The sequence below is a fragment of the Gnatocerus cornutus genome, unplaced genomic scaffold, assembly GCF_029298725.1.
Source record: "Gnatocerus cornutus isolate USDA-ARS CGAHR unplaced genomic scaffold, icGnaCorn1.1 ctg00000023.1, whole genome shotgun sequence".
NCBI classification, from domain to species: domain Eukaryota; kingdom Metazoa; phylum Arthropoda; class Insecta; order Coleoptera; family Tenebrionidae; genus Gnatocerus; species Gnatocerus cornutus.
Genome location: NW_028275375.1, coordinates 4,265,266 through 4,390,375, shown reverse-complemented (window position 1 = coordinate 4,390,375; position 125,110 = coordinate 4,265,266). Strand labels below are relative to the sequence as shown.

At 33.9% G+C, this 125,110-nt stretch overlaps 15 protein-coding genes and 1 long non-coding RNA gene across 18 annotated transcripts; 8 read left to right on the top strand and 8 right to left on the bottom strand.

Moving 5' to 3' along the window:
- Window positions 1–3,831: 3,831 nt before the first annotated feature.
- On the bottom strand, window positions 3,832–12,467 carry LOC148166478 (uncharacterized). The gene is made up of 5 exons (XM_088048719.1): window positions 12,079–12,467; window positions 8,737–8,875; window positions 8,471–8,682; window positions 8,054–8,187; window positions 3,832–4,514 (listed from the first exon to the last, which is right to left on the bottom strand). The coding sequence occupies exons 1-5, from the start codon at window positions 12,149–12,151 to the stop codon at window positions 4,185–4,187; spliced, it is 888 nt and encodes a 295-aa protein (XP_087904845.1). The 5' UTR covers window positions 12,152–12,467; the 3' UTR covers window positions 3,832–4,184.
- A 9,563-nt stretch (window positions 12,468–22,030) lies between these two features.
- On the top strand, window positions 22,031–23,616 carry LOC148166477 (supervillin-like). Of its 2 annotated transcripts, none has more exons than XM_088048717.1 (3): window positions 22,031–23,076; window positions 23,121–23,362; window positions 23,408–23,616. In XM_088048717.1, exons 1-3 carry the CDS (start codon window positions 22,215–22,217, stop codon window positions 23,444–23,446), a joined length of 1,143 nt encoding a protein of 380 aa, XP_087904843.1. In that variant the 5' UTR covers window positions 22,031–22,214; the 3' UTR covers window positions 23,447–23,616. The 2 variants fall into 2 exon arrangements, with proteins under 2 accessions (XP_087904843.1, XP_087904842.1); XM_088048716.1 differs by having other exon boundaries at window positions 22,032–23,076; window positions 23,425–23,616.
- A 2,969-nt stretch (window positions 23,617–26,585) lies between these two features.
- On the bottom strand, window positions 26,586–28,452 carry LOC148166476 (N(4)-(Beta-N-acetylglucosaminyl)-L-asparaginase-like). The gene is made up of 5 exons (XM_088048718.1): window positions 28,239–28,452; window positions 27,678–27,787; window positions 27,233–27,615; window positions 26,884–27,182; window positions 26,586–26,838 (listed from the first exon to the last, which is right to left on the bottom strand). The coding sequence occupies exons 2-5, from the start codon at window positions 27,781–27,783 to the stop codon at window positions 26,610–26,612; spliced, it is 1,017 nt and encodes a 338-aa protein (XP_087904844.1). The 5' UTR covers window positions 27,784–27,787; window positions 28,239–28,452; the 3' UTR covers window positions 26,586–26,609.
- LOC148166475 (uncharacterized) lies at window positions 27,951–28,699 on the top strand. Its single transcript, XR_015771007.1, has 2 exons — window positions 27,951–28,144; window positions 28,224–28,699. It is a non-coding gene; the product is annotated as an uncharacterized LOC148166475 (long non-coding RNA).
- A 1,445-nt stretch (window positions 28,700–30,144) lies between these two features.
- Window positions 30,145–31,145, top strand: LOC148166474 (triosephosphate isomerase-like). Its single transcript, XM_088049131.1, has 2 exons — window positions 30,145–30,772; window positions 30,821–31,145. Exons 1-2 carry the CDS (start codon window positions 30,306–30,308, stop codon window positions 31,095–31,097), a joined length of 744 nt encoding a protein of 247 aa, XP_087905257.1. The 5' UTR covers window positions 30,145–30,305; the 3' UTR covers window positions 31,098–31,145.
- LOC148166473 (barrier-to-autointegration factor-like) lies at window positions 31,142–31,719 on the bottom strand. The gene is made up of 2 exons (XM_088049132.1): window positions 31,489–31,719; window positions 31,142–31,447 (listed from the first exon to the last, which is right to left on the bottom strand). Exons 1-2 carry the CDS (start codon window positions 31,612–31,614, stop codon window positions 31,301–31,303), a joined length of 273 nt encoding a protein of 90 aa, XP_087905258.1. The 5' UTR covers window positions 31,615–31,719; the 3' UTR covers window positions 31,142–31,300.
- A 164-nt stretch (window positions 31,720–31,883) lies between these two features.
- On the top strand, window positions 31,884–34,837 carry LOC148166472 (uncharacterized). The gene is made up of 2 exons (XM_088048496.1): window positions 31,884–32,127; window positions 32,176–34,837. Exons 1-2 carry the CDS (start codon window positions 31,993–31,995, stop codon window positions 33,682–33,684), a joined length of 1,644 nt encoding a protein of 547 aa, XP_087904622.1. The 5' UTR covers window positions 31,884–31,992; the 3' UTR covers window positions 33,685–34,837.
- Window positions 34,838–34,849: 12 nt separating this feature from the next.
- LOC148166471 (ADP-ribosylation factor-like protein 1) lies at window positions 34,850–35,944 on the bottom strand. Its single transcript, XM_088048497.1, has 4 exons — window positions 35,756–35,944; window positions 35,478–35,694; window positions 35,320–35,431; window positions 34,850–35,274 (listed from the first exon to the last, which is right to left on the bottom strand). Exons 1-4 carry the CDS (start codon window positions 35,757–35,759, stop codon window positions 35,065–35,067), a joined length of 543 nt encoding a protein of 180 aa, XP_087904623.1. The 5' UTR covers window positions 35,760–35,944; the 3' UTR covers window positions 34,850–35,064.
- Window positions 35,945–36,400: 456 nt separating this feature from the next.
- Window positions 36,401–44,146, top strand: LOC148166470 (ankyrin repeat and BTB/POZ domain-containing protein 2-like). Its single transcript, XM_088048495.1, is given in 10 exon segments — window positions 36,401–36,618; window positions 36,666–36,816; window positions 40,227–40,602; window positions 40,648–40,836; window positions 40,883–41,109; window positions 41,157–41,561; window positions 41,608–42,424; window positions 42,473–43,249; window positions 43,297–43,617; window positions 43,620–44,146. Coding segments are annotated over 10 exon segments (3,723 nt in total). The 5' UTR covers window positions 36,401–36,596; the 3' UTR covers window positions 44,058–44,146.
- Window positions 44,147–44,169: 23 nt separating this feature from the next.
- LOC148166469 (uncharacterized) lies at window positions 44,170–44,798 on the bottom strand. Its single transcript, XM_088048498.1, has 2 exons — window positions 44,453–44,798; window positions 44,170–44,405 (listed from the first exon to the last, which is right to left on the bottom strand). The coding sequence occupies exons 1-2, from the start codon at window positions 44,678–44,680 to the stop codon at window positions 44,232–44,234; spliced, it is 402 nt and encodes a 133-aa protein (XP_087904624.1). The 5' UTR covers window positions 44,681–44,798; the 3' UTR covers window positions 44,170–44,231.
- Window positions 44,799–45,074: 276 nt separating this feature from the next.
- On the bottom strand, window positions 45,075–45,578 carry LOC148166468 (venom serine protease inhibitor-like). The gene is made up of 3 exons (XM_088048531.1): window positions 45,524–45,578; window positions 45,289–45,477; window positions 45,075–45,244 (listed from the first exon to the last, which is right to left on the bottom strand). Exons 1-3 carry the CDS (start codon window positions 45,576–45,578, stop codon window positions 45,075–45,077), a joined length of 414 nt encoding a protein of 137 aa, XP_087904657.1.
- On the bottom strand, window positions 45,388–60,504 carry LOC148166467 (synaptotagmin-12-like). 2 transcript variants are annotated; one of them, XM_088049112.1, is made up of 9 exons: window positions 60,152–60,504; window positions 59,203–59,388; window positions 55,442–55,671; window positions 55,100–55,387; window positions 49,388–49,730; window positions 49,208–49,339; window positions 49,039–49,158; window positions 45,524–46,376; window positions 45,388–45,477 (listed from the first exon to the last, which is right to left on the bottom strand). In XM_088049112.1, the coding sequence occupies exons 2-8, from the start codon at window positions 59,386–59,388 to the stop codon at window positions 46,200–46,202; spliced, it is 1,476 nt and encodes a 491-aa protein (XP_087905238.1). In that variant the 5' UTR covers window positions 60,152–60,504; the 3' UTR covers window positions 45,388–45,477; window positions 45,524–46,199. The 2 variants fall into 2 exon arrangements, with proteins under 2 accessions (XP_087905238.1, XP_087905237.1); XM_088049111.1 differs by having other exon boundaries at window positions 55,100–55,390; window positions 60,152–60,502.
- An 8,472-nt stretch (window positions 60,505–68,976) lies between these two features.
- LOC148166466 (uncharacterized) lies at window positions 68,977–71,042 on the top strand. Its single transcript, XM_088048899.1, has 2 exons — window positions 68,977–69,132; window positions 69,183–71,042. Exons 1-2 carry the CDS (start codon window positions 69,006–69,008, stop codon window positions 70,994–70,996), a joined length of 1,941 nt encoding a protein of 646 aa, XP_087905025.1. The 5' UTR covers window positions 68,977–69,005; the 3' UTR covers window positions 70,997–71,042.
- Window positions 71,043–73,930: 2,888 nt separating this feature from the next.
- Window positions 73,931–75,267, top strand: LOC148166465 (protein THEM6-like). Its single transcript, XM_088048975.1, has 3 exons — window positions 73,931–74,510; window positions 74,560–74,774; window positions 74,918–75,267. Exons 1-3 carry the CDS (start codon window positions 74,327–74,329, stop codon window positions 75,164–75,166), a joined length of 648 nt encoding a protein of 215 aa, XP_087905101.1. The 5' UTR covers window positions 73,931–74,326; the 3' UTR covers window positions 75,167–75,267.
- A 2,168-nt stretch (window positions 75,268–77,435) lies between these two features.
- LOC148166464 (tetratricopeptide repeat protein 5-like) lies at window positions 77,436–81,732 on the top strand. The gene is made up of 8 exons (XM_088048929.1): window positions 77,436–77,611; window positions 77,704–78,054; window positions 78,100–78,342; window positions 78,388–78,441; window positions 78,490–78,675; window positions 78,834–79,012; window positions 79,063–79,207; window positions 81,367–81,732. Exons 1-8 carry the CDS (start codon window positions 77,555–77,557, stop codon window positions 81,484–81,486), a joined length of 1,335 nt encoding a protein of 444 aa, XP_087905055.1. The 5' UTR covers window positions 77,436–77,554; the 3' UTR covers window positions 81,487–81,732.
- Window positions 81,542–108,872, bottom strand: LOC148166463 (torso-like protein). Its single transcript, XM_088048930.1, has 3 exons — window positions 108,674–108,872; window positions 89,246–89,902; window positions 81,542–82,207 (listed from the first exon to the last, which is right to left on the bottom strand). The coding sequence occupies exons 2-3, from the start codon at window positions 89,882–89,884 to the stop codon at window positions 81,812–81,814; spliced, it is 1,035 nt and encodes a 344-aa protein (XP_087905056.1). The 5' UTR covers window positions 89,885–89,902; window positions 108,674–108,872; the 3' UTR covers window positions 81,542–81,811.
- Between the last annotated feature and the right edge of the window lie 16,238 nt (window positions 108,873–125,110).

Here is a 125,110-nt window from a genome sequence, read left to right as displayed (position 1 = left end):
TTGCAACTCAAAATGTTGTCAATATCCGAAACTTTGATCGCTTATAACTCAGTCATCTGTCCACCGATCTTAACGACTCTTACCTTTTTGGATTCTACGTGAAATTCTGCGTAAAATGAGCTCCAATACTTTAAGATTGCTTCATAAATAAGCGAGATATCGACCGAATCTGAATTCGAGGCTAAAAGACAGCTAACTTCTAAACTGCAAAAATGCAAATTTTGAACTCAAACTATCAAAGACTGATTTCTAAGCTAGTAAATCGCGAGAAAAACGATTTCGAAACGGATTTTTTTATATTCGCCATAATTCCAGAGATATTGGGCAAAATCGTTTTCAAACCTCCAAAATTTTGGCCCTCTGGCGACAACCCGAAATTTGAAACGCCTCTAATTCAGTTATTTGTTGACGGACGAGAAAAACGATGGTAGCTTTAGATTCAGCGCGAAATTCTGCGTAAAATGAGCCCATATAGCTTAAACTTTCCTGCCAAATAACCGAGATATCGACTGAAATAGATTTTTAGAGGGTGTTTTTAGGGTCATTTTCAAGACGCTGTTTTAGGGCAAAAACTGCTGTTAGTATTATTGAATTTTATATAGGTCGATAAAGGAACTCGAAATCTATAAACTGATCAAATCTCAGACCGATCGGGCAAATAGTTTACGAGGGGCGATTACAAAACAAAAAAATTGAAAAATTTTCATCGATTGGGTCGCAAAATTTTTTTGCTCAAAAAGTCGAATTTTTGACTTTTGACGGTTGATTCTAAAGTAAAATGAGCTGAGAAAAACGATGGTGAAAACCGTTGGTGAAAATCTTTCGTAGTTTTGGAGATACTGAACTTTAAAAATTTTGAAACCTAAAATTCAATATCCGAAATTTTGATCGCCCATAACTCAGTTAATTGTAGACCGATCGTAATGAGTTTTACCTTTTTGGATTCTACGTGAAATTCTGCGTAAAATGAGCACCAATACTCTAAAATTGCCGCATAAATAAGTGAGTTTTCGACCGTGTCTGAATTAGAGACCTAAAATCAGCTAACTTCTATACTAAAAAATAAAATTTTGAATTCAAACCATCGAAGATCGATTTCTAAGCTAAAAAATTGCGAGAGAAACGATTTCGAAAAGGGTTTTTTTATATTCGCCATAATTCCAGAGATATTGGGCAAACTCGTTTTCGAACCTCTAAAATTTTGGCCCTCTGGCGACAACCCGAAATTTCAAACGGCTTGAATTTAGTTACTTGTAGACGGAGGAGAAAAATGATGGTAGTTTTAGATTCAGCGCGAAATTCTGCGTAAAATGAGCCCACATAGTTTAAATTTCCTTGACAAATAACCGAGATATCGACCGAAATAGATTTCCAGAGGGTGGATTTAGGGTCATTTTCAAGACGCTGTTTCGAGGCGAAAACTGCGTTAAGTACTACTGAATTATATATCGATCGAAAGAGGGGCTCAAAATCTATAAACTGGCCCAATCTCAGATCAATCGGACAAGTAGTTTACGAGGGGCGATCAAAAAACAAAAAATTGAAATTTTTTTAACGATTGAGTCGCAAAAATTTTTTGGCTAAAAAATTTACCATCGAATTTTTGACTTTTGACGGCGGATTCTAAAGTAAAATGACCCGAGAAAAACGATGGTAAAACCCGTTTCTTAAAATCTTTCGTAGTTTCGGAGATATTGAGCTCTGAAAATTTTGCAACTCAAAATTCAATATCCGAAACTTTGATCGCTTATAACTCAGTTATTTGTAGACCGATCTAAATGAGTTTTACCTTTTTGGATTCTACGTGAAATTCTGCGTAAAATGAGCACCAATACTTTAAAATTGCCGCATAAATAAGTGAGTTTTCGACCGTGTCTGAATTAGAGACCTAAAATCAGCTAACTTCTATACTAAAAAATAAAATTTTGAATTCAAACCATCGAAGATCGATTTCTAAGCTAAAAAATCGCGAGAAAAACAATTTCGAAAAGGGTTTTTTTTATATTCGCCATAATTCCAGAGATATTGAGCAAAATCGTTTTCGAACCTCCAAAATTTTGACCCTCTGGCGACAACCCGAAATTTCAAACGCCTCTAATTCAGTTATTTGTTGACGGACGAGAAAAACAATGGTAGCTTTAGATTCAGCGCACAATTCTGCGTAAAATGAGCCCATGTAGCTTAAACTTTCCTGCCAAATAACCGAGATATCGACCGAAATAAATTTTTAGAGGGTGTTTTTAGGGTCATTTTCAAAACGCTGTTTTGGGGCAAAAACTGCAGTTAGTATTATTGAATTTTATATAGGTCGCTAAAGGAACTCGAAATCCATAAACTGATCAAATCTCAGATCGATCGGGCAAGTAGTTTACGAGGGGCGATTAAAAAACAAAAAAAAATTAAAAATTTTCATCGATTGGGTCGCAAAATTTTTTTGCCCAAAAAATCGAATTTTTGACTTTTGACGGCGGATTCTAAAGTAAAATGAGCCGAGAAAAACGATGGTGAAAACCGTTGCTGAAAATCTTTTATAGTTTTGGAGATATTGAAGTTTAAAAATTTTGAAACCTAAAATTCAATATCCGAAATTTTGATCGCCCATAATTTAGTTAATTGTAGGCCGATCGTAATGAGTTTTACCTTTCTGGATTCTACGTGAAATTCTGCGTAAAATGAGCACCAATACTTTAATATTGCCGCATAAACAAGTGAGTTATCGACCGTGTCTGAATTAGAGACCTAAAATCAGCTAACTTCTATACTAAAAAATAAAATTTCGAATTCAAACCATCGAAGACCAAATTCTAAGCTAAAAAATCGCGAAAAAAACGATTTCGAAAAGGGTTTTTTTATATTCGCCTTAATTCTGGAGATATATAATTCGAGAAAAATCATTTTCGAACCTCCAAAATTTTGGCCCTCTCAATAAAATTTTGAATTCAAACCATCGAAGATCGATTTCTAAGCTAAAAAATCGCGAGAAAAACGATTTCGAAAAACGTTTTTTTATATTCGCCATAATTCCAGAGATATTGAGCAAAATCGTTTTCGAACCTCCAAAATTTTGACCCTCTGGCGACAACCCGAAATTTCAAACGCCTCTAATTCAGTTATTTTTTGACGGACAAAAAAAACGATGGTAGTTTTAGATTCAGCGCAAAATTCTGCGTAAAATGAGCCCATATAGCCTAAACTTTCCTCCAAATAACCGAGATATCGACCGAAATAAATTTTTAGTGGGTGTTTTTAGGGTCATTTTCAAGACTGTTTGGGGGCAAAAACTGCGGTTAGTATTATTGAATTATATATAGGTCGAAAAAGGAACTCGAGATCTATAAGCTGACCAAATCTCAGATTGATCGGGCAAGTAGTTTACGTGGGGCGATTAAAAAACAAAAAAAATGAAAATTTTTCATTGGGTCGAAAAATTTTTTTGCCCAAAAAATCGACTATCGAATTTTTGACTTTTGACGGCGGATTCTAAAGTAAAATGAGCCGAGAAAAACGATGGTGAAAACCGTTGCTCAAAATCTTTCATAGTTTTGGAGATATTGAACTTTAAAAATTTTGCAACCCAAAATTCAATATCCGAAATTTTGATCGCCCATAATTCAGTTATTTGTAGACCGATCGTAACGAATGTTGCATTTTTTAATTCTACGTGAAATTCTGCGTAAAATGAGCACTAATACTTTAACATTGCTTTACAAATAACTGAGATGTCGACTGAATTAGATTTACAAACCTGTACTAACCAAATTTCTTCATTGTTGAGTTTGCCCATATAAGTAAACAAGATTTTTGATTTTTTCTTGCAATTACCATTCGAAATCCAACCAGAAAACTTTTATTGAGTCTTAGAATTAGGTACATTTCAGGAACGTATAGAAAAAATACATTAAACGTGTGGAGTAGCATTCGACCAACATTTTACACAATAAAACGTGCTCTATTTATTTAAATTTCGCGGTTTTCATGAATGATTAGCTTTCCCTGGCCACTCATCCATGAAAACGTGAGGGCCGCCACTCACCTTCCGGTGAGAGAAAATTCAAACACTCTGTATATAAGTCACCGCAACGTGAGTGGCGGACCTAAATAACATAATTCTATTTTTGGTGTAGTAAGTAGTACGATATTTGATACTTGATAATTCGATTTTAGTACAATTGATATCAATAAAGTCACTTGGGCACTTTTTCGCACCACCGCACCGCACAAACAAGCGTCAAAATCCAAAAAACTTCCGACTTTACAGATTTCGAAGACGAATTGAACCAATGAAGCTTCTCATTGTTGATAACTTGGACCTCCTGCGTTCTCATGGGAATGTTGTAGGTTGTTTCTTGGGGTAAGAGGGGAATTCCCGGCAGGGAGGACACGCACCGGAGTTCTATACTGTTCCCACGGGAGTACTTCCGTTCGGCTAGAAAGCGTAAAACGAGGGACCGGGAAGCGAGGCCCAAATTGTCGGGTTCGGAACTCATCATGTCGCCGATGATGCGGGAAGGGACCTGGAAGAAAATTTGTTTATGTTTTAAGATTTTTGTGGGCTGTTTGTTATTATTTCAATTAGAGTTTGACGGGGAAATATGAAGACGCGACGAGGGTGGAACGCGATAAATAAAATTTCCAATATAAGTGGGGCGGGATACAAAGGATGGATGGTGAAATGGGTCTTTGCACAATATTTTAAATTGACAGCGGTTATAAATTTCGAGCGGATCTCCTTGCCAATTTAAATAATGAAAGTTCGAAAAAATCTGTTGCAATCATTGACAGGGGTAATCGGGGGAAATTTCGCTGAAACAGGGACGGTTTAACGCCCGATGTGGCCCCTCAAAAAATATTTTTTCTACTTTTCAAAAAATTTTGTAGTCCAATAAATTTAATAATAAAAAATTTCCAAATCTGTCCCAAAAATTTAGTAATTTTTTTTATATCCAATAGGCAAGACTGAGGTAACAATCTCGACAAATTTCAAGGTCATCGTTCAATAAAGAAGCAATTTAGAAACGTTTTTTAGAAATTAAAAAAAAACTTCTTTAAAAAATAATTTTTTTAAAAATCTCTCTCGGTTTAGGTTAGTTTTTAAATCAGTTTTGTTTACTCAAAAATATGGTTAATTTGGAATATACATTAACTAAAGACAAGTTAATAATTTGCAACAATTTCAAGGCCATAGTTCAATTGGTAACCGATTGAGGAGGCTTTTTAAAAAGCGATCAATGAAGGCTTAATTAAAGAATCCACATTTTTTTTACTGCAAATTATAAAATTTCTAAAGTCGGTCACGCTTTCTCAAAAATTTTGAAATTTGAATGAGATGAAAAACAAGGTCAAGGTAATAATCTCCACAAATTTCAAGGTCATAGTTCAGTTAATAACAGATTAAGGAACGACTGTATAAAATTAAAAAAAAATTGCTGCACTTTATAAAATTTCTAAAATTAGTCTCGTTTTTTCAAAAATTTTAAAATTAAGAAGACATAAATAACAAGGTCTAGGAAACAATTTCTATAAATTTCAAGGTCATACTCCAATTATTAACCGATTGAGAAACGCCTTTTTAAACTTACAAAAATTTTTCTAACTGCAACTTATAAAATTTCTAAAATCAGTCTCGTATTTTTAAAAATTTTGAAATTTGAAAGGCATGAAAAGCAAGATCAAGGAAATAATCTCCATTAATTTCAATGTTATAGTCTTCTTAATAACCGATTGAGGAACGTCGTTATATTAAAATTTCAAAATTTTTCTTACCGAAAATTATAAAAATTTTAAAATTAGTCTCGTTTTTCGAAAAAAATTGAAGTTTGGGAGGCATAAATAGCAAGGTCAAGGTAATAGCCTCCATAAATTTAGCCTCCATAAATTTCAAGGTCATACTCTAATTATTAACTGATCGAGACACGTCTTTTTAAAATTAAAAAAAAATTCCCAACTGCAACTTATAAAATTTCTAAAATCAGTCTCGTTTGTTTAAAAATTTTGAAATTTGAAAGGCATGAAAAGCAAGATCAAGGAAATAATCTCCATAAATTTCAATGTTATAGTCCTATTAATAACCGATTGAGGAACGTCATTTTATTAAAATTTCAAAATTTTTCTTACTCCAATTAATTTTTTTTAAATCAGTTTTGTTTACTCAAAAATATGGTTAATTTGGAATATACATTAACTAAAGACAAATCAATAATTTGCAACAATTTCAAGGCCATAGTTCAATTGGTAACCGATTGAGGAAGCTTTTTAAAAAGCGATCAATGAACTTAATTAAAGAATCCACATTTTTCTTACTGCAAATTAGAAAATTTTTAAAATTAGTCACGTTATTTGAAAAAACTTGGAGTTTGGGAGACATAAATAGCAAGGTCAAGGTAATAGCCTCCATAAATTTCAAAGTCATACTCCAATTATTAACCGATTGAGAAACGTCTTTTTAAAATTTCAAAATTTTTTCTAACTGCAACTTATAAAATTTCTAAAATCAGTCTCGTATTTTTAAAAATTTTGAAATTTGAAAGGCATGAAAAGCAAGATCAAGGAAATAATCTCCATTAATTTCAATGTTTTAGTCTTCTTAATAACCGATTGAGGAACGTCGTTATATTAAAATTTCAAAATTTTTCTTACTGAAAATTATAAAAATTTTAAAATTAGTATCGTTTTTCCAAAAAAATTGAAGTTTGGGAGACATAAATAGCAAGGTCAAGGTAATAGCCTCCATAAATTTCAAGATCATACTCCAATTATTATTAAAAATTTCAAAATTTTTTCTAACTGCAATTTATAAAATTTTTAAATTAAGTCTCGTTTTTCCAAAAATTTTGATATTTGGGAGATACAAAAAGCAAAGTTACGGTAATCATCTTCACAAACTTCAAGGTCATAGTTCTCTTAATAACCGATCAAGCAACGTCGTTTTATTAAATTTTCATAATTTATTTACTGAAAACTATAACATTTCTAAAATCTGTCACGTTTTTTGAAATTTTTTTCAAATTTCGGAGACAAATAACAAGGTTAAGGTAATAATCTCCATAAATTTCAAGATCATACTCCAATTACTAATCGATTGAGAAACGTCTTTTTAAAATTTCAATTTTTTTTCACTGTAACTCATAAAAATTTACAAATCAGTCTTGTTTTTCCAAAAATTTTGAAATTTTATAAACATAAAAAGCAATATCCAGGACATAATATCCATAAATTTTAATTTCATAGTCACATTATAACCAATTGAGGAACGTCGTTTTATTAAAATTTTAAAATTTTTCTTACTGGAAATTATAAAATTTCTAAAATCAGTATTGTATTTTCAAAAATTTTGAAATTTGGGAGACATAAGTAGCAAGGTGAAAGTAATAGGCTCCATAAATTTCAAGGTTATACTTCAATTGTTAACCGATTGAAAAACGTCTATTTAAAATATCAAAAAATTTTCTTACTGCAACTTCTGAAATTTCTGAAATGATTCTCGTTTTTTCAAAAAAATTGAAAATTGGGTTACATAAATTACAAGGTCAAGCTAATAGTCTCCATAAATTTCAACGTCATACTCCAATTATTAACCGATGAGAAACTTCTTTTTAAAACTTCAAAATTTTTCTTAATGGTCATTATAAAATTTCTAAAATCAGTCTCGTTTTCTCAAAAATGTTGAAATTTGGAAGACATAAAAAGCAAGGTCAAGGTAAGAACCTTTATAAAGTTCAATGTCATAGTCCAATTAATAACTGATTTACGAAGGTCTTTTTAAAATTCCAAAATTTTTCTTACTGCAAATTATTTTTTTTAAAATCAGACTTGGTTTTTTAAAGATTTTGAAATTTGGGAGAATTGAAAGACTTTTTTCTTATTATCTAATGTTTTTTAATTTCTGTCAATAAAAAAAAATTCAAGGCCCAGGGCGCCCCACGTAAAATCCGCCTCCCTGTAAAACTCTGCATCGATTTAGAATAAATTCCATCTTCGAGCGCGGTACTAATAACCGACCTCCTCCACCCGATAATAAAATTTCCAGTAAAATCAAAGTTTCGCGTTCAGTCACCTCAATTCCATTGATGTACCACGAGAGTATCGGCGTGGGGTCAGCCGGATCCGAAACGCATTTGGCTTCTATAGTATCACCCTCCATATAAGACGTTGTTAAGCTCTCAATCCTGGGATTTCCTCGTGGCAGAGCTATAAAAGAGAAATCGGAAACTGTAACTACATCGACAAAACTAGAAATGCAATCACTGTGGTAATATAATTCCAAGATCCTCTAGCCCGGGCGATTTAAAACTCCCCATTCTCCCTTATCTGGACAGAGTTCGTAGCCCGCAAGAGATATTGTTGGATTTGAAAAGCTTAGCGGAATTTTATTGCGGACTTCGATAGGTGAAAAACTTCCCATCACGTTTTTAATATCGCCCAGTGCGGCCAAGTAGACTTAATTAAAATCGATTGTAGTCAAAAAACTAACCAGCGACTGTGATATTGTGGGTCTCCGCAGCCAAACGAAACGCCGGAGCTTCGCTGGAAATCTCACATCGGTAAGCGCCTCCACTGTGATCCCTCGTTAATTCATTCAAGCGAACTCTGCAGTACACAAGACTGCAGTTGATGCTGCTGAACACCAAGTGCACTCCGGGCACTGGAAACGACATGATATGGGGCTGGCGGCCAGGCATGTACCTAAAAAGCCCATCAACTTCCTTTAATCCCTTTAATATTATTATTAGTCCGTACCGGAAAAACTCCTGGTCGTCTTTGTACCATTTCACGGCGTACAACTCCTCATCGCCCATGTCGAAGTTGCAGTCCAAGTCCATTTCTTCCCGGAAATCTGCCACGAGCGGTGCGGTCATATGGGTGAGGCGAAGACCGTCTGGAATTAACACGAATTTAAGGGTGAAGTCAGTTAAATAAGTCAGGACCTCAAATTCGCAAACTGGCGCAGTCGTACGGATCTTGTGGTTCGTAATACAAAATCGATCAAACGAAAGAATCAACGTGATAATTGGATCTTTAGACAGGCATAAATGGATTAGCGCGGCAAAGAAAGAGCCGGACAAAATTTCTTTGGAACACAGCGCGAAAACCCGGAAAGAGATAATTCGTTCAGTTTTGGATTCAATATCCGCAACTTTGATCGCTTCTAACTTAGTTGTTTGTCGAGCTACGTTAAAAGTGTGTGTGGTTTTGGATTCCGCGTGAAATTCTGGACAAAATGGGTCCAAATAGTTTAAGACTGCTACGTCAATAAGCGAGATATCCACCGAATCCGAATTAGAGACTTAAAGGGCAGCCAACTTCTAATAGTTTTAAAAAATGAAAATTTTGATATCAAACTGTCCAAGACCATTTTCTAAATAAAAAAGTCGCGAGAAAAACGCTTTCAAAAGTAGTTTCTTTAAATTTGTCTTAATTTCGGAGGCCCTCTGGCGACAACCCGAGTTTTCAAACGCTTTTAACTCTGTTATTTTTTGACTAACGAGAAAGACAAGTGGTTTTGAATTTAGCGCAAAATTCTGCGTAAAATGAGCCCAAACAGTCCACTTTTTTTTAACAAATAACCCAGATATCGACAGAATTAGATTTTCAAAGGGTGTTTTTAGGATCATTTTTAAGAAGCTGTTTCGGGGCGTTTAGTTTTATTGAAATGTACATCGATCAAAAGAGCAGCTCGAGATCTATCAACTGGCCAAATCTCAGATGGATCGGACAAGTAGTTTACTAGGAGCGATAAAAAAACGAAAAATTGAAAATTTTTTATCGATTTAGTCGCAAAATTTTTTTGGCCAAAAAATTTACCATCGAATTTTCGACTTTTGAGGGCGGATTCTAAAGTAAAATAACCCGAGAAAAACGATGGTGAAACCCGTTTCTCAAAATCTTTCGTAGTTTCGGAGATATTGAGCTTTGAATATTTTTGCAACTCAAAATTCAATATCCGAACTTTGATCGCTCATAACTCAGTTATTTGTAGACCGATCTTAATGAGTTTTACTTTTTTGAATTACACGTGAAATTCTGCGTAAAATGAGCACCAATACTTCAATATTGCCGCATAAATAAGTGACTTTTCGACCGTGTCTGAATTAGAGACCCAAAATCAGCTAACTTCTATACTAAAAAATAAAATTTCGAATTCGAATCATCAAATATCGATTTCTAAGCTAAAAAATCGCGAGAAAAACGATTTCGAAAAGGGTTTTTTTATATTCGCTTTAAATCTGGAGATATCGAGAAAAATCGTTTTCGAACCTCCAAAATTTTGGCCCTCTGGCGACAACCCGAAATTTCGATCGGCTCGAATTTAGTTATTTGTAGACGGAGGAAAAAAATAATGACAGTTTTGGATTCAGCGCGAAATTCTGCGTAAAATGAGCCCACATAGCTTAAATTTCCTTGCCAAATAACTGAGATATCGACCGAAATAGATTTTCAGAGGGTGGTTTTAGGGTCATTTTCAAGACGCTGGTTCGAGGCGAAAATTGCGCTTAGTACCATTGAATTATATATCGATCGAAAGAGGAGCTCAATATCTATAAACTGGCCAAATCTCAGATTGATGGGGCAAGTAGTTTACGAGGGGCGATCAAAAAACGAAAAATTCAAAATTTTTCATCGATTGAGTCCAAAATTTTTTTGGCCAAAAAATTTACCATCGAATTTTCGACTTTTGAGGGCGGATTCTAAAGTAAAATAACCCGAGAAAAACGATGGTGAAACCCGTTTCTCAAAATCTTTCGTAGTTTCGGAGATATTGAGCTTTGAATATTTTTGCAACTCAAAATTCAATATCCGAACTTTGATCGCTCATAACTCAGTTATTTGTAGACCGATCTTAATGAGTTTTACTTTTTTGAATTACACGTGAAATTCTGCGTAAAATGAGCACCAATACTTCAATATTGCCGCATAAATAAGTGACTTTTCGACCGTGTCTGAATTAGAGACCCAAAATCAGCTAACTTCTATACTAAAAAATAAAATTTCGAATTCGAATCATCAAATATCGATTTCTAAGCTAAAAAATCGCGAGAAAAACGATTTCGAAAAGGGTTTTTTTATATTCGCTTTAAATCTGGAGATATCGAGAAAAATCGTTTTCGAACCTCCAAAATTTGGACAACCTCTGGCGACAACCCAAAATTTCGAACGGCTCGAATTTAGTTATTTGTAGACGGAGGAAACAAATGATGACACTTTTGGATTTAGCGCGAAATTCTGCGTAAAATGAGCCCACATAGCTTAAATTTCCTTGCCAAATAACCAAGATATCGACCGAAATAGATTTTCAGAGGGTGGTTTTAGGGTCATTTTCAAGACGCTGGTTCGAGGCGAAAATTGCGCTTAGTACCATTGAATTATATATCGATCGAAAGAGGAGCTCAATATCTATAAACTGGCCAAATCTCAGATTGATGGGGCAAGTAGTTTACGAGGGGCGATCAAAAAACGAAAAATTCAAAATTTTTCATCGATTGAGTCGCAAAATTTTTTTGGACAAAATATTGACCATCGAATTTTCGACTTTTGACGGCGGATTCTAAAATAAAATGACCTGAGAAAAACGATGGTGAAAACCGTTTCTTAAATTCTTTCGTAGTTTTTGAGATATTGAGCATTGCAAATTTTTCAACTCAAAATTCAATATTCGAAACTTTGATCGCTCATAACTCCGTTATTTGTGGACCGATCTTAACGGGTCTTACCTTTTTGGATTCTGCGCGAAATTCTGCGTAAAATGAGTGCTAAGTCACCAAAATAATCTAAGAAAAATCCAAAGAGAAGTACAATCGATGTCAGAAAAATTCAAACAGAACCAAAAGTAAAATAAATTTAGAGAACCCAAAAAGAAAGCACCGTTTTCTCAAGCACCCGGGCCTCGAACCCCCGTAATTCGCGTCTTGTAGAAAAATCGAAGAAAAGGGTTTAGAAAATCCTCTAAATTTTTGTCTGCAGAGATCCAATTTAGATGTGTTGTACAAAGTTAAACAGACCGGATTCTAGCCCGATCTCCTTTAACTGATAATGTAAAATTTATGATCTGTAAAAAGGGCCCTAAGAAACTTAAGTACTCACCGACGTTGACGAGCAGCATCATTAGAAAACATGAAACAAAGCTCACAGAACGAGCATAAGTAAGAGCCAACATTGTCTCACACTCATTAGACCAAAGTTCGTGTTTCTTCCGGTTCTCTTATACTTTCAGTGTTTTATTCAGTTTTCTAACGACTCGAGGGACCTCCACCACACGCCACACGTCTTAAAAAATTCAATGTAATTCACTTTAGCACGTTTTTTATTAAAAAGTTGCCCCAATATTGTGTGTTTTAATACCAACTGAATTTTATTTTAGTCAAAATCAGTCGATGCGTTCGATGCGTTTCGAACTCTTCAGGGCGCGAAAAGGTGGGCGTGTCTCTTGGCTCTTGCTCGCCGATGCCATCCGCAAGAATTGCGAGTCGCGACTGAACCAAAAGCGGGTTTATTGTGCCTCCACCAGGTTTTAGCGCACGCCCTTTGTGCACGACTTCAACCCCAAATAATCAACTCAAGAGTTATGATGTATGTAAACTACACACATCGCTGGTCCGATGCGGGGCGGTAATGACTTAATGGGACAGTTTAAAAAAATCGATTTTTTTTTCTCATGCATTCTTGAACAGTTTGGAGAATAAAACTTGCGTTTCTGTCGCAACTACAATATTTACAGTGGAATTATCTTCGTTCAACTTGCATATTCACGTAGACACTTTAAACAAGGGAACATTTTCTTTCGTATCGCGTTACCATCTTTGTACACTTGCAACACGTCACAAACAAATTAGGGAATTATTTCGAAAAGCTCCGGCAGTCTGGGATGGGAGATAAAAATAATGAACTTTTTAAAAGACCCGGAGCGGTGTTTATACAGTGTGTTCTACTTAGGAGAAAAATATGAGATTTACCAGAGTTGCTCTTTTTACATTCTCTAGATCTTGTAAAATTTTTTCTAATTTTTCTATAATTGGATTTATTTTTCAAATTGCGATTAAATTTTAATAAAAATAAGGGTAGTTTTGGATTCAGCGCTAAAATTTTGCAACTCAAAATTCAATATCCGAAACTTTGATCAGTTAATTAAATGGACCAATCTTAAAAACTCTCACTTTTTTGGATTCTACGTGAAATTCTACGTAAAATGAGCACCAATACTTTAAGATTGCTTCATGAATAAGCGAGACATTGAGAGAATTTGATTTGGAGATTAAAAGGCAGTTAACTACTACAATAAAAAAATGAAAATTTTGAATTCAAATGATCTAAGATCGATTTCTTAGGTAAAAAGGGCGAGAAAAACTATTCCGAAAAGAGTTGTTTGATAGTTGTCATAATTGTTTTCGAACCTCCTAAATTTTGGCTCTCTGGCGACAACTCAAAATTTCAACCGCTTCTAACTGAGTTATTTGTTCACGTACAAGAAAAATAAGTATATTTTTGGATTCAGCGCAAAATTCTGCGTTAAATGAGCCCACATAACTCAAATTTCCTTAAGAGATAAACGAGCTATCGACCGAATTACATTTTCAGTCGCTGTTTTGGGGCGAAAATTGCATTTAATATTATTGAATTATATATTGATCGAAAGAGAAGCTCGAGGTCTATCAATTGGCCAAATCTTAGATCTATCGGGCAAATAGTTTACAAAGGGCGATCAAAAAACGAAAAATTTAAAAATTTTTATCGGTTGAGTGCAAATTTTTTTGCCCAAAAAATTTTCTATCGAATTTTCGACTTTTGAGGGCGCATTCTAAAGTAAAATAAGCCGAGAAAAACGATGGCAAAAAGCGTCTCTCAACATCTTTCATAGCTTTGAAAATTTTCCAACTCAAAATTCAATATTTGAAAGTTTGATCGCTTATAACTCAGCTATTTGTGGGCTGATCTCAACGAATGTTACGTTTTTAAAATCCGAGTGAAATTCTGCGTAAAATGAGCACCAATATGTTAAGATTGCTGTATCAATAAGCGAGATAGCGATCGAGTCTGAATTTAAGACTGAAAGGCAGCTAACTTCTACATTGAAAAAATGAAAATTTTCAATTCAAAGTATTTAAAATCGATTTTTAAGGTAAAAAATTTCGAGAAATACGATTTTGAAAAAGGATTTTTTTATATTCGCCTTAATTCCGCCTTAATTAATTTCGAACCTCCAAAACTTTGGCCCTCTGGCGACAACCCAGAAATCCAAACAGCTCTAATTTAGTTATTTGCTCACGAACGAGAAAAATGATGGTACTTTCAGATTCAGGGCGAAATTCTGCGTAAAATCAGTCCATATAGCTCAAATTTCCTTTTCAAATAACCGATATATCGCCCGAAATAGATTTTCAGAGGGTGTTTTTAAGGTCATTTTCAAGGCGCTGTTTCGAAGCGAAAACTGCGTTTAGTATTATTGAATTATATATGGATCGAAAGAAGAGCTCGAGATCTATAAACTGACCAAATCTCAGATCGATCGGTCAAGTAGTTTACGAGGTGCGATCAAAAAACGAAAAATTGAAAATTTTTTTTTGATTGAGTCGCAAAATTTTTTTGCCAAAAAAATCGACTATGGAATTTTCGACTTTTGGCGGCGGATTCTAAAGTAAAATGACCCGAGAAAAATGATGGTGAAAACCGTTTCTTAAAATCTTTCGTAGTTTCGGAGATATTGAGCTTTAAAAATTTTCTAACTCAAAATTCAATATCCGAAAGTTTGATCGCTCATAACTCCGTTATTTGTAAACCGATCTTAACGAGTCTTACCTTTTTGAATTCTACGTGAAATTCTGCGTAAAATGAGCACCAATACTTTAATATTGCCGCAGAAATAAGTGAGTTAACGATCGTGTCTGGATTAGAGACCTAAAAGCAGCTAACTCCCATACTGAAAAAAATAAAATTCTGAATTCGACGAACTATCGAAGATCGATCTCTAAGCTAAAAAATGTCAAGAAAAACAATTTCGAAAATGATTTTTTCATATTTGCTTTAATTCCGGAAAAATCTAGAAAAATCTAGAAAAATCGTTTTCTTACCTCCAAAATTTTGGCCCCCTGGCGACAATCCAGAATTCCAAACGGCTCTATTTAAGTTATTTGTTTACGGACGAGAAAAATGATGGTAGTTTTGGATTCAGCGCGAAATTCTGCCTAAAGTGAGCCCATATAGCTTATATTTTCTTGCCAAATAACCGAGATATCGACCGAAATAGATTTTCAGAGGGTGTTTTAGGGTCATTTTCAAGGCGCTGTTTCGAAGCGAAAACTGCGTTTAGTATTATTGAATTATATATGGATCGAAAGAGCAGCTCGAGATCTATCAACTGGCCAAATCTCAGATCGATAAGGCAAGCAGTTTACGAAGGGCGATCAAAAAACCAAAATTTTAAAAATTTTCATCGATTGAATCGCAAAATTTTTTTGCCCAAAAAATCAACCATCGAATTTTCGACTTTTGACGGCGGATTCTAAAGTAAAATGACCCGAGAAAAATGATGGTGAAAACCGTTTCTCGAAATCTTTCGTAGTTTCTGAGATATTGAGCTTTGAAAATTTTGCAACTCAAAATTCAATATCCGAAACTTTGATCGCTCATAACTCAGTTATTTGTAAACCGATCTTAACGAGTCTTACCTTTTTGAATTCTACGTGAAATTCTGCGTAAAATGAGCACCAATACTTTAATATTGCCGCAGACATAAGTGAGTTATCGATCGTGTCTGGATTAGAAACCTAAAAGCAGCTAACTTCTATACTGAAAAAAAAAATTCGAATTCGAACTATCGAAGATCGGTTTCTAAGCTAAAAAATCTCGAGAAAAACGATTTCGAAAAGGATTTTTTCATATTTGCTTTAATTCCGGAGAAATTGAGAAAAATCGTTTTCGAACCTCCAAAATTTTGGCCCTGTGGCGACAACCCAAAATTCCAAACGCATGTAACTCATGTTATTTTTTGACTGACAAGAAAAACAATAGTGGTTTTGGATTTAGCGCGAAATTCTGCGTAAAATTAGCCCATATAGCTCAAATTTCCTCAATAATTACCCGAGAGATCGACCGAATCAGATTTTCAGAGGGTGTTTTTAGGGTCATTTTCAAGAAGCTGTTTCTGGGCGTTTAGTACCATTGAATTATATATCGATCGAAAGAGCAGCTTGAGATCTATCAACTGGCCAAATCTCAGATCGATAGGGCAAGCAGTTTACGAGGGGCAATCAATAAACGAAAAATAAAAAAAATTTCATCGATTGAGGGGCAAAATTTTTTTACCTAAAAATTCGACCATCGAATTTTCGACTTTTGAGGGCGAATTCTAGAGTAAAATAACCCGCCAAAACCGATGGTAAGAACCGTTTTCTAAAAGCTTTTGTAGTTTCGGAGATATTGAGCTTTGAAAATTTTCTATCTCGAAATTCAATATCCGAAACTTTGATTGCTCATAACTCTGTTATTTGTGGACCGATTTGAACTGTTACCTCTTTGAATTCCTCGTGAAATTCTGCGTAAAACGAGCGCCAATACTTTAAGATTGCAATTCTTTTTAGACCCCTTTGACAAATTTTCTGAAAATCTCTTTAGAGTATTTGGACTTCTTAAGATTCTCCTTAAAATCTCCAAGTTCTCGTTAGATTTTCTTAAGATTCCCGCAGCGACTTCGCCCCTTGTATACCAATAAACCACTGGTCCTCATGCATGTTTAAGTGGTAACCGGCGTATTTGGAAACAAAGGGAAACAATCGGAAGGCAAACCCTGATTGCGATTTCCTTCCGACATTAGCGTAGTAATTTTCCCCCTGAACCGCCCCCTTTGTGATTTAATGGTCACGTGTTTTTGCTTCCATGCAAGCGGTAAATATGGTGGCTAATAACTCTATCCGTTGCAAGACAAATGCACAATAGCGTCACGTTATCTAAACGAGGGAGGAATATTAGTCATGCGAGATTATTTGCTTCTAGGTCCAGGTTGGGCGATTATCACCCTTGAAAATTTCCTCCATAAACAGGGGGGCCTGCTGTTTCTTCTCCAGGTCTCTGACTAGAGGGTGAAGGTAAATTACTCTGGTCGATGTTCAATTTCCAACCCTCACCCTCTGGGTTTTGGTCATTTTCCGTTGCGGGTGCGATATGAATCATTCGATTGATTTATTATTGGTTATTTTCACGTCAGGTGCTAGAATATGAGCACGAAGTGGAGAGTTTCACACGGTAATAGCAATAGCAGTCGTGTTAATCAAAGAATTCGAGGCTAAACGTGCGGAAGGCTCCTCTGGGAATTAGCCAACGATGAAGAGATAAAACGCCGGCAATTTCCAGACGTAAATACGCGATAATATAATTACTGGGAGGCACTCCGGATATTATTTGTTTTATTCAGTTTCAGCCTCATCCAAAGTACCCGTTCTGTGATGATACGTGGATGAAAGCGCATAAATCAAGCTGCACAGTTCCGTCTTTATTAGCTTTCCCGAGCGAAATATCCATTAAACAATTAGGGGAAATGCGTCATTGTGTTGGAACTACGGACGATGAATTTATCCACGGTATTACATGGTGTTTGATGAAAACTGACAGTTTCTTAGAAATAAACAGACTAATGAAAACATGACGTTTAAACTCGGATACAACGGGAGAATAACTCAAACAGCAGAGAGCACGAAAGCTCCGGAAGGATAATTGACGCAGATTCGGTTGTTCTTCCAAAGTTCTTCCTTTTAGTTCTGATTCTTCGTTCGTTTTCACATTTACAGAGGCGGAACTTCTCAGATTCTCTCTGATTCGTCTGTAGAATCTTTCTTCTAACTTTTTCAGCTTATTTTGATTTTCAATATTTGATGAAGGCGCAAAAAATTGCTCAATATCTGTAATAGATTTCTAGATATTTACCTTTAATAATAAGAAAAATATAACTTTGATCGCCCATAACTCAGTTTTTTATTGTCGGATCTGAATTTCATTCCGAGATTTGGAATGTGCGCAAAATTTTGCGTTCAATAATGTGTAATAAAGTTTACTCAAAAATTAAGCGAGATATTGATATCAGAAGTTTTAGTTTTAGTCATGAATTTTCGCGAAAAACTGCAACTTTTGACTTTTGGAAAATCTAAGAACTATTTTTTATGTAAAACATGGCGAGAAAAACGATGCCGCAAACGGTTTCCAAATATTTCTATTAGTTTTCGAGATATTGAGCACGGAATGTTTCGAACCTTCAAAAATTTGGCCCTCTGGCGTAAACCCAAAATTTCAAACGGCCATAACTCAGTTATTTATTGACGAAAATGATAAATTCTCATGTTTTTGAACTCAGCGTAAAATTCTGCGTAAAATGAGACCCAAATTTGTTGAGTTTGCGTAATAAATAAACGAGGCATTGGCCAACAACTGTTTTGAAAGCATCATTTTAGGGTGATTTTCAATCAATGTTTCCAAAATGAAAACGACGTTTAATAGCATTGAATAATATATCGGTCGAAAGAGGAGTTCAAAATCTATTTACTGGCCAAATTTGAGAGCTATCGGACAAATCGTTTACGAGTTATGGCCAAAAATAAAAAAAATTAAAAATTTTCATCGTTTGAGTCGGAATTTTTTTTTCGCGAAAAATCGACTATCGAATTTGGGCTTTTGAGAACATTTTCGAACGTAAAATGAGCCGAGAAAAAGAATGGCGCAAACCGCATCTCAATATCTCAAATAATTTCCGAAATATTTAACTTTAAAAATTACGAAAAATGAAAAAAATTGAAAATCAACTTTCCGAAACTTTGATCGGCCATAACTCAGTTATCATCTGTTGTCGGATCTGAATTTAAATTTCAGATTTGGAATCTGCGTAAAATTCTGCGTACACTAATGTATAATAACTTAAGTTTACTCTAAAAAATAAGCGAGATATCGATATCAGAAGTTTGGCCATAGTTTTAGTCATGAATTTTTGCGAAAATTTGCAAATTTCGATTGTAGAAAAATCAAAGAACTATTTCTTATGTAAAAAATCACGAGAAAAACGATGGCGCAAACCGCATCTCAATATCTGAAATAGTTTCTGAGATATCGCGCACGAATTGTTTTGAACCTTGGAAAATTTGGCCCTCTGGCGTAAACCTAAAATTTCAAACGGCCATAACTCGGTTATTTATTGAAAAAAATTCAAAAATTATCATGTTTTTGAATTCAGCGTAAAATTCTGCGTAAAATGAGACCTAAATTTGTTGAGTTTGCGTAATAAATAAACGAGGTATTGGCCAAAAACTGTTTTGAAAACGTCATTTTAGGATGATTTTCAATCAATGTTTCCAAAATGAAAACGACGTTAAATAACTTTGAATTATACATCAGTCGAAAGAGGAGCTCGAAATCTATCTACTGACCAAATTTAGGATCGATCGGACAAATAGTTTACAAGCTATGGTCAAAAATAAAAAAAATGAAAAATTTTCATCGTTTGAGTCGTAATTTTTTTTCGCGAAAAATCGACTATCGAATTTTAGGCTTTTGAGAACATTTTCTAACGTAAAATGAGTCGAGAAAAAGAATGGCGCAAACCGCATCTCAATATCTCAAATAATTTCCGAAATATTTAACTTTAAAAATTACGAAAAATGAAAAAAATTGAAAATCAACTTTCCGAAACTTTGATCGGCCATAACTCAGTTATCTGTTGTCGGATCTGAATTTAAATTTCAGATTTGGAATCTGCGTAAAATTCTGCGTACACTAATGTATAATAACTTAAGTTTACTCTAAAAAATAAGCGAGATATCGATATCAGAATTTTGTCCATAGTTTTAGTCATGAATTTTTGCGAAAATTTGCAATTTTCGACTGTAGAAAAATCAAAGAACTATTTCTTATGTAAAAAATCACGAAAAAAACGATGGCGCAAACCGCATCTCAATATCTGAAATAGTTTCCGAGATATCGCGCACGAATTGTTTTGAACCTTGGAAAATTTGGCCCTCTGGCGTAAACCCAAAATTTCAAACGGCCATAACTCGGTTATTTGTTGAAAAAAATTAAAAAATTATCATGTTTTTGAATTCAGCGTAAAATTCTGCGTAAAATGAGACCTAAATTTGTTGAGTTTGCTTAATTAATAAACGAGGTATTGGCCAAAAACTGTTTTGAAAACTTCATTTTAGGGTGATTTTCAATCAATGTTTCCAAAATGAAAACGACGTTTAATAGCATTGAATTATATATCGGTCAAAAGAGGAGCTCAAAATCTATTTACTGGCCAAATTAGAGAGCTATCGGACAAATCGCTTACGAGTTATTGCCAAAAATAAAAAAAATGAAAAATTTTCATCATTTGAGTCGGAATTTTTTTTCGCGAAAAATCGACTATCGAATTTTGGGCTTTTGAGAACATTTTCTAACGTAAAATGAGTCGAGAAAAAGAATGGCGCAAACCGCATCTCAATATCTCAAATAATTTCCGAAATATTTAACTTTAAAAATTACGAAAAATGAAAAAAATTGAAAATCAACTTTCCGAAACTTTGATCGGCCATAACTCAGTTATCTGTTGTCGGATCTGAATTTAAATCTCAGATTTGAAATCTGCGTAAAATTCTGCGTACACTAATGTATAATAACTTAAGTTTACTCTAAAAAATAAGCGAGATATCGATATCAGAAGTTTGGCCATAGTTTTAGTCATGAATTTTTGCGAAAATTTGCAAATTTCGACTGTAGAAAAATCAAAGAACTATTTCATTTCTTATGTAAAAAATCACGAAAAAAACGATGGCGCAAACCGCATCTCAATATCTGAAATAGTTTCTGAGATATCGCGCACGAATTGTTTTGAACCTTGGAAAATTTGGCCCTCTTGCGTAAACCTAAAATTTCAAACGGCCATAACTCGGTTATTTATTGAAAAAAATTCAAAAATTATCATGTTTTTAAATTCATCGTAAAATTCTGCGTAAAATGAGACCTAAATTTGTTGAGTTTGCTTAATTAATAAACGAGGTATTGGCCAAAAACTGTTTTGAAAACTTCATTTTAGGGTGATTTTCAATCAATGTTTTCAAAATGAAAACGACGTTTAATAGCATTGAATTACACATCAGTCGAAAGAGGAGCTCGAAATCTATCTACTGGCCAAATTTGAGATCGATCGGACAAATAGTTTACAAGCTATGGCCAAAAATAAAAAAAATGAAAAATTTTCATCGTTTGAGTCGGAATTTTTTTTCGCGAAAAATCGACTATCGAATTTTGGGCTTTTGAGAACTTTTTCTAACGTAAAATGAGCCGAGAAAAACAATGGCGCAAACCGCATCTCAATATCTCTAATAGTTTTCGAGATATTTAACTTAAAAAATTACGAAAAATTAGGAAAAAATTAAAATCAACTATCCGAAATTTTGACCGGCCATAACTCAGTTATTTGTTGTCGGCTCTGAATTTAAATTCCAGATTTGGAATCTGTGGAAAATTCTGCGTACACTGATGTATAATAACTCAAATTTACTCAAAAAATAAGGTAGAAATCGATATCAGAAGTTTGGCATAATTTTAGTCATGAATTTTCGCGAAAAATTGCAACTGCCGACTTTTGAAAAATTTAAAAACTATTTCTTATGTAAAAATTTTCAAGAAAAATTATGGCGCAAACCGCAGCTTAATATCTTTAATAGTTTCCGAGATATTTAGCTTTAAAATTTAACTATCCGAAATTTTGACCGGCCATAAGCGAAATATCGACCGCAGAAGTTTTACATAGTTTAAGTCATAAAATTCGAACGCATTTATTTCAATTTTAATTACAGTTTTGTGAAATTGAGGATCGAAAAAAAAATTCAATAAAATTTTTAATCTAAGGATTGTGAACGTTTGTCGTCTTCTTGCCCGCAAACTGTCAAATCCCCCAAACATTCACTTTTCACACCTAAAAACTGCCACGCTGGCGTAAGTTACGACACGAATTTTCCCCCGAGCCGACTGCGAATGCCAATTTAATTCATCGTGATCGGATTGACCCCGAAAGGTCGTGCCCAACAATACACGCGTCTACACTTGATGCCCACATCTCTATTGATAAAATCCAATAACCCATTCGACCAGAATTTTACCTTGAAACTCGTCCGCGGCGTAGACGTAGTAGTGGGATTTTATCACCGTCGTAATCAGTAAAGAATCATGTAGTAACTCCGCTCCGTTGTTACAACACAATCGAAAAAATGTCAGAATACGACGTTACTAAACTGTTAAACCCCTCGGAAACCACCCCCGACTTAATCATCGACGGGGTGCATTACGGTCGCGGTGAATTCTATTGCGATGAGAAGACGTCACTCAAACACACCACTCTTGAGGTGAAATGTTGGCGGATTGTTCGAGATAAGTTGGAGCCGGTGGAAAAGAAGAAAAATGAGTTTTACAGTGAGCACACCTACATCGTGCTGTGGAGATCCAAAACCGACAGCGGAGAAAACGAAGTTTATTTCCACTGGAAAGGCGAAGATGCTCCCAAAGGACACTCGCCGCTTCCGGACTCCATCATCGGCAATCCTCCGGTGGAGAGAATCGTCCAGTGGGCCGAACCTCCGGCGTTTTTGCGTCTGTTCTCCGGAAGCTTCGTTGTCCACCGCGGAGGGGTGAGCACCCCGCGACTCTACCTCCTGCGAGGAGAAGTGGACTCCGAGGCACATCTCTTCGAAGTTGATTTGAAGAAGCACAGCCTCCGGAGCAGAACCGCGTTCATTTTACACTTCGAGAAGAGTGTTGTTTGGTACGGAAAGCAAGCCAGCGCGCGCTGCAAGAGTTTGGCTCGACAAACAGCTGAGAGGATCTTCGGAGGCGATGTTAGCGAAGAACAAGAAGGGGGCGAAACCAGTGCGTTCCTGGACACTCTCAAAGGGGGTCTCGACGACTATCTCCGCCACTTAGAATCAAAAGTGATCGACTACACCCCCAGACTTTTTTATTTTACGAAAATCACCGGATCGTTTCTTGTGGTGGAAGTCGAAAGCAGCCATAAGAGCGAGTTTTTGACGCCGTTTCCGGTCCTCCAGTCGCATTTATACACCGCGGAGCAACCAGGTGAGTTCCCTGAAACAATTCCTGTTAATTCCACGCTCTTCCAGCAATATTCCTCCTGGATGACAACGACGAGATTTGGATTTGGTACGGCTGGAATCGCGACGAAGACGCGGATTTTAAAAGCGACTCGTTTACTGTTGCCATAAACTACGCTAAGCGCAAAAGCAAAAGTATTCAGAGATTAGTGAAAATTCACAAAGTGATTGCCGGTTTCGAACCTTTGAATTTCACGAATTTGTTTCCGGTTTGGAGGAAACGGGAAGACATCGCGCAACTTCAAAAAGAGGTTGGTTCTTAAAATTTCGATAATTCTTGGGGAATTTGCTATCAGAGGCTGTCTTGTTTCAGGATGGTGTGCTGCCGGCAATAAATCCTTTGGCGGAAATTATTTCAGAGGATGGTCAATCTTGATTTGAAACTTTTATTTATTTTTTATTTAATTTGATAATTTTGGAACTGTAATAGCGGGGGAATTTTTGAGACTCGCTTAGTTACTTTGTGTGATTGTCTATAATATAGTTATAGAGAAAAAAATATCAATTTGAAGATTTTTTTGAAGCGAACAAAAAATTTCCAAAATTGAGTTCGTCTAGTTTCGACACTAAAACTTCTAACTTTAGTAGTTTTAAGGCTAAAACAATGAAATTTGGAGGGGAAGTTGCCTCTCTCATGCTACTTAACTGTGCCAAGTAACAAAATTAGCCAATAAGACAGATTTTAGAAATTTTCATATTTAAAGCAAAACGAAAATTTTGTGTTTGAAATAAAAATGTGTAACTCGGACAGTTTTAATGCAAAAACAATGAAATTTAAGGAAAATATTACTACAGGTAATTAATATGGCTAAATGCAGAATTATAGAGCCAAAAAGACAGATTTTGGATTTTTTTTTATTTAGAGCGGACCGAAAAATTTCTGTTTTGAACTAACATGTGTAACTCGACCAGTTTTAACGCAATAGCAATGAAATTTACGGGAGATATTTTCTCTGGCATGCCAATTAACTGTCTGAAGTTTCAAAATTATAGAGCCAAAAACACGGATTTTAGAAATTTTTATATTTAGAGGGAACTAAAAAAAATTTTGTTGTCTATTAAAACTTGTAACTCGGGCAGTTTCAATGGAAAACTAATGAAACTTAAGGGAGATATTACCTCTGGCATGCCAATTAAGTGTACTAAAGTACAGAATTACAGAGTGAAAAAGACAGATTTTGGAAATTTTTATATTCGGAGCCGACCAAAAAATTATCCGTTTTGAATTAACACGTGTAACTTGGACAATTTTTATGCAAAAACAATGAAATTTAAGGGAGATGTTACCTTTGACATACCAATTAACTGTAGTAAAATTCAGAATTATAGAGCCAAAAAGACAGATTTTGGTTTTTTTTTTTATTTAGAGCGGATCGAAAAATTTGTGTTTTGAACTAACACGTGTAACTCGACCAGTTTTAACGCAATAGCAATGAAATTTAAGAGAGATATTTTCTCTGGCATGCCAATTAACTGTCTGAAGTTTCAAAATTATACAGCCAAAAACGCGGATTTTGGAAATTTTTATATTTAAAGGGAACTAAAAAAAATTTTGTTGTCTATTAAAACTTGTAACTCGGGCAGTTTCAATGGAAAACTAATAAAATTTAAGTGAGATATTACCTCTGGCATGCCAATTAAGTGTACTAAAGTGCAGAATTACAGAGTGAAAAAGACAGATTTTGGAAATTTTTATATTCGGAGCCGACCAAAAAATTATCCGTTTTGAATTAACACGTGTAACTTGGACAATTTTTATGCAAAAACAATGAAATTTAAGGGAGATGTTACCTTTGACATACCAATTAACTGTAGTAAAATTCAGAATTATAGAGCCAAAAAGACAGATTTTGGTTTTTTTTTTTATTTAGAGCGGATCGAAAAATTTGTGTTTTGAACTAACACGTGTAACTCGACCAGTTTTAACGCAATAGCAATGAAATTTAAGGTAAATATTTTCTTTGCCATGCCAATTAACTGTCTGAAGTTTTAAAATTATAGAGCCAAAAACACGGATTTTGGAAATTTTTATATTTAAAGGGAACTAAAAAAAATTTTGTTGTCTATTAAAACTTGTAACTCGGGCAGTTTCAATGGAAAACTAATAAAATTTAAGTGAGATATTACCTCTGGCATGCCAATTAAGTGTACTAAAGTGCAGAATTACAGAGTGAAAAAGACAGATTTTGGAAATTTTTATATTCGGAGCCGACCAAAAAATTATCCGTTTTGAATTAACACGTGTAACTTGGACAATTTTTATGCAAAAACAATGAAATTTAAGAGAGATGTTACCTTTGACATACCAATTAACTGTAGTAAAGTGCAGAATTATAGAGCCGAAAAGAGAGGCTTTAATTTTTTTTTTTATTTTGAGCATACCAAAAAATGATGTGTTTTTTAACTAACACGTGTAACTCGGACAGTTTCAATGAAAAAACAATGAAATTTAAGGAAGATATTACTTCTGGCATGCCAGTTAACTGTACTAAAGTGCAGAATTATAGAGCCAAAAAGATAGATTTTGGTTTTTTTTTAATCAGAGTGAACCGAAAAATTTTGTGTTTTGAACTAACACGTGTAACTCGGACAGTTTTAACGCAACAACAATGAAATTTAAGAGAGGTATTATCTCTGACATGCCAATTAACTGTCTAAAGTTTCAAAAGTATAATTCCAAAGAGACAGATTTTGGAAATTTTTATATTTAGAGCAAACCCAAAAATGTTATTTTAACGCAATAACAACGAAATTCACAGGAAATATTACATTTGACATCATGAAATTGAAAAGTTGTAGAACCAAAAAGACAGATTTTGAAAATTTTTATGTTTAGAGCGAACCAAAAATTTTTGTATTGAGAATTAATAAGTGCAACGCAAATACAATAAAATTTAAGGGAGATATTACTTCTGGCATGCCAATTAATTGTTACAAAGTGCAGAATTGTAGATCCAAAAAAGCAGGTTTTGGAATTTTTTTGATTAGAGCGAACGAAAAATTTTGTGTGTTTGAAATTATTACATATAACTCAGGCAGTTTTAACGCAAAAACAATGAAATTTGAGGAAGATATTACCTTTGGCATGCCAATTAACTGTACTAACGTGCCAAATTATAAAGCCAAAACGACTTTTGGAAATTTTTGTATGTATAAATTAATACGTGTAACTCTGGCAATTTTGACACAATAACAATAAAATTTACAGGAAATATTACCTCTGGCATGCCAATTAACAATGTTTAATTGCAAAGTTCTAGAGCCAAAATGACAGATTTAGGAAATTTTTATATTTGGAGCGTACCGAAAAAATTTGTGATTTGTTCTAAAACGTGTAACCCAGGCAGTTTTATTGCAAAAACAATGAAATTTGAAGGAGATATTACCTCTGGCATGCCAATTAACTGTGTAAAATTGCAATATTATAGAGCCAAAAAGACAGATTTTGGAATTTTCCAAATAAAGGACCGAAAATGGAATCAATTTACTTATGTTTATTTACAAAGTACAGTTAACACTCTTCACCACCACACCCCCCAACTCTTCGCTCGCCACGCAAAACGGAAACGCCTCCATCCCATTGCACGCAGCCCCAAACTCGCCCTTATTCGTGCTAACCAGCACAGCCCCAAAGAAGTTGGGAAATTTCCGCGCAATTCTTTGAATTGCGGTCTTGGCAGCTTTCGTTGGCGACGCCCCGTTCCTCAACTCCTCCACAGCTAGAAAACTACCCAAAAAATAAACCAATTTTTGAAAATAAAAAAGGTTGTACCTAGGGAGAAACCTCATCATAATATCGCCGTCTCCGGTGGCGACAGCAGCGCCAAACTCATTGTCTGCATAAGCTCCGGCACCCGGAATTGGGGAATCCCCGACTCTCCCCGGAATTTTATGATTCGCTCCGTTTGTTGAAGTTCCAGCTGCGACGTTCCCTGAGGCGTCGATGGAGATAATTCCAATGGTATCGTGGTTGGTGGAGGTGAAAAACTGCCACTCTTTACCAGTGACGTCGTTGGAGAGGTCGGTGGAACTGTAAGGGCCGCAGGACTTCGAAGGGTCCGGCTGGACGTTCTAGACCAACAGTTAGAAAAAACACGATTCTAAACCAACTCCTTACGTACTTGCCAGAAGTTCGGTTGGCAGTTATTCGCCCTCCAATTCCTCCACAAGTTCGTTGAAAAGTTCGTCGCCAATGACTCTTCTTTGAATTTGAAATTCTTCGCAAACTCCGTTGCTAAATCCCCGACGAGGAACGAATGTTTGGTGAAATCTAAGACGTGTCTGGCTACTTGAAGAGCGCTTTTGATTTTTCGCAGTGCCCCAACAGCCCCCATGTTCATTGTTGCTCCGTCGAAAATCATTGCGTCTAGAGTAGTCTCGCCATTTTCGTCCGGACTTCCCCCGAAACCCACACTGTGGTCACACTGGGAGTCTTCGCAAACTGTACCAGCGATGGTCACCGCGTCCAGGGCGCTTAGGGGAGTTTGTTCCATGATCGACCACACTAGGAGTAAAAGTAACAGGTAACAGGGCTGCCAACATTTTTTTAAATTGCGAGCCGCTCACCTCTTTCCGTCGCTTCTTTGAAATGCCACGTGTTCATGACTATTGGAATAGACGCTCGGGTGTTATAAAGAGAAATGAAGAAAACCAGAATCCTTAATGGGGCCATTTTTCTGGAAATAAACAGGAAATGCCTTTATATTTTCCAAGGTAATCAGCGATGAATTGTTGGTTGCCTAACTTCCCCAAACATAAGTGGTGTGGAATTTGAAAATTTGTATTAAATCAAAATAAAACGTTTTTTTGGACCTTTTTCTAAAGTTTGGGGCCTCGAAAATCGCAAGTATAAACAAACACCACTAAAATTAAACAGAAAATGCCTTTAAATTTTCCAAGGTCATCATCGAATGAATTGTTAGTTGCCTAACTTCCCCAACACAAGTGGCGTGGAATTTGAAAGTTTGTATTAAATCATAATAAAACGTTCCTTTGGACCTTTTTCTAGAACTGTGGGCCCTCGAAAATCGCAAGTATAAACACCGTTGAAATTTGCGAATTTCACTCATTTACACACGAGTTACAACACGATAAACATTTCTCATTTTTTAGGTTAGAATCACCCACCTGGTGGAATGTGGAACACTGCAGCGCACGATGCCCCAGGAAAACAACACAGATAACTACTACACGCTTTTAAATTGCGAACAAACTGCTTCTCACGAAGAACTAAAACAAAGTTATCAAGACCTGATAAGGAAATATCATCCTGATAAATGTGATGGTTCTTCTGAGATATTTCTTAATATAGATAAAGCCTGGAAAACTTTACGAGATGAGAATTCTAGACATGAGTACGATTTGTTTTTACAAAGACAATCGTATGCTGATAATGTGATGATCTATTTAAAGTTGAAAAAGAATGAGTTGGTATTTGGCGATGGAGATGTAGCCACATTCAGTTGCAGGTGTGGAAGTCATTTCACTATTCAAAAGGACGAGGTTGGGGAAGAGGATTATCTTGTGGAATGCGATGAATGTTCAAACTGTGTCCTTATAACGTAATTAAAGTTGTACTTTTAGTAGTAGTTTCGCTCTCTTTGCGGTAAAAAGAAAAGTGCCCTTGGTTCGATACGCATGGTTGCATTACATCCATTGCGTTTCAAAAAGAAATGAACCGCTTAAACGAAGCATAATAGACCATAAAACGTTCCTGGAGTAACTGTCTAAGAAAAAGACCCCGATAGAATTTTCAAATATAGAACCAAAAATTCAGATTTTGAAAATTTTCATATTCGAAGCGAACCGAAAATTTTGTGTGTTTTGAACTAATAGCAATGAAATTTAAAGAAGATATTACCCCTAGCATGCCAATTAACTGTACCAAAGTGCAGAATTATTGAGTCAAAAAAACAGATTTTAGAAATTTTTATGTTTCGAACGAACCAAAAAAAATTGTGTTTTAAACTAACACGTGTAACTCAGTTAATTTTAATGCAAAAACAATGAACTTTAAATGTTCAAACTGCGTCTTTGTATCGTAATTAAAGTTGTACTTTTAGTAGTAGTTTCCCTCTCCTTGCGGTAAAAAGCAGAGGGCCCTTGGTTCGATACGCATGGTTGCATTACATCCATTGCGTTTCAAATAGAAATGAACCGCTCAAACAAAGAATAATAGACCATACAAGACAGTCCCTGATAGAGTAATCTAATATAGAAACAAAAATTCAGATTTTGAAAATTTTCATATTTGAAGCGAACCGAAAATTTTGTGTTTTGAACCAAAACGTGCAACTCGGACAGTTTTAATGCAATAGCAATGAAATTTGAAGAAGGTATTACCTCTGGCATGTCAATTAACTGTACTTGAGTGCAGAATTATTGAACCAAAAAAACAGATTTTGGAAATTTTTATGTTTAGAGCGAACCAAAAAAAATTGTGTTGTAAACTAACACTTGTAACTCGACCAATTTTCATGCAAAAACAATGAAATTTCAAATTGTGTGTCCTTATATCATAATGAAAGTTGTACTTTTAGTAGTAGTTTCCCTCTCCTTGCGGTAAAAAGCAAAGTGCCCTTGGTTCCATACGCATGGTTCCATTACATCCATTGCGTTTCAAAAAGAAATGATACGCTCAAACGAAGTATAATAGACCATAAAACGTTCCTGAAGTAACTGTCTAAGAAAAAGACAGTCCCTGATAAAGTAATCTTGTAAAAATAGCTCACTTTTGTTAGTCCGTTTGCCTGGAAGAATAAAACAGTTTTTCCAGGAGTAAATAAATAAGACAGTCCCTGGAGAAGAGTTGGCTGTTATCAGTTTGTATTTCGATAAAATAATGCTGTCATGGCCTCAAGTCACAAAATTCACCACTCATTTCGTTAGGTAAGTGAAGTTGTATCAATAATAAAACCAATGAGGCTATTTATAGACATGTTTGACCCCTAAATATCCCACCTAAATAAGTCAAAAGCCTTATCAACAAAAATCTCGAAATTCCGTTTTCAAAAACCGCGAGATGCGTGAAAACGTCTACGCACCCAAAGGTGTGGCTTGTTGACCTTTGCCAGTCCGAAGGACAATATTATCAAAAGTCCTCCGATCAAAGTAACCTGTGATTTCTCACCTCACTGTTATTTATAGCCCCCTTGGTCTTACTCTTCCAGACAGTACAAGTTCACCGGCTGCAAAATGTCACGCAAATTCGTTGTTGGTGGTAACTGGAAGATGAACGGCGACAAGAAGCAAATCGGCGAGATTGTCAACTTTCTGAAGACAGGCCCCTTAAATCCAGACACTGAAGTCGTTGTTGGCGTCCCAGCGTTGTACCTCGAGCATGTGAGATCGAGTTTACCACCGGCGATTGGGGTTGCTGCTCAGAACTGTTATAAAGTAGCCAAAGGAGCTTTCACGGGGGAGATTTCTCCGGCGATGATCAAAGATATTGGGGTGAATTGGGTGATTTTGGGGCACTCTGAACGCAGGCAGATCTTCGGGGAAAGCGATGAGTTGGTGGCGGAAAAGGTGGCGCATGCTTTGGAGGCTGGATTGAGGGTCATTGCGTGTGTTGGGGAGACGTTGCAAGAACGCGAAGCTGGGAAAACCGAGGAGGTTGTCTTTAGACAGACTCAAGCAATTGCGAATAAAATCCAGGACTGGTAAGGAAGACACAGAAGGTAAAATCAAATTTTATCACGAAATTGTAGGTCAAATGTTGTTATTGCTTATGAGCCTGTTTGGGCTATTGGAACTGGGAAAACTGCAACCCCCCAGCAGGCTCAAGACGTCCACAAAGCTTTGAGGAAGTGGTTCAATGACAAGATTGGTAAAGTTGTTGCTTCAATGATTCGCATACAGTATGGGGGCTCTGTGACCGCCGCTAATTGTAAAGAACTAGCAGGGCAACCTGATATCGACGGATTTTTAGTCGGGGGGGCTTCTTTGAAACCCGAATTTGTAAATATCGTCAACGCCAAGCAATAAATCAACTCAGTGTATAGATCAATGTTCTAGAATAAAGACTGAAGTAATGTTAGACTTTATTAAAAATATGGTTCTTCATGTATCAAATGAAGCTGCCTTTAAACTAACTTCATTAATAAATTAGAATCTATTATAAATCATAACCAAGTCTTAATCCCTATACAAAATAAAAAAGTATTTCCATCTTTGATCCCACCGTATCTTTACAAGAACTCTTCACACCAGTCATTTAAACATTGCCAGCAATCTGAAGACTGTTTCGCGTTGGCCTGGCAGGTATCCTTCATCCACTCCTGAAACAATTCTTGATTCTTCTTCAACACCAAGAACTGACCAAGTACGACGTACGCCTACAAAAAATTAAATAAAAGTTTACGCAATATAACACAACCTTGTCGAATCCAGCGGCGGCAAGACGACGCCCCAGAACTTCGCCCACGCCGGCTAAATCCGTCACTGGTTTTTCGCCCATGGGCTCGGCGACAAAATTGCGATGCTTTTGCGAAGTACTCGACATTTTCACTTCGCTTTTTGCAATAACAAAGACGAATCAAACGGAATGAACCAAGCGTTTAAAATCTCATATGACAAGAATGACAGGTGACAGTTGGAGAAACGAAATGTCCCTAGAAAAATCAATGAGACAACACAATTGTAGGTTCATAAATTCAAAATTGGGGTAGAAACAGTGGATAATAACAAAAGTTTCGTTCTCCTGGGCCCCAATTTGACAAAAAGAGTCGTTTTGTATTTTAATTTCCTTCAAAAGTTTCGACGCTTGTGCTGCCATCTACGCGGTTGACAACCCAGTTACATTTGTTGTTATTTTGACAGACCTGTCGCATCTTATTGTTTATAAATAAAACCACCCGCGTTTTCTTCATGACTATAAACAATGAACAGCGTCTTTCAAATAACTGATTGTTGTCGCATTTGTTTGCGTGTGGAAAGTGCTTTAACCCCCATAACCTCTCTAGACAGTGATAATATAAAATTATGTGATAAACTCCTAGCCTGCGTCTCCGACATCGTAAGTTGCACCAAAACCTCAATTTCCCCTCATTTCGTACTTTTCCAGGCATGGATAAAAGACGGCTACTCGCACTTGCTCTGTTCGAGCTGCACGGAAAAACTCCGAATCTCCTACGATTTCCGCTTGATGTGTATAAACTCCGAGAGCACCTCGCAGCAGTACTTCACCCAAGAAAAAGTCACGTCGTACACGAATCTCGATGAGTACCAGTTGGCGAACGCGATCCACATCGTCGATAACCCCCAGAAGGAGAACACGAATAACCACAACACTGAATACCTCCAGTTTAAGCAGTTCCTCGATGAAAACCCCCTCGCCAAGTCGACGAGACAGGTGGAGAACTCCCCGAGCGCGAGTCCTGACTCAGTGGCCACCACCGGTTTCGCCAAATACGAGAAAAACGCGAAGAAGTTGGTCGTACCGACGAGATCGGTGAAAACGCAGACTCAGCCTCTTCCTCAGTACCCCACGTTGACTCCAGCAGCGGCTCGGTTGGAGGCCCAACAGAGCAAAACGACGATAATCGTCGAGGATCCGTACAAATGGTCGTGCGAGCTCTGTGGGAAAAAGTACGCGAAGAACGCGAATTTGAAGATCCACATGAGGACGCACACGGGGGAGAAGCCCTTTGAGTGCAAATATTGCGAGAAGAAGTTCCACCACTCGTCGCATCTGCGGGAGCACATTCGGCGGCACACCGGGGAAAAACCCTTTCAGTGTAAAGTCTGCGAGAAGCGGTTTACCATCACGGCGGAGCTGACGGTGCACATGAGGATACACACGGGGGAGAAGCCCTACGCGTGTAATTGCTGCGAGAAGCGCTACATCAAAGCGAGTGATCTTCAGGTTCATATGAGGTCGCACACCGGCGAAAAACCGTTCGCTTGCAACTTCTGCGAGAAGAAATTCACCTCTGGGTACATCCTCAACTCCCATTTGAAGACGCACACGGGGGACAGGCCCTGGCAGTGCACAGTCTGCGGGAAAACCTTCACGCAGTCGTCGCACCTAACAGTCCACATGAAGAAGCACACCGGCGAGAAATTCAGTTGCAAAATCTGCCCCCAGGAATTCACCCATTCATCCCAACTTACGGTCCACATGAGGCAGCACACGGGGCGCCAACCGTACAAATGCATGATTTGTGATAAAATCTGCAACTACGCGTCGGAGCTCCAATCGCACATGATGAAGCACACGGGGGAGAAGTTCACCTGCATCACCTGCGATAAGAAATTCACCACAGCGGCGTATCTGCAGGAGCACACGAGGACCCACACGGGGGAGAACCTCTTCGGGTGCGCGGTGTGTGACCGCACCTTCACTAGAGCGAACTATTTAGACAAACATCTGAGGACCCACACGGGCGAAAAACCCTTCACCTGCGAATTGTGCGGGAAGAAGTTCACGCAGAGTAGTAGCTTGAATGTGCATTTTAGGAAGCACACGGGGGAGAAGCCCTACACCTGCAGTATTTGTAATCGGAGTTTCGCGACGTCGTCGTATCTGTCGGTGCATTTGAGGAAGCATAAAAAGTATGTGAACAACGTGTAGGTGTGGGGCGAATTTCATACGTGGAAAAAATCGTGTGCGCAATCTGAGTGAGTTACTATAGCGTGTTCATCGAGACGAGTCGGCACGACAAAACGTTGAGCCGCTTGGAAGCATCCAATAGGAATTCAACAAAATTTAGAAGCATTCAATAGCAACGCACAAAAATTTTGAAGCCTCCAATCGGAATGCCGCAAAATGTGGAAGTATCCAATAACAACGCAGCAAAGTCTACACGCATCCAATCGGAATTCAACAAAATCTAAAAGCATTCAATAGCAATTCCACTAATTTTGGATGCATCCAATATCAATGCGGCAAAGTCTAAAAGCATCCAATAAAATTTGAGGAAAATGTGGAAATATCCAATTAGAATTCCGAATGATGACAATTCTGGAAGCATCCAATAGCAACGCAGAAAAATTTGGAAGCGTCCAATCGGAATGCGGAAGAAATGTGGAAGTGTCCAATAACAACGCAGCAAAGTCCAGAAGCATCCAATCGGAATTCAACAAAATCTAAAAGCATTCAATAGCAATCCATCAAAATCTGGATGTATCCAACGTCAATGCGGCAAAGTCTGAAAGCATCCAATAAAAATTGAGGAAAATGTGGAAATATCCAATAGAATGCAGAATGTCAAATCTGGAAGCAACCAATAGCAACGCAGAAAAATTTGGAAGCGTCCAATCGGAATGCGGAAAAAATGTGGAAGTGTCCAATAACAACGCAGCAAAGTCCAGAAGCATCCAATCGGAATTCAACAAAATCTAGAAGCATTCAATAGCAATCCATCAAAATCTGGATGTATCCAATTTCAATGCGGCAAAGTCTGAAAGCATCCAAGAAAAATTGAGGAAAATGCGGAAATATCCAATTAGAATGCAGAATGATGACAAATCTGAAAGCATCCAATAGCAACGCAGAAAAATTTGGAAGCGTCCAATCGGAATGCGGAAAAATGTGGAAGTGTCCAATAACAACGCAGCAAAGTCCAGAAGCGTCCAATAGGAATGCAGCAAAGCCAGGAGTGGGCGTGTTCATTGTTTAGACCCGCTGACTCGTCTCGATGAACATACTATAGCCACCTGTGTAAATAGCTCTTAATTTATGATATTTTTATATTTTGCCAGTGAATAAACTGAATCGTCAGGACAATGAACGAGTATTTGGTATGAATGATATCCACATTTATTTAAGTCTATAATACAAAACATGGTATGAAATCTTAAATAGATTGCAGATAGTATGTTTCATGAATATTTGGAATGAATCAAACGACATAAGCCATAAATAAGACAGAATCTCCAACTCAGCTAAATGAATAATTTTCAAAACGTATCAATTTTTATAAGACTAGAAACAGTTTGTGACGTGTTACTGTTATTTCTTGTTTTTTAAAGCATTAGCGAGCCATTCCATCGCCATGTCCAAACCCTCACCTTTTGTAGCCGATGTTTTAAATATTTGAAAAGTTCTATTTTTTAACGCCTCCAGTCCAAGAGCTTGGTGGACTTCTTTTAAAGACATGCAGCCAGGGATGTCCTGTTTGTTTGCCAACACTACAAGAATAGCATCCCCCAGTTCTTCCTCCTAGAAAAAAACGTGAGGGGGTTGTAGTGACGTGACAAATCTCACCCTAAGCATGTGAAAAAGCTCGTCTTTCGAAATTCCCATTCGTTCTTTATCTGCTGAATCGACAACATAAATAATTGCATCTGTATTGCTGTAGTAACACCTCCAGTAGGGTCTGAAACAGAATTTGAACCTTCTGGGAGGGGAAATTGTAGGGTTACCTTATACTCGTCTGCCCCCCCAAATCCCACACTTGGAAATTAAGATTTTTATACTGCACTTGTTCAACGTTGAATCCAATTGTTGGAATCGTAGTAACGACTTCCCCTACTTGTAATCTATACAGTATTGTGGTTTTACCGGCCCCATCGAGTCCCAAAATCAAAATCCGCATCTCTCGGGCCCCCAAAAGGCTCTTAAAGTAACTGAAGAGAACACCTAAAATTGTTTGGTTAACCTACAAATTCTTCCGGGGGCTGTATTTCCGGTAATTCCTCACCCATTGCGTTTGAACTAAACTTAACACACAAGCAATTGATTTGATGCAATTGTAACTATTTCATTTTAGAAATTATTTCGAACTAAAAACGTAAAGCCTTTAATTTTCACGGACCTGACGTGTCGTAAACATAAACTGCCAAACTGTCAAACGTCACTTGGTTACAGGAATCTGTAATTGTTTCGACGAACGTAAAAAACAGAGGAATGCGAAGAGTAAAAACTGGTGATAATAAAAAAGTTACGCTGAGTAATGCTTATCGTGATTGGTGGATCCTGGACCTGACTTGTGGTGATGAGTTTTTTTTTTGAATTTTGGCGGTAATTTCGAATTTGATCGAAATTTTTTTGTGCGCATATTTTATTAAGAGCCCCGGGGTTGTAATAACAGTAAATAAAAAAAAAAGAAATTGTTTAATACAACTGATTGAAAAGGGGGGATATTTGGGTTTTGGGGAGTTCGGGAAATCGCCGGATTTTCCTCCGCTTGAATTTTCATTTTAAGGAGCGCTGAAATCTACCTAAAATTTGAATTTGTCGATTTGCCTGAATCTCCTCACGTTCCCATTGTTGAAAACCAGTTCTTGCGACCATAGGCGCACAATAAATTCCGACCGAAGAAGAGGTCGTCTGGCCTAAGAATCAACTTTTCGTCCGTTTCTTTGGGCCATCCCAATCGCGGCGCTGCTGGTCAAGGTAATGTTTACAACTGCGATCAGTCACAAGTGTTAAGTCCATGCATTTACCTGAAGACCCTTCAATATTGAATGGAAAATCGTCGTTTGTTGCGAAATGAGCGTCTTCTGAGCTAAAGAAGAAAATCCGTGCAAAGTTCATCCGAAATGGAATGCGATGGAGCAACAGGTGAGCCGATGCTGGAGGGAATTAACGAGTTTATTGGTATGTCGTAGAGAGCCAGAAGGGGCCCGCTGGATGGGAACTGGCGCCCTTAAATGACCCTCCGGAGCAGGCCTGGACGGGGGTGGACCATCTCTCGGGGCCCCTCAGCCCTCTCTGCATCACGGATGCCAACCACGAAATCCTCAGGCCGAAGCCCAGACGGTACGTGGACACTTTTTGCGCGCCCAAATTCTCACTTACTTTATTTATTATTATATTGAACTACAAGGCGGACGTCATCCGAACTACCAATACTAATTTCAATTAACTTAATTAATCAATTAATTAATTAACAGTGTTGTCACATTGGAAACACAAGGAAAATAAATAACCCAAAGTTGCCATCGCCACTCTAATAAAACGCGTAATTTCAGTTTTCGGAAGGAGCACTGTCAATTTTTTCATTTGTTTTATCAACGTCATGATTAAGCCTACTCTGTGATAAATATTATGCCTACTTTGTTCATTTCGAAAACCAGATTCACACAACTGAATTTTTGGTTTCGGTTATTTTTGCTCGTTGTTGTAAAAAAAAACACGCACGTCTATTTGTCACGTTCGCTAGAGTTGCTATCGTCACTTGAACACAAGAAATTTCAGTTTTCGGAAGGAGGCACTGTCAATTTTTTCATTTGTTTTATCAATGTCATTATTCCCTACCGGGATAAATATTAGGCCTACTTTGTTCATCTTCAAAACCAGATTCACACAATTAGGCTTTTGACTGCGGTTATTTTTGCTCGTCACTGTAAAAAAATCGCGTGTCTCCTTGTCACGTAATTTCAGTTTCTAGAAGGAAGCACTGTCATTTTTTTCATTTGTTTTATCAACATCATGATTAAGCCTACTGTGGTAAATATTATGCCTACTTTCTTCATTTTGAAAACAACTATGTTTTTGATTTCGGTTATTTTTGCTCCTTACTGTAAAAAAATCGTGCGTCTTCTTGTTAAGTTCACTTTTTTCATGCTAATCGCCAGTTTAGTACACGTAATTTCAGTTTTCGGAAGAAAGCACTGTCAATTTGTTCATTTGTTTTGTCAGCGTCATGATTTAGCCTACTGTGATAAATATTATGCCTACTTTGTTTATTTTGAAAACGAAATTCACACAACTAAGTTTTTGATTTTGGTTATTTTTGCTCGTCTGCGTAATTTCTGTTTTCAAAAGAAAGTGCTGTCAATTTTGATTTGTTTTTCAAACGTCCCTGTTGCCTACCGTGACAAATATTATGCCTGCTTTGATCGTCTTGGAAACCAGATTCACACAACTAAGTTTTTTATTTCAGTTATTTTTGCTCGTCATTGTAAAAATCGTGCGTCTTGTCACGTAATCCCAGTTTTCGGAAGGAAGCACTGTCAATTTTTTCATTTGTTTTATCAACGTCACTGTTGCCTACCGTGATAAATATTATGTCTCTTTGATCGTCTTGGAAACCAGATTCACACAACTAAGTTTTTGATTTTGGTTATTTTTGCTCGTTACTGTAAAAAAAAGCGTGTCTTTGTAATTTCAATTTTCGGAAGGAAGCGCTGTCAATTTTTTCATTTGTTTTTTCAACGTCGCTGTTGCCTACTTTGTTCTTGAAAACCAGATTCACCCAACTAAATTTTCAATTTCAGTTATTTTGCTCGTCACTGTAAAAAAAATCGTGCATCTCTGTTATTTTAGTTTTCGGAAGGAACTGCTGTCAATTTTTTCATTTGTTTTATCAGAGTGACTGTTGCCTACCGTGTTAAATATTACGCCAACTTTGTTCATCTTGAAAACCAGATTTACACAACTCAGCTTTTGACTGCGGTTATTTTTGCTCGTCACTGTAAAAAAAACCCGCGCATTTCGGTTATTTCAGTTTTCGGAAGGAAGCGCTGTCAATTTTTTCATTTGTTTTTTCAATGTCGTTGTTGCCTACCGTGATAAATATTATGCCTACTTATCACAGAACAAAGTTTTTGATTTCAGTTATTTTAGGTCGTCATTGTAAAAAACGAGTAAGGATAATATTTATAAACGTAGGCAACATGAGGATAAAACAAATGAATAAATTGACAGTGCTTCTTTCTGGAAACTGAAATTACATGACAAGGAGACGCACTATTTTTTACAGTGACGAGCAAAAATAACCGAAATCAAAAGCTTACTCGTGTGAATCTGGTTTTCAAAATGGTCAAAGTCGGCATATTATTCATCACAGTAGGCTTAATCATGACGTTGATAAAACAAATGAAAAATCGTGCGTCTCCGTAATTTCAGTTTCCAGAAAGAAGCACTGTCAATTTATTCATTTGTTTTATCGTCATGTTGCCTACCTTTATAAATATTATGCCTACTTAAAAACCATATTTACACAACTAAATTTTTGATTTATTTTCGGTCGTCACTGTAAATAAAAATCGCGCGTCTCCTCGTCACGTTCACTTTCTTCATGCTAATCACTGGAGAGTCTTTCTCCGCGCGCATTCACACAATTAATTGAATAAATTCAGGTAATCATTGTTCAAATGAAATGTGAGAATACAAAATTGCAGACTTTTGTCGTAGAAAGTAGAACTAGTTAGTTTCGTTCAGGAAAGTATGGGAAGATTATTTATCTCGGAACATTCCAAGGTTGTGTTTACGCATGCCACTATTGTTCTTGTTTTTTCAATTGGTTTCAGTGATTTACTGCAATGATAACCGGAAAAAAAAATAAACAGCTAAATTGGCATAGATGATTACTTAATCATGAGAAATTCGACTCATTTCTCATTATTCGGTCCATTTGCTACAGAAAAAAATCTTTAGGGCAATTTTACGGGCCCCCCAATTGACTTCTAGGGCAAATTTAATACGAGTCCTTCTAGAACACTCCAGCTTCGTCCAATTCACACTTTTTTTCGCTAATTACGCGTCCCCTTTAATGAGAAGTGAAATTAATGAAAAACTATCGCTCGAGATTAAAGAAAAAACAATAGTCCTCTGGGAAGTGGCTCAGCCTCTTCATTTCGCTCCTTCGCGCTCTTCAGTCGGCTCATCACCTCCGAGGCCTCACCTCTAAAAATGGCTTGTGATGAATTCTGCCAGTGCTTACTGTGCCTCGAACTAAAAGGCTGCGAAACCCGGCTAAAACCCACCGCGACGCAAAACTTCATTTTGTCCAAACCCGAAAATGAGTGCCGCGAACCGAAAAAGTACACTTTTTTCGGGATGGAATCGGACTGGTTCAACAACAACGAAGGTGAAGAAGAAAAGTGCGCGGAGAAAAAACACAAATCGGTGATTTACGTCAACGATGATAAATTAGATAGAGTCGAGGATAATCCGCGGATAACAATAAAAGAACAGATCGACGAGTACATGAGTCTTGATTCTATAGAAAACAGCCATGTGATTAGTGTTGTTTTTAAAAATACGTTTTCTTTGGCGAGTCAGATAATTGAGGATGTTCGGACGTGCAACGAATACTATTCAGACAGTTCAGACGATTTTCCGCTGGGGATGGAAGCCGATATGTTGAAATGTTACTTAGAACAGAGGAGGTAAAGTGGAGATTCGCGGGTTTCAGGTAGTAACGACCTTTTCTTCCGTTTCAGATTGTCGAAGAGCGAACATTCGTACCACGACTCCAACAAAGAGTTCCCGAGGGTTAACACCCCAGCGAAGTTGAGCCAACACGACGAAGGAATGGTCTCGCCTAAGCGCAAAGTGGAGCACTTCCAACACTTGTACATCGCTAATAACGTGAAAACTGCGACTTTCAACGAACAGACGGAGAAAATTAACAATAAGAATTTGAACAACTGTCAGGAGTACAAGAATAACTGTTCGCACTCCACCAATATGGTGCCGGAAAGGGACACCGAGCCGAACAAAACCGCGCCAGCGAACACCGCCCTAAAATTGTCTCCTCAAGGGAGTTCGATTTCCAGACAACACCACCACGTTACAATCCAAGAACTGCGCGCACAGGTAGATGGTACTATTCGTATTCTCTTCTTAAGGTGTTGATTTCAGCAACAGAGAACCCACTGCAACAGTTCCTCCGACGAAAATCGCTCTTCCGGTCATGCGAGTATGTCCGACAATGGTCACAGTTCTCCTCGAGGAACTGATCGTTTAACAGCTGGTGTCATGCAGAAGATGCCGAAAAACCGCGCGTCCACACAGCATAATCGCTCGCGGCACAGAGCCACCCCTGCCCGGGTTAGTTCTTCCGCTAAATTTCATTTCTCTGTTAACTAAAGTGTAGTTGCATGTACCATGGACCGGAAGCGGAGGCCTCGAAGACATCAAACTCGCGCTTCAGCAACTAACAATGCGCTCGCACACATCCTCCAGTACTTACTCTAGTATTAGCGCCGGTTCCGAGAGCTCGGAGCCTGCAGTCAGGCGACTAATGCGACATTCTTCGCTTGAGACCATCAATACTAACATTACCAGCGCCGATGAGTTTGTATGGGTCGATTCGCATAATCGGTACGACTCCTGATGACCAAACCTTCACTCTAATTGAGTTCTTTTAGTCTCGTGGAGTTGCAACACCTTCCTTGGACGAACCATTGTATCTTGCGGGTGTTGCAAACCGGTCGCTTCCGCGACCACGTCTCCAGAGTCAGTGTTGAGACGATCCCGCGCCTGTCTTATTTACTCCAGAGGGCGCTTGTTAGAATAGGGCGAGAGATTCAGAGATTGTCTTCAACACTGGGAATCTGCACGAAGCACGACATTACTGTCTCTTTCCGGATAGTTCTGTGCCCCCCTCTGGCGGACTCCTGCATCAAAGCGTCTCTTCGCGCGGCGGCGATGCTGGCGATGTCAGGGGACTGCGCCCTCAAACAGAGCAAATCCTTAAGAGCGGGGTTACAGTTTCACATCGGCCGCTTCCATCGATGGATGACGGACATCAAACTCGCGAGATTCGTGCACGAGTAAGTTTCGCCCCCTTAAAATATCCACTGATTGTCCCCCCCACAGGTACGCGGCGGTTTTTCTCTGCGCCGGCGTGGAGAACCTCCTCGAAGAGATTCTTCTGCAATGCTTGCCCAGTGATAGCGAAGTTACTCTCACCGCGACTCTGCTGGAGCATGCGATAGCCAACAACGGGGATCTCTGGGGGTTGTTGCAACCCTACGCCCATTTGAACGCCGGTAGGATAGCCTCCGGGGCCCTCGCTTTGCCGAGATGGGCGTCTATTTCCAGCGTCGGGAGCCCCGCGTCGCCTGAACCATCCCTGATGACCACCTGCGTGGGGTCGTTGAAGGAACTCCAGGAGCTCATCAGTCGGATGCAACCCCGTGTGCCATTATGTCCGAAAGCCATAAGAACGCTCTTCTACTTCATGCGGTGTTCTCAACTCGAGCACGTGGAGCAAGGCGCGAGCGCCGTCCAAGAACTCTGCTATGAAAGAGCGTATGTTGTCCTTCCGCCACTTGTGGAGTGGTTGAGGGTGGCCACCGCACACAGCGAGCACCGATTCTCCCCTCTTATCGACAAAGATGATGTTATGCAAGCCGCGCGTCTTCTCCTGCCGGGGGTGGACTGTCCGGTGCGCAACCTCGGAGAAGAAATGTTGAGAATCCGGAAGAACACCGGGAACGAGGAAGACCACATCGAAGCCTCCAGACAGATCCAAGTGGAACTCGCATTCCGGTTGTTGTTAACTGGACGCCCGGAGCTCATCCAACACGCCGTTTCTTTGCTGCCGGTGTCAACAAGGTTGGACACGCTGAATCTTCAGGGACACACGGCTCTCATGCTGGCGGCCATCCACGACGACGACATCGCTCTAACAGTGGGTGCTCAACCCCCAACAACTCCACAATAACACCTTAATTTTCAGGCTCTTCTGGACAGCGGAGCCTCCGTCGACGTGGAAACCCCAATTTCCAGCACCAACTTCTCTGCAGTGAACGGAGAGTCGCAGCACTGGACCGCTCTAACTTACGCGGCGGCGAAGGGCCATGTTCGATGTGCTCGGATCTTGTTGGAACGTGGGGCGAACGTCGAAGGGGGCGCTCGATTAAGCGAAGACAAGTGCACCCTCACCCCTCTGCAGGTCGCTTGTGGAAACGGCAACTCCGAAGTCGTCTCCCTCTTGTTAGCCCACGGCGCTCATCCCTTCTTCTCAACTCAAATGAAGGACTCCCTCTGCTACTCCGCCTCGGCTCAAAGAGGGTGTTACAGCGCAATCTCAGTGGCGGCGGCGCACGGACAAAGAGCCATCCTCCAGAAGCTCCTAGCCCAGCCTTTGATTCCCGTCAATAAAGAGGTGTTATCTTTGGAAGAGATCCTCGCTGAAGGCGCCGCTCCTAATTGTTCATCCTCCTCCAACACCACCCCTCACTTCACGAAGTCCCAGGTGAAGTGTCTGCAAGAGGCGATGTACCACAGCGCGGAGAACAACCACCTGGACATCACCGTCGAAATCCGAACTCTTGGAGTTCCGTGGACTCTCCACTGCTGGATGCACTCCCTCGGCGCCGCGCACGAAGCGCGTTTGGATTGTGTCATCGACCAACTCCTCCAAGACTTCCTCCAGGTGTGTCCGGATGACTACAGCTCGCAGTTCGTCCAAGAGTGTTTGCCGCTGCTCTTCAATATCTTTAGATACAGCAAAGTAAGATCAACTTTCCTAAGAATTGGTGTTAGTGTCTTTAATTGCAGAAGGAGGGAACAACTCTGTTGTTGGCCGACATCTTCTCCACGTGCTTCGGGTGGGAGCCCATCAAACCCATTAAAAACTGCGTGCTTTCAGCGACTTCCGGTTCCAGAATCGATCCGAAATATGTCAACAATCCGGAATTAAGCGACGTGACTTTCAGAGTCGAAGGCCGCTTGTTCTACGCCCATAAAATCGTCCTGGTGACCGCAAGTTCAAGACTGAGATCCATGTTAAGTTCAAAGTTGTGCGAAGGGGGGCTGCCGACGGTACAAATCAACGATATTAGATACGATATTTTCCAAGTACGTCTCTATCATCGAAATTTAGTACTCGTCTCTTATGCGAGTTTTTACAGATTGTGATGCAGTTCCTGTACCAAGGGGGCTGCCAGGCGTTGGAACCCGCCCAAGACGACATCCTGGAGCTCATGGCGGCTGCCAACTTCTTCCAGTTGGATGGCCTCTTAAGATACTGTGAGAGTCGTTGTGCTGCAATGTTGGCATTAGATAACGTTGTCTCAATGTACATCCATGCGAAAGTTTACAATGCAGTGCAGCTCCTCGAGTACTGCCAAGGGTTTCTTCTGCAGAACATGGTGGCGCTGTTGACGTACGACGATTCTGTTAAAAGACTTCTTTTCGCGAAGAAGTTGCCCAACCATGACGTTCTCGCAGGACTGTTAAACACGCTACAAAACAGAATTAAAGCGAGGAAGACGCAGAGTACTTTCAAAGCTCAAAACTTACAAACTGTAAATAAATAATTGTTATTGTTCTAATTAAGGATTATTTATATATTTATTAGTGTTGCCTTATTGTTATTTTAACTTGAAGCAATAAAACTTGTACGGACCGTGCGGGTTTGATTACACAAAAAACTGAGCGAACGTTTTATTAAAAAAAGAATAAATAAGTAAAATTAAGCATCAGTCTCAAAACTACGGCGCATTTTCCTTCCCACGCTTAGCCGGAGTCTCGATCCCAAACGGGCTGTACATCTTCGTGGGGGTCCTGCCTAAAACCTGCTTAGAAAAAGTGTGCGGAGTGGCGCAATTCGGGGTCATGGGGCCCTCTTCCAATATCTGTCTACGTCTGGTCGATCCACGAAACTTCTACAACTCGCACTTACAAACAAATTCCTTTAAAACCAACAAATTACCTGAGTTATCGTCCCGATGGTCGTGCGCACACTGTTGAAAGTCTTCGAAAGCCGCTCTGCCCCATTCCGCAGCGCTTTACGCGTGTTATCATTGAGAGATAACACTGATAAGACACTGCGATCTGCGGGTTTGGTGTCACTTTCGTCGAAATTGTTCTGGAGGCGCCGCCGACAGGTGTGGGAGGTTTGAGGGGGGCGGTTTGAGCGTAATAACTCGTTGGGGGCCATTCTTACCGGTTATTACAGAAGAAAACGATTTTCAGAACTGGAATTGCCGTTAGATTTGAACGTTTGTTTGAAAAGTGACGTTTGGCGAGGCGCAGGGGTGCCAACCACAAACGAAAGTTACTAGATTTTTTTAACAAAAAATCGGTTTTAAAAGGTTTAAAATTACAGTGCGTCCTTATTATAACCAATTGGTTGAAATAAAACCTTCACCGATCATTACAAAGTTGGAATTAACCAATTTCTTTTTATTGTAAAGGAAGTGGCTAAAACTCCGCGCACGGTAACTAACACGTGACAACATGGATACCGGCACCTTACAATCAAAAAAAATGCTTTATTTGGAATAATAACGAGTACTTAGGAGCGAAATTGATATATTATAGTTTAAGATCGTTTACAGAACACATCTTGACACGCACAGCTCGAAAATCTCATCAAAAATGTACCCTTCTTTGCAGTAGCACCCAGGGCTACAGGTTTTTTCGCACTCAGGGTTTGGATTTTGACAAGTTGGGGGACAGGGGGACCCACATTTATTATAAATTTGATAGGGTTTACAATACGCTAAAAAAAGTGAAGAAAATTCCGAATAACTATCAACTATATACCTTGGCAAGACGATACAGGAACGCATGCACTGTCGGCGTAGGTAGCTTTCTTAAACCCTTCGTTACATAGACACCCTTCGTTACAAACAATAAATTCACAGTGTCTTTCGTACGGGATGCCACAAGAAGGGGTGCACGGATCTAGACAATCAGTGTAGGTTTCGTTGTCGCTGCAGGTAACATTTTGGCCTAAAATTCGCTGTGTTAAAAAGAAGGAAGAAATGAAGGTACTCACCTGTGGTAAAGGCGTTGAGAAGGACCAGAAAAAGGGCAAAAGGGAACGCGAGCATAATTTGGTTTTTCTTTGAGTGTCCGCGATTGACGTGTGTTCTTATCAGGTGTGTAATAATAGGTAGGGCAAGGATCATTTTGATTTGGTGATTTGGTGAGATTAAACATAACTTGAAGATGATATATTTTATTAGGATACAACAAAACAATCAATGGGTTACAAATGTCACGAGAGATGATGGATGTGCCCGAAGTATCACAGCTTAAAGCCAAAATACCAATCTAAAAGACTACACTAAAACCCAACCAAAGAATCGTTTATTGTCACAACAGGTTTAAGATTCAACTGCGTAATTTTTTTGTGTTTTTTGTTAATTTTTTCAAGTCACTACATTCAACATATAAATAGAATTTAAATAGATAAATATCAACTGTTTTATTTTCAAACCAGCAAAAAGGCTATTTATCACATTTATGGAAGTAAACACTTGAGAGTGTGTATTTACCATGCAAAGGTATTCTTTGTGATGAGAATACCGTCACAGAATTCGGAAATAGTTGAAATAACATAGTACAGAGCCAATCAAAAAAACTCCGGTTCCAGCCTCTTTTTTTGACTGGCTTGTTGCAACAATTACTGAAGAAGTACAACAAACAATTGGGCGCATTTTTTTTTTGGTTTATTTTCGAAGAGTGTGCCACATGGCGACGGGTTTTCTTAGGGCAGTTAACATTTGGTTCCAATGATTCAAGGATCTACCGGTTGCTTGGGCCCCCACTATCACATGACCGATTGCGAAGGCTTTTGTTGACGGATTAGGCGGAGCCTCTGCCACGGTCAGGCGCAACTGGATTGTCTAGAAAAGAAGTTTATTCGTCTTAAACGAAACATTTAATGACTGAAATTTAAAACTGAATGCGTGTTCGTTTCAGATGAAAAAAATTAGATTTGAAATTTAGAGGAATTGTTACTCTTGACCTCATTTTCATCATATCAAGGTACATAATTATAAAATAAAATAAAAAACTAGTTTTGAGAATTTTTATTCAGGCAGGATTGAAAAATTTTGAATTTTTATTCTAAAGCCTGCTATTTTCACAATTTTAATTCTATGGATATGAAATTTTGAGAGGTTGTTACGCACGGCCTAGTTTTCAACTGTGCCAAATTATTTAATAATAGGACAAAAAAGACAAGTTTTGGAATTTTTTATTTTTAAGAGTTTGCAAAAATTTTCAAAATTTTGATTCCGAGGCCCGTCATTTTTGTAATTTTAGAGTCATAAACACGAAATTTGGAGAGATTGCTATTGTTGACTTGATTTTCAATTGTGCCAAAAGACAAACTTGTAGACAACGGAAGACAAGTTTTGAAATTTTTATTATTGGCATGATGCAAAAATTAAAAAAAAAATTATTCTAATGTCTGTCATTTTCGTAATTTTAATTCCACAGATATGAGATTTCAAGAAGTTGTTACTTTCGACTTATTTTTCAATTGTGCCAAACTAGAAAATCGTAGAACAAAGAAGACAAGTTTTGGAAATTTTTATATTTGGGACGATGCAAAAAGTTTGAAAATTTTAGTCTGTTATTTTCGTAATTTTAATTCTATAGGCACGAAATTTTAAGAGATTGTTAGTCATGACTTATTCTACTACTCTGCCAAATTACAAAATAATAAAACAAAAACGACAAATTTTGTAAATTTTTATTCTTGAGAGAATGCAAAAATTTGTAAAATTTTGATTCTGAGAGCTGTCAATCTCGTAATTTTACAGCTACAGATATGAAATTTGGTGAGATTGCTATTTTTGACTTGTTTTCTAACTGTGTTAAAATACTAAATAAAAGAACAAAAAAGACAAATTTTGGAAATTTTTGTTCTTGAGAGTTAGCAAAAGTTTTCAAAATTTTGATTCTGAGAAATGTCGTTTTCGTAATTTTATAGCTACAGGCATGAAATTTGCTGAGATTACTATTTATGACCTTATTTTTAAATGTGCCAAAAGGCAGACTTGTAGACAACGTACGATATGTTTTAGAAATATTTATATTTGGAACGACAAAATTTTTTTGAAAATTTTAATTGTAAGGCCTGTCAATTTTGTAATTTTAATTTTATAGATATTTTAAGATAATTTTACGAGGTAGTTACTCACAACTTATTTTTTAACTGTGCCAAAGTACAAAATCATAGAACAAAAGTTTTGGAAATTTTTATTCTACGGTCTGTCATTTCCGTAATTTTAAAGCCATAATCACCAAATCTGGTGAGATTGCTCTTCTTAACCTATTTTTTAAGTGTGCGAAAAGACAAACTTGTAGACAACGGAAGACAAGTTTTGGAAATTTTTATTATTGGCATGATGCAAAAATTAAAAAAAAATTATTCTAATGTCTGTCATTTTCGTAATTTTAATTCCACAGATATAAGATTTCAAGAAGTTGTTATTTTCGACTTATTTTTCAATTATGCCAAAGTGCAAAATCGTAGAACAAAGAAGACAAGTTTTGGAAATTTTTATATTTGGGACGATGCAAAAAGTTTGAAAATTTTAGTCTGTTATTTCTGTAGGCACAAAATTTTAAGAGATTGTTAGTAATGACTTATTTTACTACTGTGCCAAATTACAAAATAATAAAATAAAAACGACAAATTTTGGAAATTTTTATTCTTGAGAGAATGCAAAAATTTGTAAAATTTTGATTCTGAGAGCTGTCAAACTCGTAATTTTACAGCTACAGATATGAAATTTGGTGAGATTGCTATTTTTGCCTTGTTTTCTAACTGTGCTAAAATACTAAATAAAAGAACAAAAAAGACCAATTTTGGAAATTTTTGTTCTTGAGAGTTAGCAAAAATTTGTAAAATTTTGATTCTACGGTCTGTCATTTCTGTAATTTTAAAGCCATAATCACCAAATCTGGTGAGATTGCTCTTCTTAACCTATTTTTTAAATGTACGAAAAGACAAACTTGTGGACAACGGAAGACAAGTTTTGGGAATTTTTATTATTGGCATGATGCAAAAATTAAAAAAAAAATTATTCTAATGTCTGTCATTTTCGTAATTTTAATTCCACAGATATAAGATTTCAAGAAGTTGTTATTTTCGACTTATTTTTCAATTGTGCCAAAGTACAAAATCGTAGAACAAAGAAGACAAGTTTTGGAAATTTTTCTTTTTGGAAATATGCAAAAATTTTCAAAATTTTGATTCAGAGGCCGGTCATTTTTGTAATTTTAAAGAAATAGTTTGCTGTTTTTAATGCAAGATAAATCTAAATCACTGCCGAGGGATGAAGCAGCGAAATGAGGACTCTTAAAAAAAATTACGGCCGGTCCTGCTGGCCACCCTCCTCTTGATGACCGAATAATTTTCGCCCGAAAATCCCGCAAACATCATCGCCTATATAGAACGCCAAATAATTGCCATGAAGAGGCAATTACACGCGTTTTGATTAAAAATCAATACCACCAACATCAAATAAAAGCGACATGAATAGAAATCATTACCGATAAAGTGTGAGCAGGTACACTAAACATCATTGACTCGTTAAAAATGGGGCTCCTCTCCGCTTTCTTCGTGGAAGTCTTCTTCTTATTAATCTTCTTGCTCTGCTGCATCAAGTAAACCTAAAACCAAACCGTCAATCCCCGCTCAATTCCCCCATTTCCCCCTGACTTTGACAAAAGAATCCGCCGGCTCGTCGTTCTGAAACTTTAAATTTCTCGCTTTTACCACGACGACGGTGAGTCTCTCAGCAGTTGGTAAGTAGCTGAGCGAAAACATCACTTCGCCGAACTCGGTCCCCTTCTGTAATGAATCGAATTAGGGAGACTATTAAGGGTTGATGCAACTTACCTGGCCTGTATCGGTGAGGGTGACCCAAGTTGTGACTGGTTGACGCAGACTGATGTCCCCCAGACGAATCTCCCCCTCGCCGATCAATGTGTGCGATAATAAATCGGTGGAATAAACATGGAAACAAAGGGATCGCTGCGATTGTTCTCGGGGATTCAGCGAGAAAAGGAAACGTTCTTTGTAACTGGGGCTGTTTGATCCTCGGTAAACTTTCGTTTGTATTGTCGCTTCTTTGTCCGGAAGCAGGAATACACGAACGTACGAATCTGATACGTTTTCGGTGCGGTTGGCACCGATTAAGTCTTTCGCCTCGAGAACGTTCACCACTAGGTCGCAGCATTCGCTTCAAAGAGATTGGGAGATAAAACTTGCATTGCGCATCCACCATTTGGGGTAATTGCGACAAAGTTTACACAGCTTGACTTGTTTGGACAAAAGAGTTATTGTACGAGTAATTCACTTTGGGCGACATTTTGACGGTACAGTTAGGTGCAATAAATTCGAGCTTTGTTTTAGGACAAAAAAAGTTTAAAAAATGCGTCAAATTAAACTCGTGCTCTTTGCAAAACAAAACTTCTGTTTTAACTATGTTTTTAACAATTTTTATTTTGTGGATGAGCAAAAATTTTGATCTTTTTTCTGTTAAAACTTGTAATTTTAGTACTTTTAACGTTAGAATTATGAAATTTACGGGACTTACTGTTCTTAATTTGTTTTTCAACTGCGAAAATGTACAAAAGAATGGAACAGAAGAAAAGCATGCAAAATTTTTGAAAAAATTTTATTCCGAGGTCTATCATTTTCGTAATTTTAATGCCATAGGCATGACATTTGGTGAGGTTGGTACAATTGACTTGTTTTTCAAATGTGCCAAAAGACAAACTTCTATACAATGAAAGACAAGTTATAGAAACTTTTATATTAGAACTGTGCAAAAATTCTGAAAATTTTAATTCTAAGGCCTCTCATTGCCTTAATTTTGATTCTACTGATATGAATTTTAGAGATTTTTACTTACTTATTCTTCAACTGTGCCATAGTACAAAATAATAAAACAAAAATGACAAGTTTTGGAAATATTTATTCTTGACTAAGCAAAAATTTTCTAAATTTGGATTCAGAGCGCTGTCATTGTCGTAATTTTATAGCCATAGACATGAAATTTGATGAAATCGCTATTTTTAAACTGTTTTTTAAATGTGCCAAAAGACAATTTTATAGTCACCAAACAACAAGTTTTAGAAATTTTTAATCTTAAGACAAAGCAAAAATTTTGAAAATTTTAATTTTAAGGCCTGTCAATTTCGTAATTTTGATTCTAAAGATATAAAAGTTTGAGAAGTTGTTTCTAACCATTTATTTTCCAAATGTGCCAAAGTACAAAATAATAGAACAAAAACACCAAGTTTTGGAAATTGTTATTAATGATTATGCAACAATTTTTAAAATTTGGTTACTGAGAGCTGTCATTTTCGTAATTTTATAGCCATAGACATGAAATTTGGTGAGATTGCAATTTTTGACGTGTTTTTCAAATGTGGCAAAAGACAATTTTATAGATACTAAGCAACAAGTTTTGCAAATTTTTAATCATGAGAGGATGCAAAAATTTTGAAAATTTTAATTGTAAGGCCTGTAATTTTTGTAATTTTAAATCGACAGATATGGAATTTTGAGAGGTTGTTTCTTATAACTTATTTTCCAATTGTGCCAAAGTACAAAATAATAGAACAAAAAAGACAAGTTTTGGAAATTTTTACTCTTGAGAGTATGCAAAAATTTTCAAAATTTTCATTCTGAGAGCTGCCATTTTTGTAATTTTATAGCCATAGACAAGAAATTTTGTGAGATTGCTATTCTTGCTTTGTTTTTCAAATGTGCCAAAATACAAATTTGTAGAAAGAATGACAAATTTTTGAAACTTTTAATTTTAAGACGATGCAAAAATTTTGAAAATTTTAATTGTAAGGTCTGTAATTTTTGTAATTTTAATTCAACAGATGTGAAATTTTGAGAGTTTGTTTCTTACGACTTATTTTCCAACTGTGCCAAATGTCAAAATAATAGAACAAACAACAAAAATTTTTGGAAATTTTGATTCTTAAGAGTATATTAAAATTTTCAAAATATTGATTCTGGGAGCTATCATTTTTGTAATTTTATAGCCACAAACATGAAATTTGGTGAGATTGCTATTCTAGACTTGTTCTGCAAATGTGCCGAAAGGCAAATTTGTAGACAACAAACGACACGTTTTAGAAATTTTTGTATTTGGGACGATAAAAAATTTTGAAAATTTCAATTCTAAGACCTCTTATTTTCGTAATTTTAATTCTATCATTATAAAATTTTGAGAAGTTGTTACTCATGACTTAGTTTTCAACTGTGCTAAAGTACAAAATAATAGAACAAAAACGACAAATTTTGGAAATTTTTATTCATTACTATGCAAAAATTTTTAAAATTTTGACTCTGGGAGCTGTTATTTTCGCAATTTTATAGCCATAGACATGAAATTTGGTGAGATTGCAATTTTTGACGTGTTTTTCAAATGTGGCAAAAGACAATTTTATAGACACTAAACAACAAGTTTTGCAAATTTTTAATCATGAGAGGATGCAAAAATTTTGAAAATTTTAATTGTAAGGCCTGTAGTTTTTGTAATTTTAATTCGACTGATGTGAAATTTTGAGAGGTTGTTTCTTACGACTTATTTTCCAACTGTGCAAAAGTACAAAATAATATAACAAAAAACACAAATTTTGGAAATTTTTATTCTTAAAAACATTATAAAATTTTCAAAATATTGATTCTGAGAGCTATCATTTTTGTAATTTTATAGCCACAAACATGAAATTTGGTGAGATTGCTATTCTAGACTTGTTCTGCAAATGTGCCAAAAGGCAAATTTGTAGACATCAAACGACACGTTTTAGGAATTTTTTTGTTTGGAACGATAACATTTTTTGAAAATTTTAATACTAAGGCCTCTCATTCTCGTAATTTTAATTCTGTCAATTTTGACACGTTGTTATTCATCACTTAATTTTCAACTGTGCCAAAGTACAAAATAATAGAACAAAAACGACAATTTTTGGAAAGTTTTATTCTTGAAATGATACCAAAATTTTCAAATTTTTGATTCTGTTATTTTCGCAATTTTATAGCCATAGACATGAAATTTGGTGAGATTGCAATTTTTGACGTGTTTTTCAAATGTGGAAAAAGACAATCTTATAGACACTAAACGACAAGTTTTACAAATTTTTAATCATAAGAGGATGCAAAAATTTTGAAAATTTCAACTGTAAGACCTGTAATTTTTGTAATTTTAATTCGACAGATGTGAAATTTTGAGAGGTTGTTTCTTACGACTTATTTTCCAACTGTGCAAAAGTACAAAATAATATAACAAAAAACACAAATTTTGGAAATTTTTATTCTTAAAACCATTCTAAAATTTTCAAAATATTGATTCTGAGAGCTATCATTTTTGTAATTTTATAGCCACAAACATGAAATTTGGTGAGATTGCTATTCTAGACTTGCTCTGCAAATGTGCCAAAAGGCAAATTTGTAGACAACAAACGACATGTTTTAGGAATTTTTGTGTTTGGAACGATAAAATTTTTTGAAAATTTTAATACTAAGGCCTCTTATTCTCGTAATTTTAATTCTGTCAATTTTGACACGTTGTTATTCATCACTTAATTTTCAACTGTGCCAAAGTACAAAATAATAGAACACAATAGACAAGTTTTGGAAATTTTTACTTTTGAGAGTATGCAAAAATTTTCAAAATTTTTATTCGGAGAGCTGTCATTTTTAATTTTATAGCCACAGACAGGAAATTTGGTAAGATTGCTATTCTTGAGTTGTTTGTCACACTTGTAGCCGACAAAAGAAAAGTTTTAAAAAAATTTCATTTTGGGACGAAGCAAAAATTTTGAAAGTTTTAATTGTGAGGTCTGTCATTCTCGGAATTTTAATTCTACAGATATAAAATTTTGAGAGGTTATTCTTTACGACTTATTTTCCAACTGTGCCAAAGTAAAAAATAATTGAATAAAAACGACAAATTTTGGAAATTTTTATTCTTGATAGTATGCAAAAATTTTCAAAATTTTGATTTCGAGAGCTGTTAATTTCGTAATTTTGCTGCCATAGACATGAAATTTTGTAAGATTGCTATTCTTGCTTTGTTTTTCAAATGTGCAAAAATACAAATCTGTAGAAAAAGAAAAACAAATTTTCGAAATTTTTAATTTTAAGACGATGCAAAATTTTGAAAATTTAAATTGTAAGGCTTGTAATTTTTGTAATTTTGATTTGACAGATATAAAATTTTGGTTGTTTCCTACGACTTATTTTCCAACTGTGCCAAAGGTCAAAATAATAGAACAAAAAAAACAAATTTTAAAAATTTTTATAACTAAAAGTAATAAAGTATACTAAAATTTTCAAAACATTGATTTTGAGAGCTATCATTTTTGTAATTTTATAGCCGCAAACACGAAATTTGGTGAGATTGCTATTCTAGACTTGTTCTGCAAATGTGCCAAAAGGCAAATTTGTAGACAACAAACGACACGTTTTAGGAATTTTTGTGTTTGGAACGATGAAATTTTTTGAAAATTTTAATACTAAGGCCTCTCATTCTCGTAATTTTAATTCTATCAATATACAATTTTGAGAGGTTATTACTCATGACTTGATTTTCAACTGTATTAAAGAAGAAAATAATAGAACAAAACGACAATTTTTTTTCAAAGTTTTATTCTTGAGATTTTACCAAAATTTTCAAAATTTTGATTCTGGGGGCTGTTATTTTCGCAATTTTATAGCCATAGACATGAAATTTGGTGAGATTGCTATTTTTGACGAGTTTTTCAAATGTGCCAAAAGACAGTCTTATAGACACCAAAAGACAAGTGCAAAAATGCAAAAATTTTGAAAATTTTAATTGTACGGCCCGTCATTTTCGTAACGTTGATTCTACAGATATGAAATTTGGAGAGTTTGCTATTTCTAACTTGTTTTTCACCTGTGCCAAAGTACTAAATTATAGAGAAAAAAAGAAAAGTTTGTAAAATTTTATTTTTGGTCGAATAAAAACATTTTCAAAATTTTGATTGTAGGGCTTGTCAATTTTGTAATTTTAATGTCATAGTTTTTAAATTTGAACAGGTTGGTACATGAATTTTTAATTTTCAATCTACACAATCACAAAGCAAAAAGAAAAATTTATAAAAATTCTTTTTGGAGACGAGCAAAAATTTTGTTACATTTTTTATTAAAATTTGTAATTTCTGTACTTTTAATACTTAAACAATGAAATTTGGAGGAGTTTTGTTAAGGGTCAAGTTTACACATCATTTTTGTGTTGCAAATAACTCAAAACCGAAAAGAGCCCAAAATTATGAAGTGAATTTAAACTTTTTTTGTGATGTATGTACACAGATATCAAAACTTTTTTCGCCGCTTTTGAATAGTTTTTACGCCAAAGTGAATGTCGGTTCGCCACAACCGCACTCTAAGCAAATGCATATCGATTAGCCATGTGTAAGCTCCAGTATTCACGGAATGTTTGATATGACAGTCATGAAATACCCGATAGGAACTGAAATAGCTCGACAAAAACAAATTTAATAACCATCACCTGACCCTCCTCGTCAAGCCAAGAATTTAATAAAACACGGATTTCATAATTACCTCTCGTATTCTAGCCCGATGCACAAATACCCTGTAATATTGACTTCTTCAAGATCTCCCAGAGCCACCGAAGTATCCGAGCACACGCTGTCGCACGAAATCGCCCTCTTCAGCGCCACCACGTCTTCGCTTTGGGGTTCCACCTGGTGCACGACCGACGGCGTCGAAGGCGTCGGCGGCGGCGTTAGACAAACCGGAAATGACGACTGAGACGCTAACGTGGCCATATTGACCGAAGAAACTGGTCGTGGGATTGGAGAAATCGATGTCCTCTCTATAGAATCCTCGCTGCTGAATAAATAAAAGGGGAAAATGGAAACGACACTTTACGTCACTTCTCACCTTTGCTTTTTGGGGATGGGGTTGTCTTTGATTGTTATCGGTGGAGGTGACGGTGATGGAACAGGTGCTGGTCGAAGAGGCTGCGGGGGTATCGAGCGGTCTTCTTCGAAACTGTTCCATTCACCACTAAGGCTTGTTGTGGCGAGTGTAATTTTAAAGTCTCTATCAACGGAGTCGAAACGTTTAAAACTACCAGTCGAATCTAAAAGTATGTCCGAGTCCGAATGGACCTGGAGGAGCGGAATTAAAATTTATTTAGACACTAAGTGAAACACGATAGAACTTTAGATGCATAATAAATGAATTGGAAACAAAGAAAACTGGACGAAATTGTAGTGCAAACTTTAAATGGTGGATAAAACTAAATCAAGAGCTCGAAAAAGGTGAAAATAGAGTTGTCTCGAATTTTCACAAATAGTTCATTAGTTACTTCGAGTGCAGGACGATTAATTTATTTTACTTTTTAGAATTCGGAAATTTAAATTATTCATCTAGAATCGAAATTCTGGCGTTAATGAACATTTCTTCCTTCTGTTTAATAACTTTTTTATTTGGAGTTAATTAGAGTGTTGGAAATTTGAATGTTGTAGAATTAAAACTACTTGAGATACAACTTTGAAAAGAAAATTTTGACTCGTCTTTAAAAAAAATCTAAAATTTTTCTTTTTTGTTCTCAAATTCTGGAATTTTTCTCAGTCAATAAAAATGTTAGAAGTAAGAAATCCTCTAAATTTAAACCTTGTAACATTGAAACTACCCAAAATACGAGTTTGTAAAGATAATTTTGCATTTTTCCAGTTTGTTTTCAAAAAAAAAATTCTAAAATTGTCGATTATTGTTTTAAAATTCTGTAATTTCTTCCAGTCAATAAGAATGTTAGAAGCAAAAAAAAGTCCAAATTTGAATCATGTAAGAGTAAATCTACTTGAGATATAAATTTGTAAAAAAAATATGCATTTTTTCAGTTTGTCTTTAAAAAAAATATTCTAAAATTGTTCCTTCTTGTTCTAAAATTTTGTAATTTTGCTCAGTTAATAGAAATGTCAGAAGTAGAAAAACCTCTAAATTTGAATGTTGTAACATTAAAACTAGTCGAGATACACGTTTGTAAAGAAACTTTTATATCTTTTCGGTTTGTCCTCGCAAAAAAATTCTAAAATTGTCTCGTTTGTTCTAAAATTTTGTAATTTTTCTCAGTTAATAAGACTGTTAAAAGTAGAAATATCGCCAAATTTGAATGTTATGACTTTAAAACTACTAGACATACGAATTTGTAAAGAACATTTTGCATTTTTTCGGTTTGTTGTCGGAAAAAAAAACTAAAATTGTTTCTACTTGTTTTAAAATTTTGTGATTTTGCACTGTCAATAAGAATGTTAAAAGTAAAAAATTGACAAATTGGAATGTTGTAACATGAAAACTACTCGAGATACGAATTTGTAAATAAAATTTTGTATTTTTTTAAGTTTGTTCTTAAAAAGAAAATTCTTAAATTGTTCCTTTTTGTTCTAAAATTTTGTAATTTTGCTCAGTTAATAAAAACGTTAGAAGTAAAAAAAAACTCTTAATTTAAATGTTGTGACAATAAAACTACCCGAGATACGAGTTTGTAAAGAAAATTTTGCATCTTTCTGGGTTGTTTTCGAAAAAAAAATCTAAAATTGTCTCTTTTTGTTCTAAAATTCTGTAATTTCTTCCAGTTAATAAGAATGTTAGAAGTAAAACAACGTCCAAATTTGAATCCTGTTAGAGTAAAACTACTCGATATATAAATTTGTAAAAAAAATGCATTTTTTCAGTTTGTTCTTAAAAAAAATATTTTAAAATTGTTTCTTCTTGTTCTAAAATTCTGTAATTTTACTCAGTTTATAGAAATGTCAGAAGTAAAAAACCTCTAAATTTGAATGTTGTAACATTAAAACTAGTGGAGATATGCGTTTGTAAAAAAATTGTATCTTTTCGGTTTGTCGTCGAAAAATTTTTTTTTAAATTGTCTCTTTTGTTCTAAAATTTTGTAATTTTTCTCAGTCAATAAGACTGTTAAAACTAAAAACATCGCCAAATTTGAATGTTATGACATTAAAACTACTCGACATACGAATTTGTAAAGAAAATTTTGCATCTTTTCGGTTTGATCTCGGAAAAAAAAACTAAAATTGTTTCTTCTTGTTCTAAAATTTTGTGATTTTGCACAGTCAATAAGAATGTTAAAAGTAAAAAAATCGCCAAATTGGAATGATATAACATTAAAACTACTCGAGACACGAATTTGTAAAGAAAATTTTGCATTTTTTCAGATCGTCCTTGAAAAGAAAATTTTAAAATTGTTCTTTTTTGTTCTAAAATTTTGTAATTTTGCTCAGTTAATAAGAATGTTAAAAGTAAAAAAATCGCCAAATTGGAATGATTTAACATTAAAACTACTCGAGATACGAATTTGTAAAGAAAATTTTGCATTTTTTCAGTTTGTCCTTGAAAAGAAAATTCTAAAATAGTTCTTTTTTGTTCTAAAATTTTGTAATTTTGCTCAGTTAATAGGAACGTTAGAACTAGCAAAAACCTTAAAATTTGAATGTTGTAACATTAAAACTATCCGAGATATAAATTTGTAAAGAAAATTTTACATCTTTGCGGTTTGTCCTCGAAAAAAAATCAAAAATTGTTTTTTTTTGTTCTAAAAATTCTGTAATTTTGCATAGTTAAATTGAATGTTAAAAATAAGAAAACCTCCAAATTTGAATTTTGTAACTGTAAAACTACCTGAAATACGAGTTTGAAAATAAAATTTTGAATTTTTCCGGTTTGTTCTCGAATAAAATAATTCTAAAATTGTCCCTTTGTGGTCTAAAATTCTGTAAATTTTCTCAGTCAATAGGAATTTTAGAAGTAGAAATACGTTTGAATTTAAATGTTTTAACATTAAAACTATCCAGGATATAAATTTGTAAAAAAATTTTTGCATTTTTTCAGTTAGTCCTTGAGAAAAAAATTCTAAAATTGTTCTTTTTTGTTCTAAAATTTTGTAATTTTGCTCAGTTAATAGGAACGTTACAAGTAAAAAAAAATCCTAATTGGAATATTGAAACATTAAAACTACCCGAAATACAAGTTTGTAAAAATTGTTTGCATCTTTACGGCTTATCCACAAAAAAAAAATCTAAAATTGTTCCTTTTTGTTCTAAAATTTTGTAATTTTGTTTAGTTAATAAGAATAATAAAAATACAATAACTTCCAATTTTGAATGTTATAACAGTAAAACTACTCGAGATACAAATTGTAATAGAATATTTTGAACATTTCTGGTTCGTTCTTAAAAAAAAGTTCTAAAATTTTCTCTTCTTGTTTTAAAATTCTGTAATTTATTACAGTGAATACAAATTACAGAACTAGTAAAACTGCCAAGTTTAGAAGCTGTAACATTAAATCTTTCAGAGTTATAAAATTTAATATTTAGATATTTTGGTGGATGCGCCGGATTTTTCACGTGGTTTACGTTATCAATTTCGTGTTTTCACCCATCGCAAACAATTGAAAAACAGTGCTTTAATGAGACCCTTAAAACACCCATTAGAAAAACTGTCATTTTATCCCCACAATAAATAACAAAAAACGTCCACTGCGTATCTAATCTCCTTTCAACTCCGCTCACAAAGCACCAGAAATTCCCCAATTAAATCCACAGTCCACCTAAGCTTTCCTCGACAAAAATCATCCCGAAGAGCCTTAACATTTCATCCAGTTTTCCGCACAGCAGCCTTACCAAATAGCCGTTGGCATTATAGTGTCCTTTGGAGCGCGTTAGGCCGACCTTTTCCTCTCGATTTGAACACATCCAGGCGGTAATCCACGTGATAACATCCAATGAATAACAGAAAATTAGAAAGACTAGTAAAAGTAAGACGGCCATTAGTAGGAGAATTAGAATCGAAATTTGCAAGTTTCCCATCTGAAAAGAAAGCAATTTTCAGTTCGGACACGCCTAATTTTATTGATCACGCACAAAAATAAATTGTTTGAGCGAAAAAAGAAATATGAGCGAAGAACAAAAAGTTAATAAAGAAAGTGAGGAATGCGGGAGGTGCATACCGCAAAGGGGGCGGAGAAGTCACGCGGAAATTTCCGCCAACTGCCCCCAATCAATCAAGTTTTTATTACAAATTGAGCGACATGCAAAATGCCGACACGGAAATAACAAGAAGTGCAGATCGAGCGGATTTAAATTATTCATAGTTTGCCTCCATAAAAGCGGAGATAATCGTTTCTTATTTAAGCAAGGATAAACGTCATTCATTAAACAGCGTGTTTTAATGAAATGGCTTTATAAGCAAATATGAGAGTTGGATATTTCCTGGGGAAGTTAAGGTTGAATTATTTGTTTTGTTTATAATCCTCCGGGGCTTGGGAAGCGGTAATAACAATAAGAGCGTCTGTACAAAGAAGTGGAAATAAAAACAAATCTCGCGAAACTTTTTCCGTTTCGAAAAATTATTTGAGGAATGAAAAATCTTCCGCCTCCACTCGCAAGCCAATAAGTAAAGTGTCAACTCAGGAAACCGCAAAGCAAACCTAATTAAGATTAACTTCTTTTCCTCATTGTGCTTTGAAGTTAATTTATACATTCGTCAAAGTAAAGATCTGCAAGCAAAACAGCTCCAAAGAGATTAAAGTGACAACATTTCCACAGATCTGTTTTAATTTCCTCCACTCACCTGTCTAGGCCGAAATTATTCCATATCAGTCTAATCGTTAATCCCTTTAAATCCCGCGTCTTTTCATCGACTACCAATTCCCTTTTATTCGCACTTCCATCATTAAAAACCGCACAAAACAGCACAATTCAGCAGAAAGCTTCCTTTTCGCGGATATGTTTGGTGAATGCGTGCGAAATGTCGGAATGAAACCGTCACATTGTAAAGGCCTCGTGAGATCGAGATTGGAGGCGGCGCAGGCTCAGGGGCGGCTTGAAAGCATTTGTGTGGATTCAGGAGCACCCACTTATTATCGATGTCTTGAATGTCACGGCGGTGGCATTTGGACGGCTCGTGGAGATTGGGGTGGCCTCATTCGAAAAATATGTTTGGAGATTTTAGAACGGGGATATAAATGGGGTTGTGGAATTTTTGGGGAAACTGCCCTGTGTTTTAGGACGGGATTTGGCATGCGCACTAGGGGTTGACCAAAATAATGCAGTGCTGGAAACGTGCTTTAGGTACGTAAGCGGAATACGTTTATTTTGGGGAAAAAGGGAAATGGGGTTTGACACTGCGTGGAAAAGAGATTTGGATCTTTAGATGGGGTTTAAGAGACGCAAGCACCAAAATTAACGAATCTAAATTTTCATTAAATTTTATAATTCTAAAAGTTTTAATCTTACAAGATTCAAATTTGGCAGTTTTACTGCATATATAACTGGTTTTAACTGTGCTAAATTACATAATTGTAGACAAAGAAGGAAAAATTTTAGATTTTTTTTTTCAAAAACCAAAATGTCCAAAATTTTTTGCTAAAATTTGTATCTTGGGTAGCTTTTATTTTACAACATTTTGGCAATTTTACTATTTGTTATATTCTTATTAACTGTATTAAATTGCAGAAATTAAGAACATGAAAGGGTAATTTTAGAATTTATTTTAAAAACAATCCACAAATGTCTAAAATTTTCTTTTCAAACTCGTATCTCGGGTAGTTTTGATACTACAACAGCCAAACTAAAAATTGTATTGTTTTCTATACTCCCATTAATTGTGCTAAATTACAAAATTTTAGAACAAAAAATTTTTTAAGAATTTTTAAAAATTTTAGAAATTTTTATTTCGAGAACAAACCAGAATCTTCTTCATTCAAATTTGGCAGTTTTACTGTTTTTAACATTTTTATTAACTGTACTAAATTTTCGAAATTTAGAACAAAAAAGGATGATTTTAGAAGACAAACTAGCAATGTTCTAAATTGTCTGTTAAAACGTAACTCGGGTAGTTTTAGTGCTACAACATTCAAATTTGGAGGTATTATTGTCTCTCATACTTTTATTAGTTGCTTTAAATTGCAAAATTTTAGAACAAGAAAGACAAATTTTAGAAATTTTTGAAAATTTTATTTCAAGAGCAAACCAAAAATGTCCACAATTTTCTTTTTAAACTCGTATCTCGGGTAGTTTTAATGTTACAGCACTCAAATTTAAAGGTATTATTGCCTCTTATACGTTTATTAGTTGTGCCACAAGTTACAAAATTTTAAAACAAGACAAATATATTTTAAAAATTTTTATTTCAAAAACAAACCAAAAATGGTCAAAATTTTGTTTTCAAACTCTTATCTAGGGTAGTTTTCATTCTACAACACTCTAATTTGTCAGTTTTACCATTTTTAACACTCTTAACTGTACTAAATTTCTGAAATTTAGAACAAAAAAGAGTAATTTTAGAATTTTTTATTTCAAATACGAACTAGAAATGTTCTAAATTGTCTATTAAAACTGATAACTCGGGTAGTTTTAGTGCTACATCATTCAAATTTTGAGGTATTATTGTCTCTCATACTCTTATTAGTTGTGCCAAATTGTAAAATTCTAGCACAAGAAACAAAAATTTTAGAAATTTTTACTTTAAGAACAAACCAAAAAAGTTCAAAATTTTCTTTTCAAACTCGTATCTCAGTTAGTTTGTATTCTACAACATTTACATTTGGCAGTTTTACTATTTCTAACACTTTTATTAACTGCACTAAATTTCAAAAATTTAGAACAAAAAAAGGTAATTTTAGAATTTTTTTATTTCAACGATGAGCTAGAAATGCTCTAAATTGTCTGGTAACTTGAGTAGTTTTAATGCTACAACATTCAAATTCGAAGGTAATATTGACTTTTACACTCTTACTCTGCCAAATTGCAAAATTTTTTAACACGAAAAACAAATTTTAGAAATTTTTAGTTCTAGAACAAACCAAAAATGTCCAAAAGTTCCTTTTCAAACTCGTATCTCAGGTAGTTTTCATTCTACAACACTCAAATTTGTCAGTGTTACCATTTTTAACACTTTTATCAACTGTACTAAATTTCTGAAATTTAGAACAAAAAAGGGTAATTTTAGAATTTTTTATTTCAAAAACGAACTAGAAACGTTCTAAATTGTCTATTAAATCTGATAACTCGAGTAGTTTTAGTGCTATAACATTCAAATTTGGAGGTATTATTGTCTCTCATACTCTTATTAGTTGTACCAAATTGTAGAATTTTAGAACAAGAAACAAAAATTTTAGAAATTTTTACTTTAAGAACAAACCAAAAAAGTTCAAAATTTTCATTTCAAGTTCGTATCTCGGTTAGTTTGTATTCTACAAGATTTACATTTGGTGGTTTTACTCTTTCTAACACTCTTATTAACTGCACTAAATTTCAAAAATTTCGAACAAAAAAAGGTAATTTTAAATTTTTTTATTTCAAAGATGAGCTAGAAATGTTCTAAATTGTTTATTAAAACTCGTAACTCGGATAGTTTTAATGCTACAACATTTAAATTTGAAGGTATAATTGCCTTTTATACTCTTATTAGTTCTGTCAAATTGCAAAACTTTTTAACAAAAAAACAAATTTTAGAAATTTTTATTTCAAGAACGAACCAAAAATGCTCAAAAGTTTCTTTTCAAATTCGTATCTCAGGTTGTTTTTATTCTACAACATTCAAATTTGGCAGTTTTACTATCTCTAGCACTCTTATTAACTGCACTTAATTCGAATAATTTAGAACAAAAAAGGGTAAGTTTAGAATTTTTTATTTTAAAGATGAACTAGAAATGTTTTAAATTGTCAACTAAAGCTTGAAACTCGAATAGTTTTAGTGCTAGAACATTCTAATTTGGAGATATTATTGTCTTTAATAATCTTATTAATTGTGCCAAATTGCAGAATTTTAGAACAAGAAAGAAAAATTTTAGAAATTTTTATTTAAAGAACAAACCGAAAATGTCCAAAATTTTGTTTGTAGTTTTTATTCGACAACATTCAAATTTGGCAGTTTTACTATTTTAAACACTCTTATTAACTTCATTAAATTTCAAACATTCATAACAAGAAAGGGTAATTATAGAATTTTTTATTTCAAAAATGTTCTAAATTGTCTATTAAAACTCGTATCTCGGGTAGTTTTAGTGCTTTAACATTCAAATTTGAAGATATTATTGTCTCTTATACTCTTATTAGTTGTGCCAAATTACAAAATTTTAGATCAAGAAAGAAAAATTTTAGACAATTTAGAAATTTTTAGTTCAAGAACAAACTAAAAATGTCCAAAATTTTATTTTCAAACTTGGATCTAGGTAATTTTAATGCTAAAACATTTTAATTTGGAGGTATTATTGCTCTTTCTACTCTTATTAGTTGTGCCAAATTGCAAAATTTTAGAACAAATAAAAAAATGTTCAAAATTTTATTTTTAAACTTGTAACTCGGTTAGCTTTTATTCTACATTAAACATTCTACATTAAATCTAAACATTAAAGTTTGGCAGTTTTATTATTTCTAAGAATTTTATCAACTGTACTAATTTGCAAAAATTTGGAACAAAACACATTTTTGGAGCTTTTATTGTTTTTTATATTCTTATTAGTTCGGTCAAAATGTAAAATTTTAAAACAGAAAAGAAAAAGTTTAGAAATTTGTACCAAGAATAAACTTGAAATATTAAAAAAAAACAGTTTATTGGCTCTGATAAAATATTGAAAGAGAAATAAAAAATAATTAAAAGAGAATCAAATTTCAATAATCTCGTTGTCAACACAGCTCACATCGCATGACTTTTATTTTTACACAACAAATTATCAAATCATATTATAAAGAGATTATCACAAATGCGATACTTGACCATAAATGTTATCAAAACGCACGGCAGGAAACGATAAAAACCACTTCAGCACAATTCTAGAAACACTCAAATTTCTATAAAAAATTTATTTCGATTTCTCGAACTGAATCATCACAATCAAAAACGTACAAACATTAGCCAACATCTCCAAAAGAGTCGCATTTCCCACATAAAAAAAATCCGCGGCACTAAACCTCGGCAGGTTTGCAACAAGCGATTTCGTAAAGTCCTGCATTTGGTGGTTCTGATTTCCTCCTGCTAGAACTCTCAGATCAAATGAGAGAAAGACGATTTTCTCCGCTTCTTTCTCCACGGAACTGCACAGAATTACCAACATAGCGATGGTGACCTAAAAATCAGAAAATATAGAAAGGATAATGGAGAGAATTGACATTACGAAGCTCCAAGAGAGGTACGAAAAGTTCAAGAGAATCACTGAGAGGCGTTCGGTGGACTCTTTGGAGGCGAAAATCGCGTAGTGGATGTAGTTTATCATCGCCACCGTGGTGTGGGTGAGGATGAGGAAGAAGACCCAGCCGAAGAGTTGGTTGAAGGTGTTGACGGTCTTCTTCAAGACAAACATTGCGTTTTGGGTTTGGATCACCAGACTTCTTGGAAAAGTGAAAGTTTTGTTCTCTTCGACGTACAACTGGAGGTACGATTTTAGCCCTTTGTACCGTAAAAGCAACATGTTTGTTAAAACACACAATAAGAAAACGTAGAAGAATTTAAGAAAGATCTCAAAATGAGAGAACAAGTCGTCTCTGAAGTAGTCAACTCCGTCGATTTCCGACCAAACTGTTATTTCATATGTTGAGACTCCCAAGTGAAGTACCGTCGCGAGACAAAATCCCAAGTAAAATGGGACTTTACTGGTACGTTTCTGGACCAAACCTTCAGTTGATTTGAGATTCTTCATGAGTTCTCTCCACTCGTCTTCTTTGCAAAGAGTCAATACAATGACGATGTACATGTTCAAGCAGTACAATAAAAACTCTTCTAGGAGAGAAACAACGATTTTGATGTGGATGTACTCTTGATAAAAGTCCTTGTAGATTAAAGTGACAATTGCAGCAGTGGTTATCAAAAACGAAACACTCAAAATGTAAGATTTGCTGTTGAGGAACCACTTTTTGTCCCCCATGACAACTGGAGGAGTAACGGCTAAAAAGGTGCCGATTTTAAAAAGCAGTGTGAGGAGTTTTGAATTCATTCAACCGACAGGGTAGGACTGGGGGTTGAACTATGCGAAGTCGACACGCAAGATGGTAAAGTTTGATAAATTGGTAGGATTTTTTAGTTCAAAAGTTCAATTTTTTTTCTGTGGCAGTTATATGTATTGCAGGACGCGCTGATTGGATGTTTTATACTGATATAAACTTACGTTATTATGGCTCATTTAACGCAAAATTTTGCGAAAATTGTAAGTCAACAATAACAGAAGTTTATAGTAGAGTGAATCAATCAAATTTAGAGTTTTTGGAAAATCTAAAAACAAATTCTTAAGTAAAAAATTGTGAAAAAAACGATGGAAAAAACCGCATTTTAATATCTGTAATAGTTTCTGAGATATCGAGCACGAATTGTTTCGATCGTTCAAAAATTTGGCCCTCTGGCAACAACCCAAAAATTCAAACGCCCATAACTCAGTTTCTTGTTGACAAAAATCAAATATTCTTGCGGCTTTGGATTCAGCGTGATATTTTGCATTAAACGAGCTTAAATAGGTTGAGTTTGCTTACTGAATAAACAAGGCATTGGCCAAAAACTGTTTTGAAAACGTCATTTTAGGGTGATTTTCAAGCACTGTTTTCAAGGTGAAAACGACGTTTAATATCTTTGTGTTTACATCAGTCGAAAGAGGAGCTTAAAATCTATCAACTGGCCAAATTTGGAATCGATCGGACTAATAGTTTACAAGGTATAGCCAAAAATAAAAAAATTGAAAAATTTTCATCGTTTGAGTCGGATTTTTTTTTCGTGAAAAATTGACTATTTAATTTTGGGCTTTTGAAAAGTTTTTCTGACGTAAAATAAGCCGAGAAAAACGATGGCGCAAACCGCATCTCATTGTCTCTAATAGTTTCCGAGATATTTAACTTTAAAAATTAGGGAAAATTAGGAAAAATAAAAATCCACTATCTGAATCTTTGATTGGCCTTAACTCGGTTATTAGTTGTCGGATCTGGATTTCAATCCTGGATTTGGAATCTGCGTAAAATTCTGCGCACACCGATGTATAATATCTCAAGTTTACTACAAAAAAGAAACGAGATATCGATATCAGAAATTTGCCATAATTATAGTCATGAATTTTTGCGAAAATTTGCAAATTTGGCTGTAGAAAAATCAAAAAACTATTTCTTACGTAAAAAATTGCGAGAAAAACGATGGCACAAACCGCATCTTAATATCTGAAATAGTTTCCGAGATATTGAGCTCAAATTGTTTCGAACCTTCAAAAATTTGGCCCTCTGGCGACAACTCAAAAATTCAACCGCCAATAACTCAGTTATTTGTTGACGGAAATTTAAATTTTTTTATGTTTTTGGATGCAGCGTGACTTTCTGCGTAAAATGAGACCCAAATTTGTTGAGTTTGCTTAATAAATAAACGAGGCATTGGCCAAAAACTGTTTTGAAAACGTCATTTTAGGGTGATTTTCAATCAATGTTTTCAACATGAAAACGACGTTTAATAGGTTTGAATTATACATCAGTCGAAAGAGGAGCTCGAAATCTATCTACTGCCTAAATTTGAGATCGATCGGTCAAATAGTTTACAAGCTTTGGCCAAAAATAAAAAAAATTAAAAAATTTTATCGTTTGAGTCGAAATTTTTTTTCGTGAAAAATTGACTATTGAATTTTGGCCTTTTGAGAAGTTTTTCTAACGTAAAATGAGCCGAGAAAAACGATGGCGCAAACCGCACCCCAATATTTCTAATAGTTGCCGAGATATTTAACTTTAAAAATTTGGAAAAATTAGGAAAAATGAAAATCCACTATCTGAAACTTTGATCGGCCTTAACTCAGTTATTAGTTGTCGGATCTGGATTTCAATCTCAGATTTGGAATCTGCGGAAAATGCTGCGCACATCAATGTAGAATATCTCAAGTTTACTCTAAAAATTAAGCGAAATATCGATATCAGAAATTTGGCATAGTTTTAGTCATGAATTTTTGTGAAAAACTGCAACTTTCGACTGTAGAAAAATCAAAAAACTATTTCTTATGTAAAAAATCGCGAGAAAAACGATGGCACAAACCGCATCTCAATATCAGTTATAGTTTCCGAGATATCGAACACGAATTGTTTTGAACCTTCAAAAATTTGGCCCTCTGGCGACAACCCAAAAATTCAAACGGCCATAACTTAGTTATGTATTGACGGAAATTTAAAAATTCTCATGTTTTTGGATTCAGCGTGACATTCTGCGTAAAATGAGACCCAATTTTCTTGAGTTTGCTTAATAAATAAACGAGGCATTGACCAAAAACTGTTTTGAAAATGTCATTTTAGGGTGATTTTCAATCAATGTTTTCAACATGAAAACGACGTTTAATAGGTTTGAATTATACATCAGTCGAAAGAGGAGCTTGAAATCTATCTACAGGCCAAATTTGAGATCGATCGGACAAATAGTTTACAAGCTATGGCCAAAAATAAAAAAAATGAAAATATTTTATCGTTTGAGTCGAATTTTTTTTCGTGAAAAATTGACTATTAAATTTTGGGCTTTTGAGAAGTTTTTCTAACGTAAAATGAGCCGAGAAAAACGATAGCGCAAACCGCATCTCAATATCTCTAATAGTTTCAGAAATATTTAAGTTTAAAAATTAGGAAAAATTAGGAAAAATAAAAATCCACTATCTGAAACTTTGATCGGCCATAACTCAGTTATTAGTTGTCGGATCTGGATTTCAATCCCAGATTTGGAATCTGCGGGAAATTCTGCGTTCACTGATGTATAATAACTCAAGTTTACTCCAAAAAATAAACGAGATATTGACATCAGAAATTCGGCCAAGGTTTAGTCATAAATTTTCGCGAAAAACTGCAACTCGATTTTTGGAAAATCTAAAAACTATTTTTTCTAAAAAATTTTTTTTATTCGTTCTACTTTTGAAGATATCGGACAATGAAAATTTCGAAACCAAAAATTTTTTCCGAAACTTCAAACGGGCCAAAATCAGTTGTTTGTTGCCGACGTCGATTTTGCGCCCGAATTTAAAATCAGCGCAAAATTCTGCGTAAAATGAGCCCCAATATCGCAAGTTTCTTAAAAAATTAACGATAAATCGACTAAAAAATTCCAGTCAAAAAATTTTTCGATCATATCTACATTTTGTCCAACTATTTTAGTTATAGTAACTGATAAATAATTGTTTTTCTCGACCAGCTAAACGATCGAAAGACAATTAAAACAACCAACAATTCAGATATAAATCTAAAAGTGGTCCAAATAATCATAATCTTGACGCCTAGATTAGAAGAACGAGATTACTTTTAAGACAACTCACACTTTTTTATAGAAGTGTCTAAATAAACTGGTAGCCTCAGTCTGATTGTTATCATTGTTATCAAAGCGGTGATCAAAACGTTGACATTTTAATCAGGACTAATCACAGATATAAATTTGTTGTATTCTCTCAATCCTCATTGAGATCCACCACGTTTATTGATGCTGTTTGATATGTAATGCAATGAGTGTTCAACGCCCAACTTCCCCACAGTCGGGGCTCAGCTACCACTCTTCAAGTTCCAGAGCCTCAAAAGCAGGTTCTTCTTTTAGTTACCGAAGAACCGTAAAAGCCGAAGCGCGAAAAAACGGTAAGTTGCAATTCTCACTTTACAATGTTTTAACGTATTGAATTTTGAAGATAAGTTTGGAAGTCTTCTCCACGAAGCCGCTTTCAAAGGACAAACCCAAAAAATCAGTTCTTTGATTCATTCCGGACACGACATTAACGTGGTGACAAGTGATGGCAAAACTCCTCTTTATTTAGCGTCGCGCAATAATCACACCGAAACCGTCAAATATCTCATTCAAAACGGAGCCAACACATCTCTTGGTAACAGCAGCGGCTGGACACCTCTTCACATCGCGTGTGTTCAAGGGCACCCAAAAGTCGTCGAAATCCTTCTCACCCACGGCCACGACGTCCAAGTCTTGGACCGCAACGAGTGGTCACCGCTCCACGTGGCGGCGTACAAAGGTCAATTGGACATAGTGAAGATGTTAGTGACTGCAGGTGCGCATCTGGAAGTGTTGGACAGTGATAGTTGGACTCCTCTTCACCGAGCTTGTGAGAGTGGTAAAGACAAAGTCGTTAACTACCTTGTTAAAGTTGGTGCGGCCAAAGAGTCGATAACACCCGAAGGTCTCTCAACTCTTCACATCTCGTCCCTCAATGGACGCCTCGCCGTCACCGACTTGCTGATTAAGCTGGGGCTGGATGTTAACCTCGCGGAGATCCAAGGATGGACACCTCTTCACATGGCGTGTGAGAGTGGTCACAACAAAATCATCCAAAGTCTTGTTGGGGCACAAGCAGATGTTAACGCCAAAGAGGCGGAGAACTGGACACCTCTTCACTTGGTGTGCCAAAACGGACACTACCAAATGACGCAGAGTTTAATCGACGCCGGCGCCGACGTCAACGCTGCTGAAAGCACCGGGTCAACACCTCTTCACATCGCCTCCAGTAAATGTCTGTTGAAAGTGGTAACACTGCTGTTAAAATCCGGCAGCAACCCCAATTCTCTCAACTCGATCTACGAAACCCCTCTTCACATAGCTGCCGAAAAAGGCCACAAAGCCATCGTGAAGACGCTCGTGGAAAACGACGCCGACGTCAACATCGTCCCCCAGCACAGTTTAGCGCCTCTTTACTTAGCCGCTCGGAACGGTTACCACCAAATCGTGAGCTTCTTATTGTCGGTGGACGCCAACCCCAACGTGCGCGTGAAGAACGGGTGGACTCCTCTCTTCATTGCGTGCAGCAACGGCCACCTCAAAGTCGTGGAACTTCTTCTGAAGAAGCACCCAGTGGTCACCATCGCCGACACTAAAGGCTTCTCTCCTCTCCACGTCGCGGCTCTTTATGGCCGCTCGCAAATCATCGAGTTGCTTCTTCGCAACGGCGCCAACGTCAACGTCATCGATCCCGATAACATCACTCCAATTTACCTAGCGTGTCAAAACGGCCACGAGGAAGCTGTCCAGGTTCTAATCAAGCACCGCGTCGATCTTAACATTGCGGATAAACTCGAGACGACGCCGTTGATCGTCGCGGCGCAGAAAGGGTACAGTAACATCGTCAAGGTGTTGATTAACTCGGGGGTTTACGTTAAGCACAGGAATAAGATGGGAATGACTGCGTTTTACGCCGCTTGTAAATTCGGGAGTTGCGAAATCGCAATGATGTTGTTGGACAACGGTGCGGATATGGAGGTTGGGATGAACAACCAGTGGAAACCTCTTCATACGGCGTGTGCGAGAGGACACGAAGACATTGTTAAGCTTTTGGTTGATCGAGGTGTTAATATTTACTGTTTGACGAAGAAGAATGAGAGCGCGATGGATTTGGCGAGGGTGAATGGACACGTGAAGATTGTCGAATTTCTGGCGGATAAACAACAACAGAAGGAGGAGCAACCAATAAATAGTTTTTTTTGTTCATGTTTTAATTAGCTTTAATAAAGTCAGTTTTTTCATTTTGTGTTCTTTTTTATCAGATCTGAAGAATTTTCTCGTTCACGGCTTGGTACACCAAACACTTTTAGTCCGTCAATAATTCAGTTATTTGGAATTTGCGGAAAATTCTGCTTACACTGATTTATAATAACTCAAGTTTACTCCAAAAAAATAAGCGAAATTTCGATATTAGAAATTTGGCATAGTTTTAATAATTAATTTTCGCGAAAAATTGCAATTTTCGACTTTTGTAAAATCTAAAAACTATTTCTAATGTAAAAAATCGCGAGAAAAACGATGGCGCAAACCTCATTTCAATATCTGAAATAGTTTCCGAGATATCAAGCACGAATTGATTTGAACATTCAAAAATTTGGGCCTCTGGCAACAACCCAAAAATTCAAACGGCCATAACTCGGTTATTTGTTGACGAAAATTAAAAAATTATTATGTTTTTGGATTCAGCGTGACATTCTGCGTAAAATGAGACCAAAATTTGTTGAGTTTGCTTAAAAAATAAACGAGGCATTGGCCAAAAACTGTTTTGAAAACGTCATTTTAGGGTGATTTTTAATCAATGTTTTCAAAATAAAAAACGACGTTTAATAGCTTTGAATCATACATCAGTCGAAAGAGGAGCTCGAAATCTATCTACTGCCCAAATTTAAGATCGATCGGACAAATAGTTTACAAGCTATGGTCAAAAATAACAAAAATGAAAAATTTTCATCGTTTGAGTCGGATTTTTTTTTCGCGAAAAATCGACTATCGAATTTTGGGCTTTTGAGAACATTTTCTAACGTAAAATGAGCCGAAAAAAAGAATGGCAAAAACCGCATCTCAATATCTCAAATAGTTTCTGAGATATTTAACTTTCAAAATTACGAAAAATAAGATAAATTGAAAATCAACTTTCCGCAACTTTAATCGGCCATACCTCAGTTATTTGTTGTCGGATCTGAATTTAAATTTCAGATTTGGAATCTGCGTAAAATTCTGCGTACACTGATGTAAAATAACTTAAGTCTACTCTAAAAAATAAGCGAGATATCGATATCAGAAGTTTGGCCATAGTTTTAGTCATGAATTTTTGCGAAAATGTTCAAATTTCGTTTGTGGAAAAATCAAAGAACTGTTTCTTGTGTAAAATTTTGTGAGAAAAACGATGGCGCAAACCGCATCTTAATATCTGAAATAGTTTCTGAGATATCGAGCATGAATTGTTTCGAACCTTCGAAAATTTGGCCCTCTGGCAAAAACCCAAAATTTCAAAGGGCCATAACTCGGTTATTTGTTGACAAATATTAAAAAACTATCATGTTTTTGGATTCAGCGTGAAATTCTGCGTAAAATGAGACCCAAAATTTGTGAGTTTGCTTAATAAATAAACGAGGTATCGGCTAAAAACTGTTTTGAAAACATCATTTTAGGGTGATTTTCAATTAATGTTTTCAAAATGAAAATGACGTTTAATAGCATTTAATTATACATCAGTCGAAAGAGGAGCTCAAAATCTATCTACTGGCCAAATTTGAGATCTACAGGACAAATAGTTTACGAGTTATGGCCAAAAATGAAAAAAAATGAAGAATTTTCATCGTTTGAGTCGTAATTTTTTTTCGCGAAAAATCGACTATCGAATTTTGGGCTTTTAAGCACTTTTTCTAACGTAAAATGAGCCGAGAAAAACGATGGCGCAAACCGCATCTCAATATCTCTAATAGTTTCTGAGATATTTAACTTCAAAAATTGAGAAAAATGAGAAAAAATGAAAATCAACTTTTCAAAACTTTGATCGGCCATAACTCGGTTATTTGTTGTCGGATCTGAATTTAAATTCCAGATTTGAAATCTGCGTAAAATTGTGCGTACACTGATGTATAATAACTCAAGTTTACTCTAAAAAATAAGCGAGATATCGATATGAGAAGTTTGGCCATAGTTTTAGTCATGAATTTTTGCGAAAATTTGCAACTTTCGACTATTGGAAAATCTAAAAACTATTTCTTATGTAAAAAAATCGCGAGAAAAACAATGGCGCAAACCGCATCTCAATATCTGAAATAGTTTCCGAAATATCGAGCACGAAGTGTTTTGAACCTTCAAAAATTTGGCCCTCTGGCGACAACCCAAAATTACAAACGGCCATAACTCGGTTATTTATTGACAAATGTTAAAAGAATATTATGTTTTTGAATTCAGCGTAAAATTCTACGTAAAATGAGACCTAAATTTGTTGAGTTTGCTTAATAAATAAACGAGTTATTGGCAAAAAACTGTTTTGAAAACATCATTTTAGGGTGATTTTCAATCAATGTTTTCAAAATGAAAAAGAGGTTTAATAGCATTGAATTATACATCGGTTGAAAGAGGAGCTCAAAATCTATCTAGGGGCCAAATTTGAGATCTATCAGACAAATAGTTTACGAGGTATGGTCAAAAATAAAAAAAATGAAAAATTTTCATCGTTCGAGTCGGAATTTTTTTTCGCGAAAAATCGACTATCAAATTTTGGGCTTTTGAGAACATTTTCTAACGTAAAATGAGCCGAGAAAAACAATGGCGCAAACCGCATCTCAATATCTCAAATAGTTTCCGAGATATTTAACTTTAAAAATGACGAAAAATGAGAAAAAATTAAAATCAACTTTCCGAAATTTTGATCGAAAATAACTCAGTTATTTGTTGGCGGATCTGAATTTAAATCTCAGATTTGGAATCTGCGTAAAATTCTGCATACACTGATGTATAATAACTTAAGTTTACTCCAAAAAATAAGCGAAATATCGATATTAGAAGTTTGGCATAGTTTTAGTCATGAATTTTCGCAAAAAATTGCAACTTTCGACTTTTGTAAAATCCCAAAATTATTTCTTATGTAGAAAGTCGCGAAAAAGACGATGGCGCAAACCGCATCTCAATATCTGCAATAGTTTCCGAGATATTTCTCTAAAAACTAGGAAAAAATTAGGAAAAATGAAAATCAAATATCCGGAACTTTAATCGACCATAACTCAATTAGTTCTTCACGTACGAGAAAAACTTGGACAGTTTTGCATTCTGCGTGAAATTCTAAGTACAATGAGCTATGATAACGGCAGTTTGCTCCAAAAATAAGCCAGAAATCGACCTTAGAACCTCTATTGTAAATTCAAAATTCAAAGCGATTTTGAGGGGGACCCGCACATCTTGAGCTCGTTGTTGGCGCTTCCCAGCACTGATCCGATAATTAAGTCCCCACCTGCCAACAACCTCAGTTTTACGTCACAGATCCACACACTATGACATTCCAATTGTTGTAAGTGCAGTTGTGCATCGTGTTTTACAATGATAATCGGCTTCAGTTTCGATGTAGATACCGCTCTCTTTTGGGGACTAACTCTCGTAGTGATACTCTTAATTTTTTACATAACTTTCGATCTCCACTACTTTCTGACCAAAGTCTTCATCGTGCTGTGGTGCAAAATTCGTCGAAAACGCGTCGGAATTGACGAAACCACCACGTATTATGGTGAGTTTTGCAGTACCACAAAGATGGATTTTTTAGGATTTTTTTTGAGGCGTTTGCACAACCAACGACTTGGACATCTACTTCCAACATATGAACAATGCTAGGTACGTAAGGGAGCTGGATTTTGCCAGGTTTCACTTCTACAAGAGAACTGGAATTTACGATTTTATCCTCGAAGCAAATGGCGCGGCTTTGCAAACGGCTTGTCATATTCGGTATCGCAAAACCATCCCTCTGTTCACACCTTACAAGATCACAACGAGGGTGAGTTTTCAGTATCAATAAATCACTTGAAATTTAAACAATGGAGACATCAAATTTCAATCAACCAACCACCTACGCGTAATTTTACGCTCCACGCGACTTATTTACCATGGTAATAACTTTAATTGCTTTTCGGATTTCAGGTAATTTACTGGGACAAGAAACACATTTATTTGGAGCATCAATTTATCCAGTTCAGTGATGGGTTTATAACTACAGTGATTTTATGTAAACAGGCAATTTTGGAGGTGGATACTATCAAAATGATGAATGTACTGTCGGAGAATCAAAGTGAGACGTATCGACCAGAACCGCCACCGGAGCTTGAGGACTGGATACATCTGAATAAAAAGTCGAGCGCGAGATTGCGGAATTCGAATCTAGGATCCTAGTGTTATGTGTAGTAAAGAGTTAAAGGTACAAAGGTGGTTTTATTGGGGCATTGTGATGGTAGGAAGTGGGCAAGAGACGAGGCGGTGGGACGATTTGAAAGGTCTTTGGTGTGGGATAGTGGGATTGATGCCCCATTTTCTAATTATTTCTTTATTTGAAACTAAGAACATTTTCTAAAATTAGAAAGAATATAAACAGAACTAAACTCTCTAAAGGGAATCTGAGAAGAATTCAAAAAAAAAAATACAAAAAATTTAAAAAGCATTCATCAGGTTTAAATTTAAAATAAAATAAAATTTAGTTACTCTAAAATTTTGAAATTTAGCACATTGAATAAACAAGTCTAAAATAGTAAAATCTTAAAATTTTGCTGCAGTAGGACTAAAACTCGCAAAGTTGCAAAATTAAATAAAAAATTATCAAAATTTTTGCTTCGTTCAAAGAAATTTATTGAATCAATTCTTGGTGTTGACAAAAATTATCAAAAATACAATTTAGTCACAACACCAAATTTCGTCAAAAAATGCCGACGCGCGTTTCGATAGCAATGCAAGAAGCGATGATTAAACTTTTGGTGTGTCTTAAAAAAAAAATGAAAAATTTCTGTTTCTTTGTGTAAATTTTTAGAATTTATCACACTCAATAAACAAATGGCAATTAAAAAAACCTTCAAATTTCATCGTTTTAGGATTAAAACAGCCAAAGTAACAAAATTTAAAAGAATTTAGTGGAACGTTTAAGTCTGTTTCAAAATAAAAATTTCTAAAAAATTGTGCTTCTTGCTCTAAAATTTTTAAATTTAGCACAGTTCATGATCAAGTCAAAAGTAGTAAAACCTCCAAATTTTATCATTTTGAGAATAAAACAGCCAAACTTACGACATTTAATAGAAATTGGTGAAGCTTTTTGGTCAATTTCAGCGTGAAAATTTCTAAAAACTGTGTTTTTTGCTCTAAAATTTTAATTTTGCTGTCAATAATCAAGTCAAAATTAGTAAAACCTCCAAATTTCATCGTTTTGGAACTAAAATAGCCAAACTTACGAAATTTAACAGAAATTGGTAGAACTTTTTGACCAGTTTCAAAATGAAAATTTCTTAAAAAACTGTTTCTTGCTCTAAAACTTTGAAATTTAGCACACTTAATAATCAGATCAAAATTAGTAAAAACCTTCTAATTTCATCGTTTTGGGATTAAAACAGTCAAAGTTACGAAATTTAATAGAAATTGGTAGAACTTTTTGGTCAATTTGAAAATAAAAATTTCTAAAAAATTGTGTTTCTAGCTCTAAAATTTTGATATTTAGCACACTTAATAATCAAGTCAAAATTAGTGAAACCTCCAAATTTCATCGTCTTGGGATTAAAACAGCGAAAGATACGAAATTTAGTTGAAATTGGTGCAACTATTCAACTCATTTCAAAATAAAAATGTCTAAAAACTGTATTTGTTGATCTAAAATTTTGAAATTTAGCACAGTTATTAAACAAGCCTTAATTAGTACAACCTTTAAATTTCATCGTTTTGGAATTAAAACAGCAAAAGTTACGAAATTTAATAGAAATTTGTGAAACTTTTTAGCTCATTTCAAAATAAAAATTTCCAAAAATTGTGTTTCTTGCTATAAAATTTTGAAACTTAGCACAGTTAAATAATCAAGTCAAATTTAGTAAAACCTCCAAATTTCATCGTTTTGAGATTAAAACAGCCAAAGTTACGAAATTTTATAAAAATTGATGAAGCTTTTTAGCCCATTTCCAAATTAAAATTTTTACGAACTGTGGTTTTCGCTCTAAATTTTTGAAATTTAGTTTAGTTAACAAGTCGACGTTAGTTAAGCCTCCAAATTTTAACGTTTTGGGATTAAAACAGCCAAAGTTACGAAATTTAATAGAAATTGGTGCAATTTTTTGACCCATTTCAAAATAAAAATTTCTGAAAATAGTGTTTCTAGCTCTAAAATTTTGAAACTCGGCACAGTTAATAAGCAAGTCAAAAGTAGTAAAGCAACCAAATTTTATTGTTGTAGGACTAGAACTCTAAAAGTTACGGAATTTAAAAGAATGTGGTACAAATTTTTGGTTTATCTTCAAGTCTTCAAACTCCAAAGAGAATAATTAGAGAAATGGTCCGAAGAGAAGGTAAAGAACCTAAAAAGAAAGTTTTAGGAGATTTACACTATTTAATTTTCCCAAAAACCCAAAATCAAAATTAGTTAGTAACTTTCACCGCTTAACATTGGCAATTCTCAACCCCAACTCCCCTCTTCGTCGTTTTCTTTTTGACATTTGACGGTTTCCCAACAACATAACCTCTCACGTCAAAACAACAAGTTCTCCGTTGATCAAGACTGGAAATGAGTGAAAAAATTGCCGATAAATGTAAAAAATGATGGATAACAGTGGAGATTCACTGAAAAACCAAAACCCAATTCATTTCCTAGAGGTAAGTTAAAATAATTATAATTTCCGCCAGGTGTGCCCCCACCTACAACTAATCCCTTAAAAGGAGTGGTGCTTCATCAAGTCTCATTACAGGAAAACGTTAATCGTTTGTATTTATACAGGGACCATTATTTTGAAACCCATAAAATTGAAGACGCTGTAGATAAAAATGAAGATATTGAAAAAAAACTCGCTGAGATTTTAGATGTGTTTAAAGAGAATGAAATTAGCGCGTTGGAATGTGATAGGGCTAAATATAATTTCCTCAAAGGGAGACTCTTAAATGTTGTTCCTAAATTTAGTAAAGAAGCAGAGAGTCTCTTATCTAAGGCTGTTAAACTAGATCCTAAGTCTGTAGAAGCTTGGAATGAGCTAGGGGAGTGCTTTTGGAAGAACGACGAGTTGAAGAAAGCGAAAAATTGTTTTGATGGCGCCTTGAAAGAGGTAAAAGTCCACGCAACTCTTCAGTATAATAATTTGAATTTGCAGAGAAGAAACAAAGTCTCATTAAGAAACCTCTCAATGTTAGCACGCCAAGAAAACTCCACCAGTAAAGAAAACCTCATCACCAACATTGAAAAGGGCTTAGAATACGCCAAAGAAGCCCTCCAATTAGACCCATCTGACGGTCTCTCATGGGCAGTGCTTGGAAATGCCCACTTATCATCCTTCTTTGGAATCCAACAGAACCCCAAGACCCTCAAGCAGTGCCTCAGCGCGTATTCTCAAGCAGTAAGTTTCACCTCCATCCCTTCAATTAATACGACTTCTTTGTAGGAGAAAGACGTTGTTGCCAAAAGCACCCCCGACTTACACTACAACAAAGGAATTGTAAGTTCAACTCAGATTGATTGAGGTAGTTTCATCTTGAGTTTGCAGACCCTGAAGTATGAAGAAGAGTACCAGATGGCCTTAGAGTCCTTTAACAAGGCCGCTTTGTACGATCCCACGTGGGAGCAACCCAAAGTTAAAGAAGAGCAGCTTAGGAAGTACCTAAATGAGATTTGCGAGCTCGTCACGACCTGTGGGAAAATGAAGGCGAAGCGCCTGCAGCAAACTCTACAGGTGGTTTAGTTGTACAACTAGCTCTATTACTACACTTGTTGTGTAATGAGAAAACCCGTTCTGTAATGTATTACTTAACAATTTATGTAATGGAGCTACAAAGTCGTAGATAAAACTTTGTACATAACACGTGGGTTATAAAATTATTGAATTTCCAGGCGATCGACTCGAAGCAATTGGGGCCTTATGGAGGCGGCAGCTACACCTCGACCACCACCAACCAGACGGTAAAACTCGACGAAATTCGAATACGCGACTTAAAGCCTGGTTTAAACGAGGAAAAGGTGGTTTTGGGAAAAGTGGTCTGTACCGTCCACAATGAAGATTCCGTTCCTTTGTATTTTCATTTTTTAAATAAGTGTCAAAATAACTATCTAATATTTTCAGTACATTTTGTTTGGTGGATAAAGAAGGAACTTGCGTCGTGGTGACCGTTTATAACTTGGCGGATGGAAAAGGTGTGATCATTGGGAATTCAGTGGCGATTCCTGAGCCGTACGTCACTGATGTAGACTTCGTGTATAAAGAAAATGTAAGTTAACTAAACTAGTCAACGAGGTTTTGTACTGGAGAAGTGAATATGAAGTTCGTTTTGCTCCAACAGATCAGAATTCGGAAATATTTTTGAAAAATTATTTTATCTACAACAATATAATGATATTCATATTCCAACAAGTGTAAATATGACTCTCACGTGACTCATATTTCATGACTTTTCTTATAACTGTGATGTGTTACCATTGTAACGAAAAAATGACCGTAAAATTGTTGAAGAATAAGCATAGTACTTAATTCGGGTATAATAGCCATATTACTTGTTTACTGTTTTGTTGGTATGCAGTAAGAAGTCGCGGCCAAAAGTAACTGCTGCACTTTTTTTGTCATTGTAAATCGGGCTAAAAATTAATCTGTTGACCTACTAACAGCACGTCATTGGAACTACTAATACTAAGTAGGCAATAATTAAAGGATGGCAACATGTAATTTCAGCTTTTTTTAGTCAATGTTGTTCATTTGTTTTAGTAATGTGATTGCAATAATCTGAATGCCTACTTTGCAATTATTGTCATCCCGATTTACACAACTGAATTTTTAAGAAAATGGCGTCCAAAACTTGTACTCGTTACTTTTGGCCGCCACTGTAAAATAGTTGGAGTATACAGGGTGATTTTGAAATAGAGGCGGAAAAATAGGCGACTTTACGAAAATACGTACTATTGGCGACACCGAAATGTGAACGACTTTTTCGTTGTCATGGATTTTTCTCTGAATTTCCATAATGTAAATCGGATTTTGAGCAGTGGCGTTCTTTTTGATTTTTCTCTAAACATTTTATTTTACCTATACAACTCTTACTAATCAGCAGCCACTGTTCTTGGCGACCGATTTTCATCAAATTTTGCAACAGGTCTTGGTTTTTCGGCCAAAGTTCAATGTTTAGCCGATTTTAACTAACTACTGTCATCAATTGTCATAAAAGACAATTAGAAGTGCGCCTATGATTTGAAGTGAAAATTGCGCTAGACAATTTTGCCGTGCACATTTCGTTGTCGTAGATAGTAGAAGACGTTAAAAATTCCAAAATCCTGACCTGATATGCACAAAATGGACCTTAGTCACCGTAGTAATCATTGGCGTAGCATAAAAATTCGAATCAATTTCATTTACTTTTTTTTTAAACTGAGACAGCAATATAAAAAACGAAACCTGCCAACTTCAATTATTTACAGTGAGCTGTAATGGATTTTTTTCTGCCTCTATTTCAAAATCACCCTGTATAAAACAGCAGAAACTGGAAATTAGGATGAAAAAAAAAGAACGAAAAAAACAAATTTCTATCTAGTGATCTTAGGCGTTTAACGTCACATATTTAAATAAAAGATAGAACGAAGTTGCCTTTGATAAAGCGCGATTCTTTAGTGTTTATCAAAGGCGGCTTTGTGTTTTAGCACGTAGGTCTTAGTGAATTTTCACACCGATTGAAGGGTTGACACATGAGCGTAGAATATACTGGGGTCGGGGGGCATAATTTTATTATTTGTGTATCGGTAACAGGCAACATTGAACGAGTGCCATTTGGTGTTCCTTCATGAATTAACACTCAAAATAGGCGAGCAACATGAATTGAAGCCACATTTTATACAACGAGAACAAATTATTTTTTTAATTTAATGCCGACATGATACGCCAATGCCTCCAAGGTAAATCATGAATCTGCAATCTGTCAAATTTAATTTTCGTTTTTGATTTGACGGATTGGCAATTTTTTCCAATTTGTGCAAAATCGTCTGGTGACATCGCCGCCTTTGATTTATTAAAGAATCACTTTGTGTGTATAATGTGTTGCCTATTTGCATCTTTTTCGGGCGTAAATAGATAATATGGACACAGGAAAATAAAAAAAAGTGAATAAATATACAACAACGCCGAACAAAAGTAAACCAAAATAGAACAATCCATGGTTACTTTGATAGCCAGTCGCAAGTGTGTTATGGGCTAAAAAACGTAATCCTAACTAAAAATGAAGTCCTTAAAACCTAATTCGTCTAAGAGAAAGGGAAAATTGAGGGAAATTCGAGAAAAATGAAACGCAATTAGAAGTGAAATCGACAGATTTTGTAATATTTCTACTTCAGAAACGACTTCACTTCTCCAGTGCAATTTTTCCGCCACTAATTTATTGTTTTTTAGAGATACAAGTTTAGGCTAATTCGAGTGGAGACTCCTCTGGTAATGGTTGTGAATAGTAAAAAAGTCAGCAGGAATCTCCAAGCAGGCGTCCAGATGTCCATCTTCAAAAAATTCGATTAGTTTGGAATTGATATTGAGACCTGTGCAATATTGGTACAACATATCCAAACAGGACTTTGTTACTTACATTTTTTATTGTAGTCTTTACAAAATTTTACATATTTGGCTTGAGTACTAAAATATAATTTATTGTATAAAAATAAATACAACGCCTGTAACCATCCTCATTCCGAATGCAAACAAAATCTAGAATAGAGGACCAATTAGATAGTTTTAACACGCAATAAACTCATTAATTAACTCGTTGATAGTCTTTCCTCTTAATTCAAGGCTTCCAACCTTGTAGGCGTCTGTATCACAACATTTATCACAGCGAGAGGATGCACTACAAGTTAACCTCCCACAATTTGAGTAAGTTGTCCAGCACCCCAGTGAAGAACTTCCGTTTTTGCGGATCCTTGAAGGCCGGCGCTAGTGTCTTCATTCCCATCTGAAGAATAGCTTCGTTTTGTAGTAAATTGTTGAGAACGGATAAGAGTTGAGTATCGCCGTGGATCTTCAACAGTGTTGGATAACTGAAGATGTAGTAATGAAGGCGGAGTTTGGAAGTTGCCCATTGTTCGACGGTTTTGTTGCCACTGGCTACTTTAATATTGCCCATGTGTTCGGCGAACCAAGGGCTGAAGTAATGACTTAGTTCGGTCGGGTTTAGATGGGAGATGCCTTGGGTCTTCAGGCGCTCTCTGATGCGGAGGTAATTTGATTTCTCGAAGACGAACACCTGGAAATATAAGGGAGTGTCAGAGGCTTGTTAGCACGCGAGTTTACTAGTGAAACAAATCGTTAATAAATTAATAATTATAATTTATTCATATTTCTTTTATTGTTGAAACTCTCACGAAGGTATTATGAAATAGAATATTAATATAAAAAACAGACAAGCTCTGATAGTGGACCGTTATTTAAAGGGTCGTGGCCATCAAAAGAAAAAATCTCTCTAATCAGTGTGGTAATCATTTATCTACTTGTTCATCGAGCATTCATTTTACAATATAATACGCTGATTTCTAAGAATTTTCTACGTTGAGCTCATAATCACTACCATAGCAGATTGATTTCGTCATTGAATGTAGGCTTATAAAAGGTAGATATTTAAATGAAATGTTTTCACAATTTATAAGTAAATAGAATGTCTTTATCGGAAATTTTCATTTTGAAATGAGAAAAAAAGTTCCACCAATTGTTATTAAATTTCGTAACTTTGGCTGTTTTACTCCCAAAACGATGAAATTTGAAGGCTTTACTAATTTTGACTTATTTATTAACTGTGCTAAGTTTCAAAATTTTGCAACAAGAAACACAATTTTTAGAAATTTTTATTTTGAATTGAGCCAAAAAGTTCTACTAATTTCTATTAAATTCCGTAATTTTGGCTGTTTTAATCCCAAAGCAATGAAAGGAGACTTTACTAATTTCGACGTGTTTATTAACTGCGCTAAAATTCAAAATTTTAGAGCAAGAATTAATTTTTTTTTTTAATTTTTGCTTTGAAGACGAACACATTTTCACTTTTTTTTATTAAAATCCGTAATTTTACTAGTTTTTCTCCTAAATCACTAAAATTTGGAAGTTTTACGACTATTACTTGTTTATCAATTGTGCTAAATTTCAAAATTTTAGAGCAAAAATTAAATTTTTTGTGGAATTTTTGTTTTGAGGACGAAGCAAATAATTAGAATTGGAGTTTTTTTAAAAATTCAAAATTTTTGAAGAAGAAACAGTTTTTAAAAAGTTTTATTTTGAAATGAGCCAAAAAGTATCCACCAATTTCTATTAAATTCCGTAAGTTTGGTTGTTTTAATCCCAAAGTGATAAAATTTGGAGGATTTACTAATCTCGACTTGTTTATTAACTGTGCTAAAATTCAAAATTTTTGAAAAAGAAACACAGTTTTTAGAAAAATTTTTCCACGAATTTCTATTACATTTTGTAACTTTGGCTGTTTTAATTCCAAAACGATAAAATTTGGAAAATGTACTAATTTGGACTTGTTTATTAACTGTACTAAATTTCAAAATTTTAGAACAAGAAACACAGTTTTTAGAAATTTTCATTTTGAAATAGACTAAAAAGTTCCACTAATTTTTATTAAAATTTGTAACTTTGGCTGTTTTAATCCCAAAACGATGAAATTTGGAGACTAGTTTCGACGTGTTTATTAACTGTGCTAAAATTCAAAATTTTTGAAGAAGAAACAGCTTTTAGAAAGTTTTATTTTGAAATGAGCCAAAAACTTCCACCAATTTCTATTAAATTCCGTAAGTTTGGCTGTTTTAATCCCAAAGCGATGAAATTTGGAGGATTTACTAATTTCGACTTGTTTAATAACTGTAACAAATTTCAAAATGTTAGGGCAAGGAACACAAATTCTAGAAATTTTGATTTTGAAATGAGCCAAAAATTCGATCAATTTCTATTAATTTCCGTAACTTTTGTTGTTTCAATCCTAAAACGATGTAATTTGGAGATTTTATTAATTTCGACTTGTTTATTAACTGTGGTAAATTTCAAAATTTTAAAACAAGAACACAGTTTTTAGAAATTTTTATTTTGAAATGGGTCAAAAAGTTTCACCAATTTCTATTAAATTTCGTAACTTTGGCTGTTTTAATCCCAAAACGATGAAGTTAGGAGGTTTTACTAATTTAGACTTGTTTGTTGAGTGTGCTAAATTTCAAAATTTTAGTTCAAGAAACACGAATTCTAAAAATTTTTATTTTGAAATGCGCCAAAAATTTGTTCAATTTCTATTAATTTCCGTAACTTTGGCTGTTTCAATCCTAAAACGATGAAATTTGGAGATTTTTTTTTTTTCGACTTGTTTATTAACTGTGGAATATTTCAAAATTTTAAAATAAGAAACAGTTTTTAGAAATTTTTATTTTGAAATGGGTCAAAAAATTTCACCAATTTCTATTAAATTTCGTAACTTTAGCTGTTTTAATTCCAAAACGATGAAGTTTAGAGGTTTTACTAATTTAGACTTGTTTGTTGAGTGTGCCAAATTTCAAAAATTTTAGGTCAAGAAACACGAATTCTAAAAATTTTTATTTTGAAATGAGCCAAAAAGATCATCCAATTTCTATTAATTTCCGTAACTTTGACTGTTTTAATCCCAAAACAAAAAAATTTGGAGATTTTACTGATTTCGACTTATTTCTTTACTATGCTGAATTTCAAAATTTTAGAACAAGAAACACAGATTTTCGAAATTTTGATTTTAAATTGGACCACCAACTTGTATTACAATTTATAACTATGGCTGCTTTAATGCCAAAACGATGAAATTTGGAGGTTTTATTAATATCGACCTGTTTATTAACTGTGCCAAATTTCAAAATTTTAGAGCAAGGAACATAGTTTTCAGAAATTTTTATTTTGAACCGGGCCAAAAAGTTCCATCAATTTGTATTAAATTTCGTAACTTTGGCTGTTTTAATCCCAAATCGATGAAGTTTGGAGGTTTTACTAATTTAGACTTGTTTATTAACTGTGCTAAATTTCAAAATTTTTGAGCTAAAAACACAGTTTATAGAAATTTTTATTTTGAAATAAGCCAAAAAATTTCAAAAAAATAAAATAAAAAATATTTCTAGAATTTAAGAAAAATATGTTGTAAACTGAATGTTTAGAGGGAGTCCAATGGGAATCCGAGGAATCTCAGGAAGATAAAGATTCCAAAAAATGTAAAGAATCCTTAGAATTCAGAAAATTAAATAAATTTGAAAATTTTAGGTCAAGAAACACGAATTCTAAAACTTTTTATTTTGAAATAAGCCAAAAAGTTCAACCAATTTCTATTAATTTCCGTAACTTTGGCTGTTTCAATTTTAAAACCATGAAATTTGGAGGTTTTACTTATTTCGACTTGTTTATTAAATCAAAATTTTAAAACAAGAAACACAGTTTTTAGAAATTTTGATTATGAAAAAAGTTCCACCAATTTCTATTAAATTTCGTAACTTTTGCTGTTTTAATCCCAAAATAATGAAATTTGGAGGTTTTACTAATTTCGATCTGTTTATTAACGGTGCTAAATTCCAAAATCAAAAGTCAAAAAATAGAGATAATTGATATCCAAGAGCAGATTTTATAATTTTCTTACATTAGCGACCGATTTCGAGTGAATGTAAATCACTGCAAATTACGCAATTCCCTTTTAAAGCTCCAATAACTGTTGCGTTGATTTTTTCTGTTTTTAACTTTACGTAAGAGTTCAACATCCAACCGAATAAAGCAGACAATTTATAACCATATTAGACCCGAATTCATGGTCGCGTCTAAATATTTCACAGCCACGGATAATTAAATTAAATTAAATTAAAAAAAAAAATCGCTGTGCCGTTACTTGCAGGAATTTTCGTTTAGAATTTCGCAATTTGCTTCACCAATTTCACATTTTGTAACATCTCTTTTTGAGAAACCTCTGATGTAACATGATTAATGAGAGCGAACCAATTCCAATTAATGGTAATTCCGTATGGGAGTTTGACTGATGCACGGCAAAACAAATCGCTTTGGAAAACAGGTACTTTTTATTTTTAATTGCGTAAAATACGATAAGTACCAAGGCTAAATAATGGAGAATAATAAAAATTAATTACCAAGAAGACACGGAACTTGGAATTACCGTCGAAAAACAATAGTTTTTGATTAGTCAGGGTCAAGAAGCAATGTTGGGGTCACTTTGCAATAAACACGTAATTATACTTAATACGGGATGTACTCGGAATTGAATGTAAAATTGCTCTTTAATTTCAGTAATTTCCGTGTTCCAGGATAATTATTTTTTTGGTAAATATCATAGATAACAGAAAACACGGAAATATGTATCATCAGACAAAATCCAGCAACGCCAAAGGGAGCAAATAACAAAAATAAAAGCCACGAATGGGCCCTGATTTCAAAGCGGAAATGGAATAATTCCCGGGGACTAAATGTACTTATCTCAATTAAAACGATGAGGTAGCGTCTGTAAAAGACATTGATCTTTTAAGTGTATTAAAAGGTATTTGTTCAAAGGAGTCGAGAAAAGTCGTTTAGTAAATAGAGGAACTCCTTCGTCTGGAAAACCAATATCTAGTTATGAGAAAATGCGACTTTATCGTACGGAATTTCATAACAGCAAATTTAGACTTTAAACTTCCAAATTTTCTGTTTCCAGGGGCGGTTTAAGGTCGGTTGTGTCTAATTTCTACGTGTGTTTTTCTTTATGATTTTCTTTAAATTCTCCTTGTTAAATAAGATTTTTTCTACCGTTTTTAGCTTTGTGCTATTCCACACTTGTTGCTATAGCTTGAGTCACATAGCAACCTAGCAAATACACACAAATAGTTCATTGTTTATCGTCAAGGATTTCTTTTGCACGATTAAACAAAGATGCGTAATCGTAGAAAAAGTGTAGTGTAAAACTCGCGTGGAATATCCATTTAATCCAATAATTTCGTTTGTTTCAATATTCTCTATTTTCATATTCCTGGAAATGTTTGAATTTTATCTGTTTTTTCTCTTTTGATTTTGTCCATTTTAGACTTTCTGGATGTGACGATCTAATTTTTTGGGTTCTAAGGATTTTTTACATTCTTTGGAATTTTTATCGTCTTGAGATTCCTCGCATTATCATTGGACTCCCGCTTAACATTCAGTTCTTATTATATTTTTCTTAGATTCTCTTGATTTTTTCCACTTTATTTGTTTGAAATTAAAAAAAAATAAGAACTTTTTGGCCCATTTCAAAATAAAAATTTCTAAAAACTGTGTTCTTTGGTCTATAATTTTGAAATTGAGCACAAATAATAATCAAGTCAAAATTAGTAAAACCTTCAAGTTTTATCGATTTGGGATCAAAACGGCCAAAGTTACGAAATTTAATAGAAATTGGAGAAACTTCTTGACTTATTTTAAAACGAGAATTTCTAAAAACTGTGTTTCTTCCTCTAAAATTTTGAAATTTAGCACAGTTAATAAACAAGTTCAAATTAATAAAACCCTAAAATTTCATCGTTTTGGGATTAAAACTGCCAAAGTTACGAAATTTAATAGAAATTGGTGGAACTTTTTGGCCCGGTTCAAAATAAAATTTTCTGAAAATTGTGTTCCTTGTTCTAAAGTTTTAAAATTTAGCACAGTTAATAAACAAGTCGATATTAGTAGAACCTCCAAATTTCATCGTTTTGGCATTAAAACAGTCAATGTTACGGAATTTAATAGAAATTGGGGAAATTTTTTGACTCATTTTAAAACGAAAATTTTTGAAAACTGTGTTACTTTTTCTAAAATTTTTAAACTTAGCACAATTAATAATCAAGTCGAAGTTAGTAAAACCTCCAAATTTCATCGTTTTGGGACTAAAACTGCCAAAGTTACGGAATTTAATAGAAATTGGAGAAACTTTTCGGCCCATTGTAAAATGAAAATTTCTAAAAACTGTGTTTCTTGCTCTAAAATTGTAAAACTTAGCACAATTAATAATCAAGTCGAAAATTGTAAAACCTTTAAATTTCATCGTTTTGGGATTAAAACTGCCAAAATTATGAAATTTTATACAATTTGGTGGAACTTTTTGGCCCGGTTCAAAATAAAAATTTTTGAAAACTGTTTTTCTCGTTCTAAAGTTTTAAAATTTGGCACAGTGAATAAACAAGTCGATATTCGTAAAACCCCCAAATTTCATCGATTTGGCATTAAAACAGTCAAAGTTACGGAATTTAATAGAAATTGGGGAAACTTTGTGACTTGTTTTAAAACGAAAATTTCTAAAAACTGTGTTTCTTCCTCTAAAATTTTGAAATATAACACAGTTAATAGACAAGTTCAAATTAGTAAAACCTCCAAATTTCATCGTTTTGGCATTAAAACAGTCAAAGTTACGGAATTTAATAAAAATTGGGGAAATTTTTTGACTCATTTTAAAACGAAAATTTCTGAAAACTGTGTTACTTTCTCTAAAGTTTTAAAATTTAGCACAGTTAATAAGTAAGCCCAAATTAGTAAAACTTACAAATTTCATCGATTTTGAATTAAAACTGCCAAAGTTACGAAATTTAATAGAAATTGGTGGAACTTTTTGGCCCGGTTCAAAACAAAAATTTCTGAAAACTGTGTTCCTTGCTCTAAAGTTTTAAAATTTGACACAGTTAATAAACAAGTCGATATTAGTAAAACCTCCAAATTTCATCGTTTTGCCATTAAAATAGTCAAAGTTACGGAATTTAATAGAAATTGGGGAAACTTTTTGACTTCTTTCAAAACGAAAATTTCTAAAAACTGTGTTTCTTCCTCTAAAATTTTGAAATTTTGCACAGTCAATAAACAAGTTCAAATTAGTAAAACCCTCAAATTTCATCGTTTTGAGATTAAAACAGCCAAAGTTACGAATTTAATAATAAGTAGGGGTAATTTTTGGTTCGTCTTTATTTCTAAAAACTTTTCAATTAAAAATCAAACAAATTGTTTTTAATTTTCAACCTATTTGTTATTAATTAACATTCTAACAAATGTAAAATGTGCGTTGCAATCATTTATGAACTTTAATTTAACTTGAGACCATGGTCTAACGGTGAATGGATAACAAAAAATCTAATTTTCCAACTAATTGTTAATTAAAATATAATTAGAAATGGGAAGTGAATGACTCTGGTAAAAGTCAGAAAATAATGGAAATACAGTTTGAGAGTTTTGAAATCAAATAAAAGAAAAGTGTATTTTTCTGTTTGTTTTCCAAACTCCAAACTCCAAATCGGCGCTTCTTTTAAACTACCTGGTAAAGCGAATTCCCCGTCACATAAGAGTCTATATAGTGCGATCCATACTTCCTGATGAACCTCGACACACTGCTCACATCACCAACTTGAATGTTGTCAATTTCCCGCGCCACCGCGTCCACCAAGTTCACATTATTCGGGATCGTACTCAACTTAACACTATCCCTAAACCGCGCCAGTCTTATCAGCACATAACAGTGTTCCTTATGCACGAACGAGGAATTAATCCCCAAATTCCTGGCCAACGCGTCCGGCGACCAACTCGCCGTGAACGCCTTCCACGGATTGTCCAACCTCTCGAAATTAAAGTCTCTGAAATACGCCTGCACCAGCTGCTTCAAATTGTCGCAGAACTCCATATGAAAATCCCCCGCAAACACCCTCCTCTGCTTCTTCGGCACTTTGCTCGGATGCACCACGTACTTCTCCAACCCGTCGAAGATGTCGATCGTCGGCTCCCGGAAGAGAAACTCCGAGTCGTTCCGAGGCACCACTTTCATGCTGAGACTGAGGTAGCCGTAGCGCGTGAAGAGGTCGACGGAGCGGCCGGCGCGCAGCTGGGACTCTTCTTGGACGTCGTCTCCGTAGGCAGAGAGCGCGGTCAGCAGCACGAGCAACTGCGCTCGGCCCCACATTCTCGCCGCGACTGACACCTGAAACAGAGGATAGCGTGCACAAGGTGAGTCCTTGGGTGCGCGCGCGGTGGGGCTTAATTGGAGAGTTAATTGCGCCCCTCGAATGCAACTGGAGCCGCGGTTCGCGAGACGGTTGTTCACCCGGGACAAGGACGGGATGGTATGCGTCCGGCGGTGGAATCCCGTCGAGCAGGATCGATCCGAGACCGCCACCAGGTGCAGGGGAATTACGCGGACCTTCATCCTCCAAGAAAGCGGATTATTGTGCGCAGAGGACGACACTGAGATTAAGATAATTGCGAAGAAATTGTTCAAATGAGACGTTAATTAAGCGATAAATACTTAATTAAACAATTTTTGCTAAAAGGCTTTGAGACCGCCACCAGGTGCAGAAGAATTACGCGGACCTTCATCCTCCAAGGAAGCGGATCATTGTGCGCCGAGGACGAGACCGAGATTACGATGATTGCGAAGAAAATGTTCAAATGAGACGTTAATTAAGCGATAAAGGCGATAAATACTTCATCAAACAGTTTCTGCTGAAAGGCTTTGAAAGGCACTTCATTTTACTGTCTCCGTTGGTACGACCTTCTTAATTTTTTCCGACTGTTACAAGTTGGCAACAATTAAAAGCATTTACATTCGTAATCAGATCTATTTAGGGCGACCATATTGTTGATCGGAAAATGAGAGCGGTGAAATTATAGAAATTATTCGTGTTTTGTAATGAAAAATGCAATTCTTAGTGCATATGGCAAACAACAAAACACAATAAAAATTTTATGGTCTTCATTGTTAATAACTTTTCCGCAATATTTCTTAATTACCATTTGTTTTTAAGCGATAAGTTTAAATGAACAAAAAAAGGAAAAAAGTTTATGAACGTGCTTGCAAAATTTCATCGTTTTGGCATTAAAACTGCCAAAGTTATCAAATTGGTGGACTTTTTGGCCCATTTCAAAATAAAAACTTTTGGAAAACTGTTTTTTTTTTGCTCTAAAATTTTGAAATTTAGCACAGTTACCATACAAATTGAAATTAGTGAAACGCCCAAACTTCATCGCTTTGGGATTAAAACAGCCAAAGTTACGAAATTTATCAGAAATTGGAGGAACTTTTTTGGATCATTTCAAATGTCTTCCTTGTTCTAAAGTCTTAAAATTTAAAACAGTCAATAAACAAGTCGATCTTAATTAAACCTCCAAATTTCATCGTTTTGGCATTAAAACAGTCAAAGTTACGGAATTTAGTAGAAAAATTGGGAAAACTTTTTGACTCATTTTAAAACGAAAATTTCTAAAAACTGTGTTACTTCTTCTAAAATTTTAAAATTTAGCACAGTTAATAAACAAGCCCAAATTAGTAAAACCTCCAAATTTTGTCGATTTAGAATTAAAACGAAATTTAATAGAAATTGGTGGAACTTTTTTGGCCCATTTTAAAATGAAAAATTCTAAAAACTGTGTTTCTTGCTCTAAAATTTTGAAATTTACCACAGTTAATAAACAAGTCGAAATTAGTAAAATCTCCCAATTTCATCGTTTTAGGATTGAAACAGCCAAAGTTACGGAAATTAATAAAAATTGATCGAATTTTTGGCTCATTTCAATATCAAAATTTCTAGAATTTGTGTTCTTTGCCCTAACATTTTGAAATTTGCCATAATTAATAAACAAGCTGTTAGTAAAACCTCAAAAGTTAATTGTTTTGGGATTAAAACCGTAAAACTTATGAAATTTAATAGAGATTGGCTAAATTTTTTGGCTCACTTCAAAATGAAAACTTTTAAAATTTGTTTTTCTTGTTCTAAAATTTTGAAATTTAGCCCAGTGAATGAAAAAGTCCAAATTAGTAAAATCTCCAAATTTCATCGTTTTGGGATTAAAACAGCCAAAAGTACGAAATGTATCAGAAATTGGTGGAACTTTTAGGCTCATTTCAAAATTAAAATTTCTAAAAATTATGTTTGTTGCTCTAAAATTTTGAAATTTACCACAGTTAATAAACAGGTCGAAACTAGTAAAACCTCCAAATTTCATCGTTTTGGGATTAAAACAGCCAAAGTTACGAAATTTATCAGAAATGGGTGTAACTTTTTGGCTCATTTCAAAATTGAAATTTCTAAAAATTTGGTGTCTTGCTCTAGAATTTTGAAATTTAACTCAGTTAATAAACAAGTTAAAATTAGTAAATTCTCCAAATTTCATCGTCTTGAGATTGAAACAGCCAAAGTTACGAAATTTAATAGAAATTGAAAGAACTTTTTAAAATAATTTCAAAATGAAAACTTCTAAAACCTGTTTTTCTTGCTCTAAAATTTTGAAATTTAGCACAGTTAATAAACAAGTACAAATTAGTAAAACCGCCAAATTTCATCGTTTTGGGATTAAAACTGCCAAAATTACGAAATTTTATACAATTTGGTGGCACTTTTTGGCCCGGTTCAAAATAAAAAATTTTGAAAACTGTGTTCCTTGTTCTAAAGTCTTAAAATTTAAAACAGTTAATAAACAAGTCGATTTTAATTAAACCTCCAAATTTCATCGTTTTGGCATTAAAACAGTCAGAGTTACGGAATTTAATAGAAATTGGGGAAACTTTTTGACTTATTTTAAAACGAAAATTTCTAAAAACTGTGTTACTTCTTCTAAAATTTTAAAATTTAGCACAGTTAATAAACAAGCTCAAATTAGTAAAACCTCCAAATTTTATCGATTTTGAATTGAAACAGCCAAAGTTACGGAAATTAATAGAAATTGATCGAATTTTTGGCTCATTTCAATATAAAAATTTCTAGAATTTGTGTTCCTTGCCCTAACATTTTGAAATTTGCCATAATTAATAAACAAGCTGTTATTAGTAAAACCTCAAAAGTTAATTGTTTTGGGATTAAAACCGTAAAACTTATGAAATTTAATAGAGATTGGCGGAATTTTTTGGCTCATTTCAAAATGAAAATTTTTAAAATCTGTTTTTCTTGTTCTAAAATTTTGAAATTTAGTCCAGTGAATGAAAAAGTCCAAATTAGTAAAACCTCCAAATTTCATCGTTTTGGGATTAAAACAGCCAAAGTTACGAAATGTATCAGAAATTGGTGGAACTTTTAGGCTCATTTCAAAATTAAAATTTCTAAAAATTATGTTTGTTGCTCTAAAATTTTGAAATTTACCACAGTTAATAAACACGTCGAAACTAGTAAAACCTCCAAATTTCATCGTTTTGGGATTAAAACAGCCAAAGTTACGAAATTTATCAGAAATGGGTGTAACTTTTTGGCTCATTTCAAAATTGAAATTTCTAAAAATTTGGTGTCTTGCTCTAGAATTTTGAAATTTAACTCAGTTAATAAACAAGTTAAAATTAGTAAATTCTCCAAATTTCATCGTTTTGGGATTGAAACAACCAAAGTTACGAAATTTAATAGAAATTGGAAGAACTTTTTTAAATAATTTCAAAATGAAAATTTCTAAAATCTGTTTTTCTTGCTCTAAAATTTTTAAATTTAGCACAGTTAATAAACAAGTCTAAATAAGTAAAACCTCCAAAGTTCATCGTTTTGGGATTAAAATAGCCAAAGTTACGAAATTTAATAGAAATTTGGCCTATTTTAAAATATTTTTTTTTAAATTGTGTCTTGCTTTAAAATTGTGAAATTTAGCACAGTTAATAAACCAGTCGAAATTAGTAAATCCCTCAAATTTCTTCGTTTTGGGATTAAAACAGCCAATGTTACGAAATTTAATAGAACTCATGTCAAAATAAAAATTTCTAATATCTGTTTTTTGCTCTAAAATTTTGAAATTTAGCATAATTAATAAACAAGTTAAAATTAATAAGACCATTAGATTTCATCGTTTTGGGATGAAAACTGCCAAAGTTACGGAATTCAATAAGGAGTGGTGGACAGTTTCGACTAGTCTTCAAAATAAAAATTTCTCAAAAATTTTGTTTCTTGCTCTAAATTTTGAAACTTAACACAGTTGATAAACAAACCGAAGTTAGTAAAACCGCAAATTTTCACTCTTTAAGGATAAAAACTGCCAAAGTTACGTAATTTAATACTTAGAAAAGTGGATATTTTTGTTTCGTTTTCAAAATGAAATCGCGTTTTCAAAAACCGTTAAAAGTAATAAAAATTTCAAGGAAATAAAATCCGAAAAATCGGAGAATTTGAGACAACAGAATACCCAAAATTCTGGAAACTATAGAATCTAGGAAGACTTCCCGTTTACCGACCAGTCAACCAAAACTTTTCCGTTGTTTACATGCATTTTAAACTATTCATCAAGGAATGAATAAACTCGAAAGTGTTAGATAATTCAATGAATATTGAACCATTAGAATACAAACTGAAAGTTGTGATATTAAAGTTAACACAATTCATTGTTCTACCTCAAAAAATTACGGATATAAATGTTTTGTTGTTTTCGCTTCAAAACGTATTTACGCTGGTATTTCTTTGTAAAATCTTTATAATTACATATTTCTACCAGAATCGGTTTCGTGGTATTTGTTCATTGTACTTGATTAGATTTTAGTCAAAATCACGAGTCACGCTCGACCTTGTCATAATAATTTCAGAAATATTGACATTACGTCTTCAGCAAAAAAAAACAACAGAACAAAACAGAAGAGAAAGTCCGCGCATTATGAATGGTGATCACAAAAAGAATGCTGCATATTTCATCAACACAAGTTAACTAACGATAACGGAATCAGAATAATTTGGACAAGTTGCACCACCTCTGAGAACAACAAAAATTTGACTGTCTTTCATTTTTCCCACATGTTTATTGAGCAGTTACCCATCCATCATTGTTTTCATTTTGCAAGACATAATTTACGTCGCGAAACGAAAACTAACACTGATTAGTTATTGTCTTTAAAGTAGGTGAGACTTTCACCGAACCGTTCTAATCAGTCTTTGGATTTTTCAGAGATTTGAGTGGCTGCTAAGAAATGCACCCCATTACTTAAATCTTGCTCTTTTGTCACGATTTCGTAAGATTGAATCGCTTGGAAAACGCACGATTTGGGTCAGAATCGTGGATTTTGCGCTATCAGGGTATTGGCTACGAGGAGAATTGGAAGATTAGCATGTGCACTTTAAATTTTAATAGAATTGGCCCTGCAATTTGCCAATCTGGCCAAAATGTTCCATCTAGTTCTATTAAAACTTTGACTGTTGTAATCCCGCAACATGAAATTTGGAGGTTTTACTGATTTAGACCTGTTTATTAACTGAACTAAATTTCAAAATTTTAGGACAAGAAACACAGTTTTTAGAAATTGTCATTTTGAAATGGGCCAAAAAGTTCCACCAACTTTAATCCCAAAATGAAGAAATTTGGAGGTTTGACTAATTTCGATTCGTTTATTAACTGTGCTAAATTTCTAAACTTTAGAGCAAGAAACACAGATTTTGAAAATTTTTATTTTTAAATGGACCAAAAAGATCCAACAACTTCTATTAAATTTTGTAACTTTGGCTGTTTTGATCTCAAAACGATGAAATTTGGAGGTTTTACTAACTTGGGCTTGTTTATTAACTGTGCTAAATTGTCAAAATTTTGGAGGAAGAAACACAGTTTTCAGAAATTTTCATTTTGAAATGGGCCAAAAAAGTTTCACCAATTTCTATTAAATTTTGTAACTTTGGGTGTTTTAATAACAAAACGATGAAATTTGGGGGTTTTACTAATCTCGACTTGTACGTTAACTGTGGTAAATTTCAAAATTTTAAAACAAGAAACGGGGTTTTTAGAAATTTTCATTTTGAAACGGACAAAAAGTTCCACCAACTTTAATTAAAATTCATAACTTTGGCTGCTTTAATCCCAAAATGAAAAAATTTGGAGGTTTTACTAATTTCGATTTGTTTATTAACTGTGCTAAATTTCAGAACTTTAGAGCAAAAAACACAGATTTTAAAAATTTTTATTTTTAAATGGACCAAAAAGTTCCACTAACTTTTAATAAATTTCGTAACTTTGGCTGTTTTAATGCCTTAACGATTAAATTTGGAGGTTTTACTATCTTCGACTTGTTTATTAACTGTGCTAAATTTCAAAACTTTAGAGCAAGAATTAGTTTTTACAAATTTTTATTTTAAAATGAACCCAAAAGTTCCATCACTTTTTATTAAATTTTGAATTTTTGGCTGTTTTAATCCCAAAACATTGAATATTTTTTAGGGCGATATAAATACGTGCAATTAAGAAACTGTAGAATCGAAAACCTGGAAATCTAAGAAATTTTGAATATACAACAAATTTATTTTAGAAGAAGAAACAGAGTTATTAGAGATTTGCGTTTTGAAATGAGCTGAAAAGTTCTACCAATTTTTATTAAATTCCGTAACTTTGGCTGCTTTAATCTCAAAAGAATGAAATTTATACATTTTATTAATTTTAACTTGCTTATTACCTGTACTGAATTTCAAAACTTTAGAGCAAGAAACACAGATTTTAAAAATTTTTATTTTTAAATGGACCAAAAAGATCCAACAACTTCTATTAAATTTTGTAACTTTGGCTGTTTTGATCTCAAAACGATGAAATTTGGAGGTTTTACTAACTTGGGCTTGTTTATTAACTGTGCTAAATTGTCAAAATTTTGGAGGAAGAAACACAGGTTTTAGAAATTTTCATTTTTAAATGGACCCAAAAGTTCCACCAACTTTAATTAAAATTCATAACTTTGGCTGCTTTAATCCCAAAATGAAGAAATTTGGAGGTTTAACTAATTTCGATTTGTTTATTAACTGTGCTAAATTTCTAAACTTTAGAGCAAGAAACACAGATTTTGAAAATTTTTATTTTTAAATGGACCAAAAAGATCCAACAACTTCTATTAAATTTTGTAACTTTGGCTGTTTTGATCTCAAAACGATGAAATTTGGAGGTTTTACTAACTTGGGCTTGTTTATTAACCGTGCCAAATTGTCAAAATTTTGGAGGAAGAAACACAGTTTTCAGAAATTTTCATTTTGAAATGGGCCAAAAAAGTTTCACCAATTTCTATTAAATTTTGTAACTTTGGGTGTTTTAATAACAAAACGATGAAATTTGGGGGTTTTACTAATCTCGACTTGTACGTTAACTGTGGTAAATTTCAAAATTTTAAAACAAGAAACGGGGTTTTTAGAAATTTTCATTTTGAAACGGACAAAAAGTTCCACCAACTTTAATTAAAATTCATAACTTTGGCTGCTTTAATCCCAAAATGAAAAAATTTGGAGGTTTTACTAATTTCGATTTGTTTATTAACTGTGCTAAATTTCAAAACTTTAGAGCAAAAAACACAAATTTTAAAAATTTTTATTTTTAAATGGACCAAAAAGTTCCACTAACTTTTAATAAATTTCGTAACTTTAGGTGTTTTAATGCCTTAACGATTAAATTTGGAGGTTTTACTATCTTCTACTTGTTTATTAACTGTGCTAAATTTCAAAACTTTAAAGCAAGAATTACAGTTTTTACAAATTTTTATTTTAAAATGAACCCAAAAGTTCCATCACTTTTTATTAAATTTTAAATTTTTGGCTGTTTTAATCCCAAAACATTGAATATTTTTTAGGGCGATATAAATACGTGCAATTAAGAAACTGTAGAATCGAAAACCTGCAAATCTAAGAAATTTTGAATATACAACAATTTTATTTTAGAAGAAGAAACAGAGTTTTTAGAGATTTGCGTTTTGAAATGAGCTGAAAAGTTCTACCAATTTTTATTAAATTCCGTAACTTTGGCTGCTTTAATCTCAAAAGAATGAAATTTATACATTTTATTAATTTTAACTTGCTTATTACCTGTACTGAATTTCAAAACTTTAGAGCAAGAAACACAGATTTTAAAAATTTTTATTTTTAAATGGACCAAAAAGATCCAACAACTTCTATTAAATTTTGTAACTTTGGCTGTTTTAATCTCAAAACGATGAAATTTGGAGGTTTTACTAACTTGGGCTTGTTTATTAACTGTGCTAAATTGTCAAAATTTTGGAGGAAGAAACACAGTTTTTAGAAATTTTCATTTTTAAATGGACCCAAAAGTTCCACCACTTTTTATTAAATTTTGAATTTTTGGCTGTTTTAATCCCAAAACATTGAATATTATTTAGGGCGATACAAATACGTGCAATTAAGAAACTGTAGAACCGAAACCCTGCGAAATTTTGAATATACAACTAATTTATTTAATTTTTTTCGAATGGCATTCGCAAAGACAAAGTTAATAACAATTGAAACACGATAAAACGAACTGTAAAGTTACTTTCATATTTCACTTTTATCGCTAGGTCAAATGCTCCACTGCCAACATCGCAACATTGCTCGCTTTATTATAATAAAATTTTTATCTAATACACGCATATAATATAATTATAGTAATTTGTAACAAGTAAAATGGTTTAATTATAACTTATGTTAACCAAAGCAACGTGAGTTATTATAGAGATAACACACACATAATCCACCATTGTGTGCCAATGACATGTTATTAGGTGAAATTTGCGAAATATTGGATAAAACATTGTAGGGAATACGCAACGACAAAATCTAAAATAAATCTGGTTGGTAAAGTTTCCATTTCGTCGCCAAACCAACCGGAAGTTCTCCTTACATAACAAACATGTGATTTAATAAATCCGCGAGAGAAAAAGCATGTTGCGGATATTATGAATAATTACGTCACACCCAACCTAGAGGACAGCGGTCTAATTAATGAGGAGGCACCAAACTAATTGAATCACCAACAAATTATTCACTCGAAAGCAGCACAAAAGGTTTGCGGCTGTCTCGAATTATTCACAAACATTTGTTTTGGTCCAATTACACAATTTCAACGTCTTTACATAATAATTATCTACTCTGGAAACGGTTTCCGCCTTTAATACATTTATGAGATTAAGTAACTGGATTTGGGACAATGTCTCGCCGACCTTGCGTGCAGGATTTCGAAAATTTATCACTTTTCTTGATTGATTCGTGTGTTGAAAGTGAAGTTGGCACGAGGGGGCGAATGTGTGTCAAGTTAACGCGGGACTAGAAGCGCGGAATTTGGATAAACGGGAACTACGTTGCGGTTTTGTAAATCAATCGAAAGTGATTAATTTCCGTTAAATCAACAGTTGAGCTGGTTAATAATATTCAACGGCTAAAATTGGGAACAAAAAATTGATTCTGCAAGGTTGAAATGTGGGACCAGGAAGCGTAGGAATTGTCTTCTGTTTATAAAAGTGCGAAATTCAAGAGTCGATATTCTTGTGTTTCATAACAATAAAACGTTACCTTGGTTTGACGTAATGGTGAGATAAAAAAACTTGAATTTACCAAACAGTTGAGGATATAATTTATTAAATAAGTTATGTAAAATTGAGACTTTGAATGAAGACCGCAACGCAATTAGTGTTCACATTTAAACCACTAAATTTTATTTTTATGTCCACACTTTTGACTATTAGAACTGTTAAACAAGCGTATCTGAACTTTATATTGTGATAACAAAAGTAAAAACGAAAATCTAGTGGAAGTTTTTTGTTCGTTTTCGAAACAAAAATTTCTAAAAATTGTTTCATGTTCTACAATTTTGGAATTTAGCACAGTTAATAAACAAGTTAAAATTAGTAAAACCTCCAAATTTCATCGTTTTGTGATTAAAACAGCCAAAGTTACGAAATTTAATAAAAATAGGTTAAACTTTTAAGCCCATTTCAAATTGCAATTTCTAAAAACTGTTTCTTGTTATAAAATTTGGAATTTTGCAGAATTAATAAACAACCCGAAATTAGTAAAACCTCCAAATTTCATCGTTTTGGGGTTAAAACAGCCAAAGGTACGAAATTTAATATAAATTGGTGGAACTTTTTGGACCATTTTAAAATAAAAATTTCTAAAATCTGTTTTTGCCCTAAAAATTTGAAATTTAGCACAGTTAATAAACAAGCAAAAATAAGTAATACCTTAAAATTTCATCGTTTTAGGACTAAAACAGCCAAAGTTACAAAATTAATATAACTTGGTCGAACTTTTTGGTTCATTTTCAAATAAAAATTTATAAAAACTGTGTTTTTTTGTTAGAAAATTTTGAAATTTAGCATAGCCGATAAACAAGTTAAAATTAGTAAAACCTCCAAATTTCATCGTTTTGTGATTAAAACAGCCAAAGTTACGAAATTTAATAAAAATAGGTTAAACTTTTAAGCCCATTTCAAATTGCAAATTTCTAAAAACTGTGTTTCTTGTTATAAAATTTGGAATTTTGCAGAATTAATAAACAACCCGAAATTAGTAAAACCTCCAAATTTCATCGTTTTGGGGTTAAAACAGCCAGAGGTACGAAATTTAATATAAATTGGTGGAACTTTTTGGGCCATTTTAAAATAAAAATTTCTAAAATCTGTTTTTGCCCTAAAAATTTAAAATTTAGCACAGTTAATAAACAAGTCAAAATTAGTAAAACCTTCAAATTTCATCGTTTTGGAATTGAAATAGCCAAATTTACGAAACTTAATATAAATTAATGGACTTTTGGGTCATTTCAAAATAAAAATTTCTAAAAACTGTGTTTTTTTGTTATAAAATTTTGAAATTTAGCGTAGTCGATAAACAAGTTAAAATTAGTAAAACCTCCAAATTTCATCGTTTTGTGATTAAAACAGCCAAAGTTACGAAATTTAATAAAAATAGGTTAAACTTTTAAGCCCATTTCAAATTGCAAATTTCTAAAAACTGTGTTTCTTGTTATAAAATTTGGAATTTTGCAGAATTAATAAACAACCCGAAATTAGTAAAACCTGCAAATTTCATCGTTTTTGGGTTAAAACAGCCAAAGGTACGAAATTTAATATAAATTGGTGGAACTTTTTGGACCATTTTAAAATAAACATTTCTAAAATTTGTTTTTGCCCTAAAAATTTGAAATTTAGCACAGTTAATAAACCAGCAAAAATAAGTAATACCTTTAAATTTCATCGTTTTAGGACTAAAACAGCCAAAGTTACAAAATTTAATATAACTTGGTCGAACTTTTTGGTTCATTTTCAAATAAAAATTTATAAAAACTGTGTTTTTTTGTTATAAAATTTTGAAATTTAGCGTAGTCGATAAACAAGTTAAAATTAGTAAAACCTCCAAATTTCATCGTTTTGTGATTAAAACAGCCAAAGTTACGAAATTTAATAAAAATAGGTTAAACTTTTAAACCCATTTCAAATTGCAAATTTTTAAAAACTGTGTTTGTTGTTATAAAATTTGGAATTTTGCAGAATTAATAAACAACCCGAAATTAGTAAAACCTCCAAATTTCATCGTTTTTGGGTTAAAACAGCCAAAGGTACGAAATTTAATATAAATTGGTGGAACTTTTTGGACCATTTTAAAATAAAAATTTCTAAAATTTGTTTTTGCCCTAAAAATTTGAAATTTAGCACAGTTAATAAACAAGCCAAAATAAGTAATACCTTTAAATTTCATCGTTTTAGGACTAAAACAGCCAAAGTTACAAAATTTAATATAACTTGGTCGAACTTTTTGGTTCATTTTCAAATAAAAATTTATAAAAACTGTGTTTTTTTGTTATAAAATTTTGAAATTTAGCATAGTCGATAAACAAGTTAAAATTAGTAAAACCTCCAAATTTCATCGTTTTGTGATTAAAACAGCAAAAGTTACGAAATTTAATAAAAATAGGTTAAACTTTTAAGCCCATTTCAAATTGCAAATTTCTAAAAACTGTGTTTCTTGTTATAAAATTTGGAATTTTGCAGAATTAATAAACAACCCGAAATTAGTAAAACCTCCAAATTTCATCGTTTTGGGGTTAAAACAGCCAAAGGTACGAAATTTAATATAAATTGGTGGAACTTTTTGGGCCATTTTAAAATAAAAATTTCTAAAATCTGTTTTTGCCCTAAAAATTTAAAATTTAGCACAGTTAATAAACAAGCAAAAATAAGTAATACCTTAAAATTTCATCGTTTTAGGACTAAAACAGCCAAAGTTACAAAATTAATATAACTTGGTCGAACTTTTTGGTTCATTTTCAAATAAAAATTTATAAAAACTGTGTTTTTTTGTTATAAAATTTTGAAATTTAGCATAGTCGATAAACAAGTTAAAATTAGTAAAACCTCCAAATTTCATCGTTTTGTGATTAAAACAGCAAAAGTTACGAAATTTAATAAAAATAGGTTAAACTTTTAAGCCCATTTCAAATTGCAAATTTCTAAAAACTGTGTTTCTTGTTATAAAATTTGGAATTTTGCAGAATTAATAAACAACCCGAAATTAGTAAAACCTGCAAATTTCATCGTTTTTGGGTTAAAACAGCCAAAGGTACGAAATTTAATATAAATTGGTGGAACTTTTTGGACCATTTTAAAATAAACATTTCTAAAATTTGTTTTTGCCCTAAAAATTTGAAATTTAGCACAGTTAATAAACCAGCAAAAATAAGTAATACCTTTAAATTTCATCGTTTTAGGACTAAAACAGCCAAAGTTACAAAATTTAATATAACTTGGTCGAACTTTTTGGTTCATTTTCAAATAAAAATTTATAAAAACTGTGTTTTTTTGTTATAAAATTTTGAAATTTAGCGTAGTCGATAAACAAGTTAAAATTAGTAAAACCTCCAAATTTCATCGTTTTGTGATTAAAACAGCCAAAGTTACGAAATTTAATAAAAATAGGTTAAACTTTTAAACCCATTTCAAATTGCAAATTTTTAAAAACTGTGTTTGTTGTTATAAAATTTGGAATTTTGCAGAATTAATAAACAACCCGAAATTAGTAAAACCTCCAAATTTCATCGTTTTTGGGTTAAAACAGCCAAAGGTACGAAATTTAATATAAATTGGTGGAACTTTTTGGACCATTTTAAAATAAAAATTTCTAAAATTTGTTTTTGCCCTAAAAATTTGAAATTTAGCACAGTTAATAAACAAGCCAAAATAAGTAATACCTTTAAATTTCATCGTTTTAGGACTAAAACAGCCAAAGTTACAAAATTTAATATAACTTGGTCGAACTTTTTGGTTCATTTTCAAATAAAAATTTATAAAAACTGTGTTTTTTTGTTATAAAATTTTGAAATTTAGCATAGTCGATAAACAAGTTAAAATTAGTAAAACCTCCAAATTTCATCGTTTTGTGATTAAAACAGCAAAAGTTACGAAATTTAATAAAAATAGGTTAAACTTTTAAGCCCATTTCAAATTGCAAATTTCTAAAAACTGTGTTTCTTGTTATAAAATTTGGAATTTTGCAGAATTAATAAACAACCCGAAATTAGTAAAACCTCCAAATTTCATCGTTTTGGGGTTAAAACAGCCAAAGGTACGAAATTTAATATAAATTGGTGGAACTTTTTGGGCCATTTTAAAATAAAAATTTCTAAAATCTGTTTTTGCCCTAAAAATTTAAAATTTAGCACAGTTAATAAACAAGCAAAAATAAGTAATACCTTAAAATTTCATCGTTTTAGGACTAAAACAGCCAAAGTTACAAAATTAATATAACTTGGTCGAACTTTTTGGTTCATTTTCAAATAAAAATTTATAAAAACTGTGTTTTTTTGTTATAAAATTTTGAAATTTAGCATAGTCGATAAACAAGTTAAAATTAGTAAAACCTCCAAATTTCATCGTTTTGGGATTAAAACAGCCAAAATTACAAAATTTAATAGAAATTAGTGAAACTCTTTGGCCCATGTCAAAATAAAAATTTCTAAAAACTGTGTTTCTTGCTCTAAAATTTTGAAATTTAGCACAGTCAATAAACAAGCTAAAATTAGTAAAATCTCCAAATTTCATTGGTTTGGGATTAAAACTGCCAAAGCTACGAACTGTAATAGAAATTGGTGGAACTTCTTGGCTCATCTCAAAATGAAAAGTTTTAAAAACTGTATTTCTTGCTCTAAAATTTTGAAATTTAGTACAAGTCAAAATTAGTAAATCTCCCAAATTTTATCCATTTGGGATTAAAACAGCCAAAGTTACGAAATTTAACAGAAATTGGTGCAACTTTTTGGCTCATCTCAAAATAAAAATTTCTAAAAACTGCGTTTCTTGCTCTAAAATTTTGATTTTAGCACACTAAATAATCAAGTCAGAGTTAGTAAACCCTTTAAAATTCAATGTTTTCGGATGAAAACTGCAAACGTTAGAAAATTTTTTATTTTTAATTCGCCATCAGAATAAAAAATTTCGAAAAAGTGTTTCTTGCTCTAAAATTTATAATTTAACGCAATTTAAAAGTAGTAAAAACTCCAAATTTTGCTATTTTAGGTTTAAAACAGGCAAAGTAAATTTTAACGTCTCGGTGAATCCCAAAGTCCAAGTTATTATACCGGGTATTTTTAAAATACACTATAAAAAATTAAACACAATTTTTTTTATTTTTTTTAACGATATAAAAGAAAACACCTTTTACCACTTATTTGGAACACCACTGATGAAAATATCCACCTAAAAGAACAAACCTTGAATTGTTGCCAAGCAATCAAGACTAAATTCTTTAATCCAGTGGCGAACTGGAAATTTTGACTAAATATTTGATTAATTTTATCTCGAAAACGAAAATACTTCTACCTACAACATTTTTTGTCAATTGATTCTACTTGTCTGCACCAATTATCGTGTTTTGTTTGGTAGCGTATTTCAAAAACACCCTGTATAGTTCTAAGGACTCGTTTTTTTGGCGAGTTTCAACAAGCCACTCACAGGAAAAACTCGAAACTTAATTAAGACTATAAATTAAGACAGCTTTTGTAATTTTACAGCGAGCTAGTTCAACCACAGGAAGCGGAACTTCTTTCCTGCTAGCTTTCCTTGCATTTTTCTTCATTTTCAAGAGCTTCCAACCTAAACTCGGAATTTTATACAAAGAACCCAAAATTTAGATTAAATTTTTTACGACCTTCGCACTTTATACCTTCGAGCTTCATTGTATCGTACGTTCTTTGAACCGCAAGTTCTAAACACGATTTTAATTAAAGAAAGTGTTTCTTAAAATGGAAGCACTAGGTTACACATTACACGTAACGGACAAAAAAGGTAACTTTATTGTGAGAAATGCCACAACAATTCTTACCTTGAAACACATTTGTCTTCGTACAAACGAATATGAACAATACAAAGCAGTTTTATCTTGTGAAAATGGAGGTACAACAATGTTTTTATAGAGTTGGAAAGAATGTAATCTTAGATATCGAGATTCTGGTGCAACAAATATTTACAAAAACACATTCCTGCAACTTGGAAAAAAATTTCTCGCTTCAAAGGAATTTCCAAAATTTTCAAATCAACTCGGCCGATTCTCCCTAATTTTGAAAGTCATTTAGGGGAAATGAGTCACACCATGAATAAAACCCATTGTTACTAGCAAGTTACAAACTCATCCACCGTTGTACCGTTGAAGTCATGTTCAAGTCCACCTGCAAACTCGGTTGCTCAACTCGAAAATTTTTCATTCCACACGTGGTCTATTTATCCATCAAACTATGCACGCCACGTCATTTTTCAATCGGATCGATAATTCTACGATCGAAAGTGCGGCTATTAATTACCCGAACGTGTTCCGAATTTGCAACAATCAACCGTTGGGCAAGACAGCGGATATCCTCTGAAAATTCAACTTACGCAAACGATTTAACTACCATCACTTGTGGCACCCACAGGCAACTGATTATTGACCAGGTTGCTCCCCTTGAATCGGGCAGGTGTCCTGTAGAGGGGCCGAATTCACGCTCTCACTTTCACCCCTCGATTCCATTTCAGGCGAGTTTTCCGGAAGGATAAATGGGGTTCTTAACGCGGGTTTGGAGAGGACGAAGGTGAGAGTGGCGAGGAGGGAAAAGCGGAGAAACGTAAAATTTGATTGAATGACTGTCGGTTGGAAATGCGTGCTTCGTTTGGACAATTTGTCTTGGGTATGAATTATTCGGGATGTTTAAGAGGTTGCGAGGGCGAAGGATTCGTCCATCAAGAGCGCAAATGATCAGGAAGCTTGTTAGGATGTGTGTACTAAATAATATTATATATTTTAGAGATATTTTGATTAAATAACTCAGTTATTTGTTGTTGTACGTGAATTTCAAGTTCTGTTTTGAATTCTGTGCCAAATTCTGTGTAAAAGGGTTATAATAACGCAAGTTTATTTCAAAAAATAAGAGAGATATCGACATCAGAAGTTTGGCATAGTTTTAGCCATGAATTTTTGCGAAAAACTGCAACTTTCGACTTTTGGAAAATCTAAGAACTACTTTGTAGGTAAAAAACGCGAGAAAAACGATGACGCAAACCGCATCTTAATATCTGTAATAGTTTTCAAGATATTGAGCACTAATTGCTTCAAACCTTCAAAAATTTGGCCCTCTGGCGACAACCCAAAAATTCAAACGATCATAACTCAGTTATTTGTTGACTAAAATTCAAAATCCTTATGTTTTTGGATTCAGCGTGACATTCTGCGTAAAATGAGACCCAAATTTGTTAAGTTTGCTTAATAAATAAACGAGGCATTGGCCAAAAACTGCTTTGAAGAGGTCATTTTAGGGTGATTTTCAATCACTGTTTTCAAGGTGAAAACGACGTTTAATATCCTTGTGTTTATATAAATAGAAAGAAAAGCTCGAAATCTATCTACTGGCCAAATTTGAAATCTATTGAACAAATGGTTTACGAGATTTGGCCAAAAAACAAAAAATTGAAAAATTTTCATCGTTTGAGTCGGATTTTTTTTTTCGCAAAAAATCGACTATCGAATTTTGGGCTTTCGAATACATTTTCTAACGTAAAATGAGCCAAGAAAAATAATGGCACAAACCGCATTTCAATATCTCTAAAAGTTTCCGAGATATTTAACTTTGAAAATTGGGAAAAATAAGAAAAAATGAAAATCAACTATCCGAATCTTTGATCGGCCATAACTCAGTTATTTGTTGTCGGATCTGAATTTAAATCCCAGATTTGGAATCTGCGTAGAATTCTGCGTTCACTGATGTATAATAACTCAAGTTCACTCTAAAAAATAAGCGAGATATCGATATGAGAAATTTGGTATAGTTTCAATCATGAATGTTTGCGAAAATTTGCAAATTTCGACTATTGGAAAATCTAAAAACGATTTCTTATGTAAAAAATCGCGAGAAAAACGATGCCGCAAACCGCATTCCAATATCTGGAATAGTTTCCGAGATATCGAGCATGAATTGTTTCGAACCTTCGAAAATTTGTCCCTCTGGCGACAGCCCAAAATTTCAAACGGCCATAACTCGGTTATTTGTTGACGAAAATTAAAAAATTATTATGTTTTTGGATTTAGCGTGAAATTCTGCGTACAATGAGACCCAAATTTGTTGAGTTTGCTTAATAAATAAACGAGGTATTGGCCAAAAACTGTTTTGAAAACATCATTTTAGGGTGATTTTCAATCAATGTTTTCAAAATGAAAATGACGTTTAATAGCATTGAATTATACATCAGTCGAAAGAGGAGCTTAAAATCTATCTACTGGCCAAATTTGAGATTTATCGGACAAATAGTTTACGAGTTATGGCCAAAAATAAAAAAAATTGAAAATTTTCATCGTTTGAGTCGCATTTTTTTTTTCGCGAAAAATCGACTATCAAATTTTGGAGTTTTAAGCACTTTTTCTAACGTAAAATGAGCCGAGAAAAACGATGGCGCAAACCGCATCTCAATATCTCTAATAGTTTCCGAGATATTTAAGTTTGAAAATTGGGAAAAATAAGAAAAAATGAAAATCAACTATCCGAAACTTTGATCGGCCATAACTCAGTTATTTGTTGTCGGATCTGAATTTAAATCCCAGATTTGGAATCTGCGTAAAATTCTACGTTCACTGATGTATAATAACTCAAGTTTACTCTAAAAATAAGCGAGATATCGTATGAGAAATTTGGTATAGTTTTAATCATGAATTTTCGCGAAAATTTGCAAATTTCGACTATTGGAAAATCTAAAAACGATTTCTTATGTCAAAAATCGCGAGAAAAACGATGCCGTAAACCGCATTCCAATATCTGAAATAGTTTTCGAGATATCGAGCATGAATTGTTTCGAACCTTCGAAAATTTGACCCTCTGGCGACAACCCAAAATTTCAAACGGCCATAACTCGGTTATTTATTGACAAATTTTAAAAAATTAGCATATTTTTGGATTCAGCGTAAAATTCTGCGTAAAATGAGACCCAAATTTGTTGAGTTTGCTTAATAAATAAACGAGGTATTGGCCAAAAACTGTTTTGAAAACATCATTTTAGGGTGATTTTCAATCAATGTTTTCAAAATGAAAATGACGTTAAATAGCTCTGAATTATACAATATACATACAAGAATTTTCGCGAAGAACTCCAACTTTCAATTTTTGAAAAATCCAAGAATTATTTTTAAAAATGGCGACAAAACGATGGCGCAAAGCATTTTTAACACCAGTCGTAGTTCTAGTGAACAGTTTTTTTCAAAAATCTTGCATTACCACATTTATCTTAGCCATAAATTATTCTAATAAGCCTGCAAACGATCCAAAAATTGCCCCTCTATATTTATCACCTACTTGGTAATCATCTTGTTTATTTTATTTATTCATTAGTTTATCAAAATTCAACAAACACGCACTAATCTAATTACGCCGCGGCTCCACACTTCACATTCTTCACACTTTTCCAGTAAATTATCGACATTTTCCAATAACTCCTTTATCTCATTAATTTTCCCCGTTCCGAAAACTCAAACTTCGTTAACACATAATCCTAAAATCAGCTTACCTTCTAAGGCTTCACCACAAAGAACTCGCAACGCGTTTCCTGCACTAACTTTATTGTTTGCAAATCATGCTTAACTGCATTGTCTGTTTCCAACAACATGTTTTCCAGACAACGACTCGAATTGATACGTTATCGGCCACGAATAGCACCTCTGCTTGATCTTTCTTCTGTAGAAATGCCACTGAGATAACAGCTACCAGTGTTGCGTTTCTCGGGAGGTGACGGAACTTAGGATGAGATAATTTTTTTGCTGACTGAATTGGATAATTTTTATGATAGGCGGTTATCAAGAATTGTATGTATTATAAGAACATTCTTTTTAGTTTTACTTGGAAATGTTAAAGCGAGGACGAACGTGAGGCTATTATTATTATCGCATTAGGTAATCCAATAAAAAGCTTAAAGCGAGGAGGTGCGAGTGTGCTTTCGTGCAAAAAGTCGTTTGCTTTGTTGTGCCTTGACGATTTTTTAATTTTAATAGTCCTTGAGCGAATTAGCGGAAGGACGAGTTGGGGATTTTAATGAAATGAGAGGGAAATTTCTAAAGGCGCGGACACACTAGAGCGCGCGGCGCGACGCCAACAAATTCCGCAGTGGCAATGGCAAAGTTTTAATTTTTTGAATTTTTTTTAACGTTTTTTGTTCTGTAACTTATAGGTCGTTGGAAAGGTTATTAAGTTGGGTTTCCAAAACACAGTCGAGCAATTCCATACCTGCACGTTTTCAAGAAAAATCGAAGAAAATACAGTTTTGTAAGTAGAATCGAAAAACATGGTTTTAAAAATATTTCTCAATCCGGACCTGATGGAGCAAAACGGACTTCAGATTCGGAATCAGAGGTTCTTTCTTCTTTAGAAATGACTCTTCACTTCTCCAGCTCAAATTTGATCAAATTTTGAATTTATAATTTTTCTGAAATTAATTTACTGAATTTCAATAAAAAAAAGTGTACTGTTTTTATTGTTGTTCTTGAGTTTGAACGACTTAAAGCTAGATAAAAATCGATAATTTTCATATAACTGATGCCTCTAGCAAAAAATATGAGTTTTAATTGGGGAAAATTAAACCGGCGCATCCACCATTTTTGTTATTTATTTTTTTAATTTATAAATTAATTTGATCTTTAGTTCTGCAAATATTTTGAAAATTTTCGTTTTGGTCTTTTAACCGATTAAATTTGACTACAGAAACTTCTTAAAAAAATGGAATTTTATTTATTTTGTAAGGTTCAGATTTAAAATTAAAAAAAAATAAAATTCGTATTTTTTTAATTCTGTAGATATTTGGGAAATCGCTCGTTTCTGCCTTTCTATGGTTCTAATTTATAAGAAAAGAGAATTAAATGAGTGAGTGAGGGCTGTGAATAAAACTTATAAATTTTATTTGAATTTAACAAAAGTTTGGGATGTTTAGACAAACTTCAAAATTCGTATCTTTCTTAATTCTGTAGAAATTTAGAAAATTCCTTGTTTATAGTTTTATTTACATAAAATTAACGAAAAAATGGTACCAAATCATGAAATTTGAGTTTCTGGTGAAAGTTAGAAATTTTATCTGCAAGAGTCGGTTTGTGGAAATTTTGCAACTAATTTAAAAATTTGTATCTTTTTTAATTCTGTGGTTATTTGCAAAAGTGCTTGTATCTTGCTTATAAACAGATCGAATTTACAAGAAAGTGGTAACAAAATATCGTATGGAAGTGTGAAGGCAAAATTATCAATTTCATAAAAAAAGTCGAGATTTGAAAATTTTCCAACATTTTTAAAAATTCGAATTTTTCTTAATTCTTTGCATATTTGGAAAATTGCTCGTTTTTTTTCTTTTTGTAGATAAAATTGGCAAGAAAATGGTCCCAAATCATGAAGCAAAAGGTATAAACAAAAAATATAAATTTTATTTCAAGTTATTGAAAATTTGGGATGTTTAGACAAACTTAAAAATTCGTATCTTTCTTTATTCCGTGCAAATTCAGAAAATTTTTAGATTCATAGAGATCAAATTAACCAGAAAATGGAACCAAATAACAAAATGTGAGCTTTGGGTAAAAATTAAAATTTTTATCTCCAAGAATCAACATTTGCAAATTTTGCAACAAATTTTAAAATTTCTATTTTTTTTAATCCTGTGGTTATTTGGAAAATTTCTCGATTTTTTTTCTTTCTGTGGATGAAATTTACAAGAAAATTGCCCCAAATCAGAAGCAAAAGGTTTAAACAAAAAATATAAATTTTGTTTCAAATTGTTAAAAATTTGGGATGTTTAGACAAACCTAAAAATTTGTATCTTTCTTAATTCTGTGGTTATATTCATAAGTGTTTGTTTCTGGCTTTTAACAGATCGAAATTACGAGAAAATGTTATCAAATTATCGTATAAAGACGTTCAGGCAAACTTAGAAATTTAATAAAAAAAATCGAAATTAGAGAATTTCCAATAAATTAAAAAATTCGAAATTTTGTTGATTTTGTAGATATTTAGAAAATTTCTTGTTTTTTGACTTTCTGTAGATCAAATTTACAAGAAATTAGTTTCAAATCATGGAGTAAAAAATTTCTGCAAAAAATATAAATTTTATTTTAAATGGTTGATAATTTGGGATGTTTAGACAAACTTAAAAATTCGTATTTTTCGTAATTCTGTGGAAATTTAGAAAATTCCTCGTTTTTAGTTTTCTACAGATCAAGTCAATGAGAAAATTGTACCAAACAACGAAATGTAAACTTTTAGTGAAAATTAGAAATTTTATCTTCAAGAGTCGAGATTTGAAAATTTCGCTACAAATTCAAAAAAAATTGTATCTTTTTTAATATTGTGGTTATTTGCAAAAATGTTTGTTTCTGGATTTTAACAGACAGAACTTACAAGAAAATGGTACCAAATGATCGTATAGATCCGTTCAGGCAAAATTAGAAATTTAATAAAAAAAAAGTCGAGATTTGAACAATTTCCAACATTTTTAAAAAATCGAATTTTTCTTAATTCTGTGAATATTTGAAAAATTGCTCGTATTTTGTCTTTCTGTGGATGAAATTTGCAAGAAAATGATCCCAAATCATGGAGCAAAATGTTTAAACAAAAAATATTAATTTTATTTTAAATTGTTAAAAATTTGGTATGTTTAGACAAACTTAAAAATTCGCATCTTTCTTAATTCTGTGAAAATTTTGAAAGTTCCTCGTTTGTTGCTTCCTAGAAATTGAATTAACAAGAAAATTGAACCAAACTACAAAATGTGACCTTCTGGCAAAAATTAGAAATTTTCTCTTTAAGAGTCAAGATTTGGAAATTTTGCGAAAAATTTTAAAATTTCTATCGTTCTTAATTCTGTGGTTATTTGCAAAAGTGCTGGTTTCTGGCTTTTACCAGATTAAATTTACAAGAAAATGGTACCAGATTATTGTATAGAAGCGTTCAGACAAAATTAGGAATTTAATTGAAAATGTTGAAATTTGTAAAATTTCCAACATTTTTAAAAATTTGAATTTTTCTTAATTCAGTGAATATTTAGAAAATTGTTGTTTTTTTTTCTTTTTGTAGATCAAATTTACAAGAAAGTGACCCCAAAATCATGGAACAAAAGCCTTACGCAAAAAAAAATAATTTTATTTGACTTTATCAAAAATTTGAGATGTTTGAACAAACGTAAAAATTCGTATCTTTCTTAATTCTGTGGAAATTTAGATATTTTCTCGTTTATAGCTTCTTAGAGATCAAATTAACGAGAAAATTGTACCAAACAACGAAATGTGAGCATCTGGGGAAAATTAGAAATTTTATCTTCAAGAGTGGAAATTTGGAAACTGCAAAAAATTAAAAAAAATCTGAACCTTTCTTTAATTTTGAAAATATTTGCAAGTACTAATTTTTAACTTTTAACACATAAAATTTACAAGAAAATGGTCCAAAATTATGAACTACAAGTTTTTAGCAAAAATTAACCAGATTTGAATTGTTTGCATCAAAAATAAAACTTCAAATCTGTTTATTTTGGGAATGGTTAAAAATTCTCCGTTAAAAATTTAATTTTATCCGACCATTAGTCAGACTTTAAAGAATAAGACCGCTTGCAAGATGTAACATTTCACACTATAGAAATGGGTTCGTTATCCAAAGAATGCAGTTGCAACAGGTTTAAACTAATCTAAATGAACCATGAGGGCTTTACACGATTATGAAGCAACAAAAAACGAAAACTAATCTCTCAAATGAGCATATTTCTCTCAAAGGTGCCCCAGAAACCTTCCACGTCACGAAATTTAGCATTTCCAGCAAATGAATCCATCTAAAAGCAGAAGATTACGTGAAGAACCTTGACGCTAATAGCCATCAAAAAGCAAAACAAGTCAATTGGTTAGAATGACAGATAAAAGGTGAAGGCCGCTCGAAATCTATTTCTCCCATTTTTCCAGTGTGACCAACCCATTGTGGGTCACTGTCACTTTCGATTCGATCAGGTCACGACCGCCTCGAAAAATGTGATTTTTTCAAGCCGTTGCACAAGCTGCGATATCGCAACACTTTTAAAGGTTAGCGGGACCCATCGCTGAAGAGGTCTCTCAGTCAAGGGCAGCTGGTAGACTTGCAACACGAGGAATCCATTCGAAGATGATCCAAAACGAAATTAGAGTCATTATGATAATTATGGTACAAAGCAACCTTCAGAGTTTTCCGATCACGAGTGAAGAAAGCGACAAATTATGCAAAAATAACTACCTGATAACACCGGCGGGCTTTCCTGCGTTTCATTTTGAGCACACTTTTCTCGACACTGCGCGCTGTGACGAAAGAAAATGAAGTTTGCTGACGGTAAAGTCGTTGCTCTTCGAGTTCTCGCTACTCGAATTTGCTGCGAAGGATTTCGGAAAATAGAGAACAACGAACTCTTTCATTTCGAATCTAATCATTCGGAAAATGGAGTAATTGGGAGAAAACGGAGTTGATTATGTTTTTAAACTGTTTGTTTACGCGCGATAATTAACAATTAAAGGAGCGCATCGAAGAACTCACCGGAGCGTTGTGGAGGCATCGAGGGTGATGTGCACGACACTCATTATTTTAATGCATCGGAAGGAATCTGATTGTGTCAAATTCGAATTGACGTTGAAATGTGGCATTTGAGTGATGGTTGCGATGGGAATGAAAATGCAAAATTGGGCAAGTGTGGTTTCATTCTGTGGAGAATTTGCGGTTTTGCTGAGGAAACTGAAAGAATCTAAGAAATATTTTTTTGTTTCTCGCTCTAAAATTTTAGACTTTTGCACACTTCATAAACAGTTCGAGAATAGCACAACCTCCAAATTTTACAGATTTAGAATTAAAATTGGCAAAGTTACGGAATTAAATAGAAATTTGTGGAAATTTTTGCTTCGTCTTCCAGTTGAAAATTTCTAACAATTGTATTTTGTGCTCTAAAATTCTGAACTTTCGCACATTTGATAAACAGATCGAGAAGAGCAAAATTTCCAAATTTCATCGTTTTAGGTTTCAAACAGCCAAAGTTACGAAATTAAATAAAAATTGGAAATTTTTGGCCCATTTCAAAACGAAAATTTCTAAAAACTGTGTTTCTTTTTTTAAAATTTTGAAATTTATCACAGTTAATAAACAAGTCCAAATAAGTAAAATTTAAAAATTTCATCGTTTTGGGATTAAAACAGTCAAAGTTACGAAATTTAATAGAAATTGGTGGAAATTTTTGGCCCATTTCAAAATGAAAATTTCTAAAAACTGTGATTCTTGCTCTAAAATTTTGAAATTCAGTACAGTTAATAAACGAGTTAAAATTAGTAAAACATCCAAACGTTATTGTTTTGGGATCAAAACAGCCAAAGTTACAAAATTTAATAGAAATTGGTGAAACTTTTTTGGCCCATTTTAAAATGAAAATTTCTAAAAACTGTGTTTCTTGATCTAAAATTTTGAAACTTAGCACAGTTAAAAAACAAATCGAAATTAGTAAAACCCATAGATTTCATCGTTTTGGGATTAAAACAGCCAAAGTTACGAATTTTAATAGAAATTGGTGGAGCTTTTTGGTCCATTTCAATATGAAAATTTCTAAAAACTGGGTTTCTTGCTCTAAAATTTTGAAATTTAGCACAGATAATAAATAAGTCAAAAGTAGTACAACCTGCTAATTTTATTGATTTGGGATTAAAACAGAAAAACGTACGAGATTAAATTGGGCCCATTTCAAAATGAAAATTTCTAAAAACTGCATTTTTCGCTCTAAAATTTTGAAATTGGGCACACGTTATAAAGAAGTTAAAATTAGTAAGATCTCCAAATTTCATCGTCTTGAGATTAAAACAGCCAAAGTTACGACAAATTCGATAGAAATTGGTGGGACTTTTTGGCCCATTTTAAAACAATATTTCTAAAAATTGTGTTTCTTGCTCTAAAATTTTGATATTTGACACAGTTAATAAACAAGTCAAAATTAGTAAAACCTCCAATTTTCATCGATTTGGGCTTAAGACAGCCAAAGTTACTAAAATTATTAGGAATTGGTGTAACTATTTGGTTCATCTTAAAATAGAAATTTCTAAAAACTTTGTTTTTTGCTGTCAAATTTTGAAATTTAGCACAGTTTATAAACAAGTCAAAATTAGAAAAATTCCCAAATTTCATCGTTCTGGGATTAAAACAGAAAAAGGTACGAGATTTAATAGAGATGGGTGGAAAATTTTGACCCATTTCAAAATGAAAATTTCTAAAAACTGCATTTCTTGCTGTAAAATTTGAAATTTGGCGCACGTTATAAAAAAGTCAAGATTAGTAAAACCTCCAAATTTCATTATTTTGAGATTAAAATAACCAAAGTTACGAGAAATTTGATAGAAATTGGTGAAACTTTTTGGCTCATTTAAAATAAAAATTTCTAAAAACTGTGTTTTTTGTTCTAAAATTTTGAAATTTAGCACAGATTATAAACAAACTTAAATTAGAAAAACCCCTAAATTTCATCGTTTTGGGATTAAAACAGTCAAAGTTTCGAAATTTAATAGATTGGTGAAACTTTTTGGCTCATTTTAAAATGAAAATTTCTAAAAACTGTATTTCTTGGTCGAAAATTTTGAAATCGAGCACAGTTAATAAACAGGACGAAAATAGTAAAAGCTCCAAATTTTATCGTTTTGGAATTAAAACAACCAAAGTTACGATAATTAATAAAAATTGCTGGAACTTTTGGCCCATCTCAAAATAAAATTTTCTAAAAACTGTGTTTTTTGCTCTAAAATTATGGAACTTGGCAGAATTGATAAGCGCACCAAAGGTAGTTAAACCTGCTAATTTTATTGTTGTTGGAATAAAACTGGCAAAGTTACTGAATTTAAACAAATAGAGGAGGAATTTTGGTTCCTTTTTCAAACGAAAAGTTCTAAAAATATTGTCTTTTGCTCCAAAATTTTGGAATTTAGCACAATTGATAAACAAGTCAAGAGTAGTAAACCTCCCAATTTTCACTGTTTTAGGTTTAAAACTAAACAAAATTTAGTGGAGCATTCGTACCCAAATGCACTTGAATTCCAGAGAATGCAAAGAATTTGAATATTCTTCTTAAAAAACTGAAGAACTTTAAAGTCTAATAAATATAAATATAATCATGGGATTGTAGTTTTAGTTTGAAAACTATTAAAATCCACTTCACGTTTTCTGCATTTAACTTTAGGTCGCCATCTATTGAGCGGAGGATTGAAAAGACAGTTACATCAGAAGAGACCACTGGTTTCCACGTTTGTCTGCCGATTGGTATTTGAAATAGTTCCACCAATGACTTACAGAGAACACCACTTAACAGATTAAAAAAAATTCAAAGAACTAATCATCTGGGTAATTGGAAATTGGAAAATATTTGTACGTAAAAATGCCTATTTATTGCCAAAACGAACCAAATACGAATTGACGAAGATTTATAAAGAGTAAAACTAACATTAATTTACCTAAACATAATTTTCTCTTACCTGCATGTTAACACACTAACACAGTGTCACTACTACCACTGCCACTTGTCAAAAAACGGATACACTTACACTCCGCGAAAAAAATTCAAAATTCTGCAAGAGAAAAAGTCCATTGTCGTTCAAATCCCGTCACCCAGAAGGAAAAAATCCTTGTTAGATCCAACGTCGCCATCGTCTTCGTACACGGACCTACTGCAATAGAAATTTTTTATTAAAAATTTGACCAACAATTTCAACCCAGCAGTTAACTTACCCTTTAATCCTGGTCTCTAAACCGTATCGTCGCGCTCCTACCACAGCATCCCCCTCTAGGAATCAGGAATCAGGAATCAGGAACCAGGAATCACTCACTCACTCACTCACTTTGATTTAAAAACGATTTTAATTTGATTTTAAGACACTACTGAAACTGAACTAAACTATCTCCAAAACGACTGCCTTTATCAAAAGTCGAAACACAACTGATTCCAATAAAAAGATGAATACGTAATTTTCTAAATGCTTATAACGTAACTACATTTTTATTAAGCGAACAAAAAATACTAAGCAGGTGCCGCCCATTGTAATTAGGAAATTACGTATTAATCTCCTTTTTGGAATCAATTGTGTTTCGACTTTTAGCGAAGGTAGTGTGTGTTGTTCTAAGAAAAATTTTTGTAAGGTAGGTGGTACACATTATTCACTTATTCGTTTTGAAAAATTTTCAATTCAAAGAAACGCTAGACGTGTTTAATTGTCAGTTTTTCGGTTTGTTAGTGCTAATAAAAATAGTTTCATATACACAGTGTTTGTGCTTAGTAATAATAATCAGAAGTTAGATTCAGGTTAGATTTTTTTTAGTTTTACCAAAAAGGTTTTTCCACGATTTAAGACTGACTATGAAAAAAATTAACAAAATTTAAAAAATTGTTTTGAAGTTTTGAAAATTTTTGATTTAGACAAATCTTTTTCCTAAAATTGGTCTCTTAGTACTACTAATTAACTAAACACACAAACTTTAATTAATTTTAATTTTTGTTTTTATGTCGACGCAATCATTTGCCCCCTAAAATTCGTAACTTTGGTAAATTTAATGCAACAGCTATGAAATTTCAGAAAATCACTAGTTTTTAATCGTATAAATCAGCAATAAACTTTTTTGTTGCGAGAAATATATAAGATATTTATTTAAGTTAAAATTATTATTCAAATAAAGAATAAAAACAGAGAGACTTTAATCTAAAAGCTTTAAATAAGTCTAGATAAAAGGTAAAAATTCCCAAAAAATTCTCAAGTATCTTGAAGAGATAGACAAGTGTATAAAAATTCATAGAATCCTTGAATATTCTAAAAAATCTTCAAATAGACTCGAGATAATTTAACGAGTTATAAAAACTAAAATAATTTATGAAATAAAAATCCGAAGAATATAAACGCTAAAAAACTTCTAAAAAAAATATGTTAACTTCTGTAACTCTGGTAATTTTAACGCCACAGCAATGAAATTTGGAAATATTGCTAATTTAGACTTGCTTATTAGTCCTGTCAAATTTCACAATTATACAGGGTCCGGCAACACTTGTGTCCACCCCCAAAATCGTCTTTAATTTTAAAGATTAAATTTTGAAAATTTGCATACGCTCAAAGTTGACAAAGTTCTAGAAGCTGACGCAAAAATTTGTTTTTATCACTGATAGTTTTGCCGTCGCGACGCCTTAAAAATGTAATTTTTGGTTAATTGTTAAGGTTTGTAATATCAACCCCTAATTTAATTTTTTTTCAATATAAATGTGTTAAAAATATCTTAGTTGTCATTTTAGATTCAATGCAAATTGTCTTCAAAATTTGAGAAAAAAATGCTGTTTTATCAAGTTAGTTTCCAATTTTTTTCCAATTATTGGTTTTGCCAATTTTCGAAATTTTAGAGCAAAAGATAAAAAAGTTTGATTTTTTATTGTGAGGAGGAATCTCAAACTTTTAAAAAAATCTCTTAAGGAATGTAACTTTGGCAATTTTGCCGCCACAGCAAACAAATTTCAGGAAATTACTAACTCAGACTCGCTTATTAGTTCTCCCAAATTTCAAAATTCTAAACCAGAAAAGAAAAAAGTTTGACTTTTTTGTTTTGAAGATATACCAAAACTTCTAAAAAATGTGTTAAGGGCAGTAACTTTGCTAATTTTAACACCACAGTAATGAAACTTGTGGAAATGACTAATTCAAATTTGCTTATTAAACCTGCAAAATTTTAAAATTATAGATTGAAAGAGGCAAATTTTAGATATTTTTGTTTTGGGGATAAATCGACAACGTTTGAAAAAATGTATTAAGGGCTGCAACTCCGGTAATTTTAACACCACAGCAATCAAATTTAGAGAGGATACTAATTTTGGCTTACTTATTATCCTTGCTAAATTTAAAAATTATAGACTGCGAGAACAAATTTATAGATTTTTTATTTCAAAGATGAACCAAAAACTTCTAAAAAAAACACTGAAAAATGCATTCAGGGCTGTAACCCTGGTTATTTAACAGTACAGAAATGAAAATTCGGGAAGTTACTAATTTAAACTTGCTAATTAACTGGACAAAATTTCAGAAGGATGTAATTTTCTGATGAATTTACACAGTGTTTGTGCTTAGTAACAATAATCAGAAGTTAGATTCAGCTTAGATTTTTTTTAGTTTTAACAAAAAGGTTTTTCTACGATTTAAGACTGAATATAGTAAACAATTAACATAATTTAAAAAATGGTTTTGGAATTTTGAAAATTTTTGATTTAGACAATTTTTTTTCCTAAAACTGGTCTCTTAGTATTAATTAACTAAACACACAAATTGTAATTAATTTTAATTTTTGTTTGTATGACGACGCAATCATTTCATCCTCCCCTAAAATTCGTAACTTTGGTAAATTTAATGCAACAGCTATGAAATTTCAGAAAATCACTAGCTTTTAATCGTATATTAACTCCGCCAAATTGCAAAATTGTAGATCAAAAAACATAAAATTTACCCTCGGTTATGGCAATAGCGCCGCCAGATTTTTTTATTAGCTCAAGAAAAAGTGATGTTAACAATTACGAAATGCCTAATTTGGTATTAATTGCATTATTGGAATCAGTTGTGTTTCGACTTTTGATAAAGACGGTCGTTTTAGATGTGTGTGCTACAGAGTGCTGTTCTGAGAAAATATTTGAAAGGTAAAATACTAACCTATATTCATTTATAAACATTTTCCAGAGTTTTCAATTCATAGAAACGTTAGGCGCGTTTGATTGTCCATTTTTTTAGTTTGTTAGCGTTAACGCAAGCAGTTTAATATACAGAGTATTTATGCTTAGTAATAATCGGAATTTAAAGGAAGTTAGATACATTTAAACTGTTTTGTTCTTACTTCTTTGTTCTGAGTTTGACTGTTAAATACAATGAACAAAATTAGAAGGTTGCTCAAAGAATTTTAGAAATTTTTCATTTAGACGAAAACATTTCTTAAAATTGCGATTTTTTAAATTTTATTTGAAAGCACAAATGCAAATCAACTTTATTTATAATCGTGTTCTGTACTAAAAATTATGTTTTCTTTGCTTGGATCTTTTGTAAAAATTTCCATAGTCGTCTCACGCCACCGTGCTGAAATTCACTTAGGTCTCATATTCATTTCATCCTTCAATTACGTAATTAGTTGAAGGTTAGACAAGTTGAGCAGTACCGCACCATCGACAAACAATTCGTTTTTTTGGCAAAAAAAGAGTTAGATAGCAATACTGATAACTTCGCTCTTATTGTGCTCAATTTCAAGTCCAATTATATGAAAAAAGGCCACACTAATAAACCTTTGTTGAAATATGCCTTGATTGATTTTCTTTCTGGAGGAAATATGACAAATTCGCTAAAAATCCTGATGTAACCCAGATGTATTGCATACTTAACAAGGAATCAAAATCAGCGAAAATCAAATGATTAAATTTTGTGGCATAGTGAAATCAGTGCTTCATTAGTTATTATTTAGGCGTGTTCGGAGTTTCGTTTTAAAAATTCGAAATTATTCGAAAATTCGAAATCTGATTATTGCAAGCAGTCTAAATACCAGTTTTTAATGTAAGGGAACAGTTTTGACAAAAACTGCATTGCATTTTTTGGTAAATTTTTTAATTGATTGGTTTTAATATTGCCGAAATGGTATTTTCCGCAAGTCTTGAAATGAAATGTCTTTTTAAAACGTAAAAACCTGATTATTTTTTGCTCGCTCAAGAAAAAGGTAGTTAGCAATTAGGAAATTAGATAATAAATCTCATTATTAGAATCAGTTGTGTTTCGACTTTTGATAAAGACGGTCGTTTCGTGCTGCTCTGAGAAAATATCTTGCAAGGTAAAATACTACTAAGGTAATTTTAGTGCTACAGTTATGAAATTTCGGGAAATTACTAGTTTTTAATCAAATATTAACTCTGCCAAATTGCAAAATTGTAAATCGAAAAACATAAATAGAAATTTTTATTTTTAATGCCCAAATGCTTCACTAAAATTGATAAATCGTAATTTTAGTGAAATTTGAGGAATTACTACTTTTAAGTCGTGTTTTACCACTAAAACTCGATTGTTTAAATTAGAATGTAAATCAATTTTGTGGACCTATGACAGATAAGAAATATGCGGTTTTCTCTATCGTTTTTGAAAATTTTGAAACTAATGTAAAGTTGCAAAATCTGTTTTGTCTACCCATCGTATATTTGGATTTATTTTGGAACTCGACCTTCTGAAAAATCGTTGTCATTCATTACCCTTGGTTTTGGCATGGCAATAGCGCCACCTGATTAGGTACTTTTTGTTCGCTCAAGAAAAAAGTAATAGTTTTTGTTATAAGCAATTAGGAAATCACATATTAATGAAAACAGTTGTGTTTCGACTTTTGATAAAGACGGTCGTTTCAGAGATGTGTGCTACAGAGTGCTGTTCTGAGAAAATATTTTGTAAGGTAAAATACCAACCTATATTCATTTATAGACATTTTGGAGAGTTTTTAATTCAGAGAATCGTTAGGCGCGTTTGATTGTGCTTTTTTTGACTCGTTTCTATTAACAAAAGCAGTTTACTATACAGAGTGTTTATGCTTAGTAATAATCGGGTTTTAAAGGACGTTAGATACATTTAAACTTTTTTTTCATTCAAATGTTTATCTAGGATCTGCGTTTAACTGTTGGATATGATGAACAAATTTTGAACATAGCTCTTAGAATTTTGAAAATTTTTTATTTAGACGGAAACATTTTTTTTAAATTAGTCGCCCAATATTAATCTTGCAATTTTAAGTTTATTTCAAGACTCAACTTTATAATCGCGCGAATGGGTAAGATTCATTTGACTGAAGTGTTACTGTTCTTTTTTTAGTTGGGTTTTTCGTGAAAATTTCCATTGTGGTCTCACGCCACCGCGCTGCAATTCTTTTAGGTCCTACGTATTAATTTCTTTCTGCAATTATGTAATTAGTTGGAGGGCAGACAAGTTGAGCGTTACCGAACCACCGACAACAATTAGGTTTTTTTGATAGAAAAAAAGTTGAATAAGAACACTGATAAATTCGCGAATATTCTGGTCGATTTCAAGTCCAATTAAACAAAAGAAAGATCACACTAATAAACCTTTGTTGAAATTTGCTTTTCGCTAAAAATCCTGATGAGAATCAAAATCATTTGCTTCCCAGCGATAATCAAATGTTTAAATTTTTTTGCATAGTGAAATCAACGCTTCATTATTAATTTTTTACGCGTGTTTGGAGTTTCGTTTAAAATCGACGTGCTTTAAAAATTCGAAAATTTGTTTAATGTGTTATTATTAAATCTGATTATTGGAAAGCAGGCTAAACACCACAAGTTTTTATTGTAAGGAAACAGTTTTAACAAAAATTGTGTCGTATTTTTCGGTAAATTTCTGATTGATTAGTTTCAACATTTCCGACTTTTGAAAACGAGAGGCGAAGTAATAACGAATTGCCGTCTTTAAAATATAACAATTCTCTGTACGTTTTAGTCTGTTTTTTAACGCAGAATACGTAATTGATTGGAGCTGCATTGTTCCTAATTAGTGAAAAGGAAGGTCAGTTACAAGATTCGGAAAAAAAAAGAGTTAAATAATCGTTATCTAATAACGCTTGTAAAGCCATCATTTATTTAGTTGTGCTCTGAATTTTAAGTGAGAAAGACGTGCTACGGACTTTATTAATTAATTTTAGTGTGTTTTACTGATTTCCAGGACTTAAAGGTAAGACTTGTACGGTGGTTTAAAAGTAAGCGTGTATTGTTTGTACATAAATATTCGATCCTTTTAATTAACACGTATTTATTTGTTGCAGATATCATCCTAACTTCGGAATTTTCACTCGAAATCTTGGAACATCTTGAAGAATGTAAGACGAAGGATTAAGGTAGGACAGTTTAGTTGCATCTTTCTAGTTCACTGTTCTTGTTGCATTTTTGCATCATTTCCTTATTTACCAATTTTATCTTGTTTATACTTTTTCTTAGTCTCATGTCTATTGAAACGAAATTCCTCCTCTGACTCTTTTGCGTTTTGCCATCTAAACTTCAATTTCCTCTCTTTTTAATACTGGAAAACTCTGTTCAGTTCTTTTATACCAACACAACAATGAACTCTCTTTCTTAATACTGGAAAATTCTGTTCAATTCTTTTATACCAACACAACAATGAACTTCTATTTCCTCTCTTTCTTAATACTGGAAAAGTCTGTTTAGTTCTTTTATACCAACACAACAATGAACTCTCTTTCTTAATACTGGAAAATTCTGTTCAATTCTTTTATACCAACACAACAATGAACTTCTATTTCCTCTCTTTCTTAATACTGGAAAAGTCTGTTTAGTTCTTTTACACCAACACAACAATGAACTTCTATTTCCTTTCTTTTTAATACTGGAAAAGTCTGTCCAGTTCTTTTATACCAACACAACCATGAACTTCTATTCCCTCTCTTTCTTAATACTGGAAAAGTCTGTTTAGTTCTTTTACACCAACACAACAATGAACTTCTATTTCCTTTCTTTTTAATACTGGAAAAGTCTGTCCAGTTCTTTTATACCAACACAACCATGAACTTCTATTCCCTCTCTTTCTTAACACTGGAAAAGTCTGTCCAGTTCTTTTATACCAACACAACCAAGGGGAAACAAGTAGGTTGACAAAATTGGGTACTGATACACACACTTTTTGCGTGAGTTTATGGAAACATCCATGTATGTTCTGTATTCTGCACATAATTTAACATCACTACACTTACTGCCACCTACCCTGTACACTTAAGCATACCAACACTAGAAAGGGGATCCACGTTCATCCACGTAGGCACACACATTTAGGAAATTAGGTACCTTTTGCGTGCGTCTATGGAAACATCCATGCATGTTCTGTAGCCGACACATTAGTTTTGTCAAGTTACGGCATTTACAGAGTCTTCTAAAGGTGTTCAGTTTGTGTGAGCTAATGGTGCGACGGTGTCAATCCGATACCGACCAGCAGACGTCGGGTACGAATGACTTCATTTGCAGCTCTAAACTCTCAGAGCGCATTTAGTTGAAGCTGTATCTGCATATCTCCACGATTTGACTTTAGGGGGGGTGGATGAACCTTAAGGCGGGGGGACTTAGCTAGAAAGCCGAAGGAGAATTCCGGTCGCATCACATGCTAACCTAGAAACAGGGCCAATGTTAGTCATTCAATACCCCAGGCTCGGATTGTGTTATACCATAATGGTTGGAACGGAACTATTGAGGTATTTTGCTTTCATTTCTCCAACACTGGTTGGACAGTATTCATTTGGCACCACCGAAAAACTGGCCTCGACTGGACAATTGGTAGCCGACAGACCTTAGTATGTGGGCGCGCGATGAACGAACATCATGTTGAGGGGGACGAGGACACTATAGGGACGGGAGTTTAGCTAGCTGTCGTTTGAAAGCACAACTGCCCTTCGAATCAAAATTTACCATAGCGTTCAGAATAGGTTTAGAATCATTTTGTGTAATTTATTTTTCAAGACGGTTAGCTAGGAGTTTGTTTGAAAGTAAATGTCCGGTTAGTTTTGCTAGAAGGGTGGACACACTTTACGGGACACCTTGGTCAAGATGCTCACTCACGGGATAAACTTTTGTTTCGTTAAACATGGTGGACTTTCGGGAGCTGAGTTCATTTTGAATCCACCAAGATCCCCTACGGTGTCTGTGTTCGCGAAAAGGGGTGTATTTTGAGACCAAAAATGGGGGGAGAAACACCCGAATTTCATTCATTTTCTCTTGCCACTTTACACTTTTCAACTCCAACTTGTGTCCATCTTTGATGAGTCACTCTGCCCAACCACCCATTCATTCGCCATCTGAACACTATTTTTATTAAATTTTCCACCATTCCACCTTTTTACGACGCGCCTAATTTTGTCATTTTATCTATTTCAATGTTCTCTTTTTTTCTTATTAAAAAATGGG

Excerpts from the sequence above, each read along its gene's own strand:
- LOC148166468 (XM_088048531.1), bottom strand. The coding sequence starts at position 45,578 with ATGCTCGCGTTCCCTTTTGCCCTTTTTCTGGTCCTTCTCAACGCCTTT. Across the intron at positions 45,478-45,523 it reads TCTCAACGCCTTTACCACAG|GCCAAAATGTTACCTGCAGC; the intron begins GTGAGTACCTTC and ends AGCGAATTTTAG. Across the intron at positions 45,245-45,288 it reads TCCTGTATCGTCTTGCCAAG|CGTATTGTAAACCCTATCAA; the intron begins GTATATAGTTGA and ends CACTTTTTTTAG.
- LOC148166477 (XM_088048716.1), top strand. The coding sequence starts at position 22,215 with ATGTCAGAATACGACGTTACTAAACTGTTAAACCCCTCGGAAACCACC. Across the intron at positions 23,077-23,120 it reads ATACACCGCGGAGCAACCAG|CAATATTCCTCCTGGATGAC; the intron begins GTGAGTTCCCTG and ends ACGCTCTTCCAG. Across the intron at positions 23,363-23,424 it reads TCGCGCAACTTCAAAAAGAG|GATGGTGTGCTGCCGGCAAT; the intron begins GTTGGTTCTTAA and ends GTCTTGTTTCAG.
- LOC148166463 (XM_088048930.1), bottom strand. The coding sequence starts at position 89,884 with ATGTGGGGCCGAGCGCAGTTGCTCGTGCTGCTGACCGCGCTCTCTGCC. Across the intron at positions 82,208-89,245 it reads CGGGGAATTCGCTTTACCAG|GTGTTCGTCTTCGAGAAATC; the intron begins GTAGTTTAAAAG and ends TTATATTTCCAG.
- LOC148166466 (XM_088048899.1), top strand. The coding sequence starts at position 69,006 with ATGAGTGTTCAACGCCCAACTTCCCCACAGTCGGGGCTCAGCTACCAC. Across the intron at positions 69,133-69,182 it reads AGCCGAAGCGCGAAAAAACG|ATAAGTTTGGAAGTCTTCTC; the intron begins GTAAGTTGCAAT and ends TGAATTTTGAAG.
- LOC148166478 (XM_088048719.1), bottom strand. The coding sequence starts at position 12,151 with ATGTTGGCTCTTACTTATGCTCGTTCTGTGAGCTTTGTTTCATGTTTT. Across the intron at positions 8,876-12,078 it reads GATGCTGCTCGTCAACGTCG|ACGGTCTTCGCCTCACCCAT; the intron begins GTGAGTACTTAA and ends TGTTAATTCCAG. Across the intron at positions 8,683-8,736 it reads GACGACCAGGAGTTTTTCCG|GTACATGCCTGGCCGCCAGC; the intron begins GTACGGACTAAT and ends TGGGCTTTTTAG.
- LOC148166474 (XM_088049131.1), top strand. The coding sequence starts at position 30,306 with ATGTCACGCAAATTCGTTGTTGGTGGTAACTGGAAGATGAACGGCGAC. Across the intron at positions 30,773-30,820 it reads GCGAATAAAATCCAGGACTG|GTCAAATGTTGTTATTGCTT; the intron begins GTAAGGAAGACA and ends ACGAAATTGTAG.
- LOC148166467 (XM_088049111.1), bottom strand. The coding sequence starts at position 59,388 with ATGGGAAACTTGCAAATTTCGATTCTAATTCTCCTACTAATGGCCGTC. Across the intron at positions 55,672-59,202 it reads ATAATGCCAACGGCTATTTG|GTCCATTCGGACTCGGACAT; the intron begins GTAAGGCTGCTG and ends CCGCTCCTCCAG. Across the intron at positions 46,377-49,038 it reads TACCTGCTCACACTTTATCG|ACAATCCAGTTGCGCCTGAC; the intron begins GTAATGATTTCT and ends CTTCTTTTCTAG.
- LOC148166476 (XM_088048718.1), bottom strand. The coding sequence starts at position 27,783 with ATGGCCCCATTAAGGATTCTGGTTTTCTTCATTTCTCTTTATAACACC. Across the intron at positions 27,616-27,677 it reads CAAAGAAGCGACGGAAAGAG|TGTGGTCGATCATGGAACAA; the intron begins GTGAGCGGCTCG and ends TTTTACTCCTAG. Across the intron at positions 26,839-26,883 it reads ATGATGAGGTTTCTCCCTAG|TTTTCTAGCTGTGGAGGAGT; the intron begins GTACAACCTTTT and ends TTTTTTGGGTAG.
- LOC148166473 (XM_088049132.1), bottom strand. The coding sequence starts at position 31,614 with ATGTCGAGTACTTCGCAAAAGCATCGCAATTTTGTCGCCGAGCCCATG. Across the intron at positions 31,448-31,488 it reads CCGCCGCTGGATTCGACAAG|GCGTACGTCGTACTTGGTCA; the intron begins GTTGTGTTATAT and ends AATTTTTTGTAG.
- LOC148166464 (XM_088048929.1), top strand. The coding sequence starts at position 77,555 with ATGATGGATAACAGTGGAGATTCACTGAAAAACCAAAACCCAATTCAT. Across the intron at positions 78,055-78,099 it reads TTGATGGCGCCTTGAAAGAG|AGAAGAAACAAAGTCTCATT; the intron begins GTAAAAGTCCAC and ends TTGAATTTGCAG. Across the intron at positions 79,208-81,366 it reads ACTTCGTGTATAAAGAAAAT|AGATACAAGTTTAGGCTAAT; the intron begins GTAAGTTAACTA and ends ATTGTTTTTTAG.
- LOC148166469 (XM_088048498.1), bottom strand. The coding sequence starts at position 44,680 with ATGGCCCCCAACGAGTTATTACGCTCAAACCGCCCCCCTCAAACCTCC. Across the intron at positions 44,406-44,452 it reads CCATCGGGACGATAACTCAG|AAGTTTCGTGGATCGACCAG; the intron begins GTAATTTGTTGG and ends TGCGAGTTGTAG.
- LOC148166471 (XM_088048497.1), bottom strand. Across the intron at positions 35,432-35,477 it reads GGGGGGCAGACGAGTATAAG|ACCCTACTGGAGGTGTTACT; the intron begins GTAACCCTACAA and ends ATTCTGTTTCAG. Across the intron at positions 35,275-35,319 it reads AGCTTTTTCACATGCTTAGG|GAGGAAGAACTGGGGGATGC; the intron begins GTGAGATTTGTC and ends GTTTTTTTCTAG.
- LOC148166472 (XM_088048496.1), top strand. The coding sequence starts at position 31,993 with ATGAACAGCGTCTTTCAAATAACTGATTGTTGTCGCATTTGTTTGCGT. Across the intron at positions 32,128-32,175 it reads TAGCCTGCGTCTCCGACATC|GCATGGATAAAAGACGGCTA; the intron begins GTAAGTTGCACC and ends GTACTTTTCCAG.
- LOC148166465 (XM_088048975.1), top strand. The coding sequence starts at position 74,327 with ATGATAATCGGCTTCAGTTTCGATGTAGATACCGCTCTCTTTTGGGGA. Across the intron at positions 74,511-74,559 it reads CGAAACCACCACGTATTATG|GCGTTTGCACAACCAACGAC; the intron begins GTGAGTTTTGCA and ends ATTTTTTTTGAG. Across the intron at positions 74,775-74,917 it reads CTTACAAGATCACAACGAGG|GTAATTTACTGGGACAAGAA; the intron begins GTGAGTTTTCAG and ends TTCGGATTTCAG.